Consider the following 106,990-nt stretch of genomic DNA (forward strand, 5'->3'; position numbering starts at 1 on the left):
AACACCCCTTTGCCTTTCTCACCTAGAAAAGCAGACCCTGTGTGGGCAGACAGCTTATGGTAGACTACTCACAGTAGTTGTAAGACAATGTTTCAGGTCATGTCTTCACTCTCCCTCCCACACCTACCTCTCACAGCATCCTTTCTGAAGTGCTCCTTCACTTTTATCCTGTTATAACAGGGCTTTTTCCTACTTTCCTAAGGTATCAGAGAACTGTGGATATGAAGTAATTATTCTGAGGCCACTGCTCTACAGCAATGTACTGCTAGAGTTGTATTGAAAGCAAAAATTTCCAATTCCTTAAAACAAACTAACCCTTCCTCTGTATTGGGCTTGAAATCCTTTGAAAATTAGTGGGGTCCAAAGAAGTCTCTTCCTCTGTTGCACATAGATGTAGATTTTGTGTCCTTTATAGATGGTTTGTTTTCCCTTCACACAGTGACTCCTCTTACCTTGTTGCTAGGGAAGCAAGAGCAATTCCACCAATTCCAGCAAGCCAGAACTGAGATGACTCACCAGATACTCCATTCAGCAGTGCCCTGGCATGAAACAACTCTGTCCAACACAGAGTACTCCAGTTCTTGGCAGCAAGAGCTGTGCTCTTGTGCAAGTTCTGATTGCCAGACTTGAAGACCCAGGCTCCGCACATGTGGGGATAGTTCTCTGAAGCTCTCCCTTACATGCAGAACTCTGCTGAATACATCCACCCATCTGCAATTTCAAGTATTAGCAGCACAGTGGTGGAAAACCAACCCTGATCTGCAATCGCAACCAGTTTTGGGCTGCTAAAACTGCTAAAAAAGCATTTTTCAGACTTTACCAAATGTTGCTGTCAACATGAATCAGTTACATTATCCATACTTCAGCTATTTTCTGTTTGGCCTACTGCTTCCCAAAAGTAAGAACATGGGGGAAGGGTGGGCACAACCAAGATAAATACCAACACCCAGAACCAGAATAATAATAATAACAAAGAATGTCTATGTGTTAAGATCACAGAAAGGCATGTTTCAATGCCTTATTTTTAAAAGCCCTTGGTCAGAATGAGGTCTACAGCATAATACCTGCCTCTTGCCAACAATCATACTTCTATATAGTGATGACACTGTGTTATTCAGCTCTTTTCTTTAAAAAATCCCACAGAATTGAATGTCACCATGGGAACAGTCTAAAGTTGATTTTGGAAAGAGGCTCATTTCCTATAGCTCTTCTGTTGGCATAATGTCACTGAACTGTATCAGAAGTAAGTACTTTATGAAGTATCATCTCTGAAGATACCATCCAGTTCTGAATATATCCTCCCTAATGGTTGCATTTCTTTACTTTCTGAAGCAGAATAAAGGGCCCAGAAACACTTCTTCCCTGTTTTCCTCAATAAGAAACACACCCTAATTGTGTGATCTAATTCCACCATTCTTCAGCCTGCAATATGTAGTGTCAATATGGAAAACTTCCTCTTCAGAAGAACAATTAAACTTTAAAGGAGTTATCCTAGTTGGCTGGCTGAACAAATGACACATGTGCACACAAGAATTATTCAGTCAACCATCTTAATAAGGATTTACTTTGAACAGAACCTTGTATGGGTACACTAGACTCAGTCTCATTAAGGAGCAAGTTGGATTTTTATACAGCATGAACCACTGGCAATCTAAAACAGACCCACTCAAGAATGGAATGGAGAATCAAACGCAATGTTTCAGACCCAAGCTCTATGTGCCTTTAATATTTTCTTTTTCCTTTTCTTTCTGAGAGAGTGCACACTACGACAGACATTTGCATTTATCATGTTTTTAACTTCTTTTCTAAGGATGAACTCTCTGAATCTGCATCTTCCAACTCCGCTCTATGTCTTTTCAGTCCTCCAAGAGACTGAGTGCTCTCACTGCCCACAGGATGCAGGTCAGCAGAATCCTCTCTTGTGCTCACATTGTAGCTGTTGGAGTCCATTTCAGACAGGCAGCAGTCTCTGTGCAAGGTCACACCCACCTGTACAAGGTTGCCATTATCAGCATTTGAGTGCACCTGTAGTCCTTGCGTCACAGACTCCTGCTCTCCAAAACTCTGTCCATTGTTGAAGCATGAAGGGTGAAGATGCAAGTGGCCATTATTGTGGTTAACGCAGGAGGGATCGAAGCTCCTCTCCTCACTGCCATCAGTCTGGTTTCTGGAGCAGTGACCTGACATGCTACAGATGGCAACAGCGGAGAATGGAGGGACCAGTGAGTGATGGCTTGGTGCTGGTTGACAGTTCTGACTATTTTTCTGTTCCACAAGTCCTGTGGTCTGAACGCAAGGTTCTTCGTTACAGCTATTGAGCCCTTTGCAGTTAGCTTTTCCATTGAGCTTTTTAGTCTCAAAAGAATGCTCTACACCTCCACTGCTCGTGTCTTCCAATGTGTTTTCTTGACCCTCCATCCGCCGCTGATTGTCACATTCATGAGCTTGACCATTACTAGAATTTTCTATCCCACCACATTCTTTTAAATTTTCTCCGTTGTGGTTTTCAGCAGAAAGAGCTGAGGAACCCTGAGGAACTACTGAACTTAAGTTCCTAGCATCTTCCTTAGTTAGCGAGCGTGTTACGCTGTGCCTTCCACTGGTTCCTGGTTTCCCTTCATCATTTTCTCCATCTCCTCTGGAGGGTTCACCATCTTTACTAGCTGAATATGATATGTAAGAATAATGGAGCCATTTGTAAGCTTTGTAAATCTTTCTCTCCACTGATTCACTGTCTGAACAAGGGGACGTCCGTTCTTTAAGCACTTCTTTGTTGGCCGAACTCCTTTCTGGTGAAGAAGCTGGAGAGGAAGAAAGATCATCTACTTTGATCTGGGGGTAATCATATATGTCCTCACCTATGTAAGGGGTTACATTCTCTGTGTTAGTGCTAGTCCTTTCCTCCTTTTGCACCTTCTGTCGGCGCCTCAGCGCATTGCGTTGCCTCATCGATGTGCGTCTTTCATTCAGCTCCTCTTCATCTTCTGTACTGCTGCTGCTGCTGGAGCTGCTGGATTCATTCTCCTCAGGACTCGGAGATGGTGGCCGTGGGAAAAGGTCTGTATCTAGTTCTGCCTCACAGGTATTGTCATCAGAGTCAGACTCATTGGAAAGGGCCAGGAGACGTTTGTCCTGATACTTTCTCAGTGCAGAGAGCCTCTGCTGACGGGAAGCCATGTCTTCTCTGGCTGAGGGAGATGCAGTTGATCTTAAGGCCCTTAAGTTATAGGCAGTTTCATCAGACTCTTCAGCCACATGTGGTGGGGAGTGATGCAAAGAGGTGGAGGACTCTGACTCGCTGTAAGCGGAGCGTTCACTAACTCCTGCATGGAGCTGCAGGATTGTGCTCTCACTGAGGTCGCTGTCTGAATCAGAACTCCAGCCCTCGATCTCCCGGCGCACCAGAGAGTCAAAAAAGGCCATCATCCGTGGATCTTCCTGGACTGATTGGTTGGCATAATCATGGGACAAACCACTACCACTGTTCAACACAAGACTGATGTACTCTTCATGAGTGTAGAGGCAACGCGAATCATCCTCAATTCTACCATCCAGGTCCCCTGTGCAGTCAGGCTGCTTGTAGGGACTCCAGATCTGTAACAGAAAATAAAAAAAAACAAGCATATAGCTTTGAATTAATAAACTATTATAAGCATTTGAAATGGAACAGTAGCTCAAATACCCAGAATAGCTGCAGGTTGCAGATTGTTTTTATTATTTTTTACCCCTCAGTACCATACTTACAAGTATTACAGAGCTGTGGGATTTTTTTCTTCCCCTTCACAAATGTGTTTTTTCTGCATTTACTTCACCCATACAGAATGTAAAAGCTCTCACACTGAAAATTATCCATCATTTTGGTAATTCATTGTGTGATAATTTCTCCCAAATTGCAGGGCTCTATTTTTATGTAATAAGGAATGCTTACTCACTAACAGTAAGAATAGTTTGTTGCCTACAATACAGTCTTAGCACTAATGAAGGCACTCGTTTCCCAGGAAACTAGATTTGCTGGTGCTAGTGGTGTAGAGTAGCATTTCATCCAGCTACGCAGTCAATCCCACCTGATCAGCAGGCAGGGAGCTGAATGCATGGAGGTGAAAAGTAGAGCTTCACTACTCCCTTTAGAAAACAGTTACAAAGAAAAGAAATCTTCCAACATCCTCTGAGGACACAGCAGCAGTTTTAATAGGTAAAGTTGAAGAGTTTTACTGAAAGCTACTTTTCAAGTGTATTGATTTCATCACCAGCAACAGTCTTGACTATGCTGTCCATCTGTCCTTCAGTCAATTTTCCTGGTATGGAGAGGAAAAGGGGGAAAAAACAAGCTCTAAAAGAAGACCCACCAATATCCCTAAGAAATTGGTAATCCATAGCAAACATAATAGTTGGATGTCCTCACCCTTCTCAGATTTACTCACAGATTTGAGGGCAATATGATTATGACATTCTGTGGACAACCACTATCACTTTGCATCGGTGGTTAATGGAATGAACAATGCCTTACTGTAAGCAGAGCCAGAATGTATCTTATCTACAACAATGCCTTAATGTTCTGCTTATAAAAGATCTGATCTCAGCCATGCTTTGGTTTTATCATGCTAACAAGCTCAGGGGAAAAAATTCCATGCCAGCTCTCTATACCAGGTTGGACTTTTGGGATAGTATTTGGAAAAAAAAATCTAATAATTTTCCCTACAGAAATTAATTAAGTTTTGTTCCAAACAGACAAAACTGTTAACAAAAAGTGTTTGCATGTATAAATGACATAATCAGCACTCATCTTACAAATGCCTAATTAACACACGCAACATAACCTGATACTACCATGACAAGCAATATTGGAAAAGCCCACAAGAATGCCAATTACTCTGTATGCACTGGAATTTCCAATAGTGTACAAAAACCTTACACCTTTAATAATGGAAGCAAAATGAAATAAATTACCTTGCAACTACTTGTCCAGAACAGCCGGATTTAAGATGAACAAGTAAACTTTATTCTGGAAATCTCCCAAATTTGAAAGCTTTTACTTTGCATTCTCTGTAATTTATGGTTAACAGAGCTTCCACATATGATCTGGCTAGACAGATAAAAGAAACACTATTCAAAAATTAAAGTGTTGCAGATACACTTTCTTCTACAGACAATCATCAAGCTGCCTTTCAGAGCAAAGAGAAAGGAATTTTACATTGTGTTACATCAGATTGTTTCTAGGAAGATCTCAACATCAAGGTGTATTTTCTATTGGTACTTAATTACTTTTTTATCATTTGCAATACTTCACCAAATTGTCTCCCAGTGCAGTTCTTTAATATGACACTTGAATCCAGAATGAACACAGTTCTCTGTTGCTTGGATCCAGCACTGCACTTACCAGACACATAGCCCAAAGGACAAGCATCACATTTGGATGAAGATAACAAAACCCAATCTAAGCCTACTATGTATAGAATTTCAGCAACCAAACTTAACATTTTTGAACTATTCAAGAGAACAGAAAGAATCACTCTTCATCCTCAGTTTCTCAGGTTCCACTTCCTAAAGACAACATAGGAAAGAGCCTTCTCTCAGTGAATCCATGAGAGAGATGGTTGATTTGTGGATACATCACATTTTTTAATAGAAAAATAGAACTCTACTTGTTGAAAAGACTATTCTTGGGTTGCTGCCTTCTTGATGATTTATGTAGCATATGTTCTCTCACAACCTCAGATCTTTTCCCTCTTTGTCCCACTACTGAGCATTTCAGCAAGCAGATCTGATCTTTTTTAGAAGCATGTAACTTCTTGTAAATGCTTCATACTGTGTGCTTAGACAGACAGCCTGGCATGCCTCTTCCTCAAATAATCTTAGCAGCATTAGACTGACCATTAGGTTTCATAAAAGCCTTTTCTTATTTTTTAAGAAAGAGAATTATAAAATGCTTAGATCTGGTATGAACCAATATAATGGAGGAGAGATAGTCTGCTCCAAAGTCCCTGTGAGAAAGGTCTGTTTGTAATGAAATTACTCTAAAAAGGTACGTAAAGTGTGCACAGAGATATTCTACATCCTTGGTAGCACTACCACATCTTTCTGCTCTCACTGCAAGCATCATAAAAAAAACAGAGCAGTATAAAATATTGAAAAAATAGCTACAAAGAGTCCACGGTGAGGCTTTTCCCTCCCCAGAGAGATTTCTTCACAGAGAAGTAAGTAATAAAGAGAAGTCAAGGGAATTCAGGATGAATACCTTGTTTGTATGGGATCAGCTGTCTCTGGAGCATGATATCCCTGCATTTTAGATATTTTGTTATGAGGGAGTGTGAAGGCCTGCCAGAGTCACAGAAAGAAATCAGACTAAGAATCTATCCTTGGCAGAACGGGGAAGTCTTTAAACTGGTATCAACTGATCCAGTGCTCTCTGTGGCATCTGAAATGGGCTTCTTTGTAAATGGAATGCCTTTGCCTGTTTCTCATCCTCTGACTGATATCATGTTGAGGAATAATGCGATCGAACTGGAGAAAATAAGTTGGCAAATCAACCCACTGAAGCAACAATATATCAAGAAGTTCTTTCTCTGTCAGAAGATTAAGGAGATGAATATTACTCACTGATGACCTGAGTACAGATATAAAAATAGGAACAATAACAGAAAATGGGAATAAAAAAACTGGTTCTCTATTTCAGTAGATATCTACTGACAGCATCTTTGAATTGCTTGTATTCCAGGGTGGCAAATTCCCAAATTTTGAAACAAAAAAGTAGTTATGCCTGTAGCGTGAGGATAATTAAAACCACTTAGATTATCTGATTAGGCAGAGGCAGATAGGCACAATGACATTAATCTGTCACCATAGCAACGTGTGCAAATAGACTTTATTATCTCCAACACACTTATGATTTTTAAACAAATGGGACCCACAACAGTTGTGTTCTGTTACACAATATTCCATTTTCAATACAAATACGATTTTTTTTTCTGAAAATTGTTATATATTTCATCTATTTTTGTCTTTCCTGGAACTGTCTCCTAACTGCATAATTCTCCATGGCCCTCCTCTAAGCCCAACACAGCAGAGGTAATGCCACATTTATTTCTTCTGCAATGCAATCTCTTTTCCTGCCAGCACATCCCAATGTCTTGCACACTTAACTGAGGGGAAAGTGGTATTTTTCTGTTTAATATTGCTTCAGCCCTTGTGGTAAATGCTTGATGCAAATGATTATTTTAGTTTGCAGCTGCACTTTTTCATACAATTTTACTGAAGTTCAGTAAATGAAGGGCAGTGAACAATTCATTTGGGTTGATGTGCCCACCACACACTGGAGTCGAGGCTCTGAATGTCTTCTGTTAATGAGATTGTTGGGTCTTATTTTTGGTACTAGCAGAAGTCAAACCCTAAACCAATGAATTACTGAATTATATTCTTGAGGGTGCTTTACAACAAAATAAAACTAAAGCAAAAAAACATAACCACAGACATCAAAATCATTCTTGTGAATACTAGTCTTTTCTGTGGGGCTAGGCCTGAGATGAATTTGTATCTCATTTGCAATCAGCATAAAAATAGCAAATGTGTTGGCAGAAGCTCATGGAATTATTGAATGGCTTGATGGTGGTGCTATCAGTTCCTCCCTTCTTGAAGTACTAAATTTAGGCCAGCTACTCTAAAAATTAAGACCTCAGACAAACAACTACTTGATCCACATTTTTAACACATCGCCATGTCTCTACAATTGTTTCTACAATTGCAACCACAGTGACGTTATCTTCTGTGATTTAATTCCAGAAAGGGTTTCAGAAGACACTTGAGGGATAATAAAAAGGACACTTTTTAAGAAAGTGATTAAAACAAATAAACAAAAAGGAATAAAATAAGAAAATATTAAAAATTTAACTATGATTTTTATTTATGGTTCCTTCTCCTGTCATCTCAATTTCTCTGAGCAAGCACATCAAGCATTTATATAGGGGAAAGACAGCATGCAAAGGAAAGACTTGTGTTCCCAGCTGTTTTTAATGCAATAAATGGCCTCTCAGAACTGCTGGTGCTGTTTTTCCTGTTTTGCTCTTCTGCTAGTGGCAGTTACTAGTCTCCAATCTACCCACAGAAGTAGGTGGAATGAAGAAGAAACCACCTTTGGACAGTCACCTGCAAACTGCTGTGCACTGAAACAGCACCTTTAGAGAGTGAAGTCAGGCAGCTCAGACAAGACACGAGCACTGAAACAACCCGAGCCCCAAACAAGGCACATTACAAACTGAGACAAAAGGACATACAACAAAAGGGTAAGAAGTTCTGGCTGGCCAATAAACTTAATATATTAAACACCTTTCCCTTAATTTGTTTCTAGCTTGAAATGTCTGGGGAATTCAGTTCCTTCAAAGCAGCTGTACAAGTTCCACTGCACACACAGTGACACAACAGGAGTTCTCTTCTAAGGAAGTGCTCAAGCAGAGGTGTCTTTGAAAGAGTTACACAACCTGTGACTGCAACCTTAATCAAACTAACCTTTTAATCACAATCAGGCAAAAAAAAAAAAAAAGCCCTGCCAAAACCCTAGCAGAAGTACACAAAAGCAACACAGGGGATGTTTACACCAATGTTAATCCAACAGTCTAAGCACACTCATGCAGGAAGGATTCATAGGGTGAAGGGTCAGCAGATCTAGAATCCAAAAGGGAAAATTCAGGCTGCAGGAATCAAGTTCCCAAAGCAAAACAAAACAAAACAAAACCAAAAAAAAACCAAAACCAAACAAAACAAAAAAAAAACCAAAAAAAAACCAAAATAAAACCCAAAAAAAACCACCACCAACAAAAAAAACCCAAAAACAACAACAACAAAAAAACCAAAACAAAACAAAAAAAAACCCCAAAAAAACAACCAACCAAACAAAAAACCCCCACAAAACACACCACCAACAAAACCACCAAAAAACCCCCAAACAAAATTCAAACAAAAACAAAAAACCAAACAAGAAAAAGAAACAAACAAACAAACAAAAAAATCACAACTCAAAAAAACCCAAAACCCCACGCCTGTGGCAAAACTGTTGTTAAACAGTGGCAGTTTGACTGCTTGGAAATTGAAAAATCAGTGAGCTACTAAGACTGTTCAATGCACTTTTGTACAAAGCCTGTATTTAATATATTTGTAATCAAACCTGTCAGGCAGGCAGCACAGATGAAGAGAAAAGAACTGAAATACCAGGGGAAGACAGAAGAGAAGGAAAGCTGAACTACAGTCAGAACCCAAATGCTGACAGTAGCTGTAATGCAAGCAATGCAGTGGGGCATTGAGCCATGGTCTCAGGATTTTGGGTCAGCTCTGGTCCATAAGTTGTACATCACTAAAACACTCCTTTGCAGGACAAGTTCATCCTATCAACTTGTACCTGACAAAATAATTCACAATATTCTAACATTATTTATAGCCCATGCAGGTAAGATTTCCATGAAGTACTTCAACAAATAGTTAGGATCAAAAGTAGTTCTTTTTATCTTACTTCAAAATTAAGTAATTATGGCTTTTTTCACACTGTTGATAGACCTAAATTATAGCAAAATATCTATGACAGCAGAATGCAAATCACATTAGTGCAGCATAATCCTTTGCCTTCCCAACCAAATAACAAAACTGGTTTTGCCTTGTTTCCACAATATTGACTGTCTTTCCTTAAGGAAAGAAAATTTCAGAACCTAACGAAGTTTCTTATCTTTTTCAGTTCCACAGAAAAAGGTAAAAAACTTCCTAAAAGTACAGCAAATTGTTAAAGGATTCAGAAAGATATTGTCAAGGTATTAAGAGTTCTTCCTCTGGAAGTCACAGAAAAGGTATGTTGAATTGATGCGATGCACAAATATGTACAAAAATTATAGAAGGCCTTCCGAGGCATTATTCAGCCAGGTCAGTCTAGGCTAAGGTTCAACAATACTTTTTGGAGATACTTTTATTACATTTTAGACCAGAATATCACAAGTTCTAGGAGATCACATTAGAACTGTAACCAAACTCACCCAAGCAAACAAGACAAAACATTTTATAAAACAATAAGAGATGACAGAATGGGTGTGGACCAGAATGATGCTGAGCAAAACAAAGCATTTCTTCCTGAAAGACTGAAAGAACACATTTTCTGATAACTAATCTTACCTTTATAATCTTTTCAACGCCAGAAGAACAGATCATGTAGGTGTGAGGATTAAACCGCACTTGGTTTACAATTGACCGATGACCTTTCAATACCATAAAAGCACCATTGACAACCCTGCCAATGCCACCTAGGGGAAAACAAGCACATGTGGACATGAATAATTAAATCTTCATATTACTTTCAGTCATAGTCATTTAAAGTCCTATTATATTTGACAATGCCTTTAAGCTTTATTTTGCAATATTTAAGGTCTGGGTTGGCTGCAGAATTCCAATTTTATGAGCAATGCCCCTATGAGAAGCCGCAAGTTTGATGAAAAGCATCCTTCCTGCAAATTAGGATTTTGAGGATTGCTTTGATTCATCTAAACAAACAATGAAGGTCTTTGACCTAATATGAGAAATATGTGAATGAGAACAACATACATAATGAAATCACCAGTGAAACCTAAGGCATGACACAGACAGCTTGTAAATCTGAAGCAGAGACAAATTAAGAGGTTGGCTTTTAACAGCAATACTATTTTTCAAATTTATTTTTTTAAATTAGCGATTTATTACTGTCACAATTGACTCTAGTCTGATAAATAGGAAGGACCTGAAATAACACATCTGAACAGTGGGTTATATCATTCTTTGTCACAAGGCAGTGAATTAGCCAAAGTGGAATGCTTTTGTGCTAGTGGTAAAACTCAAAACTGAAGCCAATTAACTTTTCTGCTTGGTCACTGACTTTTACTAGGTCTGTACACCAAAGCAAGAAACTATCACACAGTATTTTTTAATATTCATAGACTCACACAGTTAAAACAACAAATTTGTTAGACAGCACAGCTGTATATTTGAATAACCAAGTGTCCATCAACATGCTATGACTTAACATTTTCAGTGAAAGAAAACAAAACTTTTAAATGCCGGGAACTAAAAACTGACAATCACTTCAGATGAAAATCAACTTGTTATTTAAAACTTAATATGTTGCAAGTACACCTTACAGAAAATTAAAATAATTTCACTAGCTTCTCTGCTACTTACAGTCATCTTTACACTAAACAAACTTTATGTTCGTCCTGTTGAAAATGTTTGCTATTTTCCTTTGATCCCAACAGGAGCTATTTCAGCTGAAACAGTTGCTGGTTTAAGCCCTGTGTTGAACAACTTATGTTCTAACACAGAGTAAGAGTTCTCCTGTAATTCACACTTCCTAAAGAAAAACTTGCTTTACCACTGAAGTGTAGCGAGATAGAAGGGTCAAGGGAAAAAATGAAAAAGAAAAAAAACATTCTCATATCACCTTCCATTTGTTAGGTTACACAAATGATGACAACAACTGCAGTTAATGACCTTGTGTACAGCCCCTCTCCTCTTAGAAAGTGTTCTATCCCTTTCACTCATTATAACTGCACTCTGAAGAACTGACTGATGTTTAACATGGAGAACTAACCATGAGAAGGATTTACAAACAAGGTGTCATCCAAGTCCTAAAAATCCAGAGACAGATTTTTTACTGCTCCTGGAAAGTGTTCTGCTTTGCACAATTTTTGCACACCAAACTGCTGTCTCATGGCAGTTTGGGATATATTTTTCTATACCTTGGGATAGAAAAATAAAGTTCCTGAGAAAGGGAAAAGTGATGGCAAGTAACTCCAGGGACCAAAATGCATGACACACCACACTGAAACTACACTGAGACCGAGTTACCTGCATCAAGTTCTCATATCTGGGTACATTTGTATTTTCTGTAAAGATTCAGAGATTTGTTCAGCCACTGGAGCAAGATTTCACCACTGTCAGCAAATTTGACTGAGAAGTAACTTACTGGAGAGCAAGTTCATTAAATGCCAAAGTAAGCTCTTTTGATTTTCTTTTCCATTTTATGAGCTTCCTCATGTCCTTTCATTCTGCTCATCCTGCTAGACACTTATGGCTGATGGTAAATTGCTGGTAAACTGCCCTACTCCCACAGCATTCCTTCCTGACAAATCAGAGCTGTCAGTCCAATTGTACCTATCAAGCCAACAGTAGATGCTTACATCAAGACCAGATCTCTACACATCCTGACCTAGCAGACAAATATTCCAAGAAAGAGGGCCTTGGGAATGAAGAGAGAGTTCACTTAGTTAATGTTTCCAAGCCTGTAAGTGATGTCTAAAACAAGTTTTAACTATCCATGGACTGTAGCTGCGTGAATTCTGTACAAAACAAGAAATATACCCTACAAGTCACTAACGAAAGAGTCAGAGGGACTATGAGCAAAGAAAGAATTATAATGGAGATGAAACAAATTCCATATACCAGTATCTTGGGCTGCATTTCTAAGTAAATCATTGGCCTTTTGTGGTACTGTCAGCAGTATGAATTAACCCATGGTTATTTTCCTAGTAGAACAGTGAGAAGAGTAATTTAATGCCAGAAGTGTCCTCTTCGGCACAAGAAATACCTGGAGATGTTGAAATGGGTCCAGAGGAGGGCCACAAAAATGATCAAAGTGAAGGAACACCTCTCCTACAAAAACAGCTGAGAGAGCTGGGGTTGTTCAGCTGGGACAAAAGAAGGCTCCAGGGAGAACTTATTGCAGCCTTTCAATAAATGGGACTTATAAGAAAGACAGACAATTTTTACCAAGGCCTGCAGTGACAGAAGAAGGGGCAACAGTTTCAAGCTGAAAGAGTGTAGGGTTATATTGGATATAAGGAAGGCACTTTTTTCAAATGAGGGTGATGAGACACTGGAACAGATTGCCCAGAGAAGTTGTGGTTGCCCCATCCCTGGAAATGTTCAAGGCCAGGTTGGATGAGGCTTTCAGCAAGCTGGTCTCATGGAAGGCCTTTGGACACCTCCATCCCAACCCCATTCTATGATTCTGTGGTTTTATAATTCTATGAAGGAACTCCAAAGATTTAATACTGAAGTTCCCTGAACTCCTTTTAGGCAGCTATCAGTAAATTCAGAGAAAGCATAGTAATATAACATACTTACCTCCTCTTAAAATGAAGGTGAACTTCCCCAATTACACGAAATTGCCCCAGGAGAAGTGCAAATCTTAGCAGTGAGCTTTTACCAGTGTTATGGGAGGCTTTAATAATTTATACCAGAAAGTATTGACTCAAGCAACACTGATAATATTTGTGTCAAATATAATAGACTGCCCCAGAACCTCATTTTTGGACAATCCCTTGCTTGATGCAATTTTAGTCTACCAACTCCTTTGTGTTTAAGTGACACCTTTAAGTAAACTCTTAATGCAAAGTCTTCTACATCCTTATCTTGAAAGCAGTCCCTCTATTTTATAGTAGCCCACCACAGCTGTCATCATATTAATGTGGTAGTTTTGCATGACAGGCGTTCACCAAAACCACTACAATTACTTTAGTATCTGCAGAAATCTGCCTGTGCCAACTTGTCTGGAGTCCCCCTGGTCTCTCAGCAGAGGCTTAGCTGCAGCCATACAGCCTTTAGCCATCTCAGAGAGTGAGTTAACTTTACTCATCTCTGCTGGCAAAAAAAAAAAAAAAAAAAGTGCATCTGTAGATTAAGTGGAGGCTAGCCATAAACTGCTCAAATTCCTGATGCTATCTTCCTATTTTTCCATGTAATAAATTCCATTTCCTTTTGCTGTCTCCTCTTGAAATGGTATTTTTATTTGTATTGTTTCAGCAAAATTAACTTCTGCTATCCTAAAACCACTCAAGTTTTGGTTTTTTTGGTTTTTTGGGTTTTTTTTTTGAGGTTTGAGGTTTTTTTTAGTGGAAGGGGGTGTTATTTGTTTGCTTTTAAATTTAGTAGCATGCATGAGTTCTGCAACTCTTTTAAGCATGGCAGCTTTTATATTATTAGCTAGCTCCAACATGTATAGGCAGTGTTCATAGAGAAGTCATTAGCTTACATATCTGTTATTAATAATATATTTAAAAAAATCCTAAAGTCTTCAGAGGCTGACTACACCAATTTTAGAAGGTTTATAATTTTATAACTTCTGGAGGGAAGAGTTGGATATGTTCTAGCTGATTTTGCAATACTACCCAAAAATTGCCATGGTTTAAGAGAGTCCTGAATAGTGGTTTTGTGTTCTAGCTGTGCTGGTCAATGGGTTTTTTTCGTCCGTTTTTATTTGATACTCAAAGTGAAATGTCAAGAAAATTACTCTTAATTTATACCCTGCAAATAAGTGTTCCAAAGAAGAGTAATACAAAATCTCAAAAAGTCCTTTAAATAATATCCTACTATGATATCTGACCAGCTTAAAGAAGTAACTTATAAAAGGCTAAATCTAATGTGCACAGTTTAAAACAGGTTTCCTGTACATGTTTGACAAGAGTACCTTTGCAACACAAGGCCTCTCTACAGGCTTCCATACAAAGGAAGGAATAATACAATGTTTTGAAGTAGTTGATGTCTCCTAAGTTGCCAAAGTGGTTTCTTCTTGGTTTGCTTTATAAATTTATGTTTTAAATGTTAGGCTAATGAACTACTTCTTAATTATGTGGGTTTGTAAATACTTATGTGAATGATTTGACATTTGACATATTGCAAACATGCTGAATGGTACATCCCAATGCATTTTAAAAACTCTAGTAAATTGTAACAAAGGAGTGTGACAGATTTAGACATCAATCTGACTTCCCCTGCATGAGTTCTACAACAAGAAGCAATGTTTAGAAAAAGGCAGAATAAACTATTTGAAGGATAAAGAAAAAGTGAAAGTGATAGATTACTGAGAAAAGTGTTCTAGGGCAGAAATATTGTAAGAATGTAGAACAGTCTCCAAACTAATGGAAACTGCATTGTTCCAAACATTAAAAATCCTGTCAAAATGCCAGAGAACTTGTTGGGATAAGGAACTATCTTCCACTGGCTCTGTAACAGAGGAGTTAAATGACCTCATTCAGAAGTCTTTTCTATCTAGGACACTGGAAAAGAAATCCCACTGTTTGTTCATATAAGGTAGAAAGACATTCTACAGACTAAAGCATAACTTCATACAAGCCTTGTGAATTACTCAAAGTGCTGAAAACTCCTGAGAAGAAGCAGATATTTGCAGCTGCTACCAGCGTGCCATAGCATACCATTCCACTGCAGTACTTGGCACTACAGTAGTAGCTCATTTAAAGTTAATTTAGTTTTCATTAATAATAATCCAGGGTACATTTAGACCATAGGCCACTACTTTGCATTTGAATCCTATGAGATCATGATGTGCTAACAAAGAGAGATACCATAGTTTGGAAAGCAAATGCACAGCACAATAAAGCAAATATGCATATCATATCGGGCCTCTACCTTCAGTGCAGCAGATTATGTTTAGGTACCTTAAAAGTCTCTCTGGTCACTCACACACCTGTATTTGTTTCATACAATGAATGCCAGTAGATGGCTTTGCTCCTCAGAGACCCATCTGCAGAGAAGCTAGATTTAACACAAGCACCTTCACCCCGAGAGCAGGGGATCCTGCAGCATACCTTCTTCTGGAATCAGGAATTGACTCCAGCTCTGGTAGCAGCCAGACTTACTAAAGGTTTCTCAGCAGCACAAGCAAAACTGGCTTTGGTCCCATCAAATATGGGGTGAGTGCAGGAAAGGGTGGCCAAGATCCCTTCTCCTCCTAGCATGGTAAAAGGAGACATGGAAGTACCAGGTGTCCCCTCATAAGAAAGCAGCTTCAACTCCATTTGCAGGCTGCTTGCTTTGATACCTTTGACTATCCCCTCCACCTTCCAGGTGAGGTGAAAGGATCAGCAGGGCCTTGCAGAGCTTATGTGAAAGCACAGGGAGCAGTCAGCTGGTAGCAGCCTCTGCCTCAGACAACCTGCTCTTCCAGGCAATCAACTCCATTGCCTGGCCTATGCCTAGAACCAGGCCCACAGTGGTCTTGTACCTCTGTGGAGGTTCCAAAAGCCAAAGAGAAAAGTAATATTTAAACATTTAAAGACTATGCATAAAATTGTAGTGGTAGTGGCTATTTTTGGATGTATATTTTCTACCTTCTTTTGTTGCTTCTAAATATCTGCTATACACCTTATCTATCCCAACCCTCCCACTGTTGTTATCACCAGTACAGCTGAACAACAATATGAAAGCTAAGACAAAATTACTATAGAAATAAACTTTAGCACACCCTTCCCACTCTGTTCCCCCTCCTGGTCTGAGAGACATTGCTTTTTTGCTGTACTTAATGGCATAGGTTGCAACAGGTTTCACAATGTTATTGGAACCATGCAAGTTACCACCAAAAACTATCCTTTCTGAACATAACAGATATAAAGTAAGTGAAATTATCTCACAACCAATAGCTGTCTGCTTGAGGGTTTTTTTGTTTGCTTTTTTGTGGTTGGGTTTGGGGTTTTTTAATGGAAGTGCTAACTGGCTGTGCATTTATTTCACACTGCTGACTGAAAACATTTTCAATACAACCAAGAGAAAGGAGCTTTGGTACAATTAGATGGCCAGTTGCTAGGGACTAAAGCTTCTCCAGCTTCTCCCAGTGCTCAGTGTTATCTTCAGCTTTCTATTCCTGAATTAGATATTTAACATACTAAGGCTGGTGAGAGAAACACTCCTGGATGCTGAATCTTCATTCACTTGTCTACAGCACTACAAAGCACCCAACACTGCCTTGTTTTCTGATACATGCCACTTGGCCAGTACATTCCACAGGTCCGTGGTATTATTATGATCCAAATGACACAGAAACCAGTCCCAGTTCCCCTGAATACAAGAACCTTTTCTACAATGACCGAGCACTTACTCACAGTGTTAATCAAACAACTGTTCCATAGCACAATTTGGTCAACACTGACTGACCTGGAGAAAAAGAAAAACTACAGTCCTAAATGTAAAACAGTTTATATTCCAAGACCACATCTCAGAAAAATAATTTCTTTTAAAAAACACAAACCTTCCAGAACATGCTCCCCACTGGGTCAGATAGCTTCTCCCTGCCACAACCAGGTGGTATGCATATATGCATGTGTACCCATATATAAAACATCTCAAAAATAGCTAAAGACATTAAGAAACAGTTAATAATTTTTTTATTCATCTTCATTTTTCAGCCCAGAACTTTGAAAACTTAAACTACAAGCTGTCTCCAACGAGATAGCCCTGTTCAAGTATTCTGAAAAGATCTATTCCTGCATTCTTCAAGCCTGAAGAAGTGCCAGCATTTACAAAGACCGAGGAGGAGGAAAAGGAAGGAAAATTGCATCAGTTCTGCTGAAAATTTGTGCAATTAGTTTAGTAACTGGACCACAATGACCGGCCCTTTCTTGCTTGCAATTACAGTCAAAGGCAGAATTAAAAAGAAGTTTTGAAATGCAGTTTGCTGTTCTGATTTAGTAAAGTTTTCCAGACCCTGGTGACAGCTTGCTCACATGAACTGAAGGATCCTCAGCTGTCTTGTCAATCACAAATAATACCATATCCCTCACACAGCAGCTTTGAGCAATATTTCAAAAGCAAGAGTTGCATAGATGATTCAGAGTAGTGAACGAGGAATGTAAATCCTCCATTTTGAAAACTTTTTGTCTACTAAACCCTCTATTACTCCAGAAGACATGTCAGGTTCTGTCTTGAACAGGGGTTCTTTACCAGCTAATAGACCATGTTTATTGCTGTTAGGTTTAATAATGTCTTAAGTGCTCATAGTTAATAGGCTTGCTAGACAAGTCATATAGGACTGATGTCTCTTCTCATTTCCAGCTTGCACTGGAGTCAAGTAAAAGCTGTGGAAACTCAAGACTGCTTTTCTTCTGCCAAACTTATGTATTAACTTTGCTAGAAGCTACCTCAGAAAAAAACTGTGATACTTCCACAGATTACTTTAAAGAAGAAACTGGCTAACAAATGCATGAAACATTTGGCAATTACTTCTAAAGCACAGTGGAAAGCTGGATAGTACTTGGATGGAGATTAAAGTGGAAAAATGAGCAAACTATTCCATCTTTAAGAAAGCACAAAAGGTGGTAAAAAAGCAACCAACCTTCTGGCATAGAAAATCCCACCCTATTCAGAATAATCTAAGACTATAGAGGGAGACAGTCAGTAAAACTCTTCACCAGAATAGCTTCCTAAACAATTTAGGAAATACCTTTTTTCACATACCTTCCTGCCCCCAAAGGCGGCGAAAATCCTGCCTAATTATTGGACTAAACAAAACCACTTGCAGATTTCAGCTGATTACAGGAATGATTTAATGCAACCTATTAGAAGGACACTTCTAAACTATGACTATCTGAAAAAAAACCCAGCAGAATTTGTCCTTTTCACCTGGCAAAATACCAGTACAGGCAACCACATATCTCCAACTTGAAAAATGTTTGCAACTGTCTGACTGGTGTGTTCCTTCTCTTCATCTTTTGTTCACTAATGTTGCTAACCATTGGGTAACCAGTACTTGGTGCACCTATAACAAAATAATTTCAGAGCTGTTGTTAAGGATGCAGCTGTTTAAAAAGATATAAGCTTAAAAAAGAAAAACAAACCTTCCCTGTTTTCAAATAACTGATACAATTTAAGGGAGTTGTATCATAAATATTTATAGCAACACAATGTCTGAGTTCAACCGGAAGGCAGAAATCAGTTAGAGTGATATTTTTATTTAAAATACCAACCAATAGTACAGGACATTACATCATCCTGTCTAGTTTGCACACTATTTTAAGTGAAAGACCACATTCCACTCTCTCAGATCACAAACCCAAAGGCACTCTTATTTTAGCTAGAACATAAGAACAAGGAGTTTTCCACTGAAGCAAAAGTTTTCCAAAGTCTCTACATCCCTATGGCAAGACTATTTCTCCAAGAAGGAAGCACAGCAACATCTCTCTCTGGCAATTATTCTGAACAGCAGGATAAGATTTAAGAAAGGGCATTTCATCACATTCAAAATGGGCACAACTCTTCAAGAAGAGCTGAATGAAGGAAAGAAAAGCTTCACTAAGCCTTCAATAAGTCACAGGTGATCTGGATGCCCAGTTAGTTATTTGCCACAGAAGCGGACCTCTGGGTCTAACAAAACCAAGCGTGTGAGTTTTGCTGAAATATTTCAAAAAGAGAACTGCTCAAGTTACAAGACATTAAGACATACACATTCCTACTCCTGGATCTTCTGATTCATTAAGCAACCAGTGAGGGCAATTGATATTAAGTAATTAATTTTGTAACTGAGATGTTGCAATGTACTGACACCCTTCCTGAAGTTACAAGAACTAGAGACAAGAAACCTGACCAAAACAGATATGACATTGTTGTGTAGTAAATCACAAATTAAATTGTAAATTTGTTTGATCAAAATGTATCACTTATTTGTAAATAGCAACTATTTTTGCAAGCATATATCTTTTTTACAGAGGAGCATCCTTAACAACTACTCTGAAGCAGATTATTTTGTTTTATAATTATTTTGCTTACAGGTGCAACAAGTACTAGTTACCATCCTTGTGCAAAAATCCCAGATAAAAAGCTTGTCACATGCAGATGTCTGGGAAAAAAGTTTTCAAGAGCATCACAGCCATATAAACAGAAAATCTCAAATCCAGTTTTTACAAAGGAAGTCAGGACAGTATATTGATACATGCAGAAAATGTAATTCTACAGTCCACAATAAAACTTACAAATAAATAACTAATTTTAATGTATGTAATCTTTGTTTTAACTAAGAGAAAAAAATCTGTAAGTAGTAGTAAACCAGTGTCAAATGTACAAGAAAATCACACAAATAAAAAGAAAAGCAGGGAGATATTGCTATAAACTCTGTGCAAAGATAGAAGGCCAAGCTACTGGTATTTAGCAGGACCATCTTCAGGACTTGTGGACTGCAACATGAAATGTTGGTTAACTAAGCAAAAACCCCAAAATTAGAATGTCATTTTCCTCAAAACCCTGCCCTTAACCAAAGGCTATTCATCCTCTCAGCTGTGGATTATACAGCTGCTATTAACAACCTTTGAAAAAGAAACAAAATATTTTCATTTTACCTCTAACATAGCTTATAATTTTCTTTCATTATTGCTAAAGCTTCTGAGACCACAGGATAGCCCTCAGTTGTACTTAATATCACTAAAATGTACAGTTTAAAGAGCCAGAGCCACTAAAAATGAAAACACTAGTACAGTTTTGAAAGTCTTGACTCTTTCAATTAAAATTTAACAACCTTCTAGAAGTGCAGTGCTTTGTTTCAACAGAAGAGAGATGCTGACATTTTATGGCTTAGAGTGTCATATTGCCAAGCCCTACACCTTACTGGACCACATCAAATTAGACACTGGCCAACAGTGGCATTCACAATACGATTGTTACATTGCCCCCACACTGCTGCTTTCCTTTAACATCCCTCTCCTGTACTTCCATACAGAGCTGTGCTACTGCTGTTTGCTTACCATGTCTGCCCCAGCACAGGAATGGGTCAGAAATTAGTCAAAAGTGGCCCTTTCCACCAGCTGATAGTGCTCCTCCACCCAGAAAGTAAAAAAGCATTTAATTCCTCTGCACTGGAAATCAGGGGGAAGATTTTGGTATAAGAGGACTGAGAGGGGAAAAGTGGTCAATGCACTGGAGTTCTAAGGAGCAGCCTGTGAACCCAGCACCATTTTATGCTGCAAGCTTTATTATTACAGGAGGAATGATCATTACATGAGAAGGGGAAAAAATAGAAAATCATTATGCTAAAACATTCAAATGGCATTGACCACTGTTATCCAGACATTGGATCAGGCATTTGTAAACCCTCCCTATCCAGCTTTCCTCTGAGTTGCTCTAGATTCACAGGGTGAGAACCGCAATTTTTTTTGAAATACCAGTCTAGTATTTGTCAGACACCTGCCCCCCTACTGTTCCCTCCCCATCTAAAACAACACTTACCTGCTTCTGGATCTGGAGGAATCCTCCACATATACAAATTGAAGTCATCAGAGCCCGAAAGGATGTACTGTTAAGAATAAAAATAAAAGCAGTTTACAACAAAGTATCACCAGAATTATGCTATTTTACTATTGATCTACTTCCTCCAAACCAAAAATGAGAAAAAAGGATAATCTGCATCATTCTTTGCACCTCACTGATCAGTTTACATTTAAATGGGGATGAAGTACCAGCACAAAAATGTTGCCTGCATAAATGGACCAAAATTGAAAAGCATGCTTCATATATCTAATACCTACTGCCCAAAGTGTACGTTTGCTTTGCTAAGTAAGCCTATGAATTTTGGTTGGCTTTAATATAAGTCTAAGTCTAGATCACACTCTCTATTTCTCAGCCTGCAACTCTGATCTTTTTTTGATGTTGAAGCCTTTCATAGGTTTTTTCTAATCTCCTGACCTACCAAGGAAAACTCCATCAAAGACATACCTAGGAAGAGAGCTGCCATGTCCATTACACAAGAATGCCCATTACACATCAAGCCAGACATGTCTACCAAGACCATCAAAAATCAGTCACTGAGAATAATCTTGAATACCAAACAAATAATAAAGCTAAACATTCACTGTCAGCAAGTCTCAAACAGTGTAAAGCTGTGCCCCCCCCCCCCCCCCCCCCCCCGCCGCTGCCACATTTATCACACTAGTTATTTTTTTCCTGGTCATAGATACTCTGAAGAGATGGAAGGTTGCCCTTTTTCAGCAGTACACAAATGATAAACAATGTCTTTATTGTGCACAGCTTCAGGCAATATGCAATTTAAACTAGCTTAATATACTACAGGCAGGCACTGGAATGACAGGTGACATTTGACATGGCAAAAAGCTTATGCCTCTCAGCTCCAAGAGGGCACAAACTGTGCTTTGCCTTCAAATACTTATTCTCCAGTAAATGACAGGGAGTACAGTTTATTTCTCTCCCAAATTAGAGATTAAATGGCATGTAGCAGAACCAATGGAAGAGTCAAATTTCAGTTATACTGGTGTAGACAGTGTAAATAATTCTCTATCCCTCCACTAATTTTAGGCTGCAGTTTAATCAATACAGCCAAGAAGCTGGGTTTTTCATTTTATTGTTATTATTAGGTAAGGGGAAAGGGAGAAAAATAAAGAAATGGGCCCAGTTTGTCCCTCTTCTAACCTTTGATGAGAGACAAATTCTGTTTTGCTTGGCTCAAATATAACTGGTTTCTGCCTTTCATTCTCCTGGGAAACATAAAATCATCAGGCAAAGTAACACCAAGAGGTAAGGAGACAAATTCTGGAAGAACACAGGACTCAGAAGCAAATAAACAAAAAAATATACAGTATCACAGAAAAAAATGGCTATCAATTTGCATATATTCTGTTTGCAGTGCTAATTACATTAGTGCAGTGTTTGGATGTTTCCTATCAAAAATGCAATTAACGAATCACTAAAATCCCTTCTCTGGTTTCCTGCTATCATAATTCAACCATTCTTTTTTCCCTCATTTTTGAGAATGCAGGATGTGAGTAAGCACTTATGAATGCAATTCTGCTCGTTTTCTGACAGGTAAGAAACACTGATCAAACAAAAGCTCCTTTAAAAGCTTGTGCACACTAGTTCAGAAACTCATAAACCCATACTTTCCAAGCCAGAAAGTTATTTCTACAAGCCAACATGTTCAAGCACTTAGGCAATTTACCTTCCAAACTGATCTGACGGTGCCAGGAATATGTGCTTCCCCTTTCATTTGACTGCTCATAAATGTTAGCCCACAGCAGGCTGAGCCACTGTGCCAAAACTCCAAGGATTAGGGCTTATATAGGAAACATCCCACCAATTAGAAAGAAAGCACCTCTAATATGTTTTGTTAAAGAAATGCCGTGTGGAAAAAAAAGTCTTATTTGTATAGTGATGTTGCCAATTGTTACTATTTTTTACCAAATTGTGTTGAAGCATCAACCAGTTTGCCAAGGACACATGACTAAAAACAGACTTGTAACGAAAACACCTAGAAATCTCAGTATCTTGAATTTATGACCAAACCTTTTTTCTTTTTTTTTTTTTTTCCCACATATCATAAACTAACAATGATAGGGCCCCAAAGTGACAGATTTCAGATAGCCTGCATGAGGCACATAGGACAGAAAAAACATGTTATGTACATGCTGGGAATAGAGTGTCTGTGAGACCCTTCAAACCTGCTTCCAAAATTATTTGCAGAGGAACACTCTGTGTTCTATAAGACTCCATGATCAATTATGCAGGAAATCTCATGTGTCACTGCCCACAGAGCAATATACTATCTGCAAAGACTATTGACCCCAGTATACTCTGGGGGAATACTGTTGGTTTTTTTTTTTTTTTTTTTTTTTGCTTTGGAGATAGCAAAATTTAGAGTGCCCTTGCAGTGATGTGTAGTAACAGCAACTTGATGCACTGTCAAGAGTGTAAACAGGAGGTCAAGGTAAGTGATTTTTCCCCTTATCTGGCATTTTTGAAGCCACACCTGGGGTATTGTGTCTGGCTTGGGTCCCCCAGTAAAAGAGTGATACTATCAAATTGGACAGAGAGTGGACAGGAGGGCTGCTGCAGCTGAAGGCCTGTGACCTGCAGGGAAAACCTAAGAGAACTGGTTTTGTTTAGCCAGGAGAAAAGGAAGGGACAAAGTGGACCTCAACAGTTTCCCACTCTTCAAAGGAATACTGAGCAGCCAGGGACAGACTCCCCTCAGAGGCATGCAGTGGATACCCAGGAAGCAACAGTCACAAGTCACAGCAATGGAAATCCCAGCTGACCACAAAGGAACAGCAAGTTCAGGAGCATAACAAAAAGTGCAACTCAGCCCCAGAAAGATGGTGGAATCTCCACTCTTGCAAATCCAATATTTACCTGAACAATTCCCTGAGCAATCAGATCTGACTTTGAAGATGCCCTACTCTGAGAAGCAACTAAAGTCAGGTGATCTCCAAGGCTCTCTTCCGACTCATTTTTTTCCAAAGATTGCCAAAATAAAAGGGAAATAATTGTCTTGGTGGATTATGGTTGGGCTTTGGGTTACAGGAGGGAGGGGAAGGAGGAGGGGAGAAGTGAACAGTGTCAGAAAAATGCCCACCTGAAACCTTTACGCTCCATCACAGCTTCATGAAAATACTAATGGCAAGACAGGCCACAGCAACAGGATCTGCAGCTCAGCACATGGACTTGCGTAAATTAAAGCAATCACAATTTGAGGAACTTAAAGGAAGAAATTGATGAAGTACCTTAAAATGGTTTACAGAACCATAGAAGGGATGAGGCTGGAAGGGACCTTTGGAGGTCATCTGGTCCAATCCACCTGCTCAAGCAGGGCCACCTAGGAGCTGACTTCCTAGGACTGTGTCCAGTTGGCTCTAGAGTATCTCCAATGACAGAGATATTCAATCCACTCCTACCTACTTAAAAGGACCGTGAAGTCCTTCATTATAATTTTCAAGCCTAATGACATTTGCACTGATCAAAGACACTTGGCTGTTGGAATAGATCAGCCTAGACTCGATTTTCTTCATGCAGAAAGCCAATTCTTTATTCCCAAAGCTCATATTTGTAGGAAATATCAGAAGGCACTGTGTTAAACCTAAATGGTCAGCAATACAGTGAAACTCAGTTCATTGGTCAGTAAGGGCTATTGTATATGTCTATCAAATTTTCTCTCTCTAGACATGTTTACATTTTTCCTTTGTGGGTTCTCATGGGACAAATCTTATTGTTTACAGAGGTGCATTTGTTTTTCACCCTCAGAATAGATTGTTATGTTAAATAAACTTCTCATTCTCAAAACAGTTTCACATTGGAACTTGCAAATTGCTTGTTAGCTGCACTTAGAAGAAATGACAGGCCAGCTTTGGCAATTTTAGCAGAGCAAGGCCTGATTTCATAAGGCCTTTCTTTTACAATTCTTCTACCTGTCTATGACATCTCACCCTCTTCATTAATTTAAAAAAGGTTCATATGTTCTGATGTTAAACCAGCTTGCTCTTGTGAAGATATTATCTCATTAAGGTTATCTATTAGATATGGGATAAGATACATAAAAAATAACATCTTATGAATATGCCTATTATAAAACCAGTAAATTCACATCATATAATCAATATATCAGTGGTAACCATCTTAGGAAGTTGAGATAACACCTTTTTAAACAGTCATGTACCTATGACAGTAAAATAAAACAAAGGAAAACACTAGAACAGCTTACAATCAGTAACAGCCATAATGTAGAATCATCACTGACTCTTCTGTGTTATCTATGTAAGATAAAACAGCAGAGATTGTAATGAGCAATAGAATCTTTGACAAAATCAAGGGTGAACATACTGTATCTTCTTTATCCACAAACAGGTGTTTATCAGTGTTTCATCACAGCTGTTTTAGTCAGAGCCACCTTATCTCTTGAAAGAAAACAACTATATATCTTACAATGTAGAAAAGTAATATTTAACTGTCTTAGATTGCAATGCAAGATGTAACCAGAAGTATATATTTTACCACCATCTGTTAAAATCAGTTGGGGCAATGTTCTTTACCTCTCCCACAACCAATCCTCCCTTCAGGAGGTATCTTCTGTTAATGGGCCATTGAGTCTCACTACATGACTGATAAAATTACATCATCCCACTGTGAGATGCTGCACCCAGGGGGAGCAGCCAAGCATTCCTACCTGGATATAATCTGAGATTTGGAGCACCACAGGCAGCCTTTTCCCACTGGATTCCCAGAGGAAGACCAGACCCTTCTACAACACCACTGGACCTTCAGAAGAAAACTACACCCTTTTAATAGGATCACTGCTTCAACAGAACCACGTCTGTCACTCCAGGAGGATTGCAGCCACCATTTATTCAGACTGCTACCAACACTCTGACCAACAGGGTGTCAGGCTGTATTCTGACTTTGTCTGCTTGAGCAGTAAAATTTTTTTTCATTAGCTAATTATTTCTAAACTTTAAAGAACTGCTGCAGATAAAATTCAAGGTTATAGGACTTAGTTAAGAACTTAAAAGTAATTGCTGCAAATAATCTTGGGAGGAGAGCTGCGGGCTGGGCGCGGGGAAGGCACTGGAAGTGGCTCCATAGCAGCTGGGGTGGGGGAAGTGGCTCGGCTGTCATCATGGCACCTGTGTCCCACTCCTTGCCTGCCGCCAGCTCTGAGCGCCGTGGCTGCTGCTCGCGGTCCCGATCCCGGTCCCATGAGTGCAATGGCCCGAGGTGCCTGAGCCACCGGCAGAGCCGCTGCCAGTCCCAGAGCCCCGGCATGCCGCGCTCCTCTGCACACCATGCGCACCACCACCACGGGAAATGGCCTGAGTAGTATGAGAAGGAGAAGGAGGAGATCCTGTGGCAGAGGAGACTCAAGGAGAGAGAGAGAACTGGGGGCACCTGAAGTCTGGGGGCTGTCACCAAAAGTTCCTGACTCAGATTCCAATAAACACACACCAGTACACGATGGAAGAGGCAAAATCTAATAGTAATTAGTAATTCTTCAGATTCCAGCTCAGAAGAGGAAAAGGAGAAAAGACAAAAGAAAAAACGTAAAACATCCAAAAGAAAGCACAGGAAACATTCCGAGGACCGCGACAGTGACTCAGAGTCTGAACAGAACTCCAGTGATGATGATAAAAAGAAAAGTGAGAAGGGCAGGAAGGAATCCAGTGATTCAAGTAGTGAACATTCCAGTGATAAAATGCTTCAAGGGCATGATCTCTGGATTGAGAGGTCAAAAAATACTGAAGCTGAAAGTTTGATTGGACCAGAGGCTCCCAAAACTCAGGCATCTCAGGATGACAGGCCTTTGAACTATGGACATGCCCTCCTGCCCGGCGAAGGTGCAGCCATAGCAGAGTACATAATAGCAGGGAAACGCATTCCCCACAGAGGTGAAATCAGCTTGAGAAGTGAAGAGATCGCATTGTTTGAGAGCTCTGGTTATGCCATGAGTGGCAGCAGACATCACTGCACAGAAGCTGTGTGTCTGTGTAAAGAGAACCAGATTTACAGCGCAGATATAAAGAGAGCTCTGGCATCCTTCAACCAGGAGGAGAGGAGGAAACGAGAGAATAAGATCCTTGCAAGCTTTCGAGAGATGGTTTACAGAAAGACTAAAGGCAAAGAGGAAAAATAATGCTTCATTTGAGCTGAATAGTGCAATTGCTTGCACTACGTGGCAGCTAACCCAGTCCAGTTGTGAATTGAAAAAAGCTGCAGGTGCTGCAGCACCTTTCACCCAACAGGGCCAAGCCTCAGGAGTGGGTTACTTGTCTTGGATGGTCTGTTTACCATCTACAAGGAATCCCTGTAAAGAGAAAGGCTATAAGGCAGGAACAGGTGGGGAAGATTAGAGGTATCAATGTTCTGCACTTGCTTTGAATCAGACAAGCCAAAGGATCCCACAGGAAGGTTTTGTTACCTAATGCCAATAAGTATGATTTTTTTATTCCATTTATTTTTATTAATCATAGGATCATTTCGCTTGGGGAACACTTTTAACAAGCTACTAGCACCAATAGGACAAATGAAGGAACTCCTGAGTTCCTGTTTTAAGATCTAGGAGTGTCCACTTCATTATTTTTTCACAAGTCTTTTAGACTTAGGTTTTTCCTCTAAACAGTTGAGTTTGGTTTGTGATTCAAACCAGGTGTGTAAATATTTTGTAAAGGAGTTTGTAACTTAATATGGATGGGCTTCAGTTACTTTAGAGCAAGCTGATCACAACTGAGGTATAAAGTAACAGTAATAGGAGGGTCTGATCTTCAGTCCACTGAAACACATGGTGAAGAACTAAGTGGCTTGCTTCTTTTTCTCCTGTGTTATACGTAGGCATCAGTGCAGTGGTGCAGTGATTGGAACCCCTGGATGTACACAAGTGGTAACAAGGATGTATCTTTCATAATATTTGAAATGTTTTTGTTTATGGAAGTGTTCTAGATTAAACCCTTGCTTTAACTCCTGTAGTAGTTTACTTGGGTCTGTTTCAGCAGTATTACATGGCTTGCTTTAACTTCTGTGCAAGGAGGCTTTGCTTATGTGGTGGTTATCTTTGATTCAACTGCATATTTACAGACATATCTTCCAGAACTTCTTTTTCTCAAATGTTTTTGAAAACAAAATGGTTTTGAGAGATGGTGGTTTTTTTGGGGTTTTTTTGGGGTTTTTTTTGTTTGTTTGTTTTTTGGGGTTTTTTTGTTTGTTTTTTGTTCTCCTAATTTTTTTTATTCCTCTAAGTCTAGCAGCAGAGATGTCTTGTATATTTGTATCAAGAAAATAAAAGTCCTAAAGTCCATAAAAAAAAAAAGGGGGCCTTTCTTTTATAATTCTTCTACCTGTCTACAACACTTGGCTAAAGTATTCTGGAGTGAATTAAGAGAAAACAAGTAGGAATGAATTAAACATCTGCAATGCAATTATGTCCAGCCACAGAACAAGCTCAGCTCGGGATCTGAGCTGAAAAACTACTTATGGCTTTAATCTTGACACAAAACAGCCATTAGTAAATGCCAAAAGCATTAACTGATAAAGTCACATACACAAGTTTGATGTTGTAAGCAATGTGCTGTGAGTAGTGAACTTTTATATAAAATTAAATTTAATTTTGATGGTTAGGTCTGCCAATAATCACCAGAAATTGATCATATTCCACAAAATATCCAAGTATTTTTGTATCTCTGCCATTACACTGCCACCACTGTAGCAGCTAGCATGGTTTTCCGCTCTCTTTCCCTGTAAGGATACCTTGGGAGTACATGTTTTCCTGCTGTTCTCACAACATAGGATTGAATTCCCAAATGCATTCCTTTTGTCTTTTTCTGTAAGACTACACGACATGGGTCTGAAAAGTAGAAAGCAGCTTTTCTGGTCAAGACCAAGAGATTGCCAGAAGAACCTCATGACTGCAGCCATTGCAAGAACAATGTGCCACATGAGGCTTCAAGGGTGGATACCCAAGCTGCCAAAGTCCGAATCATGCCTGATATCCCTTGCATGACATTTGGAAAACAATCCTCCATTCCAATTAGTACTCTCTGCACAAGAGAATCAGGACCTAAGGCCTCTAGAGAGCACAGCTGAACTGATGTTACTAGGACATTTACAGGACCATTTGTGAAAATTTTTCTTTGATACATTCATTACTAATATAACAATAAACCAATAGTTCACTGCACTAGTTCATGGTTGCAGAATAAGGATTAAGAAAACTAAGAAGTCAGTCCCTATTAGAAAAAGAAACTAGAAAAAGAAATAATTACTATTCAGTTCACCAAACTGTAGTTAATAAGGCTCAAATCCTGAAAGAATGGAGTAGACTTCTTAAAATGAAGGAACAGAAAGGAAAAAAATAGAAGGGCTTGAGGAAGGGTAGATGAAAGAATGTCATCCTGCATATGGTTAGGCTCCACTTTAATTGTGAACAAGGATTTTTGGTCCTGAGGGGATAGATTCCTAGCAGAGTACCTTCTATTCCCTCACTTTAAGAACAAAAGCCCAGATAATCAAATCACAGAGGCAAGCCAGGGGAAGGCAAAAAAATGTGCATTCACAGAGACAACTAAATAGCTAAGACATCAAGCACTGTCCTCCTTCCACCCTCCCCATCAAAGACAAACTTAAGCTGAACATAACCTCAAGAACCACTGCAGTGCTGAGTTAGGAATCAAACCAGACCCTGCATGAGGAGCTCAGATGTCGGGGGAAGGGGGGAAACAGAGCAATATTAAACCCACCCGTTTCATTGTCTGCCTTTTTGCTGCTGTATCTGACCAGAACTTCAGAAATCAACATTTACAATATTCACACAACCACAAGATTAGACAGAAAAAATACTTGCTGTTAATACTGGAATTTTTTGGAAGGACAGAGTCAGCTTCTATGCCTAGCTGTTAGCAACTATGACAGGAAAAGCCTTCCAGATGACTATGAGCTGCTGATTCAGAGGTTTGCCTTAGAAGGAAGAAAACTCTCAGGCATGGTTAGAGTCTGCTCCTGGGAGAAAACACCAATTCAGTCTGAGTTTCAAGTACACATAAAATGCTTAAAATGAACCACCATCAGGAATCTGAAAGAATTACATTGGACTAGCACTCCCCACTCATTCCACTGTAACTCTTCTCATTTTCTCTCTCACTAAGGAAATTACAGCAGTTGATATAAATAAATGAAGATCTAATCTGCTTCTGTAGTCTAGTAACAGTAGCATTAGCATTGCATTTCACAGAGTACTACCACTCTAGGGAATTTATTTTTTTCATAGCACTGCCAGTTTGAAAGCTTTCAAAATCCCACAAGCTACATTTCCTCAGGTGCTACTAAATATGGATTATTTCAATAAAATTTTGTCTAAATTGCACCTTATTTTAGTCTCTAATATCCACATTTCCTGCTCCCATAAAATGCCCTATATCAGAGAGATTTCTGAGCTTTTGGCCACAGATAAAGGACTAGGAGACATGGATCATATTTCCAAAATTATCAGCAAGTCTCTTGAATGGCCCTACTAATACAGGGGAGAACAAGAAGAATATAGGAGCCTGTCTTAAATGCACAAATCAAAAAGCACCATCACCATATAATTATAAATGCATGCACAAACAACAGATAAAGGCACAGAAATTATAACCATTTTAAAAGTAAGTACTGCTACGTTGCTAACAGGAAAATGCTTGTCAGAGTCAAATTTCATTCTGCTGTTTACAGCTTTGAAAGAGACTAAATTTCTTATATCTCAATTCCCACTGACTTGGGCATGTCTGCCCTTTCTTCAGAGGGGCCAATGAAACTTGGTGCAGAAAAGATCAGAGCAGACAGAATTTTTGTCCCTTAGCTTCATCAAGTAGTGCAAAATGCACATGCTGGGGAAGAAGCACAGAGGCATCCAAATTTGAAACAGTTAGGCCGGTGCTTTGCATATGTCCTTTAAGAGACAGGATGTACAGGCCCTCTATTTTACCTGTAACATAACACAATTAATTGGTGGAGTGTAGACTTCTCCTATGATAACAGATAAAGAATCTGGTTTGGGGCAGTCTGCTAGGCTCAAGTCTTAATTCCTCGAGACTCACACATCACTTCTATGGTGGAATACGCACTATAAGCTTTGAGGAAAACACAGGCTGACATGAAGCATCACTGAAGTCTGAAAAATATTGTTTGTCCAAAAGAGACTGGAATTCACAGCAATCAGCTGTGGAAAAGGAATCCATTTACATGAAGAATATAAAAACTGTATTTATGCAAGGAGGAAAGGTTTCCTAAGTAAACAGGACTTATGCTATTTTGTTCTTTGTGACAGCTCTCTGTCTCCAAGAACATCTAAGCCTAACAGCCGATTTAAAATTTAATAGAGAAGCTGAAGATTCCAGAATTATGGGCTGTACAGAAATAATCTTTTACAAAAGGGCAGCTGTCACACAGACGGGAGAGAGATATCCTGTAAGTAGCCACTGAAAACAAAGGAGTACCATAGATACATCCTACTAACTAAACATCAGGAAACCCCAAAGGGTTGAACCCAACAAAATCCCAGGGTGAACATGACAATCTGCTTCTCATGGAGCTATTTCCAGGGAGATAAGCAAGCTATAAACAAAAAGAAGCAAAGCGTAAGAAAGCTGCCCTCATAGACACATGTATATTTGTGTGTGATTTGTATGTATGTATATATAAATGTATGTATATAAAAGCCACAACCATGAACACCAGTCTTGTTATACGTTACATTTTGTATGAAAAGTATTTGACAGAACACAAACAAAAATTTTTTATAGCTGCTTCTAGACCTTTTGTGGTGTCAAGACTGCTCTACACCTCTTATGTAAAAAGCTTCCCCTGCTATTTTTCCATTTTAAAAAATGACTGATAATTTACAATTTGATCATAGTTCCATGTTATTTGCATTTTCTGCAGGTAGAAAACCCACAGATTTACTTTCAATTCACCTTTATTGTTCAAGTATCAACTAACCAGATAAGAAACGAGGTAAGGACACAACTATGGAGGAGGAAAAGACATTCTCCTATTCCAAAAGCACCAAGAAACAAACAAGCAAGGAAACAGCAAGGCAAAACAATTAAGGACAACAGTCAATAAGTAAAGTATTTCCATTTCTTTGCAATTCCTGATCTGTCAGGCTGGTACTTTTACGTTGATGAATTTAGGTGTTGATGAATCTAGGTTTTTAGTATAGAATTCCCACTGAGTAGAGCTTGAAAGACTGCTATAATCATCACAGGCTGACTTCCTTAGCAGGTCTGTTCACACCCCCATGTCTTCTGCTAACATTGGAACCCCTAACAGCAGTGGTCTGAGTCAGTAGCTACAGCAGTAAAACCTCGTACAAATTGCCATGAGTCATTCAATATAGTATTGTCATTTATGTATTTCAGCCAGATCCTATAGGGTCAGACGGGTGCCAGCACAGCCCAAGGGAAGTACAGAATGTCCCCTGAAGAGCACACTGCCTTGTTGGTACCTCAAACTGCAACCCCAGTCAGAGTGGCTGCCTCCTTGTAGCAGCTCTCATTGTCACCAACTAGAGATTCTTCTCTTCACCACAGTTAACCAGGAGATGACAAAATAATGAGCAGTCAGCTGTGCAAGCTCCTAACCTCTCATTCCTGTCTTTCAAAGAAAAAATCTAAAGTAAGAGGAGACATAACTGAGGAAGCTCTCTCTGAGATGTGTTTTGGAAAACTTAAGGCTAAGAAAAGAATTTGCCTACAAGGTATCTACACACACAACCTTTTATCTTCTACTTTATAATAAATTCTGGGGCACAAAATATGGTTTGGTTTTTTTTTTTTAATACTTAAATTCAAAGAGGGCTCATAACACTGTGAAAACAGACATCTTTTTTCACACCAGCCAGGACAGCCTGTACTCTTTACATACTACCCTGTACTCCTTGAGACTGTTTTTCAAGAGGCTGAAACTGGAACAAAAAAGAGCTTTAAAGTTTTCTATCTCAGCCAGAGAATCAAACAGGTGAGTCTAAAAGGTTTTTTAACAACAGAAGCTTTGTTCCTCAGTAAGAAGCATGCCTATCTCATGAACTGGAAAAAGTAAAGCTGTGAGACACAGCAGACTGGAGAAACACAAATTGCTTCTAGTACATAAATTTCAAGGCCAAAAATTTGTATTCCCATTCCCTAAATCCCTAATCTTACAAGCAGCCAACTCTGAGTTTCAAATGCTTACAGAAGCGTCATTGAGAATAATCCATCAACCTGCCTTTTTGTAATGCAGAAAGGCCATAACAGGAATTTTATTAATGAACAAAAGCAACTTAAAAATCCTTACTGAGGATTTCTATGGCAGGGAAAATATTCCTATTACATTACAAAGAAATCAACAAGTTTATCTGAGCATATGAGAGGTGCTACTAACTACAGGTCTCCCATAATGTACTATGAGGAACACAAAGCCTGCAAAATTCAAAGTCTCCTGAATCTGAGTTCCACTCCACCAGAATTTAATTTCGGTATGGGTCATTTTGAGCTTATGTATTGTTGTGCAGATGTCTAAAATCCTCCCCTAAGGGCTTATAGGAACTCAGAAAAGGGAGACAGGAAATGGGGCTGGCAGGATGCACCAGGAATGGGAGAAGAGGCAATCAGAACAAGAATGGTTAAAGAAAACTCATAGGTCCTGCTGTTGAGACCTTGACTCCAAAGAGGCATTTTCAGTATGACCCTCCAATGTCAATTACCATAAATAATGGGGGAAAATTTATAAATCATTTCACTGCTAGATAAATCTCATGCATGGATTTTATATGTATGTATTATGCATATAGCTAGAACTTTAACTGCTATTTAGATAAAGCAAAAACCAAAATACAGTGTCATCAGTAATTCTTGGAAGAAACCAAATTTAAGACAGAGTAAGACATCGATTTTCTTTTTATCCAAGCACAGCAACATACTTGCACACCGAATGCTTTTCATATATTAAGAAATGCTGACTGCAATAAGTTACTATTCATTAGGAAGTCTTCCATGCACAGGAAACTTAGAATGTATTCTCTAAAAGAATAATTCCCTTTCTTCTTACTAGTTCTTAAACCTAGACATTGATAAGCACTACTTCCTGTGATAAATGACCTTCAAATTAGATGACACAAAGAACACCACTGAAGAAAAGTTCTCTTTTTTTACAAAGGCAATACACAACCATACAAGACCCCTGGTACCCATACAGCTAACCTTGTTTTTAGAAGAGTTACATTCATTTAATAATTCTGTCCTGCAAAAAGCTGGCTTGTCCCTAACCATGGCTATTCAGAACATGAATTTCAACATAATGAGGGCTGTAACTTTATAGGGAGTTGGAGCAGCCTTGCAGTACCGTGAGCAGTGCATTCCTGAAACTCTCCTATACCAGTGTAATGTCAACAGAAAAGGCTGAGTGGTGATGTAATGTCTGAGGGCATGCCAGAGTCAAGACACTTTTTGTTTGATTCACAGGGTACAAGTTATTTCTCCCCACCCCCGCCTTTTTAAAACAGGCAATACGCAGTTGATTTTACAACCACAAGCGTTATAGAGCCTCACATTATCTACACAGGGAAAAAACAGGAATGAACCGATAGCATTCATCATTGTGACACAGGCAACAATTCTTGAGCAAGAAAGCCTTTTGGACTATTTTAGTTTGGAGAGTGGTTGTGTTTTGTGGTTTCTTTCTGGGCCTTTTTTTTGCTGTTGCCCATCGCTATAGCCCCTGAGGCTCCTACACTTAAAAACACACTTGGGTACTAAAGTCTTGCAATACTTTCTGTATCCTCAGATATAAGAAGATATTTTCTATACCAGTCTAGCAACTAAAAATCCTTAGTATATAATCAACTTTTCCCAAATTCTAATGCTGACATGAAGAATAGAAACTCGCCCAGCACTGTGACATGACTAGAGAGTCTCACACATTTAATATTTGTATATAATCAAACACTTGTGCATACTACACTGAAGTCAGTGGGACTTGGGTGTATAAATAAACTGTTTTTAAAATTCTGGACCTGGATGCCCAGAAGGATGGATAAATTATGTTGTCACACAAATCTCTATAGCCAACAAAGGCAGTGGGAAGCTGAGAGTCATGCTTGATCCATCCAGCCTACATTACCCTTCCTCTCTTTCACAGCTGTATGACTCAAGTGAGCTCCTGGATAAGGCAAATGCCGTATCATTTTGAACCTGTTTATCAATCAACATCAGAGCTCTTCCTCAAAAAGTAGAAAAATTGGTGTCATGTGAATAGGTCATTACACCAATGACAAGGATGAAAGAAAAAATTCTGAGAGGAGCACACCAAGGTAAGTTTAAATGGGTGCAAATAAAATATCAGCTAAACAATGCCTCTCAAGCTTTGGTAGTTGCAAGAAACAAGAAAAGCATGACCGTGGCATTTCTAGGACAAATGCTCATGTGTGTGCATATATATATGTATATATATACATATATACACACTGCTCATTGACTTCAAAATCAGGCTCATAAGGACTAGGACAATAACACTTTTGGAGGCAAACAATAGTTTGCAAGGCCACAAAGAGAAACAAAGCTGTTCATCCTCTAAGATCCCTGTCACTTAGCTTGTGCTGCAACCCATAATACCTGCAACAACTCAAAATCACATAAGCATTACAGAATGTGTTCTTAAAAAAAACCAACAAAACAAAACAAAAAAAACCATTGTAGTTAACAAGTGTGTCTTCCTGCATTTTGTACCTTAAAGCATTAATGACATATCATTCTTTGCTAACAGGTTTCAATCTACTTGCTTCTCAGATGCTCCAATAAAAGGAGGTGGTAATACAGATCACCAGAACGCAATCCATATAGAACAGGGTGTTATTTACCTTTACTGTAGATTTTCACCAATGTATTAAAACAAATTTCCAAAGGCAACCCAAAACGAACAGTTATGGGGTTTTAAACCCTGGTGGCCATAATTTACAAGAAAACTTCCTGTGAGCAAACCATTTGCTATGTACAAACTTAGAGAAAGATTAGCAAAGGCTATAGTTCTGTGAGGAGCTGAGTCTCACAGAGCTGAAAGGCCATGTCTCCACCTCCCATCTGTCTTCTGATCCCTATGTCACAACCAAATGCTTGTCAGAGTTCTCTGAGTGTCAGTACAAGTCATTAACCCAGGAAAATACGTAAATGCTGCAGCCAAGTTACAAAGTGGTACCAGTGCAATGTCTTACATTACCTCTGCTGGACAAGAAAGGCCTCCCCCTTTCAGCAGTTCACTTTTTTTCCCAATGCAATTGCATTCTAAACAGTGATGAATTAAGGATAATCCTTTCTTATTAGAATTAAAATATAGTATAAAAATGCAACTTTATGAGAGGAACTACCTGTGCAGACAATACATAATAGTTTTTGAACACAGGAGACTCCATTTTTAATTTACTGTGCTCTGTGAGAAAGGTACAGCCTAACTATTTAAGACAGCTTAAAAGAGAAAAAAATATCAAGTTGGCAGTTTAACAAAGATGAAAAGAAGAATTGAAGACAGAGAAAATCAGTCGTTCAATGTGAAAAAACTGCTAAAGAAGTCTTCCTACCACAAGTGCCACTCACAATTTGAAAGCAACTTTCTTATAGATAAGTCCCTTCAAATGAGCCTTCGCCCATATAAAATTTTGATCCTATGAGGAAATACAAGCAAGGTATTCTGTGAAGCATACTTTGTATGAATCTCAAATGATAGACATTCTTTATAAAGACTAAGAACAGCAATATTAAAAGGGAGAGGCAACTGGAGCCAGATTAAATTGGATACAGAATTATTTCTTCTTTTGATGAATTCTGATTTGCAATGGTGAAGACTTGTATACATTATACAAAAAGCCTACTCGTTGTATAGAAGGGCAAAACTCAAAAAAATTGTTAGTTTTTTATTCACCTTGTCTATCTTACAGTAGGTTCCAACTCCAACCTTCTTTCCTAGATACACCTGCAACTAGAATTGGGTTCCCTGAAAAAAGGCAGTCCCTAAGGGCTATCCCTAGTGTTGACAGTCTTAGCCACTGAATTTGAACATTACTGGACAGTTTCAGACTTAGAGTTGGAGCATGTGTGCTCCACACATGCAATGATGAATTCATTATCATTTTTCCTCCCTGTTAGAAGATGGGTATGAACTTGTGTCTAAATGTCAAATTCCACATCTCTCTAACATTCCTTAGAAAAGTTCATCTTCTCTATTAGCTTTGTACAGTTTTATGAGAGACTATGATTGTCTTTTGCTCTGATTTCCAACTCATTAGCAGCATTGTATGCTGCTACTTATCTGAACAGAAAGTCTGTCAAGCCACAAGAATATAAAGTTTTTTTAAAAAATGCAGGTTCCTGAAGTATCACATCAGCCTGATACAGAACAGACATACTCTTCTCCTGTTAAAATAATACCATACCCATAAGAAAATGCCTTAGAAAGCAGAGCAACATATACTAAGACTTTTTTGTACATCTTTAGTAACAAATGAGAAGCTAAATTATGTGTCAGAGCGTACACATAAATTTAAACTCTACGCTGAGTTCCAGAGGAGAAAGGTGTGTTATTGTTAGGCTGACTAAATAATGGACCACAAATTGTCAGTGGTTTTCTTCTTAACCAGCATATGTGTTTTCCCATGCTTTATAGTAAGACACTCAAATGTTTTAAATAAGTTTCATTATCACATTTTTACACTCTTGTCAAAAAATATTCAGAACTAAGGAACACTGCTCAAGTTCAGTGACATCAATGTATTTCCTACTTGCAGTCTGAAAGAAGCTCAACTCTGCCTCCTGCAGCAGCAACAATAGAATTAGTGATGAAATTCTGACTGCAAGAATTTTGCTGATGACAGTTAAGAAATTTTCAGATCATAGTTTGATACTATCATAGCTTGAAAATACATATTTTGTCCTTAAATAGTGCCTGTGGTTATTAAACACAGCTGTCCAAAGACAATATCTGGCTCTAGAATCATATGAACTTCTGTTAGCCACTTTATGTGTGACCTATTTCTTTGTAATCATTAGTAGGGACAGAGCCTGCCTCAGTGAAGTAACAGACTACCCCTTCCTAACCACCTGTCATCACCACTTACAAAACACTGACCTACAAAGACCTATCCTACCTGATCTAATAGTCAAGAATTAAAAGAGAAACATTATAATTTGAAATCAGAATTAATAACTCTATAAATACACAATATTTACATTTTGTAGAATTGCCTCTATGCCACTCTGTAACAAAACTGAAATGCAAGGAAGATGCCTCTTTATGATATGCAGATGAGTAGATAACATTGTATTAATTGGACCTAAAAAGATGGCAAATATTTTCTTCTGAATATAATCTTCCAAGTAAGTATTAGATCACATCAAACAGCAGGTAAAACTTCTCATGTGTTTTGGTATGTGTTTCCCTTCTTTCAGAGCCCACATTGCAAAACAGTTCTGAATAAGCCTGTACGTGTCCTGCTTCCTGTGTCATCTGCTGAATCAGAAAAAAGCCACCCTCACAAAGGTGTTCTCAAACAGTCATGGAAACTCTGGAGACTCAGGGCAGCATTGCTTGCTTATTACCTGATCACGATCACCTGCAAAACAGCAGCTCTTCATAGTACAGGAGTTGAAGTAGCCTTGGTTGTCAAACTGGAAGACAGGCAGGCGGCAGTGGATGTCGTAGAGCACCGGGGGCAGGCGCCGACGCAGGGCCAGCAGTTGGGTGCCGTTACTGTTGAACCGGACGCTCATGGCACTCTGAAGGGAAAGGTTCCCACCATAGCGGAGCAGTGAACTGGGAAAAGACAACGGGGAGTAGGTGACATGGGCTGCACATACCAACTCAACTACTTAAAGACAGAACTCTCTTTAATCTTACTGAGGCTTTTCAAACAAACAAGCCCAGTAAACTGTAAGTTTTTCTTATTTAGTTTCTGCTTTCAATTCCTGAAAAATCTTAATATGAAACCTGGATGACAAGCCATCAAAATGCTACATTTGTAAAGTCTTCAGAAGAGAAAATTTAAAGACTGTGAGTAGTTTTGTTAATAACAAATACATTTCCTGCATAGGAGCAAAGTTGGACAGAGCACTTAGCCTTAAAAAGGCTGTCCTTTTACTTCTGGGATGTCTGCCTTTGAGACTGACCCTACCAGCACTCAGCCCTTTTCGTTAGCTGGTTCTTGAACCAGGCAGTCTTTTACCCTTGCTCTGGCACCAGATGGCATTTTCTCCAAATGTAGACAGGCTGGCCATTCTCTCTCTTCTGCTTCTATTTATATCTCTACAGGGCATCAGAGGATGTTTAAACTCCACAATCAGTTCCAGATGTCTTAAATAAAAGGACATTTTACTAACATGTTATTGCAAGAAATGCTAAAATAAGTCACTTAGCTAATCTTGAACTAGCTTCATCTAAAAATACTGCCAAGTAGGCAAGACAATTATGTTATCACATGACATTATTACCTAAAACTCTCATGCGGCAGGATTAGCTGGTTTCCTTGTCCCATATAAGGCTGTATATTCAGAGCTGGAGTATTTGTATCCATTTTTATTGACATACACGAAAAAAACCCAAAGGTTCACAAGTTTCCAGACACTCTTTAAAAAAGTAACAGAAATTGAATTTGTTCCATAAAGGAACCTAAAGTTAATCAAAGCACACCTTAAATGCAACTCATACAGATTTTCTGTTCTTTTCAAAGGCTTCATTCAATCTGTGCGCTTGAAATGATTGTGTATATGGAAAGCGACACAAAGATGGAAGACATTTTATCCCTTTTTTTGTTCAGTGATCACTGAAACCTTCCTAAACAGTACTAGAGCTCAATTTTTTGTTAACACTTCTGTTTTGAGCAATAACCATCAACTCTTATTGAGAGCTGTGACTTTTATGCCCTTTCTGGACCAGAAAAAGCATGCCAGCTCAGAATTTGTAATTTCTAGTGGGAAGCTTATTCATAGATTTTAATGCATAACACCTTCTGATATAGCCCTTTGCCCCAACAACTGTGAAAAATGAGTCACTCCACATGGATGGGAAGCCACATTCCATGCAGGTTGAAACATGCATCATTGCCTGAGATACCTTAAAGTTAAAAAACCATTGCTCCTAAGCCAGAGTGAAACAAAACCAACACAAAATATAAGACTCTACATAATGAATGCCCTAGAAATATGCTTCTCTCTCTCTCACACACTCTTTGTGAACTGAACAGTCAAAGCCAGGGTGCCACAAAGGTACCAGGAGTCACATTTTCAAAGCCAACTAACTAGTAAGTTCTTAAGGCTGGGCACCAAAACTTCAGAACACTTCTATCAGCGTGAACAGTCCTGGTGTCTCATGTTCTCCTCCTCCAAGGCAAAGTTGCCAAGCTTTTATTAATCATGTTCAAGGTATTTAATTAAAACATGAGGGAATTTAATACTAGAAACTGTAAGCTTAGAGACAAGGATTTAGGATCCCTCTCATCAGCCCTAGTTTCTGTTAATTGAGACCAATAAAGTACTCAGCTCGAAATACTCAGTCAGGCATTAAAAATCAAAACAAAACAAGATAACCAAAACACGTAAGACATTTTTTCCTCACCCTCTTCTGATAAGTCTTAGCAAGCCATTTATTTTTCTGTGGAATTTTCCACTTTCTTCAATAAGGACAAACAAATAAGCTAAAACTTCATAAACCCCCCAAAACCCCAACCCAACCAAGAACTCAACACAAAAAACAGGCAGAAGAAACAATTCCAGATTTTTTTGGCTAAGAAAAGTTATTTTTTAATAAAAATATATGAGTTGTCCAACATGAATAATAAGGTCATAACAAATATGCACCAAACCAGACTTAATGTTTAGGTGCAAACACTGCTGCACCAAGATTAAGTTTCTCTCCTCATTACCAGTTTTCCCCCTTAATCCAAATCACAGCCCAGAATTCTCTCCTGCCTGTGAGCGAGTGAGCCTACCAGATGCCCCATTCTTTCAAGTCTTCAAGCAAAGTTTCCATTGTTACTAATATTATGCCCTGCCTGAGATAATTTCAGATTATATTTTATAGCAATAGGAGTGCAATATTAAACTGGTTTCCATTCTGCTTACAGATGTTTCATTAAGCTCCTACAGCAGTCAAAGGTACCAAAGCAAACACTTAGAATTGAATACCGTATTGTGTTGCAGTAACTTCAGTGTAACAAAGCTCCAAAAGAATGTTTTACTTCAGAGATTAAAGGAAGCAAGAGAGACTAGAACTTCAGAAAAAAATATCCACACATGAAAAGTCTAGAATTAAGAAGCTGCATAGTTAATACTCCTTGAAAGATCCACAGCTTTGCCTGTCTCAGACCCTCACTCCACACAGTTCAGCCACACACGTGATGGAAATACAGTTCCTGCTGCAGTTTTTTTAAACATTTGGCTCAAACAAAAAAAAAAAACCAAAAAAACCCCAAAAAAAACCAAACAAAAAAACAAAACAAAACAAACAAACAAAAAACAAAAACAAAAAACAAAAAACACAAAAAAAAGCAGTGAGCTAGTTTGGCTGATACAGAAAGAAATACTAGAATAGCTGTTTGCCATTCATTTATAGTATAAGAGTAATGACTTTTCCCACTTGCCTTATTCTGACCCCAAAAGTCTGATACTATAGCTCCAAGTGCAGCATGGAGCATTTTGTTGTTCTAATCACAAGACAGCAGTTTTCTGTTTTCCCCACCCTGCTGTGTCCTGATTGCTTCCTCTCTGCCTCTTTGAAAGGACTTGTTAAATTAACTGCACAGTGTTTTTCTTTAACAAACTCTGCAAAGAGGCAGCAAGAAGTCAGGTGGGGATGAGGTGAACAAACTAACACAAGCCCCCACCAAACAGCCACTTCCTGATCCAAACAGAGGAAAAATATTGGCTTGCTCTATCTCTCCTTCTAAGACAGAACATCTCAGAGACATGTTCACAAATAAGAGAGGGGGATGTGTGTGGAGGGAGTGCAGCTCATGGCTCTATCTTGGTGGCAAAGCTGCTCACCTAGTTCACAAACAGAGGACATATAAAGGACTTGAGAAATCTCTCTTTCTCTGCCTCATACTGCAGGCAGTGCACATGGTAGCAGTACTGAGAACTAAGGAACCCTACAACTTCAGTAACTTGCATCATAAAATTTTGGTGATTTCAGAACAACCATGATGATTTTAGGAAAAAAATAATCATTGCCTGAGATGCCTTCTAGAGTATCATCTCCACCAAAATTGCAGGAAAAAACCAGTCATCCCTCTCCAAGAAAGAAGCCAGCAAAAGTTGTTATTTTTTACAGTATTAAGCCACTACTGAATCAAGAAGCTCTAAAGACCTTCAAATTAATCAGAATGAGAGCTTTTGCACTTTCTTTTTTTGGGGGGGTGGGGAGGGGAGAGGAAGAGAAGTGCTGTGTTTAAGCATGTTCAGATGACTATATCCCCTTTCTCAGTTGCACTAGGGTGTTGTGCTGTACTTTTAGTCAGTGTTACTTTTGGATTTCTTCACACAGGATTATGTGGAGCAGTGTAGACATGTTTGGATATGCTGCTCACGTTAGAACTGCCACTTACTGCACGCACTAACAAAGGAGTTTCAGAGGCAACACTTTGTTGCAGTTCTAAAAAGTTTACTGATGCATCACGTCAGAAACAATACTCTCATCTTGAAGACACAGACCAAGACAGTTAGTGAGAAATCTGAAGGCAATACTAAAAGGACACTTCTGAACAAGATGAGTGCTCTTTCTGCCAGAGGCATTATTTTTATGAATCCAAAGCCAGACTACTCAGATTTACTCTGCTTCCAAATTTGGCTCACCCAGACAGCTGTGGAATGCTGATGTTGCCTACCAGCTCTGGAAGCAATATAGAGAGAGACACATGCACTTTTGAGTTTTTTAAAAAGTCATATTGTATGATTAAGAGAAATATTTAGTTCACAGATGGAACATTGCAATCCAAACACACATGCTGGAGCTGGAGGGAGGCTGAGGAGGGAGAGAATGGACGATTCTATGCAATATGGTCATTTCCGCAGGCAAGGGCCAACTAAATACCAGCTCAGCCAAACAATGGAAGGCTTTGAATCCAGGAGCAGCACCACTAATGTAAATAATTCGGTTAACTGGCAGTTAGTGGAGTAAGGGAAGGAGCAGTATCACTGCACGGCAGTACAGATGCTGTCCTTGGGACAGGGGTGTCATTTAAGAAAAGAAATTAATTAAGCAAGGGAAAAGTGTTGGTATCATAAATAGCAGTGAGTGAGACTAAGTTAATGAAAGAATGACCTTAAAAGGAAAGAATGAACTGAATGCTTGTAACTAATACACACCATTGCATACAACTGTGTTTGTCAGCAATTCTGTAACCACAAAATTGAGAAACTTCTAACTGTGCAAAAAAATAACTGGAATGAAACTTGGCAAACAGAATTTTGGCCTGGAAAACTGCAGAAAAGTTTGGGGGTTTATTTGCAAGAAAATTATTGTGTGTTTAAAAGGACACAGTTCATATATAGTCTGAAGCAAACACTTAAGAACCAAAATAACCAATAACAGATAAGTCAGCACAATATCAATAATCATGCAGACTTTATTAAAGTAGATTATGAGTCTCAGAAATCTCAAGATAGTTTCTTTGAAAAGCAGATAAATTGTGTCTAGGTGTACAGCATTTCACTGTAAGTATTACAAGTGTTAACAAATGTGAAGGAAGTCCATCCGTGTCTGGAGATTAGAAGGTATAGAAGCCATACTCAAGATTTTATTATTTTTCTGAAACAAGCTCATTTTTCTAAACTCTATCATCACTACTTCTGATTATCTTACTACCTTCACAAGAACTGTCTCCAAGAATCCTTACCAGGAAGTAAGGGGTATTTGCTTGGACATTAAACAATAACCAAATAAAATAAAGGCTGTGTATTATTAGCAAAACTAGTATCTTTGCTTTTCTTCAAAAAGAGAGTACAATTAAAATCAACTCCATCCACCAAGATAAGAAAAGCACAGAATTCAGGGTGAAGATACAGCATATTCAAGAATGTGACATCTCTTTGCCGTTTGTTGTTAGGGTCAGAAACATATAAACTAGTTCAAAATGGATCACCCCATCATTAATGAACTTTCATATATAGCAAACGCGAAGGTGAATAGAAGCTTTGTTGTTCCCTCCAAACCACGAGGGCAATATTTTAATTTTTTAAATAACTGAGATTCTTATCTGATAAGACTTCAGAAACTGGAGCCTTAAAAGCATCAAACATCACCATTTATGTACCCAGAGCAATCCGACAATGTAACAGCAAAGGCTTGCCTAGTTTGGCCCTTATGACCTAACTGCATCACTGAATGAAAATGTTGCTACATCAGTGATCTCAGGCAGTTCTCCAGAAAGCATTGTTATTTCCTGTATTCTGCATTTATTCACAGGAAAATAGCTCAAGAATCTCAGTATTCCAAGGAAGATATCAAGACCAGAGGCATAAAGTATACTCAATTCTCCCCCTCATCTGTATTACTTTTATTCTTTCAGGATTTAAGGTTAACTCTGCCATTACAAAGATTGAACAGTAGCAAATGACAAAAAGCAAAAAAAAAAAAAAGCTCAAAACCCTGTTTGTTTAAGTGGTTCACATCTTCCTCCAGCTCAAGTCAAGGCTTGTTTTGGTGCTATTACAGACCTGTTCTCAAACATTCTCCTGCCCTAGGCTTGCCCTCACTACAGATCTGTGGGTCACCAGGCACAAGAGTGTCTGATTCTCACTCTCTGCTTGAATCATGTAGGTGTTACTGTAATGTAAGTCATAAATGAGATCTAGTAAGCAGACAATTCATTTTTCAAGGGAAAAAAAAATAAACCAACCAGCAACAAAAAATATCAAAAACCCAAACAACAATAAAATTTAGCCCGATTATAAAAAAAGAAACTTGAGAATATAATGTGGAAAGCAACTGTCCAACAGCCACAAACAAACTAGCTGAAACACCTTATCATTTCCACCATTTTCTAATCCCTAAATTCTCTGATCAGAGTCCATTATGCAGCCTGTTCAGAAATAGCACCTTGTAGGATGGAGTACAGACTGTGACAGGGAACATTGCTCAGCTAAATCCAGCAAAACACAAAGGAGCAGGTTCCATCAGATAACCAGATGGAGAAGATACAAATACAGCCAGACATGGCATGGGAAGATGACCTTTAGGCCAAATAAAGGAGCAGGATGTGTTCCCAAAAGCAAGCATTCACCAAAGTAATTTCAACAAAAAGAACATGGATATCAGAGAATGTTACCTTAGAAAAATAACCTGAGTGTAAAAGTTGGCAATTCCTCCTGAGGAATTAAGCCATTTTCATACCTTATGCAAAATCAGTCACTTGTCAATACTGCAGTCCTATGATACATTTTTCCTACACATTTCCTTGCTGCAATTGTTGTCTTGCATTAGGAAAGCTGAGTAACATCAGCCACAGATTTGTTCTCTTATCCAATTATATATCAATTATATATATATATATATATATATATATATATATATATATATATACATATATACTCACTTCCCTGATTTTCTCAAGTGAAGCTGCAAGAATTTTTAATTACAAAAACTACACAAGTAGATAATAAAGAAAATAGCATCAAGAAGAAAGTTGGCCTTTCTTTTGACAGGAAAATTGGCAAGATCCAAAATGCTCCTGCAGTAGAAGAGTCCAGTCTCGAACTAGTAAAGCTTTTGCCTCTACTAGGTAAAAGATGAATATAAATTTTCACCTAAAGCTAAGTGAGTGCACCTGCAGACATAACTTTGGACTCATCAGGTTGGTTCTATCACAGTTTCCCCTGGACTGATGTTTCAAAGACTAATTCCCTTCTCTTACAATAGGGTTAAACTAATTTTTCAGATATTCTCCTAGTAAATGCACTAAGAGGATCTCTCCTTTGATTTCAGTCACCAATATTTTTTTTTAATTTTTCTTTCTCATTTTTTTTTTTCTTTTTAGACAAAAAAATTTCTCTTTTAAGTCCCTCCATATTAAATGGAGGTATAGATGTGATTAGGGCAAGATTTACAATGATTACTGCCTTAAGAAAGCAGTCTACAAAAACCCATTCAATCTGAGGTGCTTTTGAACAACAGATTATACTTTTAAAATTTGCATTACAAGGACAACACTTTGCCCTTTAAATTCTTGCTTTAGAAAGACCTGGGTGCTAAAGTATTTCAAAGCTAACAAAAAGATTAAGCACCATGAGGCTTTTGAAGTAGGCAGTTTTCCCTTTTCTTGGTACAGGAAAAACCGAGGGCAACCAACAGACCTAATCAACACTCTGAAACAAAATCAGGTTTCCTGACTTCTTGTTTACAGTTACACACTTTGTTGAATATCTAAAACCTGAATAGCACCTGTTTGTAGGAGCAATCTGGATCCCACAGAGCAAAGGGGTAGTATTGAGCTTAAAGTGCCTGCCAGAACCAAGAGTGCTAATTGAGGATGCTGATAGGTGTGCAAAAGTTTCATCTTCAAATCAGAAAATGCCCGTGCTTATGATGGAGAGCAATCAAGACAGGAGAGGCTGAACAGAAGAATGACCATAGCCCTGTCTGAGAACAACAAAGAATTATAAGCTAAGCTACTAATAACACTCTTTTTTATTACACAATTTGAACCTCAGTTCTCCACAATTCAGTTGTGTCTGATCAACAGATCCGGGGATCCTAGAGGAAAGTTAAAAAACTTTCTAAATACACTCCACTCCAGGAAGGATACCAGCCTAAACACAGAGAAAGCTAAGCTAAACCCTCTATCCCAAGAGGGCTGACAAGATCATGCATAAAGCAGGACTGCAAATTAAATATGGAGTGTATATATCTAGAACAGAAGCTAAGTGAGAGGGCCCCTCCTACGGTACCATCCCAGTAAATTCCACAATAAGGACAAAGCATAAGGGTGGGGAAAAAGAAACTACAGTACCTGTTTTACACACTTAAATATCAGGCAGTATTTGGCAGACTTGCACAAGTATTTGCAGATATAGTATCTGCAGATTATCTATTAGGTGATGCTCATGCCATCAACAGAAATTACTCCTTCAGAATAAAAAAGTTATTTAACAATAAATTCACTGATTTACATATTTCACAATTTTAGGCTGCACTCCCATCTTTAAAGAAACAAACAAACAAGAAAAGGCAAAAAAAAATCATCAAAAGCCTTGATGATTGTCACCATCTCTCTTTGCCCAAAGTCAAAAAAGGCTCATTTGCAAGTACTCCCTTTTTTCCTTCTGTGAGAAGAAAGAAGGAAAGACAGAGTAGACTTAGATATTTCTAACTCTAAATAAGTCGTTGATTTTGGCTAAATTTATGGCAAATATTTTGGAGATTTACAATAAGGAAATCAAAGCCAAAAGCCATCTGAAAAGTACTACTCCCCCAGATGCCATTACTATTCAAATATTCCTTCAATGCATCCCAAAGATTCCCAGAAAAATTCAATCCCCGTGAACTTAAGTAATAATCAGTTCAGTTTCTGTCACATTAAAGGGAACTTTTGAGAAACAATGGAAGACAAATAGGAGGAAAAGTATCTACATTTAGGTTCTGTGTAATTTGGGGCAAATATGTCAAGTTGGATCTGGTTAGATCTTCAAATTCTAGGTTGGGAAACTGATCAGTTGAGCTGCCTCAGTAGCACAGAAGTGTAACATATGAGGATGGTACATGTGTGGGATGAGTTCTATTTCCTGAACTGCAAGAGAAGACAAATAGTTATTTGAACTATTTGAGGTGGTATGGGTGACCCATATTAGCGACTTCCGTAACAGCACTTAAAATTTGTTAAACTGTAGCCTAAGTGGATTACTTTAAGCAACATCAAGTCAGACAAAACTCACAACAAATTATTCCACTGGGAAGAGAAAGAAATTATAAACCTGACAATGAACAAGTGGTTGCCAAGATACACACATTTCTCCTGCAGTCCTTAATACAGTGCTCTGCTCAGAGCAGGACTGACAAAGGTCTCCAAACAGAAACATGCAGCACACTTCTATTGCACTGAAATAATTTAAACAGATATTTGCCAATTCAATGATGCAGTGAACTGTTCCACCTGCAGGGGCTTTGTGAATCCCAAAGCATTCACACTGGAAGTGATGACAATCAGAAGCTTCTTTCTTTCACATGAAAAGTCAAAATGTAAAACCTTAAATATCCACATACTATTCCTGCCATCATGTATCATGTACAGATTCTACATGAAGAAAATTCCCAATTCACCAGCACTAGCTTTTAAGGAAAGAGCCCTGAATCTCAGTAAGCTCACTGTCAGAAACAAACCCTGTGTCTGGTCCCTGAATTAATATCCCCAACACAATCACCAACAATACTGGATCCCTCACTTAGACTTGCAGAAGCTCAGTATTTCACCCAATATACCAGACATCTTGGTAACATGCAGATAAAAAAAGGCAACAGTTACTTTGTAGAGTGAGCTCAGGAAGGAAAGCTAGAAAGGATAAAAAATCAGCACATGTGTAAGTATCACTCGTAAAATAACTGCCATCTCTGTTCTTCTTGTGTGATCTTTAAGGATCAAATACCTTGAAGGTATGACCCTAGAAACTAAAATTGGCAACCATTGGAGAGCTCAATCTATGGACTTGTACTCAGTTATGTTGCTGTTTTTATGACCTTAGAATACCTTCAACATCACCACACAGATTCTCTAAAGTCCTCTCTATGCAACACATTACAAATATAACCTGTGGTACAGACAGAGTTGCAAATACTCATCATCTCCCTTTCCTCCCTTTCCCTTGCACATACATTCATCAAAAATAAACCCTAACAGAATTAACCATGCCTTTATTCAGAGGTAATATTCAGTCCTCTCCTGCAGACCTGGTCTATTATACATGTATTTAACTAAACTATGAAGAACTGCTCTCAAATTTCCTGTAGTTCTGACAGCAACCACTCCTATTTTGATACTGAGAGAGGCCTCATAAACCTGAAACCTAGCTTTTCCAGCTGCATGTCAATCTAATACCACTTGCAAGATTTCTATGTCCAACAGTGTTTTCCTCTTGCTATCAGACCACTGCTACAAAACCAAAAAAGGTAATACTCATCAGGCCTTTGAAAGGCTGGGAACTAAATGAAGTAAGAGAAACTACAAGTCAAAGCAATCAGGAGCCAAGAACTGGATTTTCAAAAGTACCTGTGATTTCCAATACACGTGGACCAGAAGTTATGGATGTAATAGATTGCTTTAAGAGTTGGATTGTGTTTACTTGCATTACAATGACTAAGCTGAACACCTAGTAATTAGCACTTGGCAGAAAAGCTCTGCTCAAGACAAAGACTTTAGGAAATACAGTCAATTCAAGTCCAGCAGCAGAGTGCAGCCACATCTTCAAAGTCCTCCACACACTGGCAAGATCCACATACCCGAACATTCATAAACCTGAATCTAATTTGTTTACTACAGAGAAGAAATTTCTATATCTCTATATTTTGCTTACTGTTTAATGAGCTAATCACTAGATGATTCACTAATATCTAACAATATGTGTTCCTTGTCCACAGCTTAGGAGTTTGCTTCTCTAAATTCTCAGAGCAGGAGGCAAATTTAACATTAATTTAGAGTACACTAAGAAAGACTTCTTGATTGGTGTTTTTGATACACAAATATTCATTGAATGTGAGCTAAAAAACTTTGTTGCAGTGGGCTCTGAACTGCAGTTACTTGTCAGCTAAGACAAAGAAAGAAATCAAAGCTGAAATAATGTTCCTTTTGGATTTATCTGTAAAGACTTGATGGAAAACACCAAAATTGACATTCCTTTAACTTGGGTATATTATGATTTGTATGGTTAAAAAAAAATAGCTTTTGATATATGCCATAAGGATTACAATCACCAAGGAATACCAGGCCCTGTTGCTCAAGGATTTTTTTTAAACTCATCATTGGGCTTTTTGAGTACATGGACTTGTAACTATGCAGACAGCACAAGTCTCCTCAACTTTCAGAAGAATCTTTAAAAAGTCTGTTGTGTATAAGCATTTCTACATCACTCAGAGTGGAATCCAGTACTTGAATTAGGAGGACAAATGTGTTTGCAGATCCCAAAACTAAAATCTGGGGCTCTGGAACAGTGTTTTACTCCAGGAGCACAAAAAGTCAAATGACAAAAAGAAAAACTCTCTGCTTGTAGTTTATTCTTATGAAACATGCAGACTCGGAAGGTAAATCATCCCCAGCTTTGGTCAGGTTCCACTTCTACTTTGTAAAAAGCTTGTAAAGAATATGCTGAGGAAGCAAAAAAGGGGAAGGTTAGTGAAGCAAAAGAAACCAAAGCAAGTAAAACAGAATGAGCAGAATGTCACAAACAGCTGAACATATCTAATAGTTCACTGCTGCTCAAAAGAGGGCATCCTTCTTATGTCTCCTTCTCAGCCTTACAGGCCTCACTCTCTCTTCTCAATGGCTTACAGCTGCCACTGGACCCTCCCTGAACCAAGTTCAACTTGCTAGGGCATAAGAAAGCTACAAAGTCTTTCCAGCTTATTTTTCTAACGTCTAAACATGATGAGTTGGCTCAAAAAACAGGTCAAACACATAAGTATGCAACAGACATAGGAATGAGGGCCTGGTAGTTTTTAGATAAGCCCTCCCAGACTCACCTAAAATACCCCAAGATATGTATTCATGACATAAGACTAAGCATCTGAACCTTTAAACTGGACACACCAATGGATCCCAGTGTGCATAAAGTACTGATTCAATGCTCCCATCACAAGCAGAACACACTTCTGTGAATGGCCTTTTTGCAGCATGAAGATCAGTTTAAAAATGTATGATGGTCATTAACAGGATAAACCCGTATAATTTTGATCTCAAAAACTTCCACATATGTTGATGTTAAGTGGTGGATCAGAGGGAATATAGGAAAAGAAAGCACTGAGGGGACAAGGATAATATTTTCTTAAGAGAAAAAGCAGTCTTTTATTTCAGTAAAAAGAAGGAAATGGTCATGGAGCTGCGTGGAAAGAGAAGGGAGAACATGAATACCTAACAACAGCTGAAGTTGCATAGTCTTTGCTTGAGAGATATAGGTACTCTAACTTGCTGAGTTGTCCCCAGCAATTCTGTAACAATATTTGTAATACATATTTTATTGTAAATAGTTTAAGAGGCACAGATCTCCCTTTTTGAACTTTCTTTTAAAAAGGCACAGCTTCCAGACCCCATCTAGTGGTGTGAATGCCTTACAGCAGCCTCCTCAATCAAAACCACATTTAAAGCTTTTCAATGCACTCTTTTTAAAAAAGAAACAACACAGATGGTTTCAGTTTAACGTCCACCTGAAGGAATAGAAATACTTACACATTCTAAAAATAGAAAAATAAGATTTCCAGACTCAGTAGTCACCTTATAATCGTAGAATTATATTAGTTCTATATTTATAGCACTTCATGTGCTATTTTTGAGGAGCCAACCCACCACATCCAGATCTTATTAGTATACTGGGGTAGAAGAACAGAATCTCAATTGCTGCACTAAATCTGAGACAGCAGAAATATCAAGCTGTGAATGAACTTTGGGAAAAAGCAAAATGAATCTGCCTCTGTATCCTGACTCAGTCAGCAAGACTAATCAAATTATGATTATTTGAAGTGAGCTAAACTTTCCACAATTCAGAGCTGTGCAACTGTCTCTAAATTTCTCCATGCATGCCAAGAAATGCTGGCTTTTCAATCACCTCCTTCACTGTAGCAGCCAAGCATAAAGCACTCCCAGCTTCCTATTAGAAAGTTAACCAATTCCACAGTATATTAATAAAATCTACTCATAATCAGGACTTCTTTCCTAGCCCTAAAAGTATTCAATTTAAAATTTCTAGGGGTGTTGCCTGACTAAAGAAGTGGACAAAATGGACTTTCCTGGCTGGAGGCATACAACAGCAAGCTGAGACAAATTCCCCCATAACTCAGTTGGAGAAGAGCCATGTATTTTGGAGAAAAATACACTGCTGTAAAACTCCTCAGATTTTCTGGATAAATAAGTAGATACAGCTCACTTGTTTCTGCCAAGCAATGGAATCTATATCTGAATTCTTTAACCTACAAGGACATCACTGCTCTATTCAATGTTTTGAAAATGTAGAGGCATTAGTTTAAAACTACACAATCAGCCATATCCCACTGACTGACATACAAGTTTAGAAGTTAACAGCGGATCTCCCCTTTTCTGATAGTTCATTATCAAGCTGAAAAGCATCAAAGAAAAACTGTATTTCCCCTGAGGAGCCTTTGCTGATTAAAACCAGAAATTCAGCATCAAGCCTGATCCCCTTCAAATGAGTAAAGGCCAGCCAATTTCTGTGAAGTTTTGTCAAACCTCACCTATATCTGTAAAAAGTCTCAACACACACAGTGCTGTTTGCTGCAATATGTGTTATGTGAAGGTATTGCTAACTACAGTACTGCTATTGGCCACAAACAGCTAGTCTTTGGAATTCCAAGCTTCTCACTTGCTGGACTTTGCAGACAAGCAGTAAGATTCCCCAAAGCAGCCTCTAGTTATGAAGCAAAAAGTAGTGCCTGCACCATCTAATTCTGCCTCCGTCTGAGAACAGACAGTAGTTGGGGAAATGAGTTTTACAGGAAGTGTTATACCAGCAGCACATTATTAACTACATGTAACCATTTCCCATGTCCCGTAATGGAAGAGTGCTGTGGTCCAGCTTAACCCACTGGAAGTTAAAATTTTAGCAACCCACAGTAAACATTTAAAAGTATCTACACTTCTTCCCCTTCTTTCTACCCATTCAACCTCTCATCAAAACTGCACTACCACACAATGTGACAAAGCAGCTGAAGTTGAACTGATCTACTTTCTATTGGCACCACAGGTGGAATGATAGGAGTGAAAAACTTCCACAGTGGCCTCAGTGTTATGATGGACTACATCAATACTGAAGGAAAGGAGGAATTTCCCTTGATGGCTTAAGGCATAAAAATCCCTCACAGGTGAATGCCATGTGCAGTAATGGAAATAAAAATGTAGACTAGGGAAGAAATAGACAGATCTAGCATTTTTTTTTACTGTTGTAATTAATACATTATGCTATTCAACAATCCCAGCAGATTCAACAATCAAACAAATACTTCTAAATCATGTCCCTCAAGAAACCTCTATTCCTTCACCCTTCCTACAGTTCAGGAAGTAATACATTCTCTTGGATACCAAAGACAGTATAAAAGAGAGCTACAAACACATAGGGAAGCAAGAATTTTTGCCCTTAGCAGACTTTTTTGACAATGAGGAAAGCATCTGATGCAGTAGCCTTCCTTTGCTGTGCTAGTGGCATGCTTACACAGGCAGCTTCCTGTTTATCCCCAGATTATGGAGAATTTCAGGGCTCTTTAACCCATTCTGCCTATAAAACTCACTAACCAAAGTGCTTTTGGCACATCTTACCTGCAACTACAGCATCCTTTATTATTAATAAGAATATGGAAAATATTCAATAACTCCCACACATACCAATTTCAGTTTTATGTAGCCTACCACAAGTACTTACAGCATTATGTAAGAACTATCTTTACCCCCTGATAATTAAGTGTATTTTCCCCAGAAGAGACTGTAACAAACAGAAATACACAGATATATGTGTAAATTCTGGCTTCCACTTCCTCACCAGAGTGAGGATAGTATCTTTACTGATCTAAAATTAATTTTTTCCTCATATGACAAAGTGAATTGCCCACAAATACATTAAAAAAAACAAGTTCCAGCTTTCTAGATTAGCAAATTAGATCTACAGAGACAAGTAGAAGTTTTGTCAAATGCTCTGTTACTTTAAATAGACTAAAAATCCAGCGTAATTTATTTAAATATGAGAGACTCTGACTTTGGCAGCCCACTAGCAGGACACATTTCATTCTGAAGAGTCCTCTTTCTTGAGAGTTCCATGGGGGAAAAATCTGCAGTGGCAGCAGAGTGCTTTAGAGCCATTTTCTTTTCCTAAGCCAAGCATACACCCTTCTCACTGTGTTTTGGACCCACCTCTGATCAAGCAAAGGAGGAGAGCTAATGGCTGTCCCAGAAAAATGGTAGCTGAAAGCAGACCTGCATTCATTTATATTACAGCTGGCATGCAGCCAGACTTAACCCACCCAGATTTTTATGATGGAAAAATGAACATTTGAAATCAGAAAGACTGAAAAAGCTTAATCTCTCATGCATGCCAAAGTCTGGCACCAGACATTGCATACATCCACTTTAGAACCCAGTCTAACCATATTTCAAGCTGCACCTAATTCTCTTAACTTGTTTTTAACTCTATGCAAATCTGGAAGCACATTATACAGCCAAATGATTATACAGATGTCTGTATCACGCAGGAAGCCATGCTAAACTCATAAGCACTGAGTAAAAAGCTGCCTTGACCACACTCTCTAGTCAGCCACTAAAATCTGAGCTGGGCAGGAAAAACAAATTGTAAACTAGGCAGTGCCCACCACAGCTTCTTCCAGTAGTACCAAGACAGTGCTAAATGCAATGATGAGAACTTGACACAGCAATTCAAGTTAATCCGCAGTGGTGAGGCCAGGCAGGCTTTGGAGCCTTAACTTACCCTAAAAATCACTTACCTTAACACTGAAGATCTAACCCCATTTTAAATCAAATTAGATCATAAGTATGAAGAAGAATGTTAATTATGCAAAATAATTTATTAACAACATGGCTATTAATTTTGTTCTGCATCTTTTCTTACTACCATATATACTGACTTAAATTAAAAAAAAAAAAAAAAAAAAAAAAACAACCAGCATGCCATCACCTCCCAAGGGAAAGAAATAACACAGCATAAAACAAGGACAGCCAGATCATACCTCTGAGGTTTACGAATATCCCAGAGTCCCACACCTTCCTTAGAGTTGGCAGTAGCCAGTAATCTGGGTTCTACTGGATTAAACATCACACTGTGAAAGGCTGATGGGTAGTGTGCCAAGCAGAAGGGCTCTGTTGAAAAAGTTGAAATTTCAGACATAAGAACAAACAATGCATTCAACTGTTTGATGCAAGGAGTTTGGCAGCTGAATATGGAAACAGCATAACAAGATCTGAAGATATGGAGACATGTTCAAACCACTTCTCAAGCTGACACATCCAAAGCAATAAAAAACCTGAAGTTTTAAAATCCACCCACGTGTACATTAATTCTGTCTAAATATGGAAAAGGACACATACTGAATTTCAAGACACCATTTTCTTTATGGAAGGTTATCAGAGTTTAAAACTAGCTATTCAAAGATCAAATACTTGAATCTTTTTAAGGTTCATGACCAAATGCTCATCTGATAAGGACTATACATGAAGGGGCTTCTGAAAGCTTCCTAGTAATATACACCTGAGAGCTTCCACAGCCAGTGCTGATTACCCAAACCATAAATGTAGCAGCAATTGCTTCTAAGGGAGAACAATATTACAAGAAGTGAAATAAGTTTGTATGAAACTCAGCTCAAAGCAAGCTGCTAACCTTGGGGAAAAGAAGCCTACCACCTCTTAAGTGCTGTACTAGCAGACAAGAAGGGTGCTCCTCTTGGATAAAAAAAATGTTAACAATTAGCTCTTGCTGTTCACACACAGAGTAGAAAGCAGGCTCATTCAGACTCTCCCTCTCATAAGACTGTGTTTGGACTACTACTCTGCCTTATTTATTCCATCAAAATGCTCTCTCCATGAAGAGCAGTGAAAAGCCTTGACTATGCGACCTTCTCTCTGCTTCTGTGAGCTTTACAGCTTTAGGCACAGTCTAATTCTCTTCCTTGTTTGTATCTTTTGTGGCATGCTGCCACTCTTTCAATCAACTAAGAAACCAGAATCAATCTCTATTTTGAGAAATTCCCAGGGATTTGGCCCGACTTTCCCATTCACTGTTTGCTTTGGTGCAACTCCTCTGTCGCTCACGTGCTAGGGAGAGAGTTATTGTCCCTATCTGAGCCACCGAGTGCAGCACCTGTAGCTCCACAAGCACCTTCAGAACTATGTAATTTTCTTTCCTCACTCCCTCTTTACCACATATAAAACATGGTTAAGCAGGCAACCCTCCCAAATTCCTAATACCTTATGAAACCACTGCCTATCAAGCAAATGAGACAGAATTAACATTTGTCTTGTCTGTACCCGCCTCCCATGCTCTAAGATTACAAGTTTTTTCATCAAGGGTTTTCCTTTTTAGTGTTTCTTTAGTAGCGATCAAAACAAAGGTCTCTGACCACAGATGAAGCTCCATGGTGTATTCATTGTCATAAGAGTCAAAAGTAAAAACAAGAAAAGAAGCCAACTTTTGTTCTGCTAGTCTGCCCAAAGGCTTTAGAAATTGCTGCTTGTCTGCCAGCAGCTCCAAATAAGGTTTAACACCAAAACTGACCTTCTATGTTTGCATCATCAAATCAGAATCCTGCTGGGACATAAAAGCCTGTGTTATTAAGATGGCAGCCCCCACTGAGAAGCAAAGGCCTGCATCAGCTAAGTGGAGAGACAAACAAAGGAGCTGGGTTTTAAAATAAATTTTAAATTTGTGTATATTTCCTTAGTCAAATCATTCACTAATCAGTCATTAATTACTGGTGCTTTCCTTCATACCTTTATTATAAATAGATTGGCACCACACTTTTCTTCTAAGATATCAAAAGATGCCATTCAGCCTGTCAAAGAGAGATTACAGGAGCTAAACTAATGAGGCACTACGTCATTTTAATGAAAAGTAGGGGGATTACTTTTCTATTGTTCCTTATGCTCATCACAACTGGAGCTCTTATACACTGGAGTATGAACATGTTTCTGAAGGGAGCAGCTCAACACCATCTTTAATAAAAATTATGAGTAGTCATTTAAGACGTTAACAGAACTGTAAAGACCAGGGCTCGCTAATCACTGGCCAAAAGAATTATGCCCACTTTCACCCTTCTCCAAGACTCACTGCATCAACTGTCCCAGATAAACATAATTTTTCTCTTCCTTGCCTTGCATGAATTCTTCCTAAATCAATTATATTTTCCTTCTAGAGATCTTACCTCCATGGGAAGACTCTCGGATGTCCCAAATCAGAACCCGGCCATCATCTGATGAACTAGCAAAGATGTTGTCATTTACTGGACTCACTGAAAGGCCATACACTGCATCTTCATGGGCAAACACATCCAAGGTCTCAGTGCTGGAAAAGAGACACAACATTATCATTCTTCCTTCTTTTGCTATTGTTTTATAAAGCAAAGTATTTACTGCTTTATCTACCTAGAAATACTTGGTGACAAAGTTTCTGTAATTTCATAAGAAGACCCTTGTGTTTAATTAGAATAAAAAACAAACAAAATACCCATGTACAGTGACTTCATGCTATGAGGAAAAAAAATATCACAAAATAAAACCCAAGCATTAAAAACTTCAGATAGTGCAAGATGCTACAGAACACATGATGCATTAGATTTAAGTTTGGGAGGATGTAATAGGAAAGGGAAAGAAGCCTTGGGACCTCTGGAGTCAATTTTTACTACTTAATGTAAAAAGGAAAACAAGACAGAAGTTCATTCTTTAATACAGGTTTCTGTTTTATCCAAAAGTTCAATTGAAGCTCACATAAGAGCAATTTACCAGATGGCTTTTTCATTAAGTTTTCTTTGTTTTTCAGGAAAGACCAGACCTATATTTTTCCATGTAGAAAGAACAGCAAAAATCCAACAAAATAAAATAATTCCCCCAAAAGTATATCTGGATTTCAGCTGTTTCACACCTATAAAAAAAGAAAAAGCACATTCTCCATTCTTTTCCCAATGTTTTAGATCATCTAAAAAGCTGGAATAGTGGTATGGAGAGGTAAAAAACTGAAATACTAAATCAGAAGATCCTGGGACTACTTTATTTCTTTTTAAAAGCCCCTTTATTGCTTTTGAAAAGCCCCTTTATTTCTTTAGGGAAAAAACTTTATATATACGATCCATATATCTCATGGAAGCAGCACCAAAGAGATCCCACATAAAATCAGCATTTTGCTCACATGGCAAATGATGGTCTTAGTGGCAGATCTACTAACTCCGTCTCAGGCAGTTAGTAGATTAATAAAAAGGGGGGAAAAAGCAGTAACAGAAAAAGCCATTTAAAGTTACAAAAAAGCAGTTGACAGACCAAGTGTTATCATTAAAAAGAGATTAACTTTCCATAGAAATCAATCAGAATTTGGTCTACTAAGGTTTCTTTTAGAAGATCATACAAAATAGCCTTAGAGGAAGGAATTCTGTATGGATTACAACTTGAATCAGCGTATTTTAAAAAAATAAAAACCTGATAACAAAAGCACATTAAAAATATGCACATATCAAAAAGACTTGTCAAAACATCTGAACAAGACACAGCAGGAAAAAATGTATTATATAGAAAAGTAAAAATTACAAAGATACTGTAGAATCTTAAAAAGTCTGAATGCAATAAACACCAGCTTCTAAAACTGACATTTCCACATTTAATTAAAACAAGAAAAACCTCTCCCAAAACCAAACACACACACCACCCCCTCAAAAAAACCCAAACAAAACACCCCTCCCAAAAGGCCTAAAATGTTAAAAACAACAACAAAAAAACAAAACAAAACAAAAAAACACCCCAAACACTAAACAACACAATATTCCTGAGAAACCATCAAAACAGAAGATAAAGTTACTTTTGCTCAGCTTGCATGCAAGATTTATGCAAGAAGCAGACATAAGGTATGTTGGAAGGCAGATATACACTGAACAATTCAATGCAAAAGGCTTTGGACAAACACATCAAGAAATATGTCCACACTATGTTTTTCAGGAAACTCAAAGAAATGTAAGGTTTTATATTTCTCCATTCTTACATATATATATATCTTCCTGCTTTTTCTTTATTTTCTTGAGTTCATGTTAAATGAATGGTCAGCACTTAAATTTATAGATGTTATTAGTACAGATCAAAATTCTAAAGTTTTTTTTACTTCAAACGCAGTGAGCTCAGTAGACATGATGTCTAGAGAAGACCAATTCAATATATTACCACTACTGCATTAATTATACTTTGACTAACTGCTTAATTTTGATGTAGCACAACAAAGCCCAATTCCCAACTGTTTTGCAGTTTTGGTAAAAAGTAAGTATCAAAAGCAATGTTCTTCATGTTAGTGTGGAGAATCAGGCAGCTGCATCCGAAGTTTGAAAAGCAAGTCAGGTAGGCCAAGCACAAGCCATCTTAAACACACGTCAGGTGAGACTGTTGAAAAACAAGAAGTCTGTATGCACCAACAGTTGTTTATGTGCCAGAATAATCTACTCAGAACCTACTCTGCTGTCTGCAGGACAGCATATATATTTAATAACCATTCTCTTTCCTGAGGTCAAAATAATACAGAACCCAAGTGCTGAAAAAGAAAACGGGGTGATAGGAAATACTTCATTCCAGTTATAAATTTAGATAAATCAAAACCAAATTTCAGTATTAAAACACTGTTCTCCTAAACTATCAATTTAAACCAGAAAATGCCTCCAGTTAGTCGACATTAAAGGAGCTCTTGAAGCAGTGGAAACACAGTGTATTTACCTTTCAACATCATGGAGTATAACCTGCTCATCATTGCCTAAAAAGAGAAATATAAGCAATTAACACCATGTTCTAGTGGTTAAAAATCATTATAGTGAAAAAAAAAACCAAACCAGTTTTTAAGAAAAAAATTTACAATTTCAAAACCAATATTGAAACAGAGAAGACCAGCTCAGTTGCTACGTGGTTAGCCTCTGCTCGGTTATATGAAAGGTTCCATTTGATATCACCAGTCACGACCAAATGCAGCAACTTGTTTCATCTGCTACTGCTCAATAAATAATTCTATTTAAATATGCTACTTATCATTCTTTGCCCAATTTGAGCTTAAGTTTTGGGAGATTTGCAATAAGGACTATTACATCAAGCAGCAGAACACTTTAAACTCTGATGAAAATACATCTTTCTTCCTGCTCAAAGGATGCTCCATAAAAAGATTGTGAAAGGTGAAAAGAGATGTCATAAATGAAATGCACATGGCTCCCCGATCAAATACTGCCATATAACACTGTCAGCACTCAGGGTTTTGCAACCATTGAGAAGGTGTGAACATGGCAGCCAATGTAATTTTTTCTGTATTAACAAAAACCAAACCAAGTAAGCAGACAATCATGTCACTTTTTTTTTTGATCACAGCAATTGAACACAATGCAAACTAACCACATGTGCACAGGCTAAGAGGGTCACAGCCACCAGGTAATTCCAATAGCTCATGCAGAGTTTTTCAAGCTATAACAACAGATTATTTTTTTTATTCTCTGTGCTGAATATTTTATTACCTAAATTTAGCACCTCCTCTTTAGAAATATTTAAGGACACACATACACTTATATTTAATTCAGAAAAAAAAAAACATAACCAGAAAGCCTGCAAAGTCATATTTTTATCTCTGTATAACTTTGTAGCTGTGATGTAGAGTTGTGAAGCTTTCCTAATGCACACTAAAGACAGAGGTTCAGAAGGAGCAAGATTTCATGTTATGAACATTCTTAAATGTTCAATTGACTCAGTTTTCATTTATCCCTCACATATTTCAGTTGTATTCTGCCTCAACAGAGAAATATGATAAGTTTCTCTTTGACTAATGAGGTATGAGATTTTCTACAACCATTTGCTCTTTGCCCAGGCTCTTAGTAAAATCATGCCAGCCTTAGATTACAGCAGTAGCTCATCTTTTCCATGGTAAAATAAACAAGCAATTTAAGTGTAAGTGTCCTTTGGTCATTAATTGTATTTGGAACTGCCCATTATATATTATTACATACTGTTTATACCTAGTAAAACTACTCTAGTGCCTACGTATTTCACCAGTGAAAAACACAGCCCAGTTTCTCCAATGACAAAATTTCCTCCAGCAGACACTCCTGGCTCTTCAGTCTCCATCCAGTATGAACAAAAGAATCATCCCACTTGCCTGGTTTCAGGCATCCAATCATCATGGGATCAAATTCCCTTCCATCACAAGCTCCAAAATGGAAAAGCAAGAATGAAAGGAGTGTGGAATAACCAATGTTTTCCTCTGTTTTGTGTGTGGGAGGAGAAAGTGGTGACAAAAATCTAACCACAAACTGGATGCTTCTGGTAAGGATTCATCCCTGCAGAAAAAACACCACTACTGTTCAGCCCAGAGAGGGATTACCACTTACAGTGTTTTTACTTTAACACTGGAGAGTTCATTCTTCATTGAGACAAACTGGGTCATATTTGTGTACACAGCTGTGTCATTTATAATCTCTCTTCTTTTGATAACTGCAATTACAACAATCAGAAAGACAGGAAGAATCTGCCATTCCCTTCACTTAAACTTATAAGTGTGAAATACCACAGAGTACATACAGAGGAGAACAGTTAAGGTGGCTTAAACCCCTTATCTGTCATATAAATGCTGAAAAACAAATTTAATTTCCTGTAGGTTTATTTCAGCTTTACATTAAGCGCAAAGAAAAAAAAAGTCCATGCAGTTTACTAGGAAGGGATCCTGCATTTCAAATGCTGCTGTACTCTCAGTATGTGTGGACAGAGAAGGGCAAAAATATTCTTCAGAGATGGGAACTTCTTTGGGACAGTTTTTTCCTCCAGAGATTACATGCAAAACACAGTCTACTCAGTTCCTGCCTTCCATTTTTGTAATGGCTACAGGGGGTTCTTGCTCCTTCAAAGCAAAGAGCTCTGAAATTCCTTGGATACAATCCAGTTTGTACTGAAGTGGAAAATCCCTTCTCCTCTATTATCAGGAGTTGCTTTAGAGAAAGGTCATCAGATCCTAAGTCATTAGTCATTGGCAGTCATTTATTTACAGAATAAATTGAGTTCGGTGTGACTTGTGCTAGTTTACATATTGTAATTTTTAGTTTTGGGGGTTTCTAAAGTATTATTTTTAAGTATTCCAACTTCTATGATTTAAATACAACTCTAAACTCAGGTGTGGGTGTGGGTGACTGTATGACAGCCAGTAGATCTTAGAACCCACAATTCTCTCAGACTTTTTAAGAATCTCCCAGAACATCATTGAGTGAATAAATATAGCTAACCCATTTTACCAGCAGAGATAAAACAGATGGTACATCTAGGCCATGCAGCAAAATGACTCTTTACAAGGGATCCAAGAGTCAGACTCATAGCCCTTGCAGATAAGCTTACTGAATCTTGATGAAGGAGCTGAAAGAGTTCCTGACTCCTCTAATGGAAATAATTTCTGGCAGAGGCACAGTGTTTTTATGCAAACTGGAGGAGGAAAAAGATATGAGAACGGCCAGTTTCTCTGTGCATCAGCTGTCACAGCTCATCTAACCCAGCATCTTAGCAAAAATCCACCATAATCAATTATATAAATCTTTAACTGCAGGTGTTAACTTCAGTAACAAGGTACAATCAAGCCACTCTTCTGCCTTTCCTGTGAAAACAGCAGCCTCTGACAGTAAAGCCCAATGGACAGAGGGCTGAGTTGGACATGACAAAATACCACTCCAGCTGGTCAAGCAAGATTTGGCACACTTCACTCCTTGACTATTCATGTAAGGTCCCATTTGTCTGAATTCAAACTAAAGTAAAAGGGACTCTGGCCCAAAATTCCCCAGAATCACTTGTGCAGATATAATCCTTTGAAGACAGCGTTTTTATGCTGCTATTTTTCTCATAATACAAACGGCAGACCCCAGAATAAGAAGATAGGCATCGCTATTTGACAGTCTAGGGATTTATTCCACCCCTAGAGAAGTTTAACTGAATCTTTTCATCCTTGAAATTTGGCACAAAGCTTAAGCTTTGTCATGTCTTTTTTTCTAATGGATATTATAATTTTAACACAACATTGAAGGATGAGAAGCTTCCATCATTCACATGCACTCAGAATCAATCTCTAGTATTGATTTACAGTTCATAAATCTTGGGTCAAAAAGGTAATGAAGGGCTTTGACCCAGGAGTCTCCGTACCCTAAAGTAAGTCTAGCTGTATGTTAATGGACACACTGATTAAAGATACAAATTCTCACCCATTCTGTGACCATGTTAGATAGTGGAAATTAAGTACACTAGAAAATGGCACTTGAGTGCATTGACACCTTTGTGCCTTTTTCTTCTCAATTCAATTTTCCTGCCTACCTCAACACTTTAAAAAACAAGTAGTGAAACAGACCTAAGTTACAGAATCTATTACCCCAGAACAAGTATATGTCCACTTCCCCTACCTTAGTTTTAAGACTGAATTAAACTTTCTATTAAGAAGTAGATTTATATTAAAAAGAAATGAGAGCACAAGGGTTATCAGACCCCAATGTGCCAACAGTTCTAAAAGGCAGAGGCTTACCAGTAAGAACTGAAACAGGGTCTAAGAAAACATCATTCACCAATAGATGGCAATAGTCCTTCATGAGCCATCTGAAGGTGCACTGAAATCAGATAGTAGCAGAAAAGATTTTCAAGCATCAGGCTTGAGTGCCAGAGAGAATGCAGTGTCTGCTCTTAGTACAGTTAAGAGGGAATAACAAAGACAATGTTTTCCACAGTCTTTAGCACAAGTAGAGTCAGACTGGACTCAGGATTCTCACGATGGTTCATGGTACAACGAGCTTACACCAGGGTTTGCAAAAAGGCATGACAAAATTGAAAATGTTGTGCTAGCTAAAGGATTCCCTGTTCCCAAAAAAAATTACAATTGCTGATTAAGAACATCTTTCAGATCTCACGTGGGGCAGGATCTCACTCACTCATGGCATCTACTCCAAGGCATTCACAATACATATTCATGTGAAATCAGGGTGTTCTTCCTTTCTTACCTCCAGAGAACACTTTTGTATTGCCACTGTTGAAAGCTAGGCAGAAGATGTTAGAGTGATGCTCCCCTTTCAGCTGAACTGGTTTAACTCTTGAGTGGATGGCTTCTTCCATATGCCAAAGTAAGACTCGGCGGTCATCCCCTCCTAGAAGAAATAAAGGAAATGTGCATTACTGCCTGAGCCATGTGTAAATTGATTATAGACAAATTATTTAACTCTGCAGCTATTCATAAAAAGCTTTGCTAAAACCTTAATTAGCATTAAAAATGTATGCCTTCTTGGATATATAGACACACATTTACATTAAGATGTCATGCAGTCAGGTATTCAATTAAATGTAATGACAACAGAGCAATCTGCAGGAAAAGTTTGAATTAAACAGTTTCCATTCTGCCAACACATAGTGACAACCTGTAGCAACCTGGAAACTCAGAAATATACTGCTACGTAAAATTCCATGGCAAGTGGTAGATTAATTACATGCCAAATTCACATATGCATGTTAGCAAAATGCTTCTACACCAACTCCTTGTTGCCAGCATTGCTTATGTTACTCATAAAACATGAACTTTTTCCCCCTTTCACTGCAACTATATATCCTCCAGCAGTCTTTGCAAAGCCTTCATAGCATATGTTGGCTCAAGACTGATAAAAGATAAAAAAAATTTACTGAAGCATTCAGAAGTCTTCAGCACACACAGTTATGCCAGGTTTCTAGACCTGTAAAGGTTAAGACAGATATTTCTGCAAGGTGAAGTCCTGACAAAGAGAGTACCTGGAGAAAGGAAGGTCAAATTTCTTGCTTTACATCTTGCTGTATTCCTAATTGCTTGCCTATATGCAGTTCTCAGTTCAGAGCTCTGCCTCCTTCTCTGTATGGCAAACAGTTATATAAAATAAATACTAGACTGTTCGTGCTTCAACTGCATGAAGTTATATTTATTAGGAAAATTAAAAAATCAAGACACTATTGTACTGGTCAGCATTCTCAGCAGCAATTTTAAATATCTGCAAAATGTGAATAAAGTTTCTCCAAGTCAGACTCAAAATATTTTTGGTATCTGTCTTTAATAACAAAGATGGCATGACAAGTGGAAAGTCACATTAGAAACATGCTGATTACAGTTAAAACATTTTATTTATTCTTTGCACAAGCAAAAGCCTAAACTCAGAGCCTTTTTTGAGCTGTTATACAGAGGACAAAGACATCAAAAAGAAAAAAAAAAAGAAACCAAAATTACTTGGCCTGCTGTTTACTTACAAAAAAGGTAAATGCATAAATAGATTTCATTACTACTATTAATCAGATTCCTTAGAATTTTCACATCATATGTTGCTATTAAGAAATTCTCCCATGGAACTGAGTTATGTCAAACATCCTACAAGTAAACAGTCTCTCAGCCTTTAAGTCTCTAACAGATTTTATGACACTTTGATAGACAGTACAGCAGCATGTTATGATTACCCATGCTCCATGAAATTGTGCATTCCTCCTCCTGATTTTGTACTTCATACATCAAACAAGAGTACATGATACAAAGATTTGTGATGCATTTGATAGCTACTGAGAACGAGTCAAATGTGATGGATCCAAAATCTCACAGTAATTTATGGTCAACTAAACTGATGGAAACTTATATTCCTTTCTGTCTAGAAATAGGAGAGAAAGTTGTATTTGCACTCCAGTGATTGCAGATGAGCTTGTAATAAGGAGACATAGAAATACATGAGTGCCGAAACATATGACCACATTATTCAAGTTAAGATTAAGAAGTAACTGTCACACTGAATGTAATTACTTCCCAAAGCTGCCAACCACCATGTCATAATGTTATCACTACCTGAAAAACAATTTAAGCAACATTTAACACAGGTGAATGCCAACATTGCTTCCATCAGACTTCATTTATTGCCTTCTATAAAAGACATTTCAAGGCAAAATATAGTAACATATTGTTGTTACTTGTTACCATAGCAAACCAATTTGCTAAAACCACTGCAAAAAGTCTACACATCCTCCTACCTAACAGCACAGCCATCTAGGTGTCTCACTTTTAACAGTAAACTCATAATCATTTCCACCAACAACTGTCCAGATTAAAAAAAAAAAAAAAAAAAAAAAAAAAAGATATCTATATAAAACAAGCATAACTGTGGTTCCCAGCACACATACAGCATGGCAGTAGGATAATTTGCAACCTGTGCAGAAAAGTGTTTGATAGTGTGAAAAGTTGACAACACCTTCTATTTTATAAGTTCCTATACCTTAGTGCCTGTTTGCCTTGGAAACTACTTTTCCTATTGAATACAAATGTTTTCCTCTTCCCAAACACTTAGATTTCCAAGAAACTTTGGTGGTGGCACATTCCATATCTTAGAAGCTTTTAAATGCTCCCTACACTCATGCAGTGCTGTCCCTCCTCCATCTGTGTATTATCTTTGGGAACTTCTACACCTGTTCACTCCTCAGTTTTATTCCTCTTGTATCTCACTGAGACATAAAAGTTTAACAAAATAATAACATTATTGTGTCAAAAGTGTGTTCTCTTATAATACCAATTTAGCTATTCTAGAAATACTTCTGACTCAAGGCCAGTTCTACCAGAAAGAAAAAGTTACCCAATGTGTTGGGCCACAGAGGACTTGCGGCAAACAAGACACTTCAGCAATCCCTACATCCTCACACAAGAGAACAAGCAGTGTTAAGTTACAGGCAAATAATACCCAAGAAAAGGCAAGTCTGAAGTGACAGAAACCAGCAAATGCAATTTCCATTATCCAAACCTGACTCCTACCATAAGAGGGAAGAAGGGAGGGAGGTGCACATGTATGAGCAGGTATACAAGAAGAAAGCGAAGAAAATGTGAATATATAGTTTTTGTGCTCTGTAGAAAGCAACTGTGATTCCTCAGACACAAACTGCATACACATTATGCAACATAAGTTACAAGTCTGAGAATTATAGGAAACTTCAGATCTGTAGCATTTGTTCTGTACAGTAGATTGGCAAATGCAGATTAATTTAAATGCTCTCAATTTATGGTGAATTCGTTGTGCATGTACATCAATTCTACAAGTGAAGCAGAAGCCACATTCTTAAAATAATATAGAGCATATACCAACAGCAACAGGTTTATCATATCTGGAAAACCTGGGTATATGGCTTAATAGCCAAATACCTTACCAAAGCTCCACATGTGGATTTTCTGGAAATTGAAGATACACAGAGAATTTGCAATTTTTCTGTCCATGGTGTCAGAAACAGTAAGTTCGACATCTACAATGAGGCAATAGCTTCACTTTCATCTTATTTTGCAGATTCTGTTTAGAACTGTATGACTGACAATTTGAAAAGTAAAAGTTTGTGTGACCCAGCTAAGACCTACACAATGCCATTCTACAGTTATTTTTCAGAAAGGAACCACATTTAAAAAGATTTAATTAGTCAAGTACTTCAGTGCTCATTACAGGAGCAGGGTCAAACCTGTAGAAACATTCAAAACCAAAGAGACACAGTAAGAGAAATCTATTAGTTTTAGACCTAAAATAGTTTGAAGGGGGCTAGAACATACCTTTGCCAAAAATAAATCTAGTCCAAACAGTATCTGCATAGCTCACTTGAACTCCTGTGTACTAACAGAAGCACTTCAAAATCATACGAGTCAGTACTGAAAAACTGCAGTTTTAAAGTGCATTAATCTTGCTGGTTGTGGACAAAGCTCAAGACCACAACTTCCCTTTATCTCCCATATACCAGCTCCATTTGCTAAAAGAACCTACATGGCAAGTGGGCAATACTTCTAAATCATAACATGAAAGATTAGTCTTATTGCTGTATCTACTTCAGAAGTTGCATGAATCACAGAAAGCAGAATTGGATGGTATTTCAAGAAGTTGATCACTTAGTTGGCCTTGGCCAAAGGCGAAAGGCCAGGCTCTGTTAGAATTACTCCCAGAAGTTAAGTCTCTAGTTTGCTCTAAAAAAAAAAAAAAAACAAAACTGCTGAGGTAGATTTCATACCCCCCTTAGGCAGTCTATTTCACTTTTTCATTATCCTTGCCGTTAGGCAGATTACCCTATTATATCAAGCCTGAGGGTGCAGTTTGACATTACATATAATCCCACTCCCACTTGCCATGTGCTCCTGCTACTTTCCCCTCCATTGGATTCAGTGGCCATCCATGCACAGGGTAAATTAAAGAAGTTGATCTGACAGAAAGTCAGCTGACAGACAAACAATCTCTCCCTACTTATTCTGTCCCCCTGATCAGATGCTTCCATCATACCAGTTTCAGGCTTTAAATTATGGAAGTGCCACAGTGCAAACAATGAAGAGGAGAAATAAGTGAATGAGTTACAGGATGAAGAGAAAGTGTAAGGTCAAACAGCACCCTAAAATCTTTCTTCCTATAATTTGAGACCATTTCTTCATCCTATTCCCAGTAGACAAAAAAAGAGTTTACAACTTCACATAATAATAATAATTAAAACCACCTTTATGTAGCTCAGGACTTGCATTTCTACTCAGCTGTTCTTTCTGTAGACTAAATGGACCCCTTTCTTTCACTATTTCATTTTTCTAGGCGTCTGATCATTCTTCATACCCTCTTCTGAATTTTCTCAGTTTGGGCACATCTTTCTCAGTGCCCAAAACTGAGCACAGCACTCCATCTGAGGCCCCAACAGCACCACAGCAGGTTTACTTCACATGCTTTGTCATGTCTGATCATACTTATGTTGTGATATTTATGTCTTTGGATCCTTTTCTGCATGACTACAGGCTAGTCGCCATGGTGTATTTGTAGAGTCAACCATTTTTATTCACATGCTTTAGGTTGCACTTGTCCCTCTCAAAACACATTACATTTTTTCCCATGTAATGCATCTTAATTAACTTGAACTTCAACTCCTATCCCCTGAAATTATTGCTGCCTGATCCTATCTTTAATTAAAACATGATGTAGTAACTGAACCTAATATCCCTCCTCACACAGAATTCTGCTTCATACAAAGACTAAGATCAGAGCATTCCTCCTTAAAACATACTTGATACACAATCCCCTTATTCAGAAGTAATACTCCACAACTTTTACTAAAGTCACCTCATTCCCTTGTTTTAGGCTCATGTTCCTTCAGATTTATATAAAAACTAAATGACAGATGCATTTCCAATACTTTTTAGCACCCTCAGAAATTTAGGATTTGCGTTATCTGGTAAGAGGGAAGAAAAAAAAAAGCCAAGAGAAAATTACAGTACTTCCCAGAAGTTATCTTGAACATGCAGTTTAAAGTATGAAAAAAAAAAAAAAAAAAAAGTGGGAGGTTCTGATAAACATACTCATGTTTGTAAAAGATAGTAGGCATGAAAAATTACAGATACACAAACAGGAAAACATATCCACCAAACCTAAGGATGGGAGAAAGACTATTACACAGATCAAGTAAAGCTGAGTTTTAAGCAGGAAATGCTTGGCAAATGTGAGGGAAGCAGTTGGTTGCATACCATTCCATGGTGATTTTAATTTCCACGTGTTTCTCAAACTGTTAAAAGAAAGAAACACTATCTAGTACATAAAGTGTTGCAAAGACACATTTTGCCCAACAGAATCTTTCAACTCCATCCAAAAGCAAGTTTTAACCAATTTCAACCCATTTAGACATTTTTTATATGTTAAGCTTTCCTCTTCCCTTGTGTTATTCTATAGGTAGTGTTTTTATGCTTGTCACACTTACATCTTCTCCTGAGTGTCCACCCCCTCCTTCCAATTATTTCAATTTTTAAAAATTCTTGTCCTTATATCAGTCCCTTCTAGCACCCCTGTCCCAAAACATTAATCTCTGCCCGTCTTCCCCTCTATAAAGTGACACTGTTGTGGTACAGAAAGAACCTCCAGACTGGCCCCCAATTCAATCAGTGGACCTCAACTTTTTTACTTTGAAACATGGTTAAGAACAAAAATATAATTAAACATGTACTTTCCAATACAAGATTTCAGGAAGTTAAGATACCAAATAGTTTCAAACATGCTTTCGGAGGGCCCGCTGAGGCTTGTCCACACCAAAGTTCTCTCCAAAATCCTAACAGGAAAATTATCTGTAACTGCAATATAAACCCTGTTTAAGCAGTTTGAATTGTTCACTGAAACAGTAATCATTAGCCTTACAGACTTGCTTCTGTGAGACACATTAAAAAAAAAAAAAAAAAAAAAAAAGTGGGACACATACCCAAGGAAAGCATTCCAGCCAAGTGATGAGAACAGCACTAACTTGGATGCAGGCTAATATTTCAATGGCACTGGTACAACCACTATGAATGCACTGTACCAGCTGTATTTAAAACAGCTCTAACAAGGTTTAAGTTGTTAACAAGTCAATCAGCCAAAGCAGACTTCTCTAGGTTAAGAATATACATATTACTTAAGTCTGAACAACTGAAAAGACTGCTCACACTCCGCCTTTTCATGCACTTCAGTATAGCTGTTGACTCTCTGCTGCTCTCTCTCATCAGATAGCTGTGATGTAGTTAGAAGCACCCAGCATCACATCCTTACTTCTCTATGCTGACTATTTTGAGGGATGAGAGACCCTCATGCCACCAATTCTAAGGCTTTATCTGCATTTGGAAATCTTTTGAAGCAAGTCTTCTACAAAACTTCAGAGTAGAAGCTGCTTCCACTCTACCTTTCCTCATTGCTTTTCTTCCTGCTGTTGCTATTTCTCAGAGCTTCATGATCAAGTATGGCCTTTCAGAGGAGTGCTTTGAGTATAATTTTAATGAAGCTTAGTCTTATAATGGCGTGCAATTTAACCGAGTATCCATAAATATTTGGACTTTGAATTTCTTGTTCTTGACTGAAGCACAAAGCACCTGCCTGCTGCTGCTATGGCCCATAAAGCATTCTAGATATTATGGTCGTGGATAACATGAAACTTTTTAAAAAGAAAGTTAGCATAATTAGAGCTCTTCATTTTCTCAAGGCATCAGTAGAAGGTCAGACTTAAGGTGATCTGTTCTTGGTTGTCCCAAAGTTGTGCACTACTAGCACATGTAATTTTTTTTTTAAGGAGGGTAGAATTTTAGTAGCATGTAAATACTGCATATGGAGGAAAACTTTACCATCTTTGAACATTCTGAAGCTCTATGAAAAGTTAGGAAATTGAAAACTGGACATTGCTTGAAAGCCTTCCCTTTACATATCCACTAGATGTGAACTCTCCCTTCATTCTCCCATTGCACCTACCTTGATTCAGGCAGTTTGGACAAAATTAATTCTTAAAAGTCCATTCCAGCCTTGGACTGTTTATGCTTAGGCCTAAAGAAGGGATGTCATCATAGGTAAGTGCATGATATGGCAAGACCTAAAGTATATCCTGAGGCCTTCTTGAGCAAGAAGAACAGAAAATACTAGTGGTGTCTCCATCACTTATTATGGAAAATAATAATTTAAAAAAGCAGATACACTTGAGCTCTCTGTAGCACTTTATAAGTAAAAATACATAATTCCACTTTCTACTACAGAAGGACCAGTACAAACCAGTATGACAACTGGCACAAATGGGAGCTTTAGAATGGGTGAATCAACATTCCCTTCCAATACACACTCATGTTTATATACATATATATGTGTATATGTATGTATGTATATATACATATATTCACAAGCTAAATGGATGCATATCTCAGAAGCTGCATGTGCATAAAGATAAAAGAATCCCTAACAGTAACACTAAGATCCTTCATGGACACTTACTTCAGAAATCACTGGAAATATGCTTGAAATTTCTTCATGTAAGAATGTTAAATTTAGGAAGGTTTCAGTGTATCAGCTGCCACTCTACGTTTATACAGGGTTTCTGTTCTGCCCTTGCTTAAAAGTAACCAGTCACAAAAACTTTTTATTGAATGATCTTTGAAGTTATTACTGACACCATTGTGTGATATAGTTCACCTCTGCCCAGACACCACGGCAAGGCAATACACTGCTCAGCCATGTCCCCATCACATTCCTCAGTAGCCCCTGTCGCTGCTTACAAGATGAACAGGCAAAACCGAGGCCCTCGGTTAATAACCAGGTCAGCAACCCCTCGGCAAGCGAGACCGCTCTCCACAAAGCTGCCAAGGACCTCTGCGATCTCCCAGAGGGCAGCGGTCCCACACGACAGGGAACGGGCCTTTCCCGCTGCTGCTCGGCTCCTGGGGAGGGACCTGTCGGCAGCCCCAGCCGCGGGAGAGCAATGGAAGGGGGGCCGCTCCCTCCAGCCTGCTTCCCCCGGGGGCGAGGGGCGGCCGGGACACAACGTCCCCCGACTGCGGCCTGCAATGGACACCGCGCTCGGCGGCCCTGCCCTGCCCGGGGCGCCGCGATACGAGCGGTCCCTCCGGGGCCGGCAGCTCCCTCCCCGCCGCTCGGAGGTCTCTGCCCCCTCGAAGAGGAACGCGGGGTCCGAGGGCTTGGCGGGAGAAGAGCGCCGCGACCCCTCAGCGCCCGAGCTCCCGGGGCGCCGCGGGCGGGATCGGCCCGCGATTCCCCGGCCTGTCGCTAAGAGCCGCCCGAGGAGACCGCGGCCTGCAGCGCCCGGCCAGGCCCCGGCCTCAAGTTGCCTCCTTCCCCTGCCGCCTCTCGGAGACCGGAGGCGGGGAAGCAGGAAGAAGCACCTGCGCCAAGCGCTGCTGGGGTGGGGAGAGGCGGCCAGCCGGCCGCCGAGCCCCGCAGCCCCTCCCTGGCTGGGGGTGCAGACCCTTTCCCCGTCGTCCGTGTCGCAGCTGATGTCAAGCCCTCGTCTCCCTCCTACCTGACAGCATCCCCCACCCCTATGGCTCCCTCAGCCCCCGGCAGGCAACAGAGGGGACCTTAAGCCAAAAACCATCAGCACAAATATATCCCCCTCTTTCACAAACGCGCCCTGCAACGGGAGGGAGGAGGAACAAAACAAAACCCGACTCCCCTCCCCCAAAAGAAGATGGGGTGGGGGTGGCCCCAAAGTGACCAAGTCCCTCGATTAAACCGACCCGGTTCCCGCCCGATGCCGAGCGGTACTGCAGCCCCCCCGGCCAAACTCGGGGCCGCCGCCTGCCCCCGGCAGCGATTGCTGACCCCCGGCCCGGGGCACGGCGCTGACAAATGTCACCCGGTGCCCACAATGAGCGCCGCGGGGCTGCTTCTTCTCCGTCGCCGTCCCCCCAAAATAAGAAAATCCTCTTTTAAGAGGAAAGACACGCGAGCCATCAAATAAAAAGGCACCCCTAGCTCCCACCCCCAGCGCCCGGGAAACACTCTCGTAAAAACTTTGACCAGGGCTCCCCCCCTGATAATAGTAGAATTTAAAACCTGTCAACCATTTTAGATCCCTACTTGAGAAAACATCATTCCCGGGCACCGGTGGATTTGGCAAACGGCTCTGAGCAGCGCTGCCGCGGCTCCCCTCCCCCGGGCCGCAGGGGAGGCGGCCGGGGAGGAAGATGCTTCCTGGGGAGGGGGTGGCGGGAGGGGGTGAGGGACGGGAGCGTTCGCTTTACCTGAGACCAGCCACTGGCCTCCATTGTTGGAGAATTCAATGGCATTGACACAGCCGAAGTGGCCCAGGAGGTCCTTCTTGTAGAGGTTCCTGCAGCCCCGCAGGCGTCTTCGCTGGAAGTCTTGGGTGAGCAGGGGGTCCCCCTCCAAGCCCCGCTGGGACAGGAACCCCACCACCGACCGCATGCTGCCCCCCCGGCTGCCTCTCCTCCTCATGCTGCCGCCTGCGCCGCTCCCCGCCGCTCCTTCCCCCGCCGCCCCTTCCCCCGCCGCCGCCTCCCCTCCCCCGCTTCCCCCCTTGTTATGGTTATGATGATTTTTCTTTAGCCAGCCATGGCAGAGAGGTGTTAGACACTCCGCCGCTTCCTGATCCCGCTGGCTCCTCCCCGCTTCCCTCAGCAGCTGATCCTCAGCTGCAGCCCGCGCCGCCCGGCCCGGCTCTAGCGTGGCGCCGCCGCCGGTTAACTCGCTGCTGGAGCGGCGCGGGGGACAGACACACTCGCCCCTGCGGGGGGACGGTAACGTTCTCCACTCCGGGGACGGACGGACACGTTCGCCTCTCCAAGGACCTCCTGGGGCAAGGACACATTCGCCGCCGCTGCGGGAACTTGCAGGGGACCGGCCACACTCGCCGCTGCGGGGACCTTTTGGAGGAAGGACACGTTCGCCGCTGGGAGGACCTGCCGGGGAGCGGGTACACCCGTCACTCGGAGGAGCCGCGGGAGGACGCGTCCCGCCGCCGCTCAGCCGGCCCGGCTGAGTGACCTGTGCCGCCTGCAGCCCCGCGGCCGGCGGGGAGGTGGCGGCGGGCGGGCAGGTGCTCCCGCGGAGCCGTGAATGGGAAGGGAGCGCTCCGGAGCCACGGCCGGCCCGCCCGCCCGCCTGCCTTGAGGCAACGGGCGGGCAACGCACCGGAGGGAAGATGAGGGGGAAAACCGCTCAAGTGCCGGGGCGGTTTGCAATGGGGCTTGTCCTCTGTAAATGCTGAGTGATTTCTACGGGAATTGAAAGCATTATAAAAGCATCTAAAAGGGCTTTAGAATTTGGTTTGGTTTTTTGGTTTTTTTTTTGGTTTTTTTTTTTTGTTATGGTTGTGGTTGTTTTCTCTATGATAGTTATTATGGGTTTCATAGTTTGCTCTCTCCTGCTCCTTCCCGAGCAACACTGAAAACAGGAGGGTCGCCCCATCAGAAGTGAGTCAGTAGATCTTTCTGGAGCCCTTGGAAATCTGCTCGAAGTACAGATGAATATTCTTCTCTTACCCTGCAGTGTCAACTAAACCCCAAAACACAGCTGGCTAACCAGGTAGAAGTGACCTGTGTTGTCCTTCACTGTCTAACAATACCCCAACCTTTACCTTACTGGAATAAGAATATCTTTTTTCTTTCACAGGACCCTGTACTTCTCAGGTAACATTTGATGCCATGTCAAGCAACAGGAGTGTCATTCAAAGAGTGATGTCCATGAGGCGCTGCACAGACCCCCAGTCCCACCTTGCAGCTGACTGCATGCTGCCTGTGCTCAAAATGAGCGGCTTGAAACTTTCAGGTCTGTATTTCCCCATGGCACTAGGGAAGATACAGTTTTCAGAAGGTGAGAGGAATTAGCCTGACCATCCTGGCCATTTTTGTGTAGCACTGCATCTGCTGGGAATTAGGAGTCTTGAAACTTTAAAATAAGCAGGGGGGAAAACCCTCCCTGACATAAACTGTGATGTGGCAAGGTGACTGAGTACTCTTAGACTGCTGCCATATTCCAGTGACAGCTTTTCCATAGAAACAGAAATTACTTCATTATAAAAAGTCAGTTACGTGCTTTGGGTTTCTTCTTGGATAAGATTATAGAAAGAGCATCAAATTCTGCATAGACCAAGCTTTTTATTTGACAACACTATAGCCTTAATTTTAACACATAAGAAAAGTAATTAAAATCTTTCTCTTCTAATTGGGAATAAAAAAAGAATGTAAGAAGTTACATTAACAGTGTTAACATTAACAATTAACAATGCTTCACAACTGCAGTGAAAACAAAGCAGTTAATCTCTTCTAATCTGAACTGTACATAAGGATGTTTTCTAGTTACAGTTGTTGATGGTCAACTACTGCAATGTAACATGTCTAGCCACCCTCAGTATAGAGAGGCAAAGACTATCCATCATGTTTTGTGTTTATTACCTTAGCTTCAGACACAAGTAAGCTTCAGACATTGCTATAAAATCATTTTTTATATCTTTGTTGCTTGCATGCCATGACATTCTGCACCATTACAATTATATCAGAAACTGTTGCTCACTCAGCAAGATTTCACTTTTTCCCCTTTCCTAAAGTATTGTTCAGGTTGAATATCTTTGAGTAACTTTGGTTTCTGTACTGAAATAAACATGCAATATAATAAAATCTCCAGTGCTTTTTCTTCCACGTTCTGGATCCAGTCTCCAGGAAAATTATGTACTTAAATGTTTTTGCATAGAAATAAAACTATTTCCTAAGCCCCCAGTTCCAGGACCTTTAAAAAAGATTTAACTGAGTTTGTTTTTGTTTTGTTGGGGTTTTTAAAATCACATTTCTAAGCAGTCAGAATTTAAAAGAAAAATAATAGCAGACTGTCAATCTGTTCTGCTCAATGACATGACCATATAGGTTAAAAAACTGTATTGTGTTCTTTTCACTCTCTTGATTCCTTTCTTTGATTTAATTTTGAATATAACACCTAAGGAAGTTATCATAGCCTATACAGGTGATATCTTCCTTGGGCAGTTACTGGTGTCTATGTTAATAAAGCCAGAGTGCTGTTATCTCTCCAAAGCACATACACTGTTGTCCTGAGTCATACTGAAGTAACATCAGTGAAGCATCTTTGCTTTAACAGGAACATTCTGCAGCTTGCAATGGAATCGATGTACCAACAGTAGTTAGTCAAACAGATCAAACTTCATCAAGTTGCTGTTCTGGGGGACATGTTAGCATGGGGGTGCTATACTGAGACTAGTTGTCACAAACCAAATTGGACTGAGCCTGGCCAGACTCAAAAGGCACACAGAGCCAGAGTCTGTCTATACACACTGCTTGAGCTGCTTAATTCTGTAGCATGTTCATAGTCTCCTCCATGTCTCAAAAGCAGCATGAAACGAAGCACAAAAATGTTTTGCCTGGAATTTCAACAAGTAGGCAACAGAGTGGAGGATTCAACTGGAAAGGAAATAGGAGATAATGAACAGAGTGGTGACTTGCTGTAGATGGCCTTGGGAATGAAGGTAAGTAAATAATGTTTGATGCAATACAGAAGAGGGAACTAGGAGAATCCTTAAAATAGAGAAGTGATGTGGTTAGAGTAATGATCTATGTAAACAGTCTTGTGTTGCAGTTTCAGAGTTGTTAATTCCAAGGTTGTGCAGAGCTGAGTGTCTCAGCAATACCAAATTGATCTGGATGAGGTATGGCAATAGTGTCACATTACTCTCATATTAGCTTCTGTCTATGCTACAGATTTTTGGTTCTGCCTCTGGAAGGACTCACAATAACTGATCAGGGTTTACTGTCTGCTGGTACAAAGTTACCCCTTCAACATTTTTTCTGAACAAATTTGAATTGGGAGAATCAGTTAAGTTGCATTAGTTGTTTCTATTTGATGGCTGAGGTGTATTGATCATTAATAGGAGGCCTACAGACAGCTTTGCTCTGTTGTCAGACTGTGGCATTTCCAGTGGCTGTTGTGTTAGGAGCTGTATTGGTTAATGTTGGAGGGAGAGGTATTAGGGCAGTCTTTGTATATCAGCAAGAGAACAAGGGTCTTAGCTGCAAGGATGTTTTGGAGGGCTGTTTTGGAGCTGCCACATGGAAGTATATACCCTGGGTGCTAGGATTTACAAAGTCATTTCAGTCAGACCTGACAGTTGACAAACAAGCTTGAGTGGCAGATAAACTGGTGATGCTATCCATGGATACTCACAAAGAAGATAATAAGAGGGCTTTCAGGGAAGAGTTCTAGCTCTGCTGAGCTCTAATTTCCTGCTAGTCATTCACAGAAGAGAGAAGACCCTGTTTTGAGTTCGGACAGGAAGAGGTATCTCATCTGAAATACAAATAAATTAATATCTTTCTGCAGATGATTTATGGATCTGCTCCTTTCCCCAGAGCTAACTCAGAGATAATGTAGGAGGGTAACAGAAGACCAAGGATACAGTTCTCTGAGAGTCTGTCAAACACTAGGAAGTCTTAAATAGGTAAAAAGTATTTAAGTGAAGCATGATTGATTGTGTCAGGTGAGAAAGGATGATATTTAAATATTCTTTTTGGGGTTCTGTTGAACCTTTGATTGGCTTTGGTTAATCCAGAGTGGAAACTGAGAAGTTTGAACAGTGATAGTTGGATGTCTATGGAGTGAGTCAGAGAGAGTGAATGTGTAATTAGGAAAGTAGAGCTGAGTCAAGGCTTTTATTCATTTGCTTATTTATACCATTTTTTTTGAGGGTATATAGAAAGAAAGGGTAAACCAATAAGACTACATCATATTTTAGCCATCTCATTTTAAAAAAAATAATTTTGCTTGTGTAATTTATTCCCTCTAGTGAAAATTTGGTGGCTTCAGGGTTTCTCTCCTTTTGCTGACTTTAATGGACCAGAAAGGTAGGAAAAACAAGGATTTTTTTCTCAAATGTCTCCTCTTGGGGCTTGCTGTTCTGCTATGTAGGTTTAACATGCAGCTAAGCGAATCTAATGATTTCTGGCCACTGAAAAGTGGCTTTATTTTTTTGTGGTTCTGTTCTGTCCCTTTCTTTGTGCTGATGCTGCTACTTATTGGGCCTGCTTGTCTGCCATGTGTTTATTTGGCTCATGGAAGTGTCCCAATGAGTGCCAAAATCAGCACAAGCTAGTCTGGAGTACCCAGCTGGGAGATGAGTTTTGGAGATGGAGGATGTCATGTTCTTAGCAGCCATAAACAGTGAGGCTGACTCAGAGTGCCTTCTGAACTGAACTACTGGGGTAAGCTAAGCAGCTCTTCAAGAAATGGAATTGTGAAATTCATCTCTCTATATAGGCAATGAAAAGAGTTGGCAATTAAGGAAGAAATACATTGATGATGATTGATGTTAATACAACTCATCCTCATGGGATTATCTGGCATTTTACGCCTCTGAGTTTTTTTCAGATTCTTTGCAAAACCTGCAAACTGTCAGATCCCTTTAGTGAGCTACCACTGACTCATCTTTTGGCTTAAGATGTAGTTTCACTGAGATCTGGCTGTATGATGAATTAGTACCAGGAGTTAAAACCAGAAGAAAACACAGGTTTTTGCTGTGCTAGCTTTCTGCTCACTTAATTCCTTGAATCAAGCAGGCACCAGTATTTGCAGAATTGAGACAGGGAGAAGGGGGAAACAGAATTGCCTTTTCAACAGAAGCTAAACCTTCTATCCACCTGGTTGCAGTGTGAGACTCCATCTTTAGGACAGGGCTTCACAGCTGATTGAAACTGCTCTCATTCTGATTTCTTGAGGAAAGAAACTCTACTGCCTTCCTGGTATCAACCCTGTTACAACAAACCCTGCTCAAAGTGGCTTATTTGCATATGTAGTCATGGTGTTACTAGCATCAACAGAAGGAAGATAAATTACATTAAAAGTTGAAATGTGAGTTTGGCTTTTTTCTGTAGCTTGGGATGAGGCCCCAAAGACAATGTTATTAATGAGCTAGTGGGGACTACATGCAGCTCTCTGCTCATTGTCTGCTACCAGCAATTTCAGTGTTCACTTAGGCCTCTCTCCTTTGATATTCCATGATCATTGATTTTCCTTTGAACACTGACTCATTTACCCTAGTCTTCTCCCTCCTAAAGGATGAGCTAATGTCATTATAAAAATAATTATTTTTTCTGTGATCAGCAGAACAAGTGAAGCCTGGTTTCCTATGGACTTGACCTGATGTGGTACTGCTGTGTGGATTCTCATATGTATACTAAGCAGTGTCTGCACATGCTTACCATTTTATCAGTGACAGCTTTATTAGGACCTGTTTCATCCATTTGGCTTTGCATTTCACTTGTTACCTTTGTACAAATTTAGATGGAATTTAGCAATGGTTTAAACATGCTTTTTTGGCAAGGAAAGTGGGGGAAGTAATGGGACCGAGAGGCAGAAACACTAACGTAGAATAATTTCGTAAGCCTTCTTTCCTTAGGAAATCAGCCTAAAAATTAGTCTTTTGACAGAGACCTCTGCAGAGACCTCACATCAGGCTACAGACACAGAAAAGTAAATGTTGCTGTTTACGATGTAAAGGCTTCCAGTTACCTGCTGTAACAGATTTCTTATAAGTAAGGCTAAGCCAGCAGCTGGTGTTTACTCACTTGGTTATCTTCTCATCTTCAGCAATGTCCCAATCAGGTTTTGGGAACTTTTGGTTTGTTTGGTTTTGGTTTGGTTTTTGTTTGGTTGGGTTTTTTTTTTGTTTTGGTTGTGGTTTTTGTTTGTTTGGTTTTTTGTTTTTGGTTTTTTTTGGTGTGGTTTTTTTTTTTTTTTTTTGCCAGAATGCATTCATGCATCAGTTGCTTTCATTTAATATTATTAATATTATTAAATAATTTTACAAATTATTTTTAATTTAATCTTTATACTTGAATAAATGGCTATGTAGGTATAAGACAAGCTGTTAAAGAGACTTGTGGCTTACAGGACTCTGTAATGTCAGTGATGCCATGAAAAATAAAGGCTTTAAATGCAACCAGGGATAGAATCCTCTTACTTGGAGAAAAGCCAGCATCTTCTCTGTGAGACTCTCACTGTGAAATTAATATTAGGGTATTTTATTGCATTTTTCTCTATTGTAACTTTACACTTCTATTATTTCAGAAACTAAAATAAATTATTTGCAGATTTGTTCAGTATTTGTGCTTATCTTGAGCTCTGACAGAGTTCTGTTAAGGATGCCTTGCCTACCCCACAGTAGGGCAGCTGGATCCTGGAGCCCAGCTGCATCATCCTCTTGGTTCTCTGTCCAAACACTTGGGCCTTGAAAGGTCTGTTGTGTCCCCAGGTATTACCTTTTGTCCTTGAACTGGTTTACAGATGGATCAGTTCCATGATTTTCTGACTCTTACATTACAGATATGTACATGCTGGAGCAAGGGAGCAGGGAGTGAGCAGTCAGTCACAGGTACAACAGGAAATGTGGGACTGTACATCCAAGTGGCAATCCAGGTTTATGGTAGATTCCAATGACCATACAAAACAAAGCACTGTACCTTGAGGGATATGTGTGAAGGGAAGAGAGAGGGAGAGAAACAGGCAGAACATGTCCATCTGAATGTGAGAACTCAGGTACTGCCAGACCCCTCCAGCTTTCTTTCCTGAGCATGCACATGATGCATCTTTCTTTTGAGCACAAGTCGTGAGAAACTTCAGAGTAGTGCTGGCTCCTGCTCAGTGACCTGCAATTCAGCTGGTCCAGCTGTGTCTGGTGCATTGGAGCACAGGGGATGGATGGATGGATGGATGGATGGATGGATGGATGGATGGATGGATGGATGGATGGATGGATGGATGGATGGAGAAGCTGGGGCCAGGCTGTGACTGAAAGGAAGATGCAGACCTTCCCTCTAGAGGAGAATGAACCAAAGACAAGGTGTGAGTTACTGCAGTGAGATTGCAATGCTTTGTAACTCAGTGAATTAATATAAAAATGAATAAAAGTCTTGTCACTGTAGAGCAAGACTGAGAGGCTTTGCAGAAACACTTATGATACAGAAGCTGTAACTATAAGGTATAAAGCATTTGTACATTTAAAATACAGATGCAAGTCAATGGAAAACAAAACTCTGATTCTACCCCAGCACCAGTGAGACCTGATATGGCCACACCATGCTGGTATAGATCAGGTCATTAGAACAAGTACCTGCTTAACCATTAATAGCCTTGTCATCTTATTTCTGATAAGGAGATGACCTTATTTGCTTAAAAAAGTGTTCTGGAAATCACCTGTTTTCCTGGTGAGCTATCAAGATGTCTGTACCTCATTCATGAGTTAAGAAAAAAAGAAGGGAGAGAATAAAGATGAGTTGCAGACTAAAAAAAATACTGCCTCTATAGAAGATTTTTGCCATTGCCAGCCATTAGCCTCTTTGATGCACTCTTTGGACAATGTGTCTGCTAAATACCAAATCTCTGCTAGGGAGATCCTCCTACCCTGATGACTCTAAGTGGCAAAGTTAAAACAAAATTTGATGCTGTCAAATTGTTAAATTGATTTAACACAGTATTTTCTGTGAGTTCAGTCTCTACTTCAAATACATGCAGCTAGTTGGAAAGCTAACAGCACAATATCTCGGAGATAGTGGGAAATGCAAAGGAATTTGAAGAAACTGAGTGCTCAGATCCTCTCATTTGCAACGGAGTTTGGGCTGGAAACTCATTTGCTTTTTAGCAGTGATGACCTCAAACCTTGATGATTGTAACTCTGGATACAGCAGCTGCCTGTACACTCACTGTCCGGGTTTTGTGGTGTCACTCTTCTAACGTTCGTATTTCTCCGCACACACGGCGGGAACAATCACTTGTCATGTTTAAGTGACATGTTCCTCTGTTAATTTCTTAACACTCTCCATTTGATTTGCCACTTTGGAGGTGGCTGCGATTTGTATTTATTTTCCTGGCTGCCTTTGTTCTTCACTTCCCATTCTATCTGGTCCCTCCTGCCCCGCGGGTCCCCGGTGCTCTGCGTGTGGGTGACTTCACGCCCGCTGCGGCTCGCTCCTCAAGCCCGCCCTAGCCGGAGACAACAAACCGCACTTTTCTCTCCAAAAATCTCCTTTAAAAAGAGCTGGATTTTCAGTATTCGTGCCAGCATTTTGCCCCGGCTGAAGGCACGTTGGAGCTTGCCCAGCGACACAGCCGCCTCGTCACTAGCTGCCGTACAACATGGCGGCGCCCACGGCCCGCTCGCACCACCGGCACAGAGGAAGCGTCCGCCACTCTAAGGTTCCCGGTGTGTGTGGCGACTGCCCCGCGGGGCGTTCCTGCAGCCGGACGCAGCCGTTCTGCGGGACGCAGGCAACGGGCGGATCCGTGGGCGCCCGGCGGGGCCGCGGGCGGGCGGCGGGGCCGGGCGCGGGGGAGAGGCTCCTGCGCGCATCCCGGGGAGGCCGCGGCTGCAGGTGCGCCGGTGCGCGATCCGGTGCGCCCGCGGCCTCCCGCATGCTCGCTCCCGGCGTTCGGGCCTCTTCCCGGGGTAGATAACCGCGACCGAACCTAAAGCGGGCAGTGCGTTCCCCCTGGTGCCGAGAGGAGCCGCGGACGCCCCCGCCTGCCCCCATCCCACCGGGCCTGGCAGCGGCCCGGAGGAGCGCTCGGCTGGGAGCCCGGGCCCGCCCCCGGGCCTTGGCCCGCCGCTGCCGCCGGGACTGAGCGGGGGCCGGGGTGTCTTATCGGGGCTTCTCCTGCCCCGGCGGGGGATCACAGGCACCCCTCGGTTCTCAGAGGGGTAGTGGCTGTTGAACCGAGGGAGAGGCCGTCGCTGCGGACGGGCTCGTTGCACCCGGTGTTCGCGCTCAGTTTACGGGGTGGCAGTGAACGACCTGTTGCTTTGGGGGTGCTCAGGCAGGTGCTGGGAGCGGCTGTGCAGCGTCGATGCTGGAATAGTGTCGACACCCGAATTCTCCTTGTGAGGAAGTGTGCGCAAGGACAGCCCTTTACAAACAACGTGGTGGGTTGGGATGGAGGAGCAGGATTGATTCCAGTTTATTGACGGGGTACTAAACTTCTGTGTGGTAGAGGGACAGCTAAATAAAATGGTGCTGTTTTAGGGCTTTTCAACGCCGGAAGGCCATTTGGCCCTAGTATGGATGTGAATGTAATGGATAAATAAATGCCTCTTATTTACTAAAGCATGAACAGACATGCTTATTCTGCAGCAATTTCATTTTGCCCTTGTTTAGGTTGATCTAGTTACAAACTGAACTAAAAGGTGTTGATAATAACCGTGACTAGTTTATTTTTGGAATAGCAGAGTCTGTGGAAGCACCGAGTTGCACCAGTTTAATGGATTCTCTTTAAGGTTTTTAGTGGTGTGATCAACAGCAGCATTTGGTCTCCTCTTCCTGTCCAGTCCATCACTGCAGCAGTCTGTCCACAGGCCCCCAGTCTATCAAAGTGGGACCCAGACCTTTTTTCTGTCAAGATTACAAGTTATGGCTAGAACCTTATGATAGCATTGCATGTGTTTAATATCTCTAAACACATTTTAATAAGTTGTCTTTAATTTCTTCCTCTCTTATTTTTCTCTGCAGGCCATGATGAAATCCCACAATGCTGTTTTGAGAGGATGAGGTGAAGGGGGAGAAAGCACAATAAAAAATGGCCAAGCAAACAGCCGTGACAATTACTTTGGCCACCCTGCTGGGTGTTGCGCTGGGGGGCCTGGTTTTGTGGAAAGCGACCCAGCGTCGGAAAGGAAAAACACGCTGTAGTGGTCAGCAAGAGGAAGAAGCAGTAAAGTCAGGAGATGAGAAACTCATTAAGGCAGAGGATAAGAAGGTGCTTTCCTTCTTCAGATCTCCCACCTTTTTCTGGATAGAGAGGACCCTTGGTGCAGACATAGTGATAGTTTCAGAGCAGGAGGAGTGGGATCATGTTGAACCATTGCTGAAGAAGGAGCTAGAGAAGTGGCCGGTTCTTGGAATTGATTGTGAGTGGGTGAGTGATCAAGAAGCGCCTCTCCTTCCTTTAGATTGCAAATTGCATGGGGAAATCATTGAAGGTGGAGCAATTTCTTTGCTTAAACAGATACCACTGGGTTGACTATTGAATCTGTGATTGTCTGTCATGATGGCAGTGAAGCAGCTGCTAGTTTTGATTCTTCTTACATTTAAATAATGCTAAGTTTTTAATTCACCAGATGTATTTGTTTACTGAGTTCCTGTGATAAATTGACTTTACTAAATATAGTAACAATTGTATGGCTAAATATAGCGCTATATGTTTTGTGCAATATCTCTTTAAAGGTGATTTACTAGAATCACTAGGCTTACACTATTTTAAATCCAGCTACATATTTAAGAAACAATATCTTAAGAATGTTAAGTCCAAAAAGGAGGATTATGCTGATACGTAGATAAAACTCACTGGGACAACCAGAAAACAAAGTTCCTCTTCTGCTTGTACATTTACATGTGTGATATCTCAAACAGGCTTAAAGTAATTTATAAAGCCATTGTTTTGACTGGAAATTATTCACCCCACAGTCATATAAGCCACAGCTAAACAACGTGTTTGCCATACACATTTATATAGTGGGTGGCTTTGTGCTGAAATGGATTCAAAAGTATTTCTGATATCTTCCACCAGCTCAGCTGTTCAGGGGAAGGGTGAAAGGGGAAAGATTCTCTTTTGGGAATGTGGCAAAAAGTAGCTTGGGCACAGTAATACTGTGAAAAAGACCACATAACTTGTCATGAATTTTTAGAGACATGTAACAATACTTGACCGTGTAAACTGATAAGTATTTTCTGCTTTCAGTGGCCTTTTTTGCAATTTGCTTCAGCTCCAGTATTACTAATAATACAGTAACCTGGACTCTCATTTTTTACTTCATTACAGGTATCTGTGGAGGGAAAAGCAAATCCTGTATCCCTGTTGCAGATGGCTTCTTCCAGTGGCCTCTGCATTCTTGTTCGGTTGCCCAGGCTTGTTGCCAGTGGCCAGACTCTTCCAAAGACCCTGCTGGACATCATGGCAGATAGTGCTGTGTTGAAAGTTGGGGTAGGGTGCTGGGAAGATGCTTGCAAATTGCTTAATGATTATGGTCTTCCAGTCAAAGGGAGCATGGACCTCCGGTATTTAGCCATGAGACAGCGGTAAGTGCCTGAAGACAGAGGTAGGTCCATTTGAGTTGGAAATATTTCTTAGGTGATTTGCATAAGCTGAATGATATCAGGCTGGTGTCTGGAATTCTTAGGGTGGCTTTGGAGAATGGGCATTGATAGCTGCAGCCCAAGAGCATGTCATGCTTCTATTCTGTGAGCTTAATGGAAATGAAATCTTAATGAGGATTTAATTTGCTAATTGTGTCCATTAGTCTTCTCTCACAGACTGATACCTTTGTGGGCTTCTCTGTGTACTGTGCTTCAGCTTTTAAGAAGTCCAGGCACAGTGATGTAATGCAGTAAGAATGAACACTGTGTCAGCAGATGTTTGAATGCACTGCCGAGAAGTGTGAGTTAAATGTGCCCAGGGCATGTAAGTGGCCTGTTGAATTTCAAGATTTCTTGAAAAATTACTAAATAAACCAGTTCGAATTTTCCCTTTTAATAACAGTTCTTCTATGGAAAAGTTACACTTGTGATGCCATTTTCTTATCTTTCACTCTTCCTGCAACAGATGTTTTACTTGCAAATATTCTTCATGTACAATTATATGTGTGTCTGGGTGTGGTGTTAGTGATCTGGGCCATACTTTGCTGACCTGTTGGTGCCTTTTTAGCACTGAGGATGGACTTCCTGTCTCTAGTGGCCAGGATTCTTCCAAGTCATTCCTGGTTCTTGGGCTTCTCGTGAATCCCTCGGACAAGTGGTCCATCACTGTATGATGGACTTCTTTAGTTCAGAAGGGAGTAGTTCAGAGCCAAACACTTCAGCCTTAAATGTTACTAACTCCCAGCCTTTCCTGCTTTGCATATTGCAGACACGAGATAATTACTAAATCTAGAAAGGACATTTTAGTAGAGAGGAGGGAGAGGGCCTGTAAAGCTGACAGGCAGCTGCGTGCTGTTTGAGTCATGCATCATGTGCATTGTGTTCTCACAGGTTCAGGCTGTATGAGGCCATCTGAATTTGCATGAGTGTATAGTTTCATTTTTAATATATTTGTTTCACTATCTTTGTTGAATTGAAGGAAGGATCTACTTCACAACTGCCTTAGCCTTAAGTCTTTAGCTGAAAAAGTCCTGAACTTCCCGCTTGACAAATCTCCTCATGTGCGTTGCAGCAACTGGGAAGCAGAAGAACTGACACAAGATCAGGTGTGTTCTCCACTTCAACTTACTGTTTTGGGAGGAAAAGTAACCTTCTTAGTTGCAAAAGAGGCTTTACAACAGGGAGATCTGAGCCTTTTCAAATTATACCTCCAAACCTTATGTGTGACAGGGCCTAAAATTAATTTCAGACTCACTGCCTGCATTTCTCTCCTTTTCCATGAAGATAGTTTTCTGCTATTCTCCCTGGATTCTTTAGCCTTGTTTTCCTCTAGTCCTGAAAGATCTATGAGGCAAGATCCCTTGAAGAAATATTGCCAAAACCTCACCTTTTTATTATTTTCTTCAGTCTGTAGCAGTCGGTGCAATATTAGAGAGACACTGGAAATCTTGTTCACCTTCTTTAGAGCACTGAGTTTTCCCCGACTGCCGCGTTTCTTTAGTCAAGCTGCACATGCCTGCAGAAGCAGTGACCGGCAGAGGGCGTGACAAGACAAAAAACCATGCTGAATACTCTTAGCCGGTGTGCTAAAAGGGAACTTTTCATTAAGGAGGGATTGGTGGGGTAGGAGGATATCTGACCTAAATATATTTCCAGTCCCTTGCAATTCTTGGGGGCACTACCCCAAGGTAGTGGGATGTGGTGTTGTTATGAAAATGCCACTCAACTGGCAAAACTTCATGTAAACTTCAAAAGGAAATGAATCCAGCTTCTGGTGTTCTGTACCTTGTGCTAAAGACTGATAATGCTGGGAGTATTTGCTGTTTGTCAATATCTTAATTTCTGTGCTTTTCTGCAGGTTCTCTATGCTGCTAGGGATGCCCAGGTCTCAGTGGCTGTGTTCTTCCATTTGCTGGGATTTACCAGCCTCCCTGCTACACCTGAAGGTGAAAACTCTGTCACTGCTTGGGAGAAAGCACGGGGTAAATGCCAGGGCTTGGTGGATATCCCATTTAGAGCAAGAAAGAGTGGCAGCACAGGAGAGGAGAAGAGTGGAGAGGGATGTTCCCCTCAGAAAACAAAGAGTCGGAAATCTTGGGTGAATGGCCAGCCCTCTGGCAATCAGCAAATGAGAGATCCACGGAGGCAGAAGCGAAAGCCTCTGGGTGTGGGATATTCTGCACGGTGAGTATATTAAACACTGTTTAATGCTCTAGTCATTAAACAAAGTAGATCATATAAGCTAGGAAAGGGAACACAGGATCTAACAGTCATGGGGGTCAGATCCTGTGCCTGTTTTCCTCATTTTCCTCTAGGTGGTATTGAAAGCAGGGGCAGCACTTAGATCTCTACTTAGATCATGAGCAAGTTGAGGTGTTATCTTTAAGTTTTACCCTTCCTTCCATCCTTCCTGCCTTCCTACCATCCTGCCTTTCTGCCTGCCTGCCTGCCTGCCTGCCTGCCTCCCTCCCTCCCCCCCTGCCCCGTGGAAGCATTAGCCAGAGAGCAGAGTCCTAGCAGGCGGCAGTTGGCTTTCCAGGTGTTATTCTTGGGTGTCCAGGGTGTCCTGAGCAGGGCTAGGAGTTGCACTCGATGATCCTGGGGCGTCCCTTCCAACTCTGCATGTTCTATGATTCTGTAATTCTGCTGCCCAAACAGCTGTGCCCTGTCTTCTCCAAGGAGAAGGTGGCAACTGCACAAAGCTTGTCTTTTCATCAGGATCTGCCTCATGGACTGTTGTTTTTCCTTTGCTGTCCCATGTCACCATGGCTACAGAGATGGCAGGACTGAAAGCTGAGGTTAGCAGGGGTAAGACATGCTATGTGAGGTGCCAGAGGGCACAGGCAGGAACAGCCTGTGGTAGCAGCAAAGCAGTGCCCTTCTGGGTTGGCCAGGGGGCGAGAGGAGAGAATAGTGCTGCTTTAGCCTTGCAGAGGCAGCTGTTGCTGGATTCAGGATTTCCATCCTTGCAGGCGATTTTTTGGAGTGAATCCTAAATTCTTATGAGCTTTTGCTAGCAAGAGTTCAGTTGTTTTTAAATTAAAAACAAGTTTGAAAAGTTGCTTTAAGCTCAGTGCAGTGGAAGATGTGGGATATCTGTATGTTTGCTTTTGTTAGGATACAATCTAATAAAATTTATCACTGGACATAACTAAAATTATATGTAAATATCATTGGGAAATAAATACATTTTTGTATTTGTTTTCTTCTTTTTAAGTTTATTGGATTGGCAACGAAGAAATTTTAGTGTAGTCAATAGTATTGATTTCATTAGCAGTGATTAACAGTATTATGTTTTACAGAGCAAGTCCCTCATATTTTTTTTTATATTTTTTTTTGGAGGCTGTGTAATACAAAACAGGAGGACTGCATCTCATGGGAGGATTAAAATTTAAACAAAATTACATTCCAAGACAAATTAAGATCTCCCCATCTATGTTTATTTATTTTTTGTTTTTAACTGTGCCTGACTTCATGAGAGATCTGTAGACTCTCTGCTTTTTACAGTATTTACTGCAATGTGGCTCTGGTCTGTGATAACACTGGATGTGGTTTCAAAAGTCCTTTTTCACTCTTCCTTTCTGTTTAAGTCTGTTTAGTTTTAATGTTTATTCATTTAGAGTTGGGAAGTACTGAAATTATCATGGTGGCTGAGCTGAACTGTTGATGCTCAGTGGAAGGAGATAGTCTATGAATCAACCTTTATAGCTGGTAGAGCTCTGCTGAGAACAAATTTGTACAATCTCGCTGTAGAGAGGAAAGGAAACTTTTCTGCAGTGTGTTGTGACATGTCTGGCCAGTTCCTTCCAGGTCCTCTCTGAACCCAGCCTGCTCCATGCTTCAATTTTGTTTGAAGGAGGTTGGCAGAGTAAGGAAATGTTTTCTGCAAAACAGAGCCCTTCCACACACTGCCACAAACCGCCAGAGACTGCTCACGCAGGACTTCTTGTCACTGCCAAAGGCTGGCAAACTGTGTTTGGCACAGTTGTAGCAAACACACTGCCTGTGTTTGAGGGCATCAGCTCAGCTTTGTTCTCCTTAACTCATGTGTTCAAGTTCCCAGTGCTGCTGGAATGTTTTTGGACCATTTCTCTTGGGTGAATAAAGTAATTGCTATTCACACTAAATTTTAGAAAAGTTTTCATAAAAAACCATTAAAATCCAGGCTTAGGCAGCTGATCCTTGAAACTGCCTTGCCTGTAAGTTGATGCTCTCTTTGAGTTTATTCTTAGCTCATCATCCTTTGTGACTTCAATTCTCTTTTGTTTTCTAATTCAATTTTATTAAAATGCTGTCTTCATTGATGGCATCTCTTGAAAATTGGGATTCAAGTGTTAGAATTATGTTGGCAGCAGGAGAGCAAAGGTATCTTAGAGTCAGTTGGTGAACTCTGGATAAATTTTCAGATGTACTGCTTCTCTGAGCAGCAGACTGTGGAGTCTCAGCAGCCTCAAGTTTGTGTTTAGGGGTACTCCTGTGATTCAGAGGAAGCTGCTTGATCTGCAGTGTGACACACAGGGCTGTAGAAAGCTCTGGGTATTTTTGCATGCTATTATAGCTGCTGTAATACTGCCCTTGTTTCATAGAAAATCTCCGCTGTATGACAACTGCTTCCTGCATGCACCAGATGGACAGCCCCTGTGCACTTGTGATCGCAAGAAGGCTCAGTGGTATTTGGACAAGGGGATTGGAGGTAGGCATACCAGTTTTCCTGTTGGTATTTGAAATGTTCCTCTCTCCTCTCTCTCTCCTCTCTCTCCTCTCTCTCTCCTCTCTCTCTCCTCTCTCTCTCCTCTCTCTCCTCTCTCTCCTCTCTCTCCTCTCTCCTCTCTCTCATCTCTCTCTTCTTCCTAATGAAGCATGGATTTTTTTTGCATCCTTTCTTATTGGAAGTACTGTTGGGGATTCACTAGGATGACTCTTACGTTGTAGCATCATTATTTTAGCTCTCTAATACAATTTGTCTTGAATATTTTCTCTTTGCCTTTATCCTTTTAGAGCTAGTTAGCACAGACCCTTTTGTTGTGAAGCTGCGGTTTGAGCCTTCAGGACGTCCCGAGTCTCAAGTTGATTATTATCTGACAGTCAAAGAAAACCTCTGTGTTGTTTGTGGCAAGCGAGAATCCTATATCCGGTGAGTTGTTTAGTGGGTAGGAGAAAAATGTGTCTTCTAAAACAGGGCTGAGGTCTGCATCAAGTTTGGCATCCAGAAGCTTGGTTAGTGGCCTGAAACATTGTGCTTGTTCGTGTCCTGGGGAACATGAACAGGACACTGTTTGAGTGCTCTGCAGTTGTTTGGCTGTGTGAGACACTGAAGAGACCAGCCTTTCCTCTTACAGAGGCAGGAGATATTGATCCTAGGAGAGATCAAAGCATATGGAACATGTATGTGCTGCAGTTTGAGTAACAGGGGCAGCAGTGTGCTGACACACACTGGATGGGTGGCATACCCTTCCGAAAAGAGCTGTAGTATTCCTTCCACTACTTAATCCTTTATTTTTGAAAGGTTTAGGTGAGCCTGAAGCTCATGAGGTCAAAAAGAAGATTTTTCTCTTTGTCTTTTTGTCTGCTGCTGATTAGTTGAGAAGTATACTTCTCATGGTGCATTACTTGATTTTTTTTTTTAACAGTATGAATCTTTAATTGAAAGTGATGAATTTTTGGAATGGAAAAAAGAGAAATGCAGAAAATCTGGCAAGAGAACTACAAATGAAAAGAATAAAAATAATCACTTTCTGTACTATGTGTCCTGGTAATCTTTGCTTACCTGGACTTTTAGTTTTAGCTAACCCTTTCTGGAGCAGGAAGAGGAGGAACTGGGGAGCAGCAGCTCCAGACAAATACAATGAGCTGTCTGTTATGTCTTCTCTAGGAAGAATGTTGTTCCTCATGAATACCGAAGACACTTCCCCATCCAGATGAAGGACCACAACTCACATGATGTGCTCCTACTCTGCACATCCTGCCATGCCATCTCCAATTACTTTGACAACCACCTCAAGCAGCAGCTGGCCCGGGAGTTTGGGGCTCCCATCGGCTCCGAGGAAGGTGTGCGTCTCCTGGAGGACCCTCTGCGCAGGCAAGTGCGCTCGGGGGCGCGCGCCCTGCTGAATGCAGACAGCCTGCCTGACCCCCGAAGGGCAGAGCTGCTGCAAAGCATCAAGGACTTCTATAACACAGACACAATCACTCCAGAGATGCTCCAGGCAGCAGCTGGTCTGGAAACCAGGTATAGAAAGCCCATGTAGGCTGGATGTAAGGTTTTTAGTTGTTTATATTGCATTTCTTACTGGTTTTGGTTTTGTTTATACCCATCTCCCCTCAACCCACCACTGGTCTCTGAACTGCAGCTCTTGTTTCTTTCCCTCTTTCTCTTCCTCCTCACCAGTTGTCTGTTTTTGTTCTCCATCTTCCGCTCCAACATTTTTATACTTCTTCTGAAGGACAGATCAGGAAAAGAGTCTGATGGACAGTTATATTGGAAGTCTTCTCTTCTTCACTTTCTCAAAGTCTCCCCAAATATCTTTTCTTAACAAGTGTCTATCTCTGCATGAAATGAGTATTTTCTCCTTGTTATGCTTGCTGTTGTTTGTAAAGTGCAGATATTGTAACTCAGAACCCATACAGGCGGGGAATTCAGTGATAGGCTCAGCACTCTGAAGGCTCATGTAATTCTTGCCTTGAGGAATTTGCAGTCTCCTGAGGAGCTTGTAATAGACCTTAAGAGCTTTGTTTAGTGTTGCTGTAAAGAAGAACACTTTCTCTGTTCAGAGAAACCAGGTTTACAGTGTAACTGTGTTCCAGAAAGCAGTCTGGCATTGAAGCAAAGCTTAAAACTCTCCCTCTTGGTTAGCTTACCCTTTGTCTGTAATTAAACTCTGCAGCAGAAAGTATCTTCAGTGTCTTGCTGTTCACTGGAGACAGATCTGGAGTCTGACAGCGGGCTTGTGTGAAAATAAATTGTGCTTGTGTCCTGGCAGGATCTGCAATGAGAGCTACGTGCCACATGGACTGAAGGTGGTGCAGTGTTGTGCTAAAGGAGGCCTGCGCTCCCTTATGCAGCTGGAAAGACGCTGGCGGCAGCATTTCTTGGACAGCATGAAGCCCAAACACCTCCCAGAGCAATGGTCAGTGGACCATAACCATGTGAAGTTGATCCAAAAGTATGGGGAGGATCTTCAGATCAAGCTGTCATGAAACCAACTTCCTGGACGCTGGATAGTGTCTAATGGACATATGTAACTGAAGATGGGAAGACTGTTTTTATTTCTATGTCTCCACTAACACCTGGGGCCTGGGTTTGCAAAAAGGCAGCAGTAGATCTGCCAGATTTGCCAGTTAAAGTTAAATTTGGCAGTTTATAAAGTTAAATCCATTGACTTGAACTTTCAGGTGGTTTGGAAGTTTAATCCTAGTCTGTCACTTACTAGTTCAGGGCAAGAGTGGTATGATAAAGGAACTTGTCTTCTCAAAGTGACTATGAAGAATCATTTTCTGGCTCCCAGGATGCCTGATGCCTCGAGACCATCTCTCATAATAAAGTGAGTTCAGAGAAAGGCAGCAAAAGCACAATAGATGAATGTTTCTAGATTTTTCTGACATATATTTGTTCCCTTGGCTTTACCTTGAGGCCGGTAGGACCAGGGAGGTCATCCTTCCTCTGTACTCGGCACTGGTGAGGCTGCACCTTGAGTGCTGTGTCCAGTTCTGGGTCCCTCAGTTTGGGAAGGACGTTAAGACGCTTGAGTGCATCCAGAGGAGGGCAACGAGGCTGGTGAGGGGCTTGGAACACAAACTCTGTGAGGAACGACTGAGGGAGCTGGGGGTGTTTAGCCTGGAGAAAAGGAGACTCAGAGGTGACCTTATCGCTCTACAGCCTCCTGGAAGGTGGCTGTAGTCAGGTGGGGGTTGGCCTCTTTCTCCAGGCAGCAACTGACAGAACCAGAGGACACAGTCCTAAGCTGCACCAAGGGAAATGTAGGTTGGATATTAGGAAAAAGATTTTTACAGAAAGGATTATTAAGTATTGGAATGGTTTGCCTGGGCTGGTAGTGGAGTCACTATCCCTGGATATGTTTAAAAAAAGACTTGGCACTCATTGCCATGGTCTAGTTGAGGTGTTAGGGCTGGGTTGGACTCGATGATCTTGAAGGTCTCTTCCAACCTAGTGATTCAGTAAGGGTCTTCTTGATAAAAATCTTTATTTGTTTTTAGTGCAGTTGTATTCATAAGAGTGCTTTCTAGAGAAGACCCCCTGCCAGAGAGAGATTCCTTGTATGGAAGAAGCAAAGAAACCTTATTTTTTTGCAGATTCTGAGCTGTCTCAGCATTACAGATCGGCCTTATCAAGTTTCCTGGTGGCAGGTGCCTGATGAGAAGTGACACTCTGGCAGTATGGAAATACCCATGTCAAGTCTTTTGTTAAACAGCTTCCAGTAACACAGAGTTTATAAAAAATGTTTTTCCTAATTCTGCTTGTTTGTCGTGAGCAGCGTGCTCACACATGCAGGGCTGTTACAGAGATGGGGTGGCATAACTCCTATGACTGGAGTGTTGGAATGGAAGGATGCAGGCCCTTTAGGAAGAACAGGCACTGGAGGCAAGGAGGAGGTGTCACCTTCTATGTCAGTGATTGGTTGGAGTGCATGGAGCTCAGTCTAGGGATGGATGAGGAGTCCATCGTGAACTTATGGGTCAGGATTAAAGGGAGGGCAGGGATAGAGGTGAGAGAGGGGATCTGCTACAGGTTGCCCAACCAGGAAGACTGAGTGGATGAAGCCCTCTATAGATAAGAGCAACCTTGTGTTCACAAGGCCTAGTCTTCATGGGGGCCTTCAGCCACCTCATATCTGTTGGAGAGGCAACCCAGCAGGGCATAAGCAATTCAGGAGGTTCCTGGAATGCATTGATTACTTTTCCAGAAAGCCAACTGCATCATGGGCTGCATCAAAAGAGGCATGACCAGCAGGTCAAGGGAGGTGATTCTCCCCCTCTATTCTGCTCTTGTGAGACCACCTGGAGTACTGTGTCCAGCTCTGTGGCCCCCAACATAATAGAGCAAGTCCAGAGGAGGACTAAAAATATTATCAGACAGCTGGAGCAACTCTCCTATGACTTCTTACAAGGATTAATGGCTTTAAACTGGAAGAGGCTAAGTTTAAATTAGGTATTGGGAAGAAACTCTTTACTGTGAGGGTGGTGACGCACTGGAACAGCTTGCCAGAGAAGCTATGAATGCCTCATCCCTGGAAGTGTTCAAAGCCAGGTTGGAGCCATGAGCAACCTGGTCTAGTGGAAGGTGTCCCAGTCCATGGCAGGGATGTTGGAACTGGATGTTCTTTAAATTTCCTTCCAGCCCAAACCATTCAGTGATTCTTTGTATAGCACTTGGTGAGTACCTTTTCATATCACACTGAAATAAGGACAGGTGTCTTAAAAGGGATGAGAGGAAACAATTTAAATTAAAGACCAGAAGCTTTTAAGAGATCTGACCACACATGTGTCTTCTGTACCTGGATTTGACATGTGTGGTGGTGCTCTCTTCATGTCTGTTTCTCTGTCTCTAAAATGGGACTAATAATACTTAACTATCTCACAAGGGTGTTGTGAGGCTTAATTAATTCATGTTTTTGTAAAATGCTTTGAAAATATAAGCTAGTGTGTGTTAATTATTGTTGTTTTTTAAGATGTGCTGCTGTCTAACTTCCTTAAATATTCACGTTTTTTGTCTGGTGCTAGACCTTAGTTAAAGATAACTTTTTAAAAATACACACTCCTTTCTGTACAATCCCTTTTGATGATTTTGATTGCATGAGATGAGTGTGCTTCTACTGAATGATGAAGCTATGCTCAACTTTTATACGCCTCTGTAGAGAAGTTTCAGTAAAACCCTTATCTTCACACTGCTGTGTATAGCGCAGTTGACCCACATTTTTTTATAAAATTTGGGCAGAATCCTGGACCTGCTGTGATTGTGGCTGAAACTGGCCCTTATCAGAGAATTCAAGAAATTTCACAGGTCAGGGGTAAAAACCCTGTTTGTAGCAGAAACTGTTTGAGATAAGTAGGAGCCATGGAGAGAAATGGCACATTAGTGCCATCCCAGAGGAGCTGCAATAGCAGCATGAGGAATCAAAGATTCGTGATAAATACTACTTATCACAGAGCTGCAAATGAGATAATTTTCATTATAAGGGCAATATTTCCCCCTGTACCACTGACAAGTCTTAACAAAAAACTCATCTAGCCAAATGTGGTATGTGTCTGTGCTTATTCACAAAGCTGATTATAATCCCAGCATGACCTTCCTGCCTACAGCAGCAGTTTGGATATAACTTTTTCTCTCCAAAGCATTTTGAGCATGTGTTCAGATAATGCTATATCCTGTCTCCATCTGATCGGGGTGTTGAGAGCTCTCTGCGTGACTCAGAAACTCCTTTTCTGTCATCAGGAGTACAAGGTGTCCATTTCACCTCTTTGTTCTGCTTTGTTTTTTCTCCCTTTGTTCTGATACAGGAACTCCTGATCAAACTCTTTAATGGAACCGAGTGGCTGACCACAGGTCAGGTCTTTTCTGTTTGTGAGACAAGAAAGTAATGTAGAGACAAGAGCTGGACTGCAGATCCTCTATTTTTGAGGAGCCAGTGGTATCATTGAAGAGGGTTTTTTCCAAGTCACTTGTTCAGAAATAGAAACTAGCAAGGAGAACTTCTTTCACAAATATTTTTAAACTAAGATTCTTTGTTGTTTGTAAGATATCCTTAACTTGCATAATTTTAATTCAATCTGAAAGAAGAGGGGAAGCGATATATTTGTTATGCAGAAATAGATTGGCTTTATTTTATTATGATTTTAAATTTTCTATTAGTCTATAGAGAAAAGTTCTTTGTATGTCTCCATTGCTAATTATTACGTTCTATAAAAATTTACTCTTTTACCAGACTTACCACTTTTGAAATTCTCTTGTTCCTTTCTTGCATGCTTGCTTTTTCTCTTCTTTTCCTTGGACTTTACCCAGTCCTTATGGGGGTCCATTGGTCCTTACAGTAACACCTGGACCCCACCCTCCGAATTTCCCTTTCCAGTGCCTTCCCTGATTTGTATGTCAGAGATCAGCTGTGGAAGAGCCCATGCTGGCACCAATACTGTACTTCTAAGAAATGGGATAGTGAGCTTACTCAGGTATGTTTGAATAGTGGATTCAGGTACTTGGCCTGGTCATTTTGGTCAGTCATGGCTGCAGATTTGTTCAAATGAAACCTTAGATTTTTTTCAGCCTGAGCATTCATCTAGATTGCCCCAAGTATTTTATCTTAACTGGGACAGCCCTGTACTTAACCACACACATCCATTTTATCTGTGCAGGGGGAGAATTGGCAATTCTCTCTGTATGGGCTGGCTTTCACAACATGGAGTTTTTCTTTCTGTTGCTTGTCACATCACGTTTTTAAGTTTGTCCAAAGTATGCTGCCAGAGATGGGGGAGAGAAATTTTCCCTTTTACCTGGTGCTTGGTTCCACCTGCCTCAAACTGGTCCTTGCAGGTTAGCGGGGAGCACACCACATCTGCTGAGATCCCCAGACCTGTGTTGGCTTATGAATTCCCTGCAGAACTTGCTTCCATCCTTTTTGTTTCATATGTTTTGCCCATGTGAAACAGATGTTCTTCTGTAAGAATACGGCTGGGTACAAATTTCCAGAGACATGCCTCAGGAGTGGGAGAAGCAATGCCCTTGAAGCCCTTCCTCTGTGGGCTACAAACTGATTTCTGTCTTTCTCAACACTACAGTTTGTGTTTTTTCTTAATTTTTTCAGTAACTTAGACATTATTGCAAGGTGCAGGATTTACCAGCTGGGCAGCATTTCTGTTGGAGGTACAGTAGGTGCTGCACTTTTGAGCAGACCATACATGACGTGTTAATTATGCTGCTGACAGTCTTGGCATTTGGATTGCCTTGGTTTTCCTCCTTTGACAGTCTCTAAAGGTCCCAGCTGTCACATCTGTGATTGACAGGACAGGAGACAACATATCCCTGTGGGCTTGCATTTTTCTCTGGTATTCAGTAATGGCAGGCATGGGAAGCTCTCTTCCTGTTGCATTGCTATTGCTTTGGCTCCTTAGGGAGTATCTGAACTCTGCACTGTTTGTCCCAGGGTTTTGGTTGGAGTTTTTCCATGAAGGCAATGTGGTTGCCTTGAGAAGCACCTCACTGCCTTGGCCCCGTGCCTGAATGTCTTGGAGGAACTAGGTTTTTTCACATGCAAAGGGAGCCTCTGTAACAAGAAGTCACCTGCCTGTCTGCAGTGTTCTGTATGGATTTAGAGCCATCTCTGTTCTGAACCAGAAAGTCAATTCTCATCACTGTTTCTTGATCTCCTTCTTTTGGGCCTCCACAGTTGGCCAGACCTGTAAGATCTTCATTCCCACAGGCTGCCATCCCCTTTGATGTTCTTTGGGAGTAGGGGCCATTACAAAGACTTTTCTCTCTCTTCTACTTAGTACCATACTGTTGGTATAAGGAGTTTTCCTCACCCTGAGGGGTACATTGTTCTGGAGAAAGGCAGAGGCGGTTTGAGCTAAATGCAAAGAAGATACAGCCAGCTTTTCCTGGAACTTATTAAAGGAGCCACAGTGAGCCCTCTTGTATTAGCCCTGCATCAAGGGGGTTTTGTTCAGTGCTTTTACAGGTAAAGAGGGTAATGCACGTAAGCCAACATGGTTAAGCTTAGTAGAGGGGGAAAAAAAACCCAAAAGCCAAAATAAACATGCATGGAACATAATTTCTCTTAATCAAAACATATTCCTCTATCACTGTGAATTCTACCATGAAGAGCAGGCAGCTCTGGCAAGGATTTTCTGTGCCAAGGTTAGTGCTGCATCCTTTCTTGCCACTTAACTGTAATGGAACTTGTTTCTGTCTTGAAATAGCCAGTGTGATGCTACCTGGGGTCTCAGTGGTGTTGGTCGCCAGGAAACAAAGCAAAACCATCTTTCTCTTATTACATTCCTTTGCAAGCTATTGGATAAGTTCAGCTTTGAGATGGGGGGAAGTAAAGAGAACAGGAAAAAAAAAGGATGGAGGCTTTTACTGTGAAATAGAGATGTCATCTTCAGATAACAAGAAGCCATTTCCTTGTACAGGAAAAATTTCGGCTTCATCTATAGATGATAGGAAATATGGCTTCTATCTTTTTTTTTCTTAAGAAAGTGAAAGATTGTGCAAAAAAGAAGGAAAAAAGGAGAAGGCATTTATATATCTCGGCACGAATGTGACAAGCCTGTGAAAAGGGTACTAGGCAGCTGTCAGAAATGCAGGCTTAAAAGAAAAACTGCCTGTCCAAACTCCCTTCACAAAAAACCCTGCTGCTCTAAGAAGCTGCTTCACATTGTATCATGCTCTGTGGGGATCTGAAATGTATCTGTTTCACAGTGATTAACAGCAAGTCCTTTGCAATTGATTGTTCTTTGAAAAATGTCAGACAGTACTTTGCATTAGCTGAGATCTGCCAGTTGCTTTTCCTTTTTCCTCTGTGCCATGACTCTGTCCAGGACTTCTAGCTGTAAATAAAAGCAGGGAGACTGTCTGACTGCTGGGGCGTGTGAAAATATGAGTGGGACTCCCTTTCAGTGCACTATGAATGAAAAAATCATTATCCCTACTTATCTAGCAAGGGCTGTGGAGATTTCAGATCTGAGCTGTAAGCATGTATATATAGTTTCATGTCATATTTTTGCTATTTAGATAATGTTTTCCTTATGTTTTAAAAGCTTTATGCTATCTTCTGTCCCCCTCTGGTTCTCCTGTGATATATGAGTAGCAAGACTAGATGTTGTTCAGCTGCATGTCTCAAAGCATTGTGCTGATGTTTTAAAGACCATCTCCATTTTACAGATACTTTCTCTACACTAGAAGCAGAGTCAGTCCAAGCAGTAAAATTGGAACTTAAGAAATCCTTACGGAGCTCTGGAAACATCAGACTAGACTGTCCGTCTCTTGACAAAGTGCTTATGGAGGAGAAAACTGCCTTCAAGTACATCTTCTATGCACCATAGGTGATGGTGAATGTTAGATCCTCAAGAATACCCCTTTTTTTCCCTGCCTTGCAAATGGGCACTGGGACTCTTAATGTCACTGGGCTCTGGCCCCATTGGCTCCATGCCCCAGTTATGCTCTGCTGCTTTCAAGGTTTCCAGTGTATAGTGAAATAATGGAGTCTGTAAGGCCTGCTCCAATTTTGGACAAAGAAGCCAACAGGTAAAGTAAATACAGGTAGATAAACATAAGAGCTAAAAAATGTGGGTTATCTGTATTTCACTCCATTGCAATAATCGCCAATTAAAACCAGAAGGACTTCCTGCTAGCCACCAACCTTTTGCTGGATGTGTTTCACTGCCAGCTGTGTCCAGTCAGTGAGTTCACAGGAAAAGCTTATTCTCATGGTGGGCTGTATAGGGGACAAGGAAGAGAAATGGCCATAGCTAGTGGGTTGCCACTCAGCTACTAACCGTGATTCTCTCTTGGCCTGCCTTGCCCTAACCTTGAAGGGAAAGGAGCAGAGGGAAGCCTGAATGGGTTCTTGTTCTCATCACTGCCTCTTCTGCTGAAAACTCGTCATTCTGGAAGGTGAGTCCTGTGCTCTGCAGGGAACATCAGTGTGGAAATGTAGCTTATGAGCAAAGTCTAGAAGAACTGAGTTTGTCTTGTTTAGGGGAAACAGTGGAGGGACAAAGAGGTAAGAAAGAAACCTGTGCTGAAGAGGAGGGGGATTTTTGTGATGTGCTTTCTAGTCTAGCTAGGACAGGAGGTTATTGGCTTAAATGTCAACGAAGGAGATTTGTGCTAGTCATGAAGAAAAGCTTCCTTACAGTATGCACTGCTTCACAACACAGGTCACATTGCTCTCTTAGCAGCACACTGACTGTCTCCCCAGCTGCAAACCATCTGTGCTGCCCACTGACAAACCCGGAGGTGATAAAAACTAAAATATTTTAGCTAACTCTGTGCATGGACATCCTGCTCCCCTACGTGCTATGTGCCCTTCAGTCACCCGCTGCCAAGACAGACACGCAGAGCTTCTCTCTGAACTACTTTAATTAATATGTGCCTGCTCTGTATTTTTATAGCTCTTAAAAAGTAGCTGTGAGTGGTATCTTGTATCAGAGGGAGGTTTTATATCACGGCTGAGAAGCTTGGCATGGCTACTGCTGAGGAGGTGACCTTGGCACATGTTCCCTCCCCTTTGCTCCTCACACAACGTGTTAACACCACACTTGGCACTTCCAGTCAAATGCTTCAGAAAAAGACACAGAAGCCAAATGAAGATTTTTTTTTTTTTAATGCAACTTAGTAGCTTTCAAAAAATCCCTGTTTCCTTGAGAAAAAATACAAAAACAGACCTCCAGTCCTAAACGAACTTTCCCTTCCCAAGTATGTGCTCATTTTTTTAAAATCTCAGAACTTCACTTAGGGGAGACAATGGAGTCAGTAACGTCACCAGCCTTATTTTTCTCTAAAATTACTGAGAGTTTGCTAGGGAGATTTCACCACCACCCCATGAAATTAAATGGATCTGCTGTACAAAGAAACAAATTGTGCTGGAATCAAGATGGGAAATACATGCAAGCAAAACCAGCATGATTTTCTCACTTGCATCCTGAACAAAGATGAAAGGGAAAGCCTGAAATACAATCAACTTGAAGGGAGTTCCAAAAGCCATGGGGTGCTGTGTGTTAGGCACACTACATGAAAATGATGTATGATCCATGAAGGCAAGGATGGACATGTAGGAATTGCTGTGATGGACTGAAGCCAAAGTCTAATTAATTCAAGACAGTTTCCCTGAGCTACACTAGTCAGTAGTATGAGCTACTCACTAGTGTAAAACTCCCCAGATAGTTTGTTTTTCACACTTCATGTTTTCAGGGTGAAAACTGACTGATAGTTCCTGTGGTAGTTTGAGGACAGCTAGGCAGATTTTTTTTAACAAGCCTCCTATCACCAAGACATGGGCCAGTGCCTGCTTTGCTGGGGCTGAGCTGTATGGCCAGCAGAATTTAAATTCACCTTCCCCTCTCTAAATACCCTGCTGTGAGTAGACTCTCAATGAGTTGCCTGTCTGAAAAATGTCAGCTAAAGTGACTGCACTGTTTCTGCCAACACGAATTCCCAAACTGCATTTAGGGTTTGATGAGGGAGGAGAAAGTCCCTGATGATACAATCGTGCTTCAGTTTGCTTCAGAAAGTCTCCTGCACAGAGGAACTGTCAGTTAGTTAATAGAGCATTTTACAAGGAAGAACTTCAGTCTTCACACAGAGTGAACTTCGAAGTATTCTGTGCTCTAGCTGACACTTTGTTTCTTTCAAGGATTGGGGCATGCAGAGTGCGATGGTAAACGTAGAGTCTGTAGATGAAATGATGGTGTTCAGGCAGATTTGGTGGTAACAAGCTATTTTGCATGTTTTAACCCCAAAGGTTCAGCGCTCTAGGTGTGCTGATTTGACAAGGAAGAAAGGGGCTTCTCCACTCTCCTTCATGTATTTGTCAGTGAATTGTGGTGATAGTGACATAAAAGGATGGGAACATTGTCAGAAACCTGTAACCAGACTTGCCAATTTCTATGTATGGCAGAGGAGTAGAAACTATGCATGTTAACCTTGCTGCTCTGCTGATTGAACATGAAGGAGACAAAAAAGGCATTAGAGCTGCTTTTGTGGTCTTCATTGCCCCTGCTGAAACTGCCTGCCTATCTACAGCTGCACTGTGTGAACAAGACACTTGCAAGGTAGCTGGATGATGAGCCAGCTGGGGAGAAGGACATTAGTGGCAAGGAGTCAGATGAACAGGTATCATTTGTGCAGGCTTGAGGAACATCATGGCTGTCTTCAGCAGTGAAGTACTTAAATGTCAGTGGTCTTCACTGACTGTGGCCTGTTAATGCCCACTGATATGCATCGAGGGACCTATTTTCTAAGCTAGTACAGACCATCTGGAGAGGACCCTCTGGATGCATCTGTCTCTGTCATGATAGCCAGAAATTCAGACCTCATTTGCATAATGTTAATTATTATTTTGATTGGAGGTGGACTTCTGGATGGTCTTTTTGTTTATCTAACTGAAATGTGATGCTGTCAAGGGGTGTGCAAAGGCCTGTTAGGTGTTTATAGCTCATTTCCCTTGCAACGTTGTGCTATAAACACCTTGAATCCAGCAGCTGGCTCCATCCTGAGGAAGCTGCACTGGTTTAATGCTATCAGTGTACTAAAGCAGTACTACTTTTGTATTGACAAGCTCCTCTCTTAACAGTGAATAGTAGTAGTAAGTAAATTACATTTCTCTGACAAAAGAGAATAAAAGGCATTACATCTGTGTGTCTCCACCTCAGGCTCCGGGCTACGTGCATTTATGCACTGCTGGCAGCCTGGATTCCTGCTGAGACACAGCAGCCCGGTACAAAGGAGCATGCTAGGGAATTGGGCACTGGAGCATCACCGAACTGAGGTGGAAGGTTGTCACATCACCAGGGGCCAGCAGAAGCAGAGGAGTAAGAGTCAGTAGCAGGGAATGGACCTCTTGACTTCAATCACTGCAGACCTCACAATTTCAGCTGTTGCTCCTGTTCCCTGTTAATTTCATATCAAGGAGACCCAAAACACACACAATGAATGTAGGAAATGTATCACTGTTCCTTCAGGCAGCTCCCATGGGTAAGTCTGTTCTTGTTATTTCTAAAACCTCAAGTCCTTGGAAAGGAGTGCTGCCTCAGTAGTGGCTCATACTTCAGCAGGTGGGGTGGTGGTAGGGCATTGTACCTCAAGTGCAGCACAGCTGGAAACAGTGTAACAGGGCTGGAAAAAATTATTCCCAAATGCAGCAGAATATCTGAGGGTTGGGGAAGAGAAATAGAGTGAGATTGGGACATTTTGAAGAGACCAAACTGCTGAACAGAATTTTCAGAGCCACCGCTGATCAGTTTTCAGAAACAGGAGGAAAGTTCTTTCCTTAGGCTGTGCCTCTTGTGTTCCAGTTCTTTATTTCTGACCTCTCTTGCATCCATAAACTGTATTCTGAATCTTGCTCAAAGCTGTGAAATCTTGACTTCAATAAATCCACATCCAAAGCATGATGCATGGGCTAAGATCAAGCAATTACAAATTCGGCAGAGGTATAAAATTAAAAGTACCATCAAACCCTTCTAAATCTCAGTGCACTGGCTATAGCTCATTTATAGACTTCTGCTCAGTCTGGGGGCAAAAAAATGAATATGCACAGTCTGCCTCAGTTCAGTCCATGGAAGACAGTGCAGGTCACTGATTTCAATGTTTTATTAGTGAAAGAACTGCATATGAGCCAAAAATGAATTACAGGTTTTGTTATTTATACTGTAGTGACTGGTGGTCTAACTATGGATGGAAATTTGGGTGAGCCCCAGCTCATGATGAATGGACAATGACCTAATAGTCTGATGTAATGACAAATCATTTCTGTTGCAGATGATTTAAAACAACTTCAGATTTAGATTAATATGGTGCTAGTTGCACACCAGATAGCAGATGGTCTGTCATTATTTTTCTTCTCCCATAGGACCCCAGATTCACCAAGTTTTTGTAAGGCACTTTATTCTGTTTTATCTGCAGTAAGAGCAATCCACTTTCTGTTCTGCCTCTTCTTCCTTACCATACAACTAACATTCATTCACTTTTGTGACTGGACTTCTTCCTCTTTACAGCAGACTTGTTCTGAAGCAGTCAATGTTGTACTGGGTGTGCCTGGGAGAGGAGCAGCCTCCTAGATTTTCCTTGCAATGCATGGGACACCTGACTGAGGAATTCCTAGTTTTCTCCAAAATCACTCCTCTGGTGAGCAATTTCTTTTTGCATCTCCCTCTGAGACTCTGTGAGGCTGGACTTTAATTTCCAGATCCAACTGATATTTTTCATTGTGATTCACATTTAACATTCTTAGCTTTACTGGTTCAGACCTTCATTTCCCACTTCCTTGCATCACAGAGGGCCTTCAACCTGTGATATCTAAGTTTTCTATCTAAGGCTAGTTTTCTGCTAGTAAGCAGAAGACACATCTCTTCTTCACTGTTGACGGTCTCACTTGGATTATTCTAAGCTTTTTTTTTTTTTCTTACAAAGAGCATGAAGAAGGATAAGGCAGGCAGAGGGATTTGGAAAGACATGGAGCATTTGTTTCTCCCTGCTTAGGGAGGTTGCAGAAGTTCCTGAGGGCTGGAAAGGTATCAAAGCAAACTCATACTTCAGAGTTTGTTGGGGGCCAAACATCCCTGTGAGTCACATCGGTCCTGTTGAGCTCCTCCCTACACATGATGATAAAGAGAACCTTGTGCTTCCTTCCCTCTGTGTCTGCTGCACTCAGCTGCCCCTGGGGCTGCCAAGTAGAGAACAGCCCCAGGAGCCTCCCATCTCTGGAGACACAGGTACAGGGACTTATGATGCCCAGCTGAAGCAGGAACATGGCATAAAAGAGCCCATGAAGTGCTGCAATGGTGGAGTCTGAGCTTGTTCTGTGCTGGAGTTCAGACAAAGCCTCCCTGCCTGGCTGAGCTGGCTGCTTGGAGCAGAAACAAAGCCAGGCAATGAAGCAGGAAAGACCAGTATGACACTTATGCATGGTAGCATAACTGTTGGCAGGCTGCAATTGCATGTGCTGTACATGGGGCTTTAAAACTTGGACCTATTAATACGGTTATTTTTGTCTGTATAGATTTTACTACAGTAAAAGAACCTTTAAGTGTACTTCAGTGTGCCATTAAGCAATATGGATATAATTGTTGCACAGAGCCTTTTTCATCCTCTGTCTGTGGGGAAAGGTATGCTGCAGTGGATACATTTGTAAATGAATTAGTTATTTGTTTGCTAGATATGGACATTTATTGGATCTTGCTGTGACCTTCAAACAGAAATGGTTAGGCTTGCAATGGTTCTTAGCTCCTGTGGGAGATATTTTCCTCGTCTTCAGCCAGCACCAGAGAAAGTGGTATCTGCTGCAAACTTGCATTAGACTTGAAACAAATCTAAGGGTGTGGAACACATGTGCACACCTGTACATGCATGTCATGATGTATCACTGCATCTGAAAATGCTGCAGTGATGTGCTGAGAGTTTCTGCAGACATGCAAGTGTTCAAATCAGAGTACCACTTCCATTCACAGTGGCTTAAGCATTTTCTGCCATTTCTCACTCATTTTTTTGGCTGCTGTGCTCCACTGTGACAGCTCTTCATTGCCAAACCATGTGTTCAGGTACTGAAGATAATTACAAGGAAAAATTAGGGGTAATTTTTTAAAGAGTAAAATTTTTTACTTCATAATTCCCATTCCCCCTTCTATGCCAATGTGATGGAGGCCATTTTGTTCAGCACATCTAAAGCATTTACCTTTAGGGGGGGATAAAAATATTTGTCCTAAAATGTGAATATTTAAATAAGTATTTTCTAAAGTCAGGAAAAAGACAGCAGCTTCATTTCTGCATGAACTTCTAAAGAATTTAGCAGCATGCTTGTGGAAGCTTAGCAATACCTGGATTGCTGTTTATAGAGAGGAATGCTGCAAGGCACAAACTGTGTACCTTATTCTTCAACCAGAAGTGGTGTCATACTGAGAGAGTTGTTTGTGTGCTGCCCTGTGAAGCCTTCCAAATTGACATAGCTGCTTGCTGGCCTGATGCAGGTCAGCAGGTCTTAATGGTTGCAATTCCACTGAAGCTGTCATTTCAATAAATTCTGTTGCCATCCTTGATGTCTGCTTCACCCACTCCCCTGGAAGTAAAGATATTCCAACGGAACACAGATGGAAAGGTAGAAACTTATAAATATTTAATATTACATTGCTTTGCCTGGACTGTGCTCCTGACATTACAGGGATGCCTGATGTCCTCCGAACTCCAACCCCTTTCCTGGCTTTTTTACACATTCCAGGTTCAACCTGGAGATGGACTTGGATCCCAGTAGGCAGATTAAGGCATCAGGCTCACTGAAACAGCATTGCAGTGCCTCTGGAGTTGACTGATCCATGGCTCCTATTTCTGGCTTCACTTCAGCCTGGAGTTTCTCATGCTTAGTGCCAGGGCTGGGATGTTTTGGAAACTTTTCCATTAATTATCCAAGCTATTTTCAGTGATAGAGCTTAAAAAATAAATATATTGCTGTGATTTTTAGGAAAGCTAAACATTTCTCATTGCACTCTATTCAAACCCAGTCTGCTGTGCAGGTTGCAAGCTCCTTTTATGGGATGTGTGAGAAACTGGGTTGGATGTTTTTCACAGGTTATTTCCCAGATTGTTGTGTTTTCACATGAAATTCCTCTGTAGTGGAAGACAGGAGTTTCATCATTTTGCCAGATGAGCATTTCAAACTGCTTCTCCTTTGCAGCCAAGAGGACTGTTACAAGCACTAACCTGGTAGCTACACTGAGCTGTAAAAGCTTTGAATTTCTATGAGGGTTAAATTGCAGTTCAAGTCACAGTCAGGGCTGTGATGGGATGCCAGTAAAGGAGAGCAAATTATCCTCAGATTGTAATAAAAAGATTTTTATTGTTAATTAATTCTAAGCACCAGAAAAAGTGCTATGTGCTTTACCATGAA

The 106,990-nt window shown here is 40.3% G+C and overlaps 2 protein-coding genes and 1 pseudogene across 18 annotated transcripts; 2 read left to right on the forward strand and 1 right to left on the reverse strand.

Moving 5' to 3' along the window:
- Positions 1-1,706: 1,706 nt before the first annotated feature.
- Positions 1,707-73,726, reverse strand: DCAF5 (DDB1 and CUL4 associated factor 5). Of its 5 annotated transcripts, none has more exons than XM_053979784.1 (9): positions 73,485-73,726; positions 63,967-64,110; positions 59,693-59,729; positions 57,157-57,296; positions 54,970-55,099; positions 38,637-38,850; positions 21,001-21,067; positions 10,144-10,271; positions 1,707-3,594 (listed from the first exon to the last, which is right to left on the reverse strand). In XM_053979784.1, exons 1-9 carry the CDS (start codon positions 73,696-73,698, stop codon positions 1,786-1,788), a joined length of 2,883 nt encoding a protein of 960 aa, XP_053835759.1. In that variant the 5' UTR covers positions 73,699-73,726; the 3' UTR covers positions 1,707-1,785. The 5 variants fall into 5 exon arrangements, with proteins under 5 accessions (XP_053835759.1, XP_053835762.1, XP_053835761.1 ...); XM_053979787.1 differs by lacking the exon at positions 73,485-73,726 and adding an exon at positions 73,321-73,339; XM_053979786.1 differs by lacking the exon at positions 73,485-73,726 and adding an exon at positions 72,978-73,071.
- LOC128808566 (NF-kappa-B-activating protein-like) lies at positions 26,171-27,181 on the forward strand (annotated as a pseudogene).
- On the forward strand, positions 73,534-92,956 carry EXD2 (exonuclease 3'-5' domain containing 2). Of its 13 annotated transcripts, XM_053979796.1 has the most exons (11): positions 73,534-73,609; positions 73,810-74,176; positions 74,657-78,107; positions 83,760-84,165; positions 85,069-85,325; positions 86,362-86,488; positions 87,241-87,566; positions 89,969-90,075; positions 90,381-90,516; positions 91,255-91,611; positions 92,363-92,956. In XM_053979796.1, the coding sequence occupies exons 4-11, from the start codon at positions 83,827-83,829 to the stop codon at positions 92,577-92,579; spliced, it is 1,866 nt and encodes a 621-aa protein (XP_053835771.1). In that variant the 5' UTR covers positions 73,534-73,609; positions 73,810-74,176; positions 74,657-78,107; positions 83,760-83,826; the 3' UTR covers positions 92,580-92,956. The 13 variants fall into 13 exon arrangements, with proteins under 13 accessions (XP_053835771.1, XP_053835775.1, XP_053835772.1 ...); XM_053979800.1 differs by lacking the exon at positions 73,810-74,176 and having other exon boundaries at positions 73,595-73,609; positions 74,875-78,107; XM_053979797.1 differs by lacking the exons at positions 73,534-73,609; positions 73,810-74,176 and having other exon boundaries at positions 74,548-77,704; positions 78,050-78,107.
- The last annotated feature ends 14,034 nt before the right edge of the window (positions 92,957-106,990 follow it).

This window comes from Vidua macroura, chromosome 6, assembly GCF_024509145.1.
Source record: "Vidua macroura isolate BioBank_ID:100142 chromosome 6, ASM2450914v1, whole genome shotgun sequence".
Taxonomy (NCBI): domain Eukaryota; kingdom Metazoa; phylum Chordata; class Aves; order Passeriformes; family Viduidae; genus Vidua; species Vidua macroura.

Bases quoted from the DNA above. Each gene is read 5' to 3' on its own strand.
- DCAF5 (XM_053979784.1), bottom strand. From the start codon at position 73,698: ATGAGGAGGAGAGGCAGCCGGGGGGGCAGCATGCGGTCGGTGGTGGGG. The intron at 59,730-63,966 runs GTAAGAAAGGAA...TTCTCTTTTTAG, and splicing joins TACAAAAGTGTTCTCTGGAG to GCAATGATGAGCAGGTTATA. The intron at 10,272-21,000 runs GTAAGTGTTGTT...GTTTTCCCCTAG, and splicing joins TCCTCCAGATCCAGAAGCAG to GTGGCATTGGCAGGGTTGTC.
- EXD2 (XM_053979796.1), top strand. From the start codon at position 83,827: ATGGCCAAGCAAACAGCCGTGACAATTACTTTGGCCACCCTGCTGGGT. The intron at 84,166-85,068 runs GTGAGTGATCAA...ACTTCATTACAG, and splicing joins TTGGAATTGATTGTGAGTGG to GTATCTGTGGAGGGAAAAGC. The intron at 86,489-87,240 runs GTGTGTTCTCCA...GCTTTTCTGCAG, and splicing joins AAGAACTGACACAAGATCAG to GTTCTCTATGCTGCTAGGGA.